Source organism: Hippopotamus amphibius, chromosome 5 (assembly GCF_030028045.1).
Source record: "Hippopotamus amphibius kiboko isolate mHipAmp2 chromosome 5, mHipAmp2.hap2, whole genome shotgun sequence".
Classification (NCBI taxonomy): domain Eukaryota; kingdom Metazoa; phylum Chordata; class Mammalia; order Artiodactyla; family Hippopotamidae; genus Hippopotamus; species Hippopotamus amphibius.
Genome location: NC_080190.1, coordinates 157,473,066 through 157,617,244, shown reverse-complemented (window position 1 = coordinate 157,617,244; position 144,179 = coordinate 157,473,066).

The window sequence follows — 144,179 nt, the reverse complement described above, 5'->3', positions numbered from 1 at the left end:
GGCTTTCTTTGTAGAGGTAGCACTCAACCTTATTTGCTGGGGCTGCCATAATAAAGTACCACAGACCAGATGGCTTAAACAGCAGACATTTATTTCTCACAGTTCTGGAGCCTGGAAGTCCAAGATCAAGGTGTTGGCAGGGTTAGTTTCTCCTGAGGCCTCTCTTCTTGGCTTGTCTTCACAGGCTCTTTCCTCTGTGTGTACACATCCCTTGTGTATCTTTTTGTGTCCAAGTTTCCTTTTTTTTTTTTTTTGTAAAAACACCACTCAGGTTGGGTTAGGGCTCACCCTAAGGGCCTCATTTTAATTTAATCACCTCTTTAAAGCCTATCTCCAGCTAGTGTCACATTCTGAGCTAAGGGGTTTAGGCTTCAACCTATAAATTTTGGGAGAACACAATTCAGCCCACAACACTATTTATATAGTAAGGTGGTTTGGGCAAATGAGGAATTAAGGGTAGAGTTAGAATCAGTCCCAATTACTCCTTTATACTTGGCTGTCTGAAATTTAAATTAAATTATCTCATTCATCAAATAGCAATCGGGTGCCTACCACATCCCAGGCACTTAAGGAACTTACAGTCTAGAAGAGATGGACTTAGAAAGAAATAATTACAAGTAGAAAAACTGGGTAAATTCTACTTTGGTTGAAACTATGTATACCCTGTGATCCAGCTATTTCACTTCTGGGCACATACCTTAGAGAAATCCTTGCATATGTGCACAGGGAAACATATTTTGAAATGTAGAAAATTATATATACATTTAAATGTACAAATGTACACAATAAAATATAAAACATGGAAGGAAAGGTTGCACAGTAACTCTGAGGCAGTGGCTAGCAGAGGAAGGGAGGAGAGAAATCGTCCTAGGGAGGGGATCAAATGAACTTTTACTATATCACTAGCAACTCTGGGCTAGAGGGATGTGTGCCTTATCTGATTAATTTCCCATTTCACGAAAACAGAAAGTGCTGCAAAGTCAGTGAAAACCTAGGACTGAGGCTGTCTAGTCAGAATTTCAGAGTTGCTAAAGCTCCATGAGATTCAAGTCTTAATCTCCGACTTTCCCTGAAAGCTGCTCTTGATCGAGCAGGTGTCTTTTTGGTGTAGGGCTCACAAACAGGTTTCATCCTGAGGGTCATTGATGGTGTGTCCTAGTAGCTGCCTGGAGCCCTGTGCTGAGAGGTTTCATGTGGACTCATTGAGAAAGTGTGCCATGATTGATTAGTGATGTCTGCCACAGGTAAGGAAAGGAATCGTGATGGTGACTGTCATGGGTGCCTGCAGTGTTAGACTGAGTGAGTCATGAATCCACAGATGTAAGAACTTAGATGGGCCTTTAGCCTCCTTCCCTCCCTTCTTCCTTTGTCTTTCCAGAGTTTGATAGTTAACATTAAATTACTATGTTTAATTTTAAAATATTGTTATAGTTGTATAACTATAGTTATAGTTATATTACTATGTTTAATTTTTAAAAAATTAAAATCTTTTCAATTTTAAAGAATATACTTACTGAGGAGCAGATAAGGATACTGAGAGACAAACAAGGTCATTTTTTGGAGGAGAAATGGACAGTCAGGGTGTCTGAGTCCTAAACCATTGCTCTTTGAAGCTGCCTCCTTGACAGTCTTTGACTGGTTATCAACCACATTCATTCATTCATTCATTCATCCATCCGTCCATCCGTCCAACCATCCATTCATTCATTCTTCAGATATTGATTTGATGACCAATTTGTGCCAGGCACTGTGCTTCTCATTGATTCCTTGAGGCAGGTGTGGACATTTAGGAGGTGATTCTTATGCTGAGAAGGAGATATGGTATGGACACAGTGACTGCTTCATAACCTTGGGACATTTGTTTCTCTCCAGACCTCTGTTTGTTCTTCTTCTAGATAATGGGGGTAAAGATAAAATTCAAATCTATCAAACTTGTTGTAAGACACTTGATGAATATTAGTGGTTAGCACCTCTCCTAGTGTTGGAGAATGAGGATATTTTCATGGAACTTTCTGGATCACATGAAATCTCTTATTCAAAAGTACTCTTGACTTGTTATAAATTTAGAAAACTGACTTTAGACCACTTTGTATGGGGGAGGGAAGTTTTCCTCAAAGAGTCAATTTCTTCTCTACCTCATGGTTTTGTGAAAACTGTTTTCTCTTTCTGGAACATACTCCCTCCCGTTGCCCTGGAAGAACTGCTTCTTCTTCTTCAGTGAGGTATTCCCTGAGACCCACCACCTCAGCCACCTCCTCCCAATGTAAACTGGGTCTCCCTGTAGAGCATTCTTATTATACCTCAGGACCTTATCTTCCTTCAAGCATTGGTCACCATTTATATTTACTTGTGTGCTAATTTGTTTAATGCCTGCTTCCCATGGCTATGAACTCTGTAGGATTAGGAGCTGTGCTGTTTTATTTATCCTTATGTTCCAAGTACGCGCTGTGCCCGCACCTTGAGGGTGTTCAGGAAGCAGAAGATGGGTGGATAAATGCACGGTGGCAAGCCTAACCCTGGAATCCGGTGGGACTTGGTAGATTTCTGACCTTCCGCTGACTTTGGTAAGTTAATTTCTTAACATCTTTAAGGCCTCATCTTTGCGTTCCTCATCTTTAAAAGTGGATGAAATTGCTTAAGACGGTAAAAAGACCACTGATTGCCAGAGGTTCACGGGGGAGGGAGGGAGAGATGCGTAGGAGGAGCCCAGGGGATTTTTAGGGAAGTGAAACTGTTCCGTAATGGTGGGTGCATGTCATCTTACATTGTCAAAACTCATAGAAGGTGTAACACAAAGAGTGAGCTCTAAATCTATGAATTTCAGTTAAGAATAGTATATTAAGATTGGCTCATCAATTGTAACAAGTGTACCACACTAATACAAGACAAGATGGGGGGAATGAGGGTGAGGATGGGGGGCAAATGGAAACTCTGGGCCTCCTCATGCTCACGTAAGCTTAAAGCTGCTTGGAAAAAAAGGTGAAATCTGTTAGCTAAAAAGAAAGCGATTCCTTTGAGGACAGCTGTGAGTTTCAAATGCTTAGCACAGAGCATGTAAATTACACTGCAGATAAGAGCTCCTTTCCTGTAAGAACAGTCTTTGTAGCTTTTAGGCAATATACAGTTACTCAGTTTTTGTGGCTAACCCCAGAGTGTCAAAATTCTCTAAAGCCACCTGTCAAACCAATTTGAGGAGCCTGTTAAGGAATCTTCGCTGGCAAACAAAAATGATTTTTAGGTATATTTCAAAATTAGCTGCAGAAAATCTGACATCTATGGAAGCTCCCCACAGAAATGGTTATTTTGTGTTTGTTGTGTAGTAGCTCCCAGAGCTTCAGGTGCCAAGGAAGCCTCTCAGAATCTGAATGACAGCCTGGCTCTGCATCTCAGTGCCATGCAGACCACATGGACCTTCAACTTGGCAGTGGAAGCCAAGCCAGCTCACAACAGGAGAAAGGCCAGTGCAGTCCTGGGACTGTTTTTGGGGGTGGTTCTGAAGCCTGGGCTCCTCTGAGATGGTCTGTAATTGCCCTGCACTTCTTATTTGGAAGTGGGCCGGGAGCATGTGTTTTCTTAGATTCTCTGTCTGTGCTACCCTGAGACAGCTCTTTCTTGTCCTGTTTTTCCACAGATCCACAGACCTCCCCCTGGGAGTATTTTTATTTTTTTTTAATTAATTTTTTTTCAAAGCTATAGGGAGTATAGATTGCCAATAGGAAAGAAAAAACAGGAACCAAACAAAGAAACAATAAAAGGACTAAATTAAGCCTAGCGATTCTGTTTGAGTTCCCTGTTTGTGGTTCATGAGCTTTGATTTCTAACCTTCCTCAATCTGGTTTTAGGTTAAAATCTTAGGCTCATATATACTACCAAATGTAAAATAGATAGTTAGTGGTAAGCTGCTGCACAGCACAGGGAGATTAGCTTTGTGCTTTGTGACAACCTAGAGGGGTGGGATGGGGAGGTTGGGAGGGAGGCTCAAGAGGGAGGGGATATGGGGATATATGTATAAATATAGCTGATTCATTTTGTTGTAGAGCAGAAACTAACACAACATGGTAAAGCAATTTTACTCCAATAAAGATGTATAAAAAATTGATGTTATAGATTGCAAAAAAAAAAAGAATAATCTTAGACTCTAAAAGCTGGAGAATCACCTTGTCCAATTCCTTCTATTTCCAGAGCAAAGGCATCAAAGCCCACAGAGTTGACACAAATTATATAAGGCCACTCAGAGCTGACATAGAAGGCACGCTACCTGCCTTTTGTATTTTGAACTACCTGTTTCACAGTTAATCTTTCTCTAAAGAGAGCCTTTTCCTCTAATACACCACTACCCCCCACCCCACCCCCAGCCCCATAGATCTTAGGGAGGAACAAGGAAAGATTATTTGCCAACAGACTATTAACCCCAGATGTATTCCTTTAGATTTATCCTTTCTATTTTCTTCTGATTTATGATAACAATTGCGTTACGTTATAGTGAGGGGGTCTATCTTTGGTTTATTTTAAGTGCAGTTTCTGCTGGGAACACTGGAGAATTGTGTGAATAAATCGAAGGTGGGAAGTGAGGAGTGGGCTTGTGATAGTATTGGCCTTTTACTTTAGACTTAGAGACCTTGAACTTCAAGGTCATACATATTGATTGTTAAGTGTAGCCAAGGAGTTGGCCTGAGGACTCCTCAACTCAGCAAGGACTGAGTTTAGGAGGCAAAAGGTAGGTGCTGGTGGGGGCCTTTTAAGATGTTTGGGAAACAAAGTTACTATAATAAGGGTTGGACCAGGGACTTCCCTGGTGGTGCAGTGGTTAAGAAACTGCCTGCCAATGCAGGGCACATGGGTTTGAGCCCTGGTCCGGGAAGATCCCACATGCCACAGAAAAACTATCCCCTGCGCCACAACTACCGAACCTGTGCTCTAGAGCCCGCAAGCCACAACTATTGAGCCCCCATGCCACAACTACAGAAAAGCCCACGTGCGCAGCAACAAAGACCCAACACAGCCAATAAATAAGTAAATAAATAGATAAATAAATAAACCTTAAAAAAAATAAGGGTTGGAATATTAAGAGTGTCCACTGGACAGACTGAAAGTTGAGGCTGGGCCACTCCTCATCTTGTTTCCTTTGGTCTCTGACACATCCTAACATGATTCTGGCTCCCTCAGAATCATGCCTTTCACTTTCACTTCTCTCAGTCACCTCCTCCTACAGCAGCGGTCCCCAGCCTTTCTGGCACCAGGGACCAGTTTCATGGAAGACAGTTTTCCCATGGATAGGGGGTGGGGCAGGGATGGTCCTGGAGATAATATGAGCAGCAGGGAGAAATGCGGAGCGGCAGATGAAGCTTCTCTCTACTGCCCGCCGCTCACCTCCTGCTGTGCAGACCGGTTCTAACAGGCTGAGGACTGGTATAGGTCCACGGTCTGGGCGTTGGGGACCCCTGTCCTAGGGGATGAGCCTTAACCTCACTCGCAATCCTTCCACTGGACTGTGGAGCCTATTCTTCTCTTAGGACAGCTGATACTTAGAACGGCTCTGCACGTCCTTGGTATCTATGTCTCCTTGGCCTCCATAGGAGCCCAGGGTACAGGGAGTATGAGGGGAGAAGGGCTTGTTGGGGGCCGTGCCAAGAAAGACAGGGGTTCCAGAGTGACAACATCCCTCAAAGGTCTCCAATCCTCTGACCTCTGAAATGCGGTACTCAGTAAATATTCAGGTGCCTTGTGTAGTCACCTTCAGAGGAGGTAAGATGTTTAGATGCGGGTGAGACAGGACAGGACTGGGACTGAGGAGGCTCCTGGGTCACCTGAAGCAGGTCTGTATATTTTGTGGGTAATGATTTTCTTATCTGTAATGAGGGGGATGATGAAATGCCCTCCTAGTTTCCTCACAGTTCAGTCATTCGGGGTTGCTGGGTTCAGATCAGATTATCAGCTGCCTCCTTTTTGCTTGTATAACTGTTCCACCCATCTGTTATGTTCCTAAGGATGGGCCCAACCCCAACAGCACCAGCTCATCCATCTACTTCATTTTTATAAAGTAGCCTAGTTGAAGGATGTTTGCTGGTTGTTTTTCTTATGAAGATGTGGCACTCTTCAGAGCCCTAACCCGCACAGCTGACAGGCTGCCCATTAGAAAGTTCAGACTTGTCTTCATCAGGACCCTTTAAAAAATCTTCCAAAGGCTCTTCACTGTTTATAATCTAACACCCACGCTTCTTTGCATGACATACATGGTCATCCCTGACAAAATGCCAGACTACTTCTCCAGCATCATCTACTCTATCTCAGCCTTGAAAATGATGCCTTATATTTGAGCTTCCTCACTTTCTCACAGGTACCTTGACATTTCTCACCATTTGCCTTTGCCTACGCTGTGCTTCTCTCTGAAGTGCCCTGTCCTTCTCTGATTGGTACTTCTTTCTCCAGGATAATACTCGTTCATCCTTCAGAACACATGCCAGACATTCACTGTTTCATATGTAAATAAGTGAATGAATGGAACAAGCATCAGATGTGGCTTGGCATTACTGTGCTGTTTCCTACAAACCATTTAGAACCTATTAATTCTGGGTGAGAAGGAGACTCGGAGTGATGGTCCCATCCTGAAATGGCCCTGTTGGCACCTAGATGCAGAGTCATGACTTCGCAAGGTGGTTACCTCTTGTCTGCTGCTTGTTTGGTGAACATCACTGAGATATTCAGCCAGATTTAGTTTCATCTTTCATTTCACAGGGATAACAAGACTTACAACAAAGGGAAGTCGTGAGGGTCAAGTTAGATCCTGGGTATGAAAACGCTATGCCACTCTTTTGTATGGTCAGCAAACTAAGAAAGTTTCTGCATTGTAATTATGTGGGTAGGTAATGAATATTATATAACTAGTTAACAAATGAATGGATAAATAAAGCAGGCCAGAACACTCTAGAAAGATCTGGGACAGAGAACCACCCCACTCACACTACCTCTACATTGACTCCCATTATTAGCCCACATTTTTTAAGTGCTCATTAGGGGCCAGGGGATGTGCTGGGCACCCAACTACATCATTAGTATCTGAAAGTACCAATTTTGTAGGTAGAATTGTTCCTACTTTACAGATTAAGGAACCAAGACAGATTATGTAACAGAGATAGATTATGTTGCCCTTCCCAGCTCTTCACCCTCCTGTAACTTTGCCATGTGACTTTGCACTTCTTCCCACTAAAGGGATAGGAGTACGCTGAAGCCTTTTGAGTTTAGATTTGTCTATGCAACTGGCTTTGGCCAGTAGAATGTGTGGAAGTGATGGTTTGCTGGTGCCAAGCGTAGGCCTTGGAAGCCTTGTGTGTTTTTGCTTGCCCTCTGGTGCTTTTCCTATGACCGTGGAAACATGCCCAGGTGCTGGGAGATACAGTTTGTGATTCAGGAGAAGAAGAGACGAGTCATGCAGAAAAGCCACCTCAGGAAAGCTTTCCTGGCCAAGCTGCAGGGGTGTGAGCAGCTGCAACAGGACACAGAAGAGCCACCTGGTCTGAGCCCAGTTTAGAGGAGCCAACGCTTGGCTGACCCACAGACATCCAGGCAAAATTAGTGCCTATTTTTGAAGGCACTGAGATTTTGTGGTCATTTCTCATGCAGCAAAAGCTAACGAATGCATTGTCCCAAGATGCACAGTTAGGACTTGACTAAGCCAGGATTTGAACCCAGATTTGTCTGAAACCAAAGCTTCATCATTATGCCATGCTTGAAGCCCTAGAAGGGAGACCTGACCTGAGCAGTTCCTATAAAAGAGTAAATAACCATCACTGCTATGTATGGGACGCCAGCTGTGTTATCTCATGGAATCTTTGTAGCAAGCCAGAGCAGTAGGTATTATTCCCATGTTATAGACAAGGCTTGGAGAGGTTATATAATTTTCCCGGTGTGCACAATGATATAAAGTGGCAAAGCCAAGATTTGCAATTTTCTCTGTCTCCAAAGGTGGTGCACCCTCTGCTCCTCACTGCATTTGGATAGGTTCCACGGTGTGTGTGTGTGTGTGTCTTTGTGTGTGTGTGTGTGAATGTATGTTGAGAGGAACTCCGGGGGGTTCCCGCCTTCCCCCTCTGCTTTGTGTCTTTTCCTTGTCTGACTGATTTGGCCACAAGACGAGGATCTAGTTACCAAGACAGAGTGTATACTCCATGGCCAAGAATACGAATGTGTTCTGAAATTTCTACCAAGGGAGAAAAGAGTGTTACTTTTGTTTTGTTTTCACTACATTCATGCTTTCATCAATGGCTATCATTGTTCACATTTTCGAAAGTCATCTCATTTTCCCTCTGTGACATTGTCTCCCTTTCCCAAACAAATTGGTAAGTGGGAAAGCTCAATGCATCTTTGAAAAAGTTTTTTCAAGAAGCAACACCAACACTGCCCTCCCAGCAGGCCACTCCTGTTGCAGCTATTGTCAAAATATGGCACTCTGCCACTGGTGAGAATAGAACTTGTCATTTACCCCAAGGGCTATTGTGGCAATTTGTCTCATAGCCGTGTCCCAAATCAGCAAGATTTATTCTCCTCTCTTTACTACACAGTCACAGCTCTTCCTGCTCTGAGTTGTTTAGACTGTGAAAACCAGCTTTCAGAGATGAGGACAATGTAGGCGCATGGCAAAGAGAAGTGAAAGAGGGTGGCAGGGTTCCATGGGAACACATCTCCAGTGGGATCTGAATAATCTAAAGGCATTTGTGGCCCAAGTGGAAACCAGCATGTGTGAAAATCACTGTCTGCAATGGGGATCAGGGGAACAAGAGGCTCTGGGGCATCGTGGGGTATACGGGAGAGCACAAAGACTTTGGAGTTAAATTGGAACAGAATTACAGCTCTCCCATTTAGTGACATGTGGACTTATGCAAGTTAATCGATTTCCTGGCATCTCAGTTTCTTCATTGACAATAAGAAGTGTTAGTTGGGAATCTTTTGGTTTCAAGGGATAGATGGCAATGTGAGCTAGCTTATGAAAAATGAAATCTATCAGCTCATAATACTGATGGATCTCACTTTCATTCTGGCTGCTTGCCTGTTTGGCTAGCTTCAGGTATGGCTGGATTCAGGGGTTCAGATTGCATCATCACAGTCCTTTTTCTCTCCATTGTTCAGCTTTGCCTACCTATGCTTGGTGTCATTCTCAGAGAAGTTTTTCCTCTGTGGTGGCAAGATGGCCCCTGGATTTTCATTCCTTAGAGCTCATGAAGTCAATGAAACAGCAAGTACCCTTCTCTGTGTGCCCAAGATCTATCTAAATATGGGAGTAATTTTGCTAGATGTCTTTTTTGTTTCCTTCCAGAGACACCTTGCAGAAGGAAGAACCATTTTCCAACTTCTCTCTGCCTTGGGAGGTGGTTCTGCAGGAACCGTATCAAGGTCCTCCTGCCCTCTGATTTCCAGCTTGGTTTGGCCAGTGTGGAGCCCTGGCAGGATAATTTTTAAATTATTTTTTAATTAATTTTTATTGGAGTATAGTTGCTTTACAATGTTGCGTTAGTTTCTACTGTACAGCAAAGTGAATCAGTTATACGTATACGTATATCCCCTCTTTTTTAGATTTCCTTCCCATTTAGGTCACCACAGAGCACTGAGTAGAGTTTCCTGTGCTACACAGTAGGTTCTCATTAGTTATCTATTTTATATGTAGTAGTTTATATATGTCAATCCCAATCTCCCAATTCATCCCACCCCCATCCTCCCTTGGTATCCATAAGTTTGTTCTCTACATCTGTGTCTCTATTTCTGCTTTGCAAATAAGTTAACCTATATTATTTTTCTAGATTCCACACGTAAGCTATATTATACGATATTTGTTTTTCTCTTTCTGACTTTCTTCACTCTGTATGATAGTCTCTAGGTCTATCCACCTCTCTGCAAATTGCACTATTTCATTCCTTTTTTTTTTTTCGCTCTTTATTGGAGTATAATAGCTTTATACTGTTGTGCCAGTTTCTGCTGTACAACAAAGCGAATCAGCTGTATTTATACATATATCCCCATATCCCCTCCCTCTTGAGCCTCCTTTCCACCCTCCCTGTCCCACCCCACTAAGTCATCAGCAATCATCAGGTTGATCTCCCTGTGTTAGGCAGTTACTTCCCACTAGCTATCTATTTCACATTTGGTAGCATATGAATGCCAGTACTACTTTTTCACTTTGTTCCAGCTTCTCCTTCTCCACCTCCCCATGTCCTCAAGTCTGTTCTCTACCTCTGTGTCTTTATTCTTCTACCACTGAGTTCACCAATACCGTTTTTTTTTTTTTAATTCCATATATATGTGTTAGCATGTGGTATTTGTTCTTCTCTTTCTGACTTACTCCACTCTGTATGACAGACTCTAGGTCCATCCACCTCACTGAAAATAACTCAGTTTCATTCCTTTTTATTGCTGAGTAATATTCCATTGTATATATGTGCCACATCTTCTTTATCCATTCATCTGTTGATGGGCATTTAGGTTGCTTCCATGTCCTGGCTATTGTAAATAGTGCTGCAATGAATATTGTGTTATTTGTGTCTTTTTGAATTATGGTTTTCTCAGGGTATATGCCCAGTAGTGGGATAGTTGGATCATATGGTAGTTCTATTTTTAGTTTTTTAAGGAACCTCCATACTGTTCTCTATAGTGGTTGTATCAATTTACATTCCCCCCTTCAGTGTAAGAGGGTTCCCTTTTCTCCACACCCGCTCCAGCATTTATTGTTTCTAGATTTTATGATGACCGTTCTGACCAGTGTGAGGTGATACTTCATTGTAGTTTTGATTTGCATTTCTCTAATAATTAGCGATGTCGAGCATCTTTTCATAGTTTTTGGCCATCTGTACGTCTTCTTTAGAGAAATGTCTAGTTCTTCCATGCATTTTTTGATGGTTTTTTTTTTTTTTTTTGGTATTGAGCTGCATGAGCTGTTTGTATATGTTCTAAAGAGAATGTTCTAATTTCATTCTTTTACATGTAGCTGTCCAGTTTTCCCAGCACCACTTATTGAAGACACTGTCTTTTCTCCATTGCATATTCTTGCCTCCTTTGTCATAGATTAGGTGACCATAGGTGTGTGGGTTTACCTCTGGGTTGGCAGGATACTGAAGGGAAGAAAGTGAGTTTAGGGTATTTATTCCCCTTGCTCTCTCCCTGAGATGTTTCCATGGGTTGGCCATGTTCCTCAATAGAAGGTTATATCTACTGCCTAGTAACTCTCTCTACATGGCCCCTCTGCCCCCATGTTTTACCCCTGTGCCCCTTTGGGACAAGGAGTGGTACCAGCCCTCACAGTTACTAGCTTTGGGGTACTGTTCCTTCTCATGTAGTTCCTCCAGAAGCTTCATTTTGAAAACAGTGCTATTAAACACTCCTCAAATTACATGGAGTGTGCTCTCTCTTTCCCGTTGAAACTCTGACTGATACAGTAAACAATCAAAGTGTGTAGACACCACTGATGTGGGTGCGGCGTCTGCATCCAGATTCTTCTTTCCTTAGCACTTTCCCCAGTTTTGTGGTTTCTCCCTCTCCTTCTCATTTATTTTCACAGCTTGCCTGTTTGTGTAAGGAGGTTAACACTTTTGGCTCCAGTGCCCACCTGGAGGCAGCAGCTGTCGTAATTGCCATCTTTTACATTTGTACCTTTGTTTTGTGCTTAAGGAAGCACCTTCACATATAACCCTGAAAGAATGCCTTGGCATAGGTGTTATAATCCGTATGTGAGATACATGGAAAGTACAGTTCAAATGGGTTCAGTGTATCACCCAGGCCACAGCTAGTAGTGGTCAAGCTGGACGCCAATCCTGGGTCTGTCTAATGTGCGGTGAATAAGGGGATGTAATGATTGGGAGGGGGTACTTGAGATAGATAAAAGAAAAAAACATCGTGATCCTCCTCTCCTACATGAGAACAAGGCCACACTTGGTGACAGAGTGTTGAATGTGGAGAATCCTGGGTAGAGTTAAATGGCTTTTCCTAAGAAAAGTGTGCAGTTTAGAAACCATGAGATAGGAAGGAGGCTGAAGGCTGTCTGTGGGGGAGATCAGGGCTGGAGCTAGGGAAGGAGAGAGATATAGAGCTACATAGAGAAAGAGATAGAGACAGGGGAATGAACAGAGACAGAGGGAGACCAAAGGACAGAAATAGAGGTAAACAGAGTTTGGAAAGAGACAGAGCCACAGAGACAGACAGAATGAGACACAGAGAGACTCAGAGCAGAGGGAAAGAGATGACATGGTGGCAGGGTATCATAGGGGAGGTTCTGAGAAAAGAGACATGCTACACAGGGCTTTCTTTGAAGTTAATTACTGTGCATTAAACTCTCTCTCCCCAACAAGATCTTTAGTAAAATACCCATTTCTCACACATGCCTCATGGGATGGGTTTTCTTTTAGGGACAAAGCAGGTTGCTGAGTTTGTTCCATGGTTGGAATGGGTGAGAAAAGATGTTGCCATGGGGCGGGGGAGGGGACAGCTACCTCTGGGCTATACTTGCAAAAGCAAACAGAAATAATTGTCATTGTCCCTGGAGTCTGAGGTTTGCTTCCAACAGCAGAGCACCCCCGCGTGACGGGAGCACGAAGAGCTAGCCATTTGTGAATGAACAGCCTGGATCAGAGCAGCCACGTGCTGTGAGAGTAAAGCCTTCCGTGGAGGCTCAAGGAGGGAGGTGCTCACAGCCCCTCTTGTGCCCACAGCAGTGATGAGGCCATCTGCACTGAAGAGGGTGCTATCTTGTGCCCCTTGGTGCCCTTGCAAAGCTCTTTCCTACAGCGCACTTGCAGCAGCCACCACTGCCTTCCCTAAATTGATGTGAATGATTCTATTCTCTGAGGTACCTGGGAAAGCAGTTGGAGAACCCAGGGTTTTTCTGAAAGCTTTGCAACCTTTTTTCCAATGGGGATATTACATTAAGTGGTAATCAAGGAAACACATGATATCAGCTATAGCAGAACTGATGAACTGGAAATGGGGGGATTCCAAGCGTACTTGTCTTGTAACCGGGGTGGGTAGGAGTCCCTCAGGAGTCTCTCAATGGAAGCTCCTGGGATTCTCCAAAGCACAGCTCTTAAAATTTACTACCTGCATTCTTAGTTTATGCCTCTCAAGGATATCATGGTATAAATAAACATAATCACAGTTTTGCTCTTTCAGCTGAAAACATTTAAAAATTTGTTGAACTAGTGTTTCTCTGCTTTTACTTCTTTGAGCACTGTCTTAGTTCAGACTGCTGTCACAGAATACCATAGACTGGATGGCTTATAAACAGCAGAAATTTATTTCTTACTGTTCTGTGGGCTGGGAAGTCCAAGATCAAGGTGCAGGTAGATGCAGTGTCCGGTGAGAGTCCTCTTCCTGGTTCATAGTCTTTTTGCTGTGCCCTCACCTGGTAGAAGGCTTGCTTGCTTTATAAAGGTGCTGATCCCATTCATGAGGGCTCCACCCTCATGACCTCATCACTCCAAGACCCCCACCTCCAAATACCATTACTTTAAGGAGTTAGGTTTCAACATATGAATTTCGGGTGGGGTAGGGGGCACGAATATTGTCCATGACAATTACAGAGCAAGTCGTCTGTTCTCCCTCTGTGTTTATTAACGTATGAAGAACAGATTTCTGAGATAGAACAGTTTGGGAAATACTGGCTTAGATGATTTAGAGCTGCACTGTCCAATATGGTAGCCACCAGCGACACGTGGCCATCGAGGACCTGAAACATGGTGAGTCTGAACTGAGGTGTGCAATAAGTATAAAATGCACACTGGATTTTGAAGATTTGGTATGAAGAATCATTTTTATATTGATTATGTGTTGCAATAGTATTTTTGATATGTTGGAGTACATAAAATATATTATTAAAATTATTTGTGCCTGTTCCTTTGCACTTTTAAAAATGTGGGTACTGGAAAATTGCAATCACATATGCGGCTTGTATTTGTGGCTTTGCATTGCATTTCTATTGGACGGCACCCACATAGAGTGTAGCTTGGACAGCCTTTACCTACCCACGGCAGAGACACATTCTCTGACCCTGCTGCCTCACACGTCTCATCCCCAGCACTCTCCCTCTTGCTTACTCCGCTTCAGCTAAAATGTGTCTCAAATATGCATGGAATGCACTTCCTAGGGCCTTTGCATTGACTATTCCTTCTGGAACATTCTTCCCTTCCTTACCCACTTTGCTGACTTTCTCCCTTCGTTCATGTGTCTGCTCAAATGATACCTTATTAGAAAAACCCCTTATTGTTGTACAACAGTAGTTTTATTATTATTCTTCAGGTATGGTGAAGCAACAGATTAGGAGACATTTGCCATGGAAAAGACAGCTTTTTACTCACAGTTCCCGAGAGGAAGGGGCGGGCCAGGCCGTGCAGGAACACCCTGGGAGGCACCAGGGTCAGTGAAAAGGCAGAGGGAGCAAGGGGAACACATGCGCAAGAGCCTTCACTGCGGTTTCCTTGGAAGGAGTGGGAGAGGCATGGTGAGCAGGTTCAGGATTGGTTAGTTTGCATGATGTCAGTGGAAGCCCACTGAAGGGGCTATTGTGACATGTCCAGTACTTGGCCCTGGGGTGACTGAGCAGGTGAATATTGGCTCTGAGTGCTAGAGCCCCAACTGGGGAGGTGAGGGCATGTGTGGGCTCTGGATTGGTTAGTTTGCATTTGAAAGACATGTTCCCAGGCCAGTCTTTTATTATGTCTAGGAATTGGCCAGCCCTGGGGAGGTGGTTTCTCCAAGGTCCGCAAGGCCCCAAGGTTATCAAAGAATCAGAAATACGGAAGATAAAAAGACATGACTAATACACCTGTCACTCCTCATCTTCTTTCTTGGCATTAATTTCTATCTCACATATTATATATTTGTTTATTTGTTTATTGTTCTCCTCCACTAGAGTGTAAACTCCTTGAGAAAGGATGTAGTGCTTGTGTGTGTACTGCTTTGTCCCCATCAAAGGAGGAATGAGCGAATAGATGACTCAGGTGAGGAACTTCTTCCTCCTGGGCTCAGGTGCTGCTTCAGAAGCCTCTTCAATGTGCACCTCAGGCAGCCATGACCAATCAGAATTGGCATTCTAGATGAGACCTGTCCGCCACGCCGCCGCAGAGAAATCCTTCTCTCTATCGCCTCTTCAGGGCATGTGTCTTCTGAAAAGGAATCTTGACCACATCTACTGTAGTAGATTTTCTCTGAAGATGACTGCCCATAGGTCCTCCTTTCTCTCTGTGCATGTGTTTCTCCTTCCACTTAGAAATGGAATCTATTTCCCTTCTTGCATCTGGGCTGGCTGGTAGATTTGCTTTAACCAATGCAATGTGGCAGAAGGGACACTGCCAGCTCTGAGACTAGCCCTTCAGAGGCCTGGGAGTTTCTTCCTTCATTTGTTCAGAATCAGCTACCATGCTGTAAGGAAGTCTAAGCTACCCTCTTGGAGAGAGAAGACATGTGGAGGGCCCCTGGAGGATGAAATACCATGCAGTAAGTGACTACCTGAAAAGGAACTGAAACACCCCAGCCAACAGCCAGTACCAAGCCCCAGACCCTTGAGAGAGGCCTCTGGGAAATTCCAAACTATCCCAACCATCAGCTGAATGCACCCACATGAGTGATGCCCCCAGAATATTGTGTGGAGCAGAAGAACCATCAGTCAAAATACAGATCATGAGATATAATAAATTGCAGTTGTTCTATCCCACTAATATTTTTATTGATGTATAGTTAATTTACAGTGTTGTGTTAGTTTTTGGTATGAGCAAAGTGATTCAGTTATACATACATATATATATATATATATATATATATATATATAAATCCTTTTTCAGATTCTTTTCCATTATAGGTTATTACAAGATACTGAATATAGTTCCCTATGCTATACAGTAAATCTTTGTTGTTTACCTATTATATATATAGTAGTATGTATCTGTTAGTGCCAAGCTCCTAATTAGTCCCTCCCCACTTTCCTTTTTGGAAAAAAAAGTTTGTTTTCTATGTTTGTGAGTCTGTTTCTGTTCTGTAAATAACTTCATTTTTTTTTTGTTTTAGATTCCGTATATGTGTCATATGTTTGTCTTTGACTTACTTCACTTAGTATGATAATCTCTAGGTCTATCCTTCTTGCTGCAAATGGCATTATTTTACTCTTTTTTATGGCTGAGTAATATTCCATCGTATGTGTGTTTATATATACACACAGATAGAGCACATCTTCTTTATCCATTCGTTTATCAGTGGACACTTGTGTTGCTTCCATGTCTTGGCTATGATTAATAGTGTTGCTATGAACATTGGGGTGCATGTATCTTTTTGAATTAGTTTTTGTCTTTTCTGTATATATACCCAGAAGTGGGATTGCTGGATTGTATGGTAATTATATTTTTAGATTTTTAAGGAAACTCCATACTGTTCTTCACACCCCACTAAGTTTTGAAGTGGATTGTCATATAGCAAAAGGTAACTGAGAAACGCATCTTGCCCCGGCTCTCCATCCTCTGTTGTTGATTTCCTTGCCCAGCCTGGCATAGGCAGCTGGCCTGCATTGCCATGATGCTACCGTGACAAAACCATTATCTTCCTCTCTATGAAAACCAGCTTGGTTGGCTGCTTGCCTCCCTCCATGTGTGGAGGTCACAGTGGAGTTTGTGTCCACAGGGCCTCGCGTCTGGCTCTCTGCACAGTTTTGGGAAAGGCACCCACAGGTGTGGACCTCAGGATGGAGCTCTGGCTTTAGGCCAGTCTGAGATCCCATTGCTGCACTTCTACTTTGCAGCCTCAAGGTGCCACAGAGTCATTTATGTCTCTGGGCCTCAGTTTCCTCTTTTGTAAATGAAACTAGTCACACTTACTTCCCTTGGGATCTTGTAAGGATTAGCAGTGATGTGTGTGCGTGTGTGCACATGTGTGCATCTGTGTGTGTGTGTGTGTGTGTGTGAAGTGTCTGGCACAGAGTTTAAAAACATCAGCCAAAACAAAACTTACCCTCAACGTTTCCCTGAATTTCCTTGCATTTCTGCAAGGCTTTGTCTCACTTTTAGAAGAGCTTGACATTTCCAGTCAACCACAAGGAGGAGAAAGGAGACCTGCATTCAGACTTCTGGGGACTTCAGACATTGACCCCATCCCTCAGAAGCTCTTTCAGAGGCTTGTTGTAGCAACAACCAAACGACCAGCAGTCCACTCACAGGATGTCCTGCTCTCTGGGCCCTGAAGCAGGGCTCCTGCACAACAGGGGCCTATCTGCTGACTGCAGTGACTATGGCTTTGAAACACACATCTCATTGCCTTGTGGAGACTCCTTCCCAAGGCTCCTCCAGGCAGACTGTTTTATAATAAGACCATGAAATCTAAATTTACTAGGTACTTTATTTGGAAGGTGGGGAGGGAAATGAAAGTTCTTTTAATTGTTCATCCTCGGCCTTTTTATTGCCTCTAAACTTTGCCTTTCCCTTCATAAAACCAGTACTACAAGCAGTGGCCATGTGGATGCTGAGAAGCTGAAAGTGAGTGCTGGCTGGAGTTCACAGTTAAGAAACATGAGCTGTCAGGTTGGCTTTCCTGTGGGGAAGCTGATTCAGCCCAGGAGCCAGGGATGGGCTGGTGTAGATAGGCCTGACTTCACGAAACAGACACAGGGATTAGAAGGTGCTCACAGAGTCTATGGGTGCAGGGATGAGATCAAATGCTATCTTTTTGGCTCTCCTGGGGGTGGGTGGGTGGAAAGATAGTCCGTGGATCTGCACTGGAGTGGGACATCAGGCAGTGTCTGGTCTAACTGGGCAGGGTGTCACTCTGCTTGGTCAGTTGCTCTGAATACAACCTTTACTAAGGGCACCTCTGAGTGGATGTTAGGACGGAATCAATTTCCTTCTACTTGGCTTTAGGGCAGCAATCTGGATATACTGTTCAGTTGCACCCATCTAGCTAGTTTCCTTGAAACTTTCCTTGGAGGGAAGAAGCAAAAGTGGTTAGAGGAATGAGAGCTTTGCCTGGGAACAATTGTAAGAGTATTTTCATTTGATAGATCTGTGATCTTCAAGTTCAAATAAGGAAAAATCATTTATTGAGGATAACAGAGACCGTTGTTCTCCTAATATCTAGTTTACCAATAAAAATTTTCTAAATTTTATCTTGGCTCTTGACTACTTCAGAATAAAGACTCCCTTGCTGCTGGGTGGGATCAGCCAGGGTGCCAGCAAGAAATACATGAGGCACTCAGACTGGGTAATTGACCAGAGTTTAACGAAGTGAGTATTTAAAGAGGGTGTGTGCAGGAATCCTGGGAACCCAGAGGAGCATATGCAGAGAGCTGTTTTCACCCGATGGCCTGAGGGCCAAGGGGAAGAAGTGGTTAACAAACCTGGAGAGAGTCACTGGGTGCAGATGGATGATTGACAGGGGCTGTGACCCTTGGGAGAGGCAGTGGCTGCTGGTGGGGAGAGGTAAAGGTGGGAGTGGTCTGTCCGTGGAAGGAGGAGTGTTTATCCCTGACATTGTTTAGAATTGTCTATGCATGGTGATAATAAGAAGTTGACTTTTAGCTGGCTTTTTTAGACACTCCCAGTCACACACTAGCTGGAGGGAGAGAGCCAGCCCCTGGAGACTTGGCTGCGAGCAAGCTGGGGAAATAGGTACCCCAGCCTCATCCTCCTCTACCTTCTTTTCTCCTGAGTGTATCTCCCATTGCCTGCGCTCAGCAGAAGCCAGAGGGCAAGGGAGCCCATTGATGGCATCCATTCAGGTAAAGCTATCAAAGCAGAAAACAGTGTGGAAATGTGGGCATGGGGGAGGAACTAACAGAAAATATCCAGCATTGACTTGAAGCTTTGAGTGGATTTGCAACTTTATGAAATGCCCTTATAGGCAGGTATGCCTGCTCCATTCTTTTCCTTTTTCCTGCTAGTTTGAATTCAGGTGTGATAGCTGGAACTGGAACAGAAATCTTAGAGCTCAAGGTAAAAACACATGTTGCTGACAGCAGAACAAGGAGGCAGAAGGCGTTCAGAAGGGCCTGATGATTGCAGAGCCTCCGCACAAGCCTTCATTCACGTGAGAAGAATTGTATTGTCTGGCCTTTGTCTTGCCATTTGCCGCCAAACCTAATCCTACCTATTTGGATGAGTTCTTTCTGTGTGAAGGAAGGTAATTGTTTATCCACCAAATAGTTATTTAAAACTTCTATATGCTAAGTCTTGATAAAAATAGTAAGAAGCCACTGCTGGCCCTTGACTTTGGTCTCTGATGTTAATATTTGCAGAATATACTGGTCTCATCTGTATTTCCCCAAAAGTAAAGATAAAGGATTTGAAACCAGTAACCTCTCTTTCTTTCTTTCTTTCTTTTTTTTTTGCCTTTAACCCTTGAATTAGAGAGCCAGAGTTTTGCCTGGGAGGGACTTTGACACATTACTCTTTGACCAACTTATTTGCCTTTTATTTATTTATTTATTTTTATTTATTTTTTTTATTATTATTTTATTTTATTTTTTTGGGGGGTACACCAGGTTCAATCAACTGTTTTTATACACATATCCCCATATTCCCTCCCTTCCTTGACGCCCCCCCCTCGATTCCCCCCCACCCTCCCTGCCCCAGTCCTCTAAGGCATCTTCCATCCTCGAGTTGGACTCCCTTTGTTATACAACAACTTCCCACTGACTATTTTACAGTTGGTAGTATATATATGTCTGTACTACTCTCCCGCTTCTTCTCAGTTTCCCCTTCACCCCCCGCCCCCTCCCATACCTCGAGTTCTCCAGTCCATTCCCTGTATCTGCTTCCCTGTTCTTGTCACTGAGTTCATCAGTACCATTTTTAGATTCCGTATATGTGAGTTAGCATACAATATTTGTCTTTCTCTTTCTGACTTACTTCACTCTGTATGACAGATTGTAGTTCTATCCACCTCATTACATATAGCTCCATCTCATCCCTTTTTATAGCTGAGTAATATTCCATTGTATATATATGCCACATCTTCTGTATCCATTCATTTGTTGATGGGCATTTAGGTTGCTTCCATGTCCTGGCTATTGCAAAGAGTGCTGCAATAAACATTATGGTACAAGTTTCTTTTGGGATTATGGTTTTCTTTGGGTATATGCCCAGGAGTGGGATTACTGGATCATATGGTAGTTCTATTTGTAGTTTTTTAAGGAACCTCCAAATTGTTTTCCATAGTGGCTGTACCAACTTACAGTCCCACCAACAGTGCAGGAGAGTTCCCTTTTCTCCACACCCTCTCCAACATTTGTTGTTTCCAGACTTTGTGATGATGGCCATTCTGATTGGTGTGAGGTGATACCTCATTGTGGCTTTGACTTGCATTTCTCTGATGATGAGTGATGTTGAGCATCTTTTCATGTGTTTGTTGGCCATCTGTATGTCTTCTTTGGAGAAATGTCTATTTAGGTCTTCTGCCCATTTGTGGATTGGGTTATTTGCTTTTTTGGTATGAAGCTGCATGAGCTGCTTGTATATTTTGGAGGTTAATCCTTTGTCCGTTGTTTCATAGGCAATTATTTTTTCCCATTCTGAGGGTTGCCTTTTAGTCTTGTTTATGGTTTCTTTTGCTGTGCAAAAGCTTTTAAGTTTCATGAGGTCCCATTCGTTTATTCTTGATTTTATTTCCATGATTCTAGGAGGTGGGTCAAAAAGGATGTTGCTTTGATGTATGTCAAAGAGTGTTCTGCCTATGTTTTCCTCTAGGAGTTTGATAGTGTTTGGCCTTATATGTAGGTCTTTAATCCATTTGGAGTTTATTTTTGTGTATGGTGTTAGGAAGTGTTCTAATTTCATTCTTTTACATGTTGCTGTCCAATTTTCCCAGCACCACTTATTGAAGAGGCTGTCTTTTTTCCATTGTATACTCGTGCCTCCTTTGTCAAAGATAAGGTGCCCATATGTGTTTGGGCTTACTTCTGAGTTCTCTATTCTGTTCCATTGATCTTCCTTTCTATTTTTGTGTCAGTACCATACTGTCTTGATCACTATGGCCTTGTAGTATAGTTTGAAGTCAGGAAGCCTGATTCCACCAACTCCATTTTTCCTTCTCAAGATTGCTTTGGCTATTCGGGGTCTTTTGCATTTCCATACAAATCGTAAGATTTCTTGCTCTAGTTCTGTGAAAAATGCCATTGGTAATTTGATCGGGATTGCATTAAATCTGTAAATTGCTTTGGGTAGTACAGTCATTTTCACGATGTTGATTCTTCCAATCCAGGAACATGGTATATCCCTCCATCTGTTTATGTCATCTTTGATTTCTTTCATCAATGTCTTAAAGTTTTCTGCATACAGATCTTTTGCCTCCTTAGGCAGGTTTATTCCTAGGTATTTGATTCTTTTGGTTGCAATGGTGAATGGGAGAGTTTCCTTAATTTCTCTTTCTGCTCTTCCGTTGTTAGTGTATAGGAATGCAAGAGATTTCTGTGCATTAATTTTGTATCCTGCTACTTTACTAAACTCATCAATGAGTGCTAGCAGTTTTCTGGTAGAGTCTTTAGGGTTTTCTATATATAGTATCATGTCATCTGCAAAGAGTGATAATTTTACTTCTTCTTTTCCAATTTGGATTCCTTTAATTTCTTTTTCTTCTCTGATTGCTGTGGCTAACACTTCCAAAACTATGTTGAATAACAGTGGTGAGAGTGGACACCCTTGTCTTGTTCCTGTTCTTAGAGGGAATTCTTCCAGTTTTTCTCCATTGAGAACAATGTTGGCTTTTGGTTTGTCATATATGGCTTTTATGATGTTGAGGTAATTTCCTTCTATGCCCATTTTCTGGAGAGCTTTTATCATAAATGGATGTTGAACTTTGTCAAAAGCTTTTTCTGCATCTATTGAAATGATCATATGGTTTTTATCCTTCAATTTGTTGATATGATGTATCACGTTGATTGATTTGCGTATATTGAAGAATCCTTGCATCCCAGGGATAAACCCCACTTGATCGTGGTGTATGATTTTTTTAATGTGCTGTTGCAGTCTGTTAGCTAGTATTTTGTTGAGGATTTTTGCATCTATATTCATCAGTGATATTGGTCTGTAGTTTTCTTTTTTTGTGACATCTTTGCCTGGTTTTGGTATCAGGGTGATGGTAGCCTCATAGAATGAGTTTGGGAGTGCTCCGCCTTCTGCAATATTTTGGAAGAGTTTGAGAAGGATAGGTGTTAACTCTTCTCGAAATGTTTGATAGAATTCGCCTGTGAATCCATCTGGTCCTGGGCTTTTGTGTGTTGGGAGATTTTTAATCACTGCCTCAATTTCTGTACTTGTGATTGGTCTGTTCATGGTTTCTATTTCTTCCTGGTTCAGTCTTGGAAGATTGTATTTTTCTAAGAATGTATCCATTTCTTCCAGGTTATCCAATTGATTGGCATATAGTTGCTTGTAGTAGTCTCTCATGAGGTTTTGTATTTCTGAGGTGTCCGTTGTGACTTCTCCTTTTTCATTTCTAATTCTGTTGATTTGCATCTTCTCCCTTTTTTTCTTGATGAGTCTGGCTAATGGTTTATCAATTTTGTTAATCTTCTCAAAGAACCAGCTTTTAGTTTTATTTATTTTTCTTATGGTTTCTTTCCTTTCTTTTTCATTTATTTCTGCTCTGATCTTTACGATTTCTTTCCTTCTGCTCACTTTGAAGTTTCTTTGTTCTTCTTTCTCTAGTTGTTTGAGGTGTAAGGTTAGGTTGTTTATTCGATCATTTTCTTGTTTCTTAAGGTAGGACTGTATTGCTATAAACTTCCCTCTTAGAACTGCTTTTGCTGCGTCCCATAGGTTTTGGGTTGTTGTGTTTTCGTTGTCATTTGTTTCTAGATACTTTTTGATTTCCTCTTTGATTTCTGTAGTGATTCCTTGGTTGTTTAAGAGTGAATTGTTTAGCCTCCATGTGTTTGTATTTTTTGCAGTTTTTGTCCTGTAATTGATATCTAGTCTCATGGCGTTGTGGTCTGAGAAGATGCTTGATATGATTTCAATTTTCTTGAATTTGCTGAGGTTTGATTTGTGACCCAAGATGTGATCTATCCTGGAAAATGTTCCGTGTGCACTTGAGAAGAAAGTGTAGTCTGTCGTTTTTGGATGGAATGTCCTATAAATATCAATTAAGTCGAGATGGTCTAATGTGTCATTTAAAGCTTGTGTGTCTTTATTGATTTTCTGTTTGGATGATCTGTCCATTGATGTAAGTGGGGTGTTCAAGTCTCCCACTATAATTGTGTTCCTGTCGATGTCCCCTTTTATAGCTGTTAGCATTTGCCTTATGTATTGAGGTGCTCCTATATTGGGGGCATAGATATTTACCATTGTGATATGTTCTTCTTGGATGGATCCCTTGATCATTATGTAGTGCCCTTCCTTGTCTCTTTTAATAGTCTTTACTTTCAAGTCTAATGTGTCTGATATGAGTATTGCTACTCCAGCTTTCTTTTGACTTCCATTTGCATGGAATATCTTTTTCCATCCCTTCACTTTCAGTCTATATGTATCCCTTGGTCTGAAGTGGGTTTCTTGTAGGCAGCATATAGAAGGGTCTTGTTTTTGTATCCATTCAGCCAGTCTGTGTCTTTTGGTTGGAGCATTTAATCCATTTACATTTAAAGTGATTATTGACATGTGTGTTCCAATTACCATTTTCTTAATTGTTTTGGGTTTGTATTTGTAGGTGTTTTCCTTTTCTTGTGTTTCTTACTTAGAGAAGTTTCTTTAGCACTTGTTGTAAGGCTGGTTTGGTGGTGCTGAATTCTCTTAACTTTTGCTTGTCTGGAAAGCTTTTGATTTCTCCCTCAAATCTGAATGAGATTCTTGCTGGGTAAAGTATTCTTGGCTGTAGGTTTCTCTCTTTCAGGACTTTCAGGATATCCTGCCATTCCCTTCTGGCCTGCAGAGTTTCTGTAGAAAGGTCAGCTGTTATCCTGATGGGTTTTCCCTTATATGTTGTTTGTTGCTTTTCTCTTGCTGCTTTTAATATTTTTTCTTTGTGTTGAATTGTCGTTAGTTTGATTAATATGTGTCTTGGTGTATTTCTCCTTGGGTTTATTCTGTATGGGACTCTCTGTGCTTCTTGGACTTGGTTCATTATTTCCTTTCCCATGTTGGGGAAGTTTTCCACTAGAACCTCTTCAAATATTTTCACAGACCCTTTCTTGTTTTCTTCTTCTTCTGGGATGCCTATAATTCGAATGTTGGTACGTTTAAGGTTATCACTGAGGTCTCTGAGGCTGTCTTCTAGTCTTTTTATTTTTTTTATCTTTTTCCTGCTCTGTGGCGTTTATTTCTTCCATTCTATCTTCCAACTCACTTATTCGTTCTTCTGCCTCAGTCATTCTGCTGGTTAGAGCATCTAGAGTATTTTTAATTTCAGTTATTTTGTTATCCATTGCTGTTTGTTTTTCTGAGTTCTTATGAACTGTTTCTTGTACTTTGTCTAATTTGTTATCGAGATTTTGTATCATTTTTACTATCATTACTCTAAATTCTTTTTCAGGCATTTTTCCTATTTCCTCCTCATTTATTTGGTCTTGTGGGTTTTTTTCCTGCTCCTTTGCCTGCATGGTGTTTCTTTGTTTCCTCATGGTTGTCCAAGCTTTTGGGGTTGCTTGTCCTGGTGATAGAGGTGTTTATAGAAGACTGTCCAAGCCTCAGACTAATGTCCAAGTATTGGATTAGACGAATATTCAGTCTAGGAAACACATACATGTATAAGACACACAATTATTGAATCCGTTAGGACATAAGGCTCTAGAAAGACCTGACAGAACCCCAGTGTGCTATCAGATATTCAGAGAGAAACCCAGCAGAAATTGACAACTGAAACAGAACAAATCAGAGACAGAAGCAAAAGCAAACAAACAACAAATAACACCCTACACATACAAACATCAATCCAGGGAGATTTTGTAAGCTAGGATCAAATATAGAAATGAGCTGGAGTACCACCAGAGAGAATGGAGATTCTCAGAATGTAATTAGACAACTGTACTAAGAACTAAGATAAAGACAAAAGCCTAATATTAATACCAAGGCAGTGCATCATCTGGAGAATAGAGCAAGGAATCTGAGCAGACCGATAGTGTTGCTTATAAGTATGTTAAGATAAAATACACTTAAAATGGCTGGAAGAAAGGGGAACAGAAGAGCGTAATGTGGTTGGAAATATGCAAAGAAAAAGAAAGGAATAGAAGTGTATAAAAGAAAGGGATGAAAGGAAAGTATGAAAGATATTTTGTCCGTACTACTGAAAACTTAGCTAGATATAGAAGTATTTTAAAAGGCAAAAAAAAAAAAAAAAGAGTAAAAAATATCCTTATAAAATTATGTTGTAAAACTTGTAGATCCCTTAGGGCTAAGATCGTATTTAATAAATCAAAAAAAAAAAAAATCCAGAACTGATCCCCGAATGGACCAGTTCAATAGGTATTGATACTACTATTTCTGTTTCATTAGCGTCTCAGCTGTAAGTGTCCTTTTCCTTGCCTTGGGTTTTTTTTTTTTTGCGTTATTCTGTGACCAGCAGAGGTTCCTTTATTGTTCGTCTGTAAGCCTCGGTGTGTGGGGAGGGAGAGGGTGCAATAGTGGCTCCTTCTCCTGGGAGGGAGTGAGCAGTGGCGCACTGTTGCTTCAGTCAGGCTTGGAGGTGCCTGTTGCAGAGGGCGCTGGTGGCTCAGGCGTACACAGAAAGTCTTAGAGTTGGGCCTCTCTCGGGGTTTTTTCTTTTTGATGCTGGTTTTTTTTTTTTTTTTTTTTCTCTCGGCAGCCTCCCTGCTGCTGGCGTTGCAAGGAGTTTTAATCTAGCCCCGCCCGAGCGCCTGAGGGTGCTTGTTATCCCTGAGCGCCTTATGTGGCCCCGCAGGGCGTCTCTCCGCTGCCTGTTGCAGAGGCGCAGAAAGAGAGAGAGAGGCTATGCGCGCGGCTCCTCCCCCCCGCCCGGGAGCCTGCAGCCTCCAGCCGCCATCATGGCCGGGCAGCTCTCAGGGATCGGCACTCCTCTCCGCGGACCTCCTCCCTCCTGTCCTCTCGGTCCGTCACCCTACCGGCAACAATGTTTCTCCCCCTGAACCAGCTCTCCGGTTCCCACGCTCCCGCTCCTGGACCCTCCGTTCAGCCGCGGATCGATGTCTCGGTCCGGGAACGCTGAGCTGCGCTGCGGACCCTGGACCCTCCGTATGTTTCTCACTCCCTCCCGTCTGCCACAGCTCCGCCGCTTCACCCTCTTTGAGCCCTCGTAGATGCCTCCCTACCGGCTATGTCAGGTTCTCCGCAGCCCTTTCCGGTGTCCGAGGCCGTCTGCTGGTGTTCAGCTGGTTCTCTGTGGGAATGACTGTGTCCTTCCGTGCATTCCCAATGCATCTGTGGAGAGGGATGCACTCCACGTCTCTCTACTTCGCCGCCATCTTTTCTTCCCTGCCTTTTATTTTTATTTTATTTAAACAAACTTTTCTTTTAAGGTTTATTTATTTATTTATTGGCTGCATTAGGTCTTTGTTGCTGTACACAGGCTTTCTCTAGTTGCTGTGAGCGGGGGCTTCTTTTTGTTGTGGTGTGTGGGCTTCTCATTGCAGTGGCTTCTCGTTGCAGAGCACGGGCTCTAATGTGCGGGCTTCAGTAGTTGTGGCATGGGGGCTCAGCAGTTGTGGCTCGTGAGCTCTAGAGCACAGGCTCAGTAGTTGTGGCACATGGGCTTAGTTGCTCCACAGCATGTGGGATCTTCTAGGACCAGGGATCGAACCCATGTGCCCTGCCTTGGCAGGCAGATTCTTAACCACTGTGCCACCAGGGAAGTCCCTTATTCGCCTTTTAAATTTTTAAAGATATTAGGATCCAAGTAAGAAGTAACTGTCATAGGAGAATTTAAATGATAACATAGTTTATAAAATAAATTTTATAAATTTATACAAAACAGAAACCCCTAAAAGGTACAGATAAATATTCAATACTGCATGGTAAATTACTTTAATCTGTTACATATGTCACATAGGGACAGATGTATGTGTAATCAAAGGATTAAATTCTTTGTGCTGAGCTTTGATGCCAGCAAGGTGACTTTCCCATTTCCAGTATAACTCTGTGTTTGGCTCACTGGTGTGGTTTGATAGAGAGAATGTGGTAGAGAGGTAGGGGAACCACAGGGAGAATGATCAAGGTATAAGCTGTGGTTAATCCCAAAGTGAAGGATTTTAGGGGAATTACTTCTTTCTCCTAATCTGAGCATCTTTAAAGTTCCATTTCATAGATAAGGAAAACAAGGCAAACACATAATGTGAGTTCAGTAATGTCGCCTAGAACCAGAGACACCAACAGCCTACCCGTGTATTTCCCACTAGACCAATCAGACTCCTGCACATGCTAGACAAAGTCAGATGTGTGTGTGCCGTATGAGTACAGCCTAAAAACAGCACAAGGAATGATCAAGAGAGAAATTATAGGTCTTTGAGGTGACTTTTCAAACTACAGCTTTCATTGCTTATCCCAATTGTACCTTTTGGTGTCACTATCAGTTAGAATACAGACCTGAAATTGGTCAATTATTTCTGTACCTCTTGTATTTAAGAAGCATAAGAAATGTACTACTTGAAAAACCACTAATCAAAAAATACAAAGCCAATTTCCTCAAGATGAGATCTGTATAATATTAGGGTCATCTTGTATTCTGTGCTTGGAATCATTGTGCTTGCTTATAAGGATGGGACAAACCAGAATAAAAACAGACCAACTAAACAGATTTGGGAGGTATTTGGAAAATATCCCTTAAGATATTTTGTATCTATAATAGATTTATATCTTGAAGGAAGAGTAGGCAATCTATCTGATTAAGCTTTATTCTCATCCGTGGTTTTGATGAACTAAGAAGAAACAGAGGGAAAACTTAATTATAGGCCTTTGGGGTTTGCTGACCCAGGCTGGAAAATACCCAAACCTCCCCCAATTCTTTAATTTAAATTGTATGTTCTCCTTCTATTACAAAGTTTAATGTAAAGCTTTCCAAAGTAAAGGAGGAGCTCAAATGAGGTTTAAATGAAATGCATGTATGTTTTAACCCTCTACTGCTGTAACCTTCAGATCCCCACTGATGAGATCTGAGGTTTGTACCACATTCAAAAGGGGAGCTAGAGATAAATCCTGTCTACCTTCCTACCGCCTAGAAAAATGGGGAATAGTAGCTGGTGTGTGATGGCTTTCTTCCCCATTTTAGAACTGGTTGATTACAGGTTGGTGTCAGCTGAATCTAAGTCATTCTTTCTTTTTTAAAAATATTTATTTTATTTTATTTATTTTTATTTTTTATTTTTTTTTATTTTTAGCTGCATTGGGTCTTTGTTGCCGCACACGGGATTTTTCATTGTGCCGCATGGGCTTCTCTCTAGTTGTGGTGCATGGGTTTTCTCTTCTCTAGCTGTGGCCTGCAGACTCCAGAGCACGTGGGCTCTGTAGTTTGCAGCATGTGGACTCTCTAGTTGAGGCACGTGAGCTCAATAGTTGTGGCACGCAGGCTTAGTTACCTGGTGGCATGTGAGATCTTAGTTCCCCGACCAGAGATTGAACACGCGTGCCCTGCATTGCAGTGTGGATTCTTTACCACTGGACCACCAGGGAAGTCCCTGCTTTCGTTTTTGAAAGCTTTAACAGAATTCCAAAGCACATAGAGAGTTTTTGAAACAGTGGGATTCTATAAGAAATTAGGATAGATTTGTTTACACATTCATTCTCTTATTTGCTCATTAATTCACGGCACCAGGATGTAGTGGTTAAAAGTGTAAACTTTGTTTATAATCATCCAAAGTTCAGACCCAAACTTTGCTAAATATGGATCCTTTAGAGTTAACATACTTCTTTAAGTTTTCGTTACCTTAGTGGTAAAATGGAGGAAATTATAATACTATCTACTTCACAGTTTGTTCAATAGAAGGAGTAAGTTACAAGCATAAAGCTCCATATATGTACAATGGAATATTAGCCATAAAAAGGGACAAAATTGATTTGTAGTGAGGTGGATGGACCTAGAGTCTGTCAAACAGAGAGAAGTAAGTTAGAAAGAGAAAAACAAATACCGTATGCTAACACACATGTATGGAATCTAAGAAAATGGTACTGATGAACCCTGTGGCAAGGCAAGAATAAAGACAGATGTAGAGAATGGACTTGAGGACATGGCAGAGGAGGGGAAGCTGGGACAAAGTTAGAGAGTAGCATTGACATATATACACTACCAAATGTAAAATAGCTAGCTAGTGGGAAGCTGCTATATAGCACAGGGAAATCAGCTTGATGCTTGGTGATGACCTACAGGGGTGGGATAGGGAAGGTGGGAGGGGGTCTCAAGTGGGAGGAGATATGGGGATATATGCATAAATACAGCTGATTCACTTTGCTGTACAATGGAAACTGGTACAACATTGTAAAGCAATTATATTCCAATAAAGATCTAAAGAAAAAAAAGTAAAGTGCTCTTAAACAATAACTTAAAAAGTTCACCTATCTACACATTCATCCATCTATCTATCCATCCATCCGTACACCCATCCATCTACCCACATATCCACCCATCCATTCATCCTCGTATTTGTCAACTCTTTCTTGAAAACCTCCTGTGAGTCTGGCCTTGATCTAGGTACCAGGGGTACAAGGTGCCCGATGCCCATGTCTTACAGTCTAGGTTTTAGATAGGTGATTACCATACATCGCAGTAAGTGCTATGACAAACGTGAAGTAGAGAGAAAGTTTTTCTAATTCACTTGGGGAGTAGAGTGGGGACCTCATTCCTCCTCCTGGAGAAACAATCTATTAGCTATGCTCAGAGGAGTATATAGAATGAGGGATAGAGACTTATTTTGGCTTAATATGTGGGAAGTCTTTCTAGCAGAGATGCTGGAACATAGAATAGGAAGTCATAGGATGCACTGATTCTTGTCATAAGAGGCATCAAGCAGAAGCTGGGAGATGAATTTGCAGAGATATTTAGGAGGGGCCTCAAGCACTTGAATAAGTGATTGTGTGAACGACTTTTACTATTTTCTAGAACTCTTAGGATCTGTGATTCTTAAGGGAGCTGGAAGTAATTATATGATCTTCTCTGAGGTTGCTAAATGAGAATAAGACATGGTCAGTCTGGGCAACTTAGCTGTCTTGGTAATTAATAATGACCAGGATGGTGATATGTTCATGCTTTGATATAATTACTTTTAATTTACTGTATTTTCAAAAATAAAAATTATTGTAGGTACTCAATATGTGCTTAGAGATTTCCTATTGATGTCATTGGTTGGGTACACTGGCATGTGGTCTCTGCTCAGGCAATAAAAAGTAATGCCTTTGCCCCCCCCCCCTTCTTCCCACTGTCTTTTCCCCCAATATGAGCTGCGATCAAATTTAGAGAAAACCATTATGGTCAAGTGTAGCAATCAGCTAACGTCAAGCTCTTGGAAACCTACTCCCATTGCTTTCTTTGCTTAATTCCTATTCTGTGTTTTTGCCTAATTGTCAGATTTTGTAGTGTGCCCACGTTTACAAGTTGCTTCAAAAATTTCACAAGTATAGTACACTTTTTAAATATATAAATTAAAAGATGGGTATTCCCTGGCAGTTTCAGTCTGTATTATTGTTTATCTTTATCCCAGATCATTTCGTTAAGGTGTCACTCACTAGGAGAACCAATAATGGCAACAATATAAAATAGAAATCGAAAATTAACCCGCCCACCACCACAGTGTCAAGGGTGTGGCAATACAACAAATAGGTATACTTCAAGGGATATTATAATTGAAATAATTAAACTTCAAATCTAGTTCTGAGCATTCTGCAGCTAAGGTTTAAAAGAGGAAAAAGATCATTTACAAGATGTTTACTGTCTTCTCCCAGGGACCTCTCCCTTCTTTAAATGCCGGTTCTTACTGTCAAAACCTTGCTAAAAAAGCCAATAAACACTTAATCTCAGCTTGTTTCCTGGATGTTAGCCACATGTACTCAACCACACTGAACGTTTTTCAAGGGTAAGGACCTGCTTTACTCTTTTGAATCACTCAGGGTAAGCAATTAGCAAATCCATGTTGAAGAATTAGGGAGAAAAGGGCCAAATCCAGCCATATCCTAGAAATTGAGAAGTAGTACTTGTTGAGAATCAAACAGTAGAAGCTGAGAATCAAAGCCTGGCCTGAAACTGTAATTTAAATAGGAGATGAGTGAGGCTGGGGAGGATGGGGAGGAGGGAAGAACAGTATTCTGGATCTGAAACCCAGGTGTGTCACCCCAAAACATGTATTTGTAACCGCTTCCTGAGCTGGGTAGTGTCTAGATAGCGTGGCTCATGTCATTCAACCAGGATGGAGAAGATTCCAGAGCTTGGTTTTAGACTATGGCATTGTTTCCTTAATTGCAATGTCCACCTTTGCTTTAGGACTGGATGCCAAAAGAGTAAAATAAATGAAGCCATCATCCATGGTCACTGTCTGTGAGGTTTATCTGACCCCTCAGTGTTTACTCCTTAATTTCTAAAGTTGAGCCATTTCATAAGGCACAGACATTTACTTTGGCTGCCTTTCTTTTCGCTGAGCTTTTCTTCTTGAAAGTGCCCATGTGGGTTCAATCAGCTTTTCTCCCTTGCATCTTTGCTTTAACAGGCTTCTGCCATTTGGGTGTGCCCGAAACATTGAAGTTTTTTTCTTTTACATTAAAAATGATGTATATAAAATATAAAATGAAATAAAGGTAGAGAGTGAATATTCTGTTTTTGAGACACAGTGACTAATTAGTGTGACACAGACCTGCAGGGGGCTTCAGGTCACTAATCTTTAGCAGGTGTGTTTGCTGCCAGATGACAATATCTTTTTAAATTAATTAATTAATTTTTGGCTGTGTTGGGTTTTCATTGCTGTGCACAGGCTTTCTCTAGTTGCGGCGAGCAGGGCCTACTCTTTGCTGCAGTACGTGGGCTTATTGTGGTGGCTTCTCTTGTTGCAGAGCACAGGCTCTAGGCATGTAGGCTTCCGTAGTTGCAGCACGCTGGCTTAGTAGTTGTGGCTCATGGACTCTAGAGCGCAGGCTCAGTAGTTGTGGCGCACCAGCTTAGTTGCTCTGTGGCATGTGGGATCTTCCTGGACAAGGGATCGAACCCCTGTCCCCTGCATTGGCAGGCAGATTCTTAACTACTGTGCCACCAGGGACGTCCCAACAACACCTTTCTCAGAAAGAGAGTCAAAAAAGCTTCAGAACATCAGGAAAATAGTCATAAGTGTTGCAGCTGAAACCTGGAGAAATCCTAGACGTTTACTGTCCAAGATAGAAACCACTAGCTACATGTAGCTATTGACAGTTAAATGATGAAAATAACATAAAATAAAAAATTCAGTTCCTTGGTCCCCCTCGCTGCTTTTCGAGCACTCAATAGTCACATATGGCCTATTGGACAGCATGGATATAGGGCATTTCTGTCACTTGGAAAGTTCTGTTGGGCAGCTTGGACCAGATTGAAATAAGTAAGGAGTGTTGGTGGGAAGAGACAGAACTAAGTTGGAATTCTAGCTCTGCTCCGGGTTAGCTAGGTGACTGCGACAAATGACTTAATCTCAATCTCTCTCAATATATTTTTCTATAAAATGAAGGAAATACTGCTTTGTACATAGGCTTTTAATGAACCATCTACATGCTCTACTTAGCAAGATGTTCCCTCTTCTGAGAGGCCTCCCCCAACCACCCTAGCAAATGTGGCCACTGCCTCTGTGATTCTTGTTCATACCATGAGGACAGCAGAACGTGCCCCCCCAACATAGGTCACTGTGTTGATTATTTTGAGTTGCGGGCACTTGGAAAACAGCAAATGCAGGGAGAGGCTTTCTCTGACCTCTTTGTACCTGCCTAAAGATAGATCTTCCCCAAAGCAAGTCAGCTGTCATAAATCTCTCCAGGAGGTTCGTCAACCAGGGCGGACTGACTCATCACAGGAGAGGCTAGAAGCTGACACCTCAACGGGCAAACTTTGTCATAAACTATGACTCCTCCTATCAATTCTTCTAAGTCCCATTCATCTTTGCTAAAAGTCGTTTACTCTCCCCTAAGTGGTCTGTCTTCCCTCTCCTGCCCTATTAAGATGGTATTTAAGCCTGAATTCTAAGTCACCTTGGGGAGTTACTCGTTTTCCCTGGGGATCTCCCAGGCGTACATGAGGAACACATACGTGTCCTTTATTTCAAAGTGTCTCCTCTAAGAACTCAGAGATTAGAGGGAAAATTATTCTTCTTCCCCTACACCATCCTATCATTTTCTTCACAGCATTTATCATTATCTGAAACGATGGAGTGCTCTCTCTCCCTCTGTCTCATTTATCTGTCCATTTCCTTTTTTATTGTCTTTTCCCAGCATCTCCCAATATGCAAATACACTGTACGGTTTTCACCAGACCTCAACCACTTCTCCGATTCTTTGACACTTGGATACCCAACAGTTTAATTCAGTTCTGACAGTAACTAGCTGGAGGCAGCACAGACCCCACAAGTTAAGGGCTCAGTCCCATGAAAATGCTCCCCTTTCAGATGCCAGCTGCAAATGGGGTGCCCAGGCTACCCACACATCTGCTCGGCCAACTACAAATTTCAGAAATCCTGTGACCCCCTTCTCAGGATTAATTCACTGGGATGACTCATAAAACTCATGGAAGTTCTTTACTTACCATTACTGGCTTCTTCTGAAGGCTACAACACGGGAACAGCCAAATGGAAGAGAGGGACAGGACATGCCAGCATCCCGATGCGTTCATCAGAACGCAAGCGCCCCTGGCCTCGTTGTTTCAGAGTTTTTATCAAAGCTTAACTATGTGGCCACAATTGGTTGTATCATTGGCCTTTCTTGATGGAACTCAATCTGCGGTCCCTGCCCTCCCCAAGGATTGAGGGATTGGGGGTGAAAGTTCTAACCCTCTAATCATGTGGTTGTTTTTTCTGGTGACCAGACCCCATCCTGAAGCTATCCAGGCCCGCCTCCATGAGTCACCTCCTTAGCATAAACTCAGGTATGGTCAAAAGGCCCTCATTATGAATAAGAAAAGATGCTCCTGTCACTATGGAAATTCCAAGAGTTCTAGGAACTCTGTGCCAGGCACCAGGGACAAAGACCAAATATATATTTTTTATTATCTCACACACACACACAGACACACACGCACACACACTCCCCAAAATGTAAGTGTCCTTAGCAGAGAGACCTGCTCTGTCCGCATAATGTATACAGTCCCTAGGAGTACCTAGCACATCGTAGGTGATAAATAACTATTTGCAAAATTAATGAATAGCCAGCTCTCAATTATTTGATTGAGGGGCATTGTAATATAGTCATTAATGATCATGATACTGATGAAAAGAATAATAATTAGAGCAATGGCAGCTACCATTTATTGAGGATTTTCTATGCGCCAGGCACTTACTAAAGACATTATCACATTTAATCCTCATGGCAATCCTATGAAACAAGTTACACTTGAAATTGAGTCATCCTTGATGTCTAAAAACTTGCATAAGGAGCAGAGCCATGATTCAAATTGACACCTAGGCCTTTAATAATATTAGCTCATTGATACATATTAGAAGAAAATATTTTTCTCTGGTCAGGGAATTAATTTTTTTCTTAAATGAAGTAGAACTTACAGCAGAGTTTAGAGAACATTCTCCACCTTGGGTTGAGTTCTCTCTAAGCTCATAATTGTTAGAGCTGTTGTTTTAACCCACAATTAGGCTCATGGAATTTAAAGCTAGACTTTTGTTTATGTGTTTTGTTTCTGCCTAAACAGGTCAGTGGATCAGGACATAATAGGAATATAAATTATTTATGAGACTCCCCTAACTGTCTCTAGCTTTGGACTCTGAAAATCTTCTAAATCTCTTCGTTCGTAAAATGAAGCTGAAGAGTCATGTAAGCTGCAAATGATGAACCCTCATGAGCAAGGGCGGTGGGCATGCCAGCGTGCCAGTGATACAAGCAGTTTCCCAGGAGATGCGAAAGAACCAGACTGGAGTGTGGGAGACATCTGGGCCCTCGTGGTGCTGATAGGCTGGGCTGAGCTCCCTTTAAACCTCTCTTGGGAGCCACTCCTTTGTCCCCACAAAGAAGACCGTATGCTGTGGCATCAGAGGTGGCTTGGAAGACGCTTGGAACAGCACAGAATGAGGAGTTGGGGCTCAGAATTAGCGGATTGGCAAAGGCTGCTGCTAATTTCCTGTTAGTTGTGGCTTCAGAGTACAGCTGGGGGCCAGAGCAGGTCTGATGACCTCTGGGAGACAGGTTTTGGCAGAGACAGCTTGTTCTTTCCTAACGCCCTTGGGCTGTGTGATCTCTGCTTGGAGAAGCACTGGGGTCTGGTGGGAAGGACTTTCACTATACATTTCCTTGGATGGGTGGGTTAGGGAACTGGAGAGGAGATAAACATCTATAGTGATGGGGAAACCTTTTCATTATGGAGTCAAGGGTATTCAAACCAATGTTGGTTGCCTTTTTTCAAACGCAAAGATAAAAATTACTTTTTTTTCCAAAGAACATTTTTATGGTTTAATTTTGTTCCTTATAAAAAATATAATAAAATGTCTTAGTTAGGGATTGCTATCTGCCAGGCACTGTTCAAAATGCTTTAAATACATTAATTAAATCTTAACAGCCCTATGCGAGAGTTATTATTAACCCCATTTCACAGATGGAAGAACAGGCACAGAGAGAATAAGTAGTAGTTCCTGTTACTTTTAATGATTAGTCACCTTTCAGCACAACATTTGCATTTATTTTCTAATTTGTTCATAAGTCACCAAGGCAGATAATAGTTTCTCTTGTTTTTCCTCTCTTTATTATGCCTTGACTCCCAAATCAATCTGATTGACTTCACAGGGGTGATACTGGCATTGTGTGGGGGACTATTTTTCAGTTCTTGGGATGGTCCATCAAAGGTGCCAGAATATACCACTTCTTTGGCATTTAGATTATTTTGAACTAAAGGCCATTGAGAACAAGCAGATGTATGAAAAGCTGTTTATCTCCCCCTAACTGCCTAAATATAGAGTATAAATTTCTTCTTTTGTAAAGAAAATTTACATTCATAACGAAAATTTCCATTTGCAAGTTATCTCCATGTTAGGAAGAGAGCTACGCCCTGAAGTCACTTCATCACCTGAGAGACTTACCTGCGCAACATGGCCAACATACACACGAAAGAAGCTCAACATCACTAATCATTGGAGAAATGCAAATCAAAGCTACAATGAGGTATCACCTCACGCTGGTCAGAATGGCCATTATCAAAAAATCTACAAACAATAAATGCTGAAGAGGGTGTGGAGAAAAGGGAGCTCTTTTGCACTGTTGGTGGGAATGTAAATTGGTACAGCCACTGTGGAGAACAGTATGGAGGTTCCTTAAAAAAGTAAAACTAGAACTTCCAGCAATCCAACTACTGGGCATATACCCAGAGAACACCATAATTCAAAAGGACACATGCGCTCCAATGTTCATTGCAGCACTATTTACAATAGGCAGGACTTGGAAGCAAGCTAAATGTCCATCAACGGAGGAATGGATAAAGAAGATGTGGTTCATATACACAATGGAATATTATTCAGCCATAAGACAACCCTTGTTTACTGTACATTTCCTCCCCTCATCTTCCCACAACTTGCCTCCTGCTCCCAGAAGTTGCAAACCCCTTTCCTTTCTTTAGCCTAAGATGGTAAAAAGTCTCAATCATCTGGCTGACTCCTGGAGCCCCATTTTTCTTTGTGAACCCTTGTGTATATGGATACATAGGTCATTAAAACCTTTTTCTCTTTCATCTGTCTTTTTTCAGTTTATCTGTGCACCCCAGCCATTGAACCTAAGAGGGTAGAAGGAAAAAAAAAGATATTTTTCTCCCGTACACCACTTCCTGTAGAACATTTATTTAGGGTTCTTGGCTCACACCCCCTGCATGCCAATAGTACATTTCTCCTGGTTATTAATGACAACTGACCCTTTCTCCTACAAATCTAAACCCCCCCGCAGTGGGGTGATTCCACCCCTGGTTGAGAACCACTAAGGCATTTTCTGTGTACTTACTTTCTAGACATGCCCTTTAGTTATTTTTAAGTACTGTAAATTGTTAGGATGCAGGGTTTTTTGTATTTTTTTTTTTTTTTTACAAATTTTTCTTGCCTTTTATTTTCATTGTGAACTTTTTATCTTGGCAAATTTCAACCATATAAAAAGTAGACAAAACAACATAGTGAATCCTTATGTGCCTGCTATTCAGATTTAACAATTACTAACTTATGGCCAATCTTGGTTCTCCTCTACCCCAATCACTTTCCCCACGACAGTATTATCTTGAAGCAAATCTCTGATGTCATATCACTCCACCCATCAATATTTCAGTAAATATCTCTAAAAGATGAGTCCCTCTTTGAAAAAAATATGACTGAAATACCATTAGCACACTGGAGAAATAGCATTGATTCCTTAAGTTCCTATATCTAAATTCAAATTCGATATCCTCAGTTTTTACATTTATAATTTTTATGTAAATATCGTACATTGTAAAGTTTGTTTGAATTAGTTTCCAGATAAGGCTCAGATACTGTACTTGACTGAAGTAAATGTTCTGTGTCTTTTTTAAACTATAGGTTCCCTATCTGTCTGTGTCTCCATCTCTCAGAATTCATTTGTTGAAAGAACTGGGTCATTTCTCCTGTGGTGTTTCCTATAGGCTGACTTTTTTTTCCCCATAAGTTTATTTATTTTATTTTTGACTACATTGGATCTTTGTTGCTGCGTGTGGGCTTTCTCTAGTTGCAGTAAGTGGGTTCTACTCTTTGCTGTGGCGCACAGGCTCTAGGTGCGCAGACTTCAGTAATTGCAGCAGGTGGGCTCAATAGCTGTGGATCGCGGGCTCTAGAGTGCAGGCTCAGTAGTTGTGGCCCACTGGCGTAGTTGCTCCGCAGCATGTAGGATCTTCCTGGACCAGGGATCGAACCTGTGTCCCCTGCGTTGGCAGGCGGATTCTTAACCGTTGGGCCACCAGGGAAGACTGTATAGGCTGACTTTTGCTGATTGCATCCACATGGTGAAGTTTAACATGTTTCTACACTTCCTTTTTTTTCCTATAAATTGGTAGTTGGATCTAGAGGCTTGGTCAGAATCAAGTTTCATTTCTTTATGTTCTTTTTTTACAGAAATATTTCATGGGGGGTGTTGTTCTTCCTTCTAAAGGTGCGCAATGCATGGTTTTTCTCTCTTTTTTTTGGACATCAGCTACCTTTGAATCTCATATCCTCAATTCATTAGGAGTTGCAACGTGATGATAATCCAGTGTTCCATAGCTGCTTCTTCATCAGTTGTTTTTAAGCATCGTAAATTGTAATTGTTAGGGTGGCTCTTCTTGCAGCGCCCTCTTTTGGCAGGCATAGGTAATACACATCATTGTGTCACATCTGAAAAATCCTTTCTCCTTGAATCTAGATCCCAGAGCCTCCGTTGTCAGCCTCAGCCTCAGGGACTGGGCTCCATGGAGAACTGAAAAAGTCTTTACAACTAGGGTCAATTTGCTACTGTTCAAAGATAAACGGAGGTATATTAAAATTTTTGAGTTTATTTGAACAATAATTAGAATTGGTCAGTGCCAAACTCAAAGTGGTTAGGAGCTCTTCCCCTATAGGAGCTATGGGAAAGACTTGTAGAAAAAAGGTGGAAGCAAAGCAAGAAGCTTATTTGATTGGTTCTGTCTTACACAATTGCATTATTTGGGAAAAGCCTAGTTGGCTGTTTGCAATTGGTTGTCCTTAGATTTTGACTTATTAACCTTGAGGAACTTACAGACTTAGATTTGGCTTGCTTTTGAGGGCTTCTATGGCATTAGAACCATCTCAGTCTAATGGCCTTCTTGTTTAATTAATTTAACACCACCATTATGCACAAAGCTCACAAATATATTTTAACTTTTTTTGAAATCAGAAGAAATAAGGGACATAATCTGACTGGGGTTATATCTGTCTTTATAACAATGCAGTCAGAAAATATAATTTTAAAAATTTTTTTATGGAGGAAGGAATCATGAGTGGAGGAACTAAACCTTGGGCTGGTGGTCGCATAATCACTAGATAGGTCATGGTATCATCAATAAAATGGAAATATTCAGTTTGGGTGGATTTTGTCAAGATAGTCCAAATCCAATGTGTTGCTTTGGAATTCAATGCAAAATGAGTTTCTTATAGTTTTTAAAAGTACCATGCTATTTAAAGAAAAAGTTATATGTACTGTGAAAAAGTAACTTTATGACCCCATTTGGAGGTCCTTAAGTCAAGTCCATCCTTACAAAGAACACATTTCAGCTAGTCATTAAAACAAGGTGCAAAAGCCAGATGGTGTCTGAGATCATCTTTCATGTCAGGGTCTTTTTACCTTTCTACCTACCCCCTTCTCCTTTGACCATTTATGCTCAGAACTACTAAATTCCCTCCCTTGTTCCAAATTTTGAGTCCATACTTACTTTCAATTTCCACTTCTGGTCTCTAATAGAATTTTCATTCTTCCTGATTATATTTAATATTTGGATTTTTGAGTCCATGTTTGATTTCTGGCTTTGCTCACTTCTCATGTCACAAATGAGTTCCTCCCACTCTAAGACTCTGGTTCTGGACATCACCTTGACCTTGGCCTTTGAATTGTGGTCCCTTTTTGTACTATAGATTCCTAAAGGAGCCCCCTGGATGCTCTAAGCCTTTATCTAAATAGACTCTGTACAGACTTTTGGTGCTCTTGAGTGCAGCCTGATGAACTGCCTTTGTTAAAGAAGAGAGAGTCTTTTTGACCAGAGTTTTATAAATTGTAGAAAAAACTATTATGGTGATACATTTGCACATTGGTTTCCTGAAAATAGATTGTTTTGGTTTTATCATCCTTCGAGAAAATGTGTGTTTACATTGACATTTATGGTTAAAGTCTTGAGACACAGCCAAACCACAAGTCTAGATCTGGAGTAATGAGCGTGGGCTGCAAAGATGGGTCACCCTAATGGGAGAGTAAATCAAACACCGACGCGGTGGCTGCTTGACTTGCACTAAATGAATGAGAAAAGTAACAAGTTGTAGGTTGTTTTTCCTAAGGTTGATATAAACCCCCTTTTCTTTCCTCTTAAATTTGATTCTTTTGGATAGCAGCCCAGCTTAAACTGTTGTTAGAGACTCTCTGAGCCAGTGATTCTTAGCTCTGCACTTCATTCTTCACCTTCAGGACACACGCTAAAACTCGAAGGATTATAGAATCATAAACGTGACCTTCAGCGTAACTGGGGATTGTTCATAAGTGGGTAAGCAGGGTTCTCATCCAGGTTTCATAGATTCTTTGGGGGAGACCATAGATTATCTTGGGAGAGTCTACAGAACTCTTAAAATTCTAAGTAAAACTAATATATGTGTGTACTTTTGTCCTGGAGAGAAAGCACATAACTTTTGTCAGATTTTCAGAGTGACTGTGATGCCCCAAATCTTTGGAACAATTAGAAAAAGATGCAGAAACAGGTAGTAGCAGTTCAGAGATTGAAGCCACAGGCTGAAGCCACATGGCCTCTCTGCTAGGCATCAGGGTCTGCAGATTCCTACTCGACGGGGGCTTTCTTACTTATTTTTGTCACCCTCTATTTTCCAGCTCAGTGGCTAGCCCTAGGACATTGTCACTGTAGGATACGTCAGCAAATTAATAGACATTTTTGCAGAAGGGAAAAAAGTATACACTGTGTATATTTAATGTAATGTCACTTCAATTAAAAAAATATTGAAATATGGAAAAATGTTGGTCTCAGAATTGAGAAAATATGATAGGATAAGCTTAATTACTCCTTGTTGAATGGATGAATGAATCCACGGTAATCAGCATGAGTTAACTACCATTTATTAAATATTTATTATGTGCCGGGCATTTCCCCAAGCCCCCTGCATGCATTGTCTCATTATCTGGGATTTCAACACTGTGCAGCAAGCATTATTATCTCAGTTTGACAAATGAGGAAATGCAGGCTTAGGAGAATAATGAAATTTTAAAAGATCTTAGTAGTAGTAAGAGGCAGAACAGAATTTGAACTTGGGGTTGTTTGAATATGTCTCATTCTTTAAAGCTTGGGAGGTAAAGCCATGTTACAACACATTTGTAAACAGATCTCCATGTTTCTCCCTGCCCCCAGTCAAAAATAGAATTTTTGATATTGGTCTTGGTGATGCCTTGGTTTCTTTCATACACTCCCCACTACCCCCCATTGGGTCAACCATGGCATTGATTCGAACTTTAAGCTGTAAAAATGGCTACTGGTCTGATAAATACTAATCGAATAGAAGTGTAGCTAAAGGTGTTTTCTAAGGAGAAGGGTGGTGGCTGCCTTGTGAAAGATCAGAGGAAACCTCTATAAGGAATATGAATTAGCTTTTATCACAAATATTTACATGTGTGAGTGTACGTGTGTAAACACATCTATTTAGTTCACAACATACAAATGGGCATATTGGCAGTAGAAGTAGATTGTCTTTCCAAATATCTTAGTTCCAGAAAAAGAAAAAGCCTGGCACACAATTGCTGATACATTTTCTTTTGATGGTTGAAATCAGAGTGATGGTCTTGTAATTTGAGGAAGAAACTGGGACAAGGACTTTTATCACTATAGGCAAAAAATATTCCAGAAATAGCAGAAGCATTTTAGGATACAATTTGAGAGTGTGGAAGAAAGCAAAGGACAGTCACCATCCGAGTATATGGCCATTCACCATTCACTGGTATTTTCTGTAAAAGAGTAGGAGGTGGTTCACAGGTTCATAACCATTTGAGGACACTCCAATTCTAGTAAATTTCGACCCAACTCTTGATAAATGTAAGCACTTTTAGTGTCAGACTCTGAGATCTTAAGTCTTGCTTTGCCCTTATGGGAATCTCTAAATCTCAGTTATGATGACCATGTACAGTAGACTTCCTTAGTGGGTCTGTGGATTCTGCTAGTGTAATTTAAATTGTTTTTTTTTTAATTTTATTTATTTATTATTTTTTGGGGGGTACACCAAGTTCAATCAACTGTTTTTATACACACATCCCCGTATTCCCTCCCTTCCTTGACTCCCCCCCTCAAGTCCCCCCCACCCTCCCCGCCCCAGTCCTCTAAGGCATCTGCCATCCTCGAGTTGGACTCCCTTTGTTATACAACAACTTCCCACTGACTATCTATTTTACAGTTGGTAGTATATATATGTCTGTGCTACTCTCTCGCTTCGTCTCAGCTTCCCCTTCACCACCTGCCCCCTCCCAAACCTCGAGTTCTCCAGTCCATTCTCTGTTGCTAGTATAATTTAGATTCTATTTTCTTGGGCTATTATATTCACTCCGTTCAGACTGACACATTTAAATCCAATGTTCAGCATAGTTTTGGACCTTATGTTACTTCTTCCTGGGGAGTTGGCAAAAGGTCTAGTGAACATTAATTTTTAAATCCTGCAAAGAAATATTTAGTTCAATTGAAACCCTTTTGGAGCTCTCTCAAGTTGAAGTCATCATTTCTTAGCAACAATAGTGGTAGCCTGTCAAAATATTTTTTAAAAAGACAGTGACTTTTCTTGGTTTACTTCAGAGGTTACCAAAAACTGCTGCTGACATCTGAAACATATAATAGTTTAGAAAACATCTTTGGCTATCCAAGGTAAAATAAAGAGGTCCTTTTTAATATTCTGGTTTTAATGTGTGTGTTGTGCTTTTGTTATAAATGTAGGAGACAGTTTTGTTTTTTCTTTGAAATTGGCTCTTGGTAGTTTATTATAAAATAATGTCTGTGCTGGGCATAGTACTTATGCATTTTGTATTTATTTAAAAATTTTGTTGTGATATCTTTGTTTATTTTTTGCTCTTTTATATTGAGAGAATATAGTTTGGAGGCAAAAATAATAGATTTCCAGGAAGAAAATTTGGGTTCTTGGATAAGCCATCTAACATCTAAATCTCCATTTTCCACCTGTAAAATGGGAATAAGAATTGTGCTATTTCCAATTTTATACAATCTTTCTCAAGATGAAGTGAAAAAATGTATGTCATAATTGATTTGTAAACAAAACAGAACTAAAGTACATGTATATATGTATCTTTTAACCTGCCAAATGGAAATAGAAATAACTTTTCATGGAATTTGTTATGAGGATTAAATAACTCACACATGTAAAATACTTAGGATTGTACTGGCACATAATAGAATTCAACGTGTTAGAGAGTATTATTATTATTCTAATAGTTAATTGTATTAAGCGTGTAGTCCAGAGGTTCACTATTGCATATTATGCAAGACAAAATAATAAACCAGACCCAAACCTGGCTAAGAGCTAGAAACAAAACCAAAAACAGAATCACATAAATTTTTAAAAAATCAATAGAGATAAATTTCTAGTGTGCTATATACCATTTATGTTCCCTCAACATTTATATGTTGACATTCTAACTCCCAAGGTGATGGTATAAGGAGATGGGGCTTTGGGGAGATGATTAAGTCATGAGGGTGGAACCCTCAAGAATGAGATTAGTGCACTTATAAAAGGGGCCCAAGAGAGATGCCTCACTCCTTCCACCACATGGACACGGTGAGAAGGTGCTATGAACAAAAGAGCTTGTCCTTACCAGACACTGAGTTTGCTGGCATCTTGATCTCTGACTTCCCAGCCTCCAGAATTGTAAGAAATAAATATCCATTTCTTTAGAAGTCATCTAATCTATGGTATTTTATTATAGCAGCCCAAACAAAGACACATGCTGTTTGGGAATCATTTCAGGACCAAAAAAAAATGTGTCTGGGCTTCAAATATCTATCAGTTGCCTTTTTTGGCAACTGCAGTTTCCTGGCTCCAACAAGTGGCTCCACTTGGACATCTTGGTGAGACCTGCAGAGCTGTCAAGTTTAATTTTCAAAAACTTTAGAAAGACATGCTAAGGTAAATTTGCTAATACATACACAGTAGTTAATATCCTACAGGACAATGCAACTGTGACTTTGGGGTTATCTTCTCTATCATAGAGAAATTTGCAAGTTCACATGGAATGTCACAGAATCTGGGCTCTAATCAAAAAGTAAACAGCTCAATTTCATTCCTTTTCATGGCTCAGTAATATTTTCCATTGTATATATGTGCCACATCTTCTTTACCCATTCATCTGTCTATGGGCATTTAGGTTGCTATTTGTAGTGAGGTGGATGGACCTAGAGTCTGTCATACAGAGTGAAGTAAATCAGAAAAAGAAAAACAAATATTGTATGCTAATGCGACGTGTATGGACTCTAAAAAAATGGTACTGATGAACCTAGTGGCAGGGCAGGAATAGAGATGCAGATGGAGAGAAACAACTTTAGGACACGGGGGTGGTGGGGGGAAGGGGAAGCTGGGATGTAGTGAGAGAGTAGCATTGGCATATACACACTACCAACTGTAAAATAGATAGCTAGTGGCAAGCTGCTACAGAGCACAGGGAGATCAGCTCGATGCTTTGTGAAGACCTAAAGGGGCGTGTTAGGGATTTGGGGAGGGAGGCTTAAGAGGGGGGGATATGGAGATGTATGTATACATATAGCTGATTCACTGTGTTGTACAGCAGACACTAGCACAATACTGTAAAGCAATTATACTCCAATAAATATTTAAAAAAAAGTAAACAGCAGGGACTTCCTAGGGGTAGTGGGTAAGAATCCGCCTGCCAATGCAGGGGACACGGGTTTGATCCCTGCCCGAGGAAGATCCCATATGCCACGGAGCAATTAAGCCCGTGTGCCACAACTATTGAGCCCATGTGCCACAACTACTGAATCCCACACATCTAGAGCCTGTGCTCTGCAATGAGAGAGGCCACCGTAATGAGAACCCAGTGCACCACAATGAAGAGTAGCCCCCACTCGCCGCAACTAGAGAAAGCCTGTGTGCAGCAACCAAGACCCAACATAGCTAATAAAATAAATTAATTAATTAAATTAAAAAAAAGTAAACAGCAAAGGCAAATTAAGTTGTCTTCTCCTTGATAATTAAACAATTCTTCTGTAACTCTGTTAAATAATTCCTTATATTGAAAGAGCATCTTCTTGTGTTATTTCCAAGTTTTGGGTAATTTTTTTTTAGTAATAGAAAGATACCAAAGGGTTTTAAAGAAAGGAGTGACATATGATTTATGTTTTAAGAGAATCTCTAGGAGAATCTTTGCTTTGGGGTAATAGATGTTAGGAGATCAATAGAGGAAGCAGGAAGACCTTTAGTCCAAATGAGAGAGTATGTTGATGTGGACTACAGGAGTAGTGGCTGAGGTTAAAAGAAGAGGGCATATTTGAAATATATTTTTAAGGTAGAGCCAACACTATTTGCTGATGGATTGGATGTATAGTGTATGAGAGAAAGTGAGGAGTTGGGTTTCATGCTAGGTTTTTGGCTGAGTCCTGGGTGTGCAGAGGTGAGGAACATAAACTCCCCACCCACAAGGAGCTTACAGTCACTGGGAGTTTTTTTTAAAAAAGCATATGCTATTTTAATCACAAATTCTAAATTGTGTACAATACGTAAAGTGTTATGAAAAATACAAAGTGCTGAGGTAGTCACCAAAGGGAAGGAGCCTTTTAACAGGTGCTGGAGGAAAGCCTTACAAGAAGGCAGAGAGATGAAAGATGAGAAGGAGCTAGTTACGTGGAGTCAAGAGAAGAACTTTCCAGAATAAGGATATAGCTACATAAGGGATCTCAGAGCTAAGGACTCAACTTTTAGGAATGGAAAGAAGACCTGCATGGCTAGAATACATTAAATGAGGACTGGATGATGTCAGAAAATTAGGCATTGTAGAGCATTGCATAAAAAGTAAAAGTATTTTGGTTTTATCCTTGGTACAATAGGAAACAGTAGTCTGGGTGAGAATGATGGTTGCTAGGACTCGGGAAGTGGAAGTAGAAATGAGATAAATTAACAGATATAGGAAATAGTTTGGAGTAGAGTCCTTCATTTGGATTATATTATTCATGGGGAGATCCCAAAGTGGGGGACTAAAATCTCCTTTGAGTCCTAGCTCTCTCACTAATTATGGGTATCACCTGTGAATAAAAGACAACTGTCTCTGGTTTTCAGGTTTCTACCCTATGAGTCTAATACTGCAAGTAACTAGGCTGTTAGTGGAAGTGCAATAAAAGGGGATTGGTTCATAGATTCCAAGAAAATGTTGAAAAACATAACTTGTGAATTTCAGAGACCTCATCAGAGCCTCAGAAACAATTACGTTCAGGTGCTTAATGATGCCAGCTTGGATTCACTGACTTTCGTTTGTTTCTCTCTGGGTACCAGCTTTATATTCTCTCAGGAAGGCTCCCGAATTGTGTACCTTAAAACTTCTGCCAGCAGGAAAAGACTGCTTTGTGGTCCCAACTTCAAAATCTTAGGAAAAAGCTCTGATAAAGTCAGGCTTGGGCTAGATCCTTATGGTGGGACAAATCAACTGTGAGTAGAAGCACAAGGTCATGTAGAAAAATGGTAGCTTCCATGGAAAGCTGGAAAAAAAGAGGGAGGATTGAAACCTACAAGCAGTTGTGAAGGGCTAACGGTGTTACAATACTCCTATTTAATCTGAGGGTATTCAGAAAATAATTCCTGAGCATCTACTGTGTAGTCATGGACTCAGTGCTTAAGATATAAGCTATCTGCTTGCAGTCTCTTCCAACAATGATGTTCTGCATTTCTGTGAGATTTTACAACAAAATAATAAAAACAGCCAGTTGCTTTGGTATTTGTGAATTTCAAATAATTATCTTAAGGTTTACCATTCTTTCTCAGTAGTGGGAATAAATGGTTCAAACTCTCTGGACAAAACAAAGCTTTACATTTCTAATTTATTATACCTTGTTTTTTTTTTTTGGGGGGGGAATCCATTTCCTACTGTATTTTGAGTTAACTCAAAACTAACACTAACACTGTATGACAATTTTCAGTCTTGAGTATTTGAGAACACACACATAAATGCCTTGGCTTTCAATTTTCCCTCTGCCTGGAAAGCAATTCTTACCAAATTTCCACAAGGTTTGCTTCCTTACCTCCTTTAAGTTTTTGCTTAAATGTACTGTGGTAATTAGAATAATGGACCTCAAAGATGCTTAAATCCTATTCATGGAATGTGGGAATATGTTAGGTTACATGGCAGAGGGTAATTAAGGTTGTGGGTAGAATTACGGTTGTACTCAGCTGATTTAAGTAGAGCAGGAGGCCTGTATTACCCAGGTGTGTTCAATGTAATCCCAAACTCTTAAAAGGGGGAAGAGGGAGGCCGAAAACGCTGAGTCAGAAGGCAATGTGAGCTTGGGGTAATCCTCAGAGAGATGCAGCGTTCCTGGTTTCAAAGATGGAGAAAGGAGGCTAGGAGTTAAGGAATGTGGGCTGCATCTAGAAGCTGGAAAAGGCAAAGAAATGGATTCCCCTCCAGAGTCTCCAGAACTGTAAGTTCACGCATTTGTATTGTATTTGTGTTGTTTAAGTTTCTAAGTTTGTGGTAGAGCGGGTTCCTGGATCAGGTATCTGGGGTTCTCCGGTTTACTCTTTATTGATGAATTAAAACAGCAGGAATTAAAAGTCGGGAAATTTGGAAAAGCAGGGTCACTCAAAAAGTCAGTTATGTAGGTCACCCAAGTCTTTTTAAAAAGGGGAACTTCATAGGTAGCGTGGCCTGGCTTTTTATCTAGTTGTGTAGCTGGCTTTGTGTTTATTGGAGATGGATGTCTTTGATGTGGATGTTTTGGCAATGAAAGGCTTAATGTCAGGAACTTACATTACAATAAAAAAACCAACTGTCAGGTGCTTTACAAGACACCTTACTATCCACCAATGCGTAAAGTTGAGGGCATTGCCTGTGTGTAAGCAAATACTCGTCTGGCAATTAGGTATAAGGCTAAATATGAAGCTGTTTGAGACCATAGGGAGTGGCAAAACAAAGGGTTCAGAGAAGGCTTCCGGTAAAGTCTGAGATCAATAATAGCAGATCAGGACGTTTGCATGAAAGAAATTTCACTTTATGTTTAAAGCTTCATACTTGCTATTACTTTCTTAAACTTTCTCTGCCTTCTCTAAGAGTTAAAAACTTTAGGAGATTATGGACCATAACTGGGTTGAAACAGTCTGAGAAAATCATGCGACAGATTCAAGGTTAACTCAACATGCTAATCTCTTAAACTTCCAATGCCCTTCAGAACTTATAAAATATTTTCAAATACATCTCAAATATCATAAAGACTCTGAACGGAATGTAGATCAGGTATTTTTTTATCTTAATTGTATAAATACTGAAGTCAAAAAGCCTAAATGATAAGAGTAGTGTAATTGTTGGTGGCATTCTTGAGTATCTGTACTGCCCTTGAACATGTATTGTCTTACTTCATCCTCTCCATAGTTTTGGGTGGGTGGGTAGGGCGGGTCTTCTTGCCCTGAATTTGCTAAGGAAGAAATAAAGCCTGAGAGAGTTCTAAGTGATTAGCTGTGAAGAAATGATACTAGGATTCAAACTCAGGTTGTCCTATGTCACCCCCAGTCCAGTGAGTTTATTTTCAGTCTGTTGATTGTAAAGAGCTCTGGGTCATTCCTGAGGCGCTATTAGAGACATAATAGAAAAGAGCTCAGGCTTTGGGGTAGAATCCAACAGTTTTTGGTTCTTCCACTTTCTGTAAATCTCCAGGTCAGTCATTTAAACTCTTTAAGCCTTAGTTTCCTGGTATTCAAAATGAGAGTAACGTAGGGTTGTTGTAAAGATTATATAAGACAATTGTGTGTAAAACACCTAGTGCAGTGCTTCATTCCCCAGTAGATGTTCAATGAAGAATTCTTACGATGATTAAATTCTGGTATGCCATTGCGTTTACAGGTAGAGAGTTCAGGGGAGAAATGTGGCCTGGATTTGGGCTCCATGGGCATACATATTAAGGTCTAATATTTCTCCTGATGGAAGTTCTAAAGAACAACCTGTTCAAGACCAGAAGCATTGAAACCTGTGGCTTTTATATTGTCTCCTGGCTCCTTTGTTTCAATTGGTAGTTTTGTTGGCCAAGGGGCTAAGACTGCCACCTGATATGATCCTTGACAGGGTAGTAGGAAAGGGAAAATCTGGTATCAACAACAAAAGGGAAAACCTTTATTATATTTTGTGTATAGGGTTGGCTGAAGGAACCTCAAAGCAGAACCCAGTCAGGCCTCTGGAATGAAAAGTCTACTTTCTCCCCCTCTGTTCTCTGCTTCTTTCTCTGTGTCTGCCGAGTTAGTCTCTCCCTCTGAAGACATATTTCTCTTCTCCATTCCATGTGCTTGTTCCTAACTCAACATCTTATTCTCCAGGCCACCCATGGAAACTTGCTCAACACTCCTGGTTGAGATTCTAAATTGCTGGGAGACAAAACTCATTGTCCTGGCCTGGGCCAAGTGTCCTCCCCTGAGTGAGCTCACTAAGCTACAGTCAGGAGGGAAGAACTCTGTAGAATAGATGTGGCTGCTGGAGGCCGCTCCTGTGAATGAGATGGGTCCTGGAGGCTGGGCAGACACCCCAAAAAAGTTGTTCACAAAATTCTTCCACACTGTCTTTTGATTCTTTGGGTTCTAATCTGACCTCTTACAATGCAATAGATTGTTATGAGATTCTCAGTTCTCAAGAGTACTGACTTTTTCCTGTTCATTTCTGGTTCTTGAGTGCATGGCATATGGCAATAGCTATCATTTATTGTGTTCTCAGGCCAGTGCTAAGCATTCAGTTTATTTATTCCTTCCTCATACAGCAGACCAAAGGGTGGGTGTAATTTTCCATTTTGTGCATGAGACACTAAGGCACAGAGTGTTATGTACCTTGACCAAAGTGTATAGCTGCTAAGTGGTAGATCTGGCATTGAAACCCGGTTCTGACTGGGCTCTCAAATGCCACGTTGCCCCTTACCCTTTGAGTGCCTCAATACATTCTTGTCAGCGGGTTGCTGTTGCCCTAAAATTTCAGCCCACATTATTGCTTTTGGAGAGAAATTTGTTTAGCTAAATATTATCCGAAAGGAAAGCATCACTGACCGCCTTTTGAAATATCTTCCGCGGTGTCAAGAGGATATTTGAAATGATGGAGTGGTGCAGTCTAGACAAGAAAAGGTTGAAGGGTAGAATCCATTCATCTATGAACCTTCACCCCTTCCCCTGTAATTTTTTAACATCCAGCATTAAACATATAGACACTCACAAGCCTGTGCATCTAGGGCAGACCTCTGAGGTGCTTGGTTCCTTTTGTTCTGTCTGGGTTGACTAGAGGGAGCAGCCCTGGGGTCTCGGCACTGGGTGGATGTAACACTCAGACCTGGTGTTGGAAAGCTTAGCAGACTTTTCCCTCTGTGAGGCAAGATTACACCATGTGAAACCCATCTGCAGATCTGTGTTTACTTAGTTTCTGGTTACAGCTGTCAGAAGAAGGCTCTGTAATGTGCTGCAGCTTCTAGTATGATAGCCTAGGCAGGGACGAGGCAGGCAGCACTGTTTTATTATGATGTGGACTAAAATCAGCTCATCTATTAATGCAACAAGCCAATAAGAGTGTAATCAGAGAACTGGGATCTTATTGAGACATCATTTTTGTCCAGAGCGAATGGATTTCTTTCTTTTTCTCTTTTTGGTGAGATTGGATGAATTGTATACTTAGCCATCCTGAGTCTCTCTTCTCTTCTGAATTTATTACTTTGCTTCTTTCTTTTCCTCCTGAGTCAAACTTAGTGTTTTCTTTGATCTTTCTGATCCTGACCGTTAATGGAAAAACTACTTTTTCCAAATCACAGCTGAGTATGAAATAGATACTGCATTCCTCCCTTAATAATGGTCTATATTTACAGGGACATATGATTTCCAAAGGCAGGCACTAGTTTCGCCATGTTCTTAGCCATCTTTGTTTAGTACAGATTTCCATTTATTGATCAGTATCTAGATGTGCGACATACGGCCTATAGAGGGAGACAGAGGCTGTGTCAATGATTCAGGACAGTGGAAAGATTCCCAAAACTGTTTTGGCCAGTAATTTTTTGGTCAAGACAGTTACTTTTCATGGTCAATATATCTGGCAGCAAGTTCCACAGAGGCCACCCACTCCTGGTCACACAACCATGCAGGCATATCTTAATTTACGATTTGATGGAAAAATTAAAATTGTTTCTCAGGACCTTTTGGCCTTTCATTCTGTGAGTAGACACAACCAAAGAAAGCTGAGTAGCAGAACAATCTTTAGACCACAACTGTTTTTCCTTCAGAAGGACCAGTCCTCCGCGGAATATAAAATTGTAGTTCATTTTGAGGATGGATTTAGTCTACCATGTTCTGTGGATGCTCACCTCGCTTGTTCATGACTTTGAATTTCACCCTCATGTCTGAGAATGGCATCTCTAAAGGACTCAGTGTCTCTTAGAGATGGGGAAACCTGAAAGGGGATATAATGTGAAACGATTCTGATAATTCATAGGCAGTTCTAGTCTTTAATTTAAAAAAATCAGCAACTCTAAGGGTTCGGGTCATAGAATTTTCAAAGAAGGAAGCTTTACCTGGAATAAGAGTGATGAGTTCTTTTGTCAGAACCAACACAGTGGTTTGACTCTTCTCCCCCCAACCTTGTTTGGATAGAGGGTAAACTGGGGACTCATTGGATGCCCTTCCTCTTCTAGGACAAATGGATGGAGTTCTTTGAGGGAAAGGATGCCCCTTCATCCAACAGAATGAGGATATGAAAAACAGTGATTTGGTTTGCTATTAGGCGTTTTGTGCCCTAACAGTGAGTAGAGTTGCCGAGAGAAGGACTGGTACTATTGCAAGAGAAGATGCTGAACGCATTTCTGTGTATTTAGGAATCACAGAGCTGTAAAAATAGAGTATTAGAAATGTGAAGGCATTGCTGAGAGATTTGTGATTAGACAATTCTAATATCTCAAGACCTCAGAAGGCACTGTGGTTGTCCTGGATAGAGGGGAGGGCACCTAAGCTTGGAGATGATACCCAGACAAGCAGGAGGTAGCTGCTTACACCAGCAGAGCCTCACTCTACTGGAATTTCATACCTGTGATGTGTTGGTAAATGTTTAACAAACTGTCTCTTTCTAAAAGGGGAGTTTTTTGTGTTTGCCAATTTTGATACTGTAAGTATTCCCAATATTTATTCTATGGCTGGTTTCAAGATACCAGTGAGACATCGCTGATGGCAGAGTTGGAAAGAAATGTGCACACCCAACTTGTGTGAGCTGGTGCGATTGGCTCCAGCACAGCACTGCAGCTCATCCTCCTGCACCATCCTCCATACTTACGTGCCCAGGGTCTGCCAGCACAAGGTACCTTGAACCTGGATATTCACTCTTATTTCCGTACAATGAGCGCCTGACTTGAATCTTGTCTTCTTTACTACTTTTGCCAACTGAACTGGAAGAATTTAGAAACCTTCAATTCTCTTCCCTGACACAAACAGTAGTATGTTAGAAACTGAGAACAATATTTCTTCATAATGAGGAATCCTTTTCTTCCTGGGCCCAATCTGGAAGATATTATTTCTGTCCAAATACCAGAGGCTATAAATTTGTCTCCCGTCATAGCAGAGACACAGACATGGCTTACTAAATATTGAAGCAGGAGAGACAGGGTTGAGTTTTAATAGTGAATTAATCAAGCAGCCGATTCTGAAATTATTCATGACAGGTGCTAGAATTTTGATAGACAGTATTGGCAGAAATCAAATCCTCATAAAAATACATTTGAGAACCACTGTATTGTTAATAAAGTGTGAACTTTGAGCAATTGCAGTCTGAGAGACTGTTCTTTCTCTAAAAGTAATATTGAATGCTTTGATATCAAAGTATAACCATTGCAGTGTAGACTAGAAAGATGAAAACAAAGGAATACTAATAGCAGGGGGTCAGATGATTCTCCTAGGAGACTGTGATCCTGGTGCATTAGTTCTTTAGCGTGCATTGGATATCGCAGAGGGAATTTGTTTAAAACGTCGGTTGCCAGGTGTGGCAGATGCGATCATTTCACGAGCACATGTTCTCCAGGCAGCTCCTGCTCCTGTTTGTTTCAGAGACTCCATACTACACACACTCACAACTCTCTGCCTGGACTTTCCCTCTGGCTGTAGGACATAGTCGACCTGCTTTCCTGGCAGGCTGGAAGCTCCAGGGAGTTAGTATACCCTCAAACAATCATGAATGGAGCTTGGAACAATCTCCCCCACCCCCCACTGACCAGTTCCTTATTTTTTAAATGCTACAGCTTTGAGGTATGTTCTGTACTAGTGCTTCTCAAAGTGTGTTCAGGGGACCTCTGGGCAACTGCCAAATTCTTTTAGGAGGTCGCTGAGATCAAAATTATTTTTGAATTAATATAAGGATATTGTTTGCCTCTTTCACTCTGATTTTCTCACAGGGGTACAGTGAGGTGTCTTATAGGTGATAATGTCGTTCCTATGACAGCTAAGAGAATGCATGCTTGCGAATTCGTGTTGAAAAAATAGTTTTAACGTCTCACGTGGTAGGTATCAGTGAATATAACTCAAACAGAAATTCCTTGAGGTCCTCAATAATTTTTAAGAGTATGGGGGGGGGGGCGGGTCTGAAAGCAAAGTGTTTGAGAACCATGGCTCTACACCATCTCCCAGACCCACAGAGAGATTTAGCCCCAAATCTAAACTTAGTCACTCGTCCAAAGCAGTGACCTGCTCATTGACACATTTACTGTTGGTTCCTTCCCATCTCTGCCTCAGTTTTCCTTACGAGTCTGGTCTCAGGGTCTGCTATGAGGGAATCCAGGCTTGGGCACCAGAGATTGTGGATGGCGCCTGGGAATCTGCATCTTAATAAGCACCTTGGATGATCGATGGCTCAAGGACCTCACCCAGCTAAGATTTTCACACGTTCCTTACAGACAGCGGGAGTAGGCTGTGGAGGATGTTGGAAGTTTGCACATGATCCACCGTAATGTACAGTACCCATATGCGTACAAACTTTCACTCTCACACATGATCACTTTAAGTGTTTCACTCTTGGTGCCTAAGAGTTAATTGTTTCATCTCCCAGCTCCCCAGGGTTTTCTTAATCTCCATGTCAATCTGTTTTTTCTTATAAATTCTTTAATTTATGAATAGTACAGTCAAGTACCTAAATAGTATATATCAGATATAGTTCTAGTTCTATACTAAGGGTTGAGTCAATTGTCTGTATTGAAATACTTATTTCTTTATACCGATTTAACAATCGTCAAATGAAGCTGCATGAGTGGCAGTCTAGTGAAGTGGGACCCGTGTTTGAGTCTCTAAATAGCTGTGTGACTAAGCCACTGGGCTATTATGGAAATTACAAAAGAGAATAACTGTAAAACATAGCCCAGTGAATTTCACAAAGTAAACATTCCATAAATGTTAGCTATTATTACTATTACTACCCAGTTTTTAAAAGTCATGATTTTAATCCTCAAGTACGAGTACTTATAGAATTATTAGGGAGTAACAGAAAAGAAATCCAGGTTTGAAACCAACATGAGAGTACACAGTTAGGTGCTAAAGGACAAGACCAGGCTTGGGGACCTGTAAAAGCTCAGAGAAGAAGGGAATCAGAGAAACTCGTGGTGATGAGAAATTCTACACTGGCTGTGTGACGTGAAACATTTGTCTTTAGAAACTAGTTGCTGTCCTCTGTTTCCAGACAAGACTATCAGCTCATACTTCATACAGCAGATTGAATGTGCAATGTATAACGTTGCCAAAGCTTGGGCCGCTTCCCGAATCAGAATTAGGTTACTACATAACAGCTCACCCAGGACACTCTGGAAGGACTCTTAAGGGCTTTTTGCCTCCCATGACACAGTGATGATTTGGGTTAGAGAATATCTTTTCTTTCAAAGGTATTTCATCACATGTACTGAAACATTTTCCTGGGAAGAGTTATAGTCACTATTGCTATTCCTAGTTAGTGGTTGGTAAAATTGAGATACCAAGTTTATCATTCCTTTGGAACTTCCAAGAGGGCATCTTTATAGAAGAACATTTCTCTCCATTCTTCACTTGCAAAACCCCTGAAATGGATTCTATTATATATATGACTCCTTTTTAAAAAATTGAAGTATAGTTGATTTACCATGTTTCAGGTGTACAGCAAAGTGATTGTTATATATGTATGTATACCTGTTCTTTTTCAGACTCTTTTCCATCATAGGTTATTACAAGATATTGAATATTGTTCCCTGTGCTATGAGTAGGCCCTTGTTGTTTCTGAATTTTATGTGTGTATCTGTTAATCCCAAATTACTAGTTTATCCCTCTTCTCTGCTTTCCCCTTTGGTAACCATAGTTTGTTTTCTATGTCTGTGAGTGTATTTCTGTTTTGTAAATAAGTTCATTGAAGATACCACTGATTTTTTTTTTAAGACATACTATTTGTGTACCACCAAGAAGGCAGAGACAATGCCGCTAATTAAACTGTGATGTAGTGCCTCCCTAGCACTTTGAATTTTGATTCATACTTGTTAAGAGCATTTTATGACTTATTTAAATGTGAATTTGTATCATATATCAATTTTTTGTATACATAAGAAGGAAACCATAAAACTGTCATTAAGGTGTTCTTAAAATGTCTTCACAGTCCACATCCATATCCTTTGAATCATTTTAAAAGTCAATTGTTTTGTTTTGCCATTAGCATCCTCTATACTAGCCAAGCTGCTCACACTTTTTCTTCAGTTTTGATGTTGACATTTTCCTATTTGATTTTTCCTCAGTTGAATTGCATGTTGCCAGCCAGAAGTTTAGCAGTTTCTGATCAAAGTCAATGTAAAGTTTTGACAAATTGATACTTGGCAATATAGTAGCCGTTCTGCGTGAAGCATAACTTGGTCACAGCAATGCTTCATTGCTTTGAAATGTCTTTAAACTATTTTGTGGAATTTGGCAACTTTTCCTGTCTTCGGTTGCAGTTTGGTCTGTGGGTAGGAAATCCTTTGGCATATGTTTCAGTAGTCAAACATAACACAGCTTTATCTACTTGTGGCTATGAGATGCCAGAAAGTATGGAATTGTGGTTGTACCAGTCAGAGTGGGCTAGATGATGCCCAAATCTCTGTGGCTTAAAACCACGAGGTTTATTTCTTGCTCATGCTACGTGTTCTTCTGGGTTGGCTAGGAGCTTTCCTTCACATCATTCTTTCTCCAGGATTCATACTGACGAAATAGCCATTGTTGGGAACGTTGCTGGTCACTGTGGCTGAAGAGAAAAAAATAGAAGTGATAAATGGTTCACTGCTCCTAAGGTTACCCATACCACTGGTGCTTACATTTCTCTGGCCACAGCATGTCATCTGGTCACATCCATCTTCAGGAATTTGGAGAAGTACAATCATACCAAATGCCTGGAAGAAGTGAGGATATTTGGTAGGCACCAATAATGGCCACTAGCCTTTACCCTTCTGAGCACAAAAAAATCTGTTTGCTCTCTTTACTACACGCAGAACATACTCATTCCATCCGAAAACAAATCACAAGTTCAATTCATTCTCTGAAACCACTTGAAAGGCAGGCTATCTGGGTGATGTAAGGTGGTTTCTTCATTAGGGAAAAGTGTGCAGTGACTCTACATCAGGTTTGAACGTAGTTTCTCTAGATCCAGAGATCTATGAATTAAAGACAACTTGTTCTGCCCTTCCCTACCACCTGACTCATACAATTAACAAAAAGGGTAGAATAGGAGCACTATAACCATGAACACTTTTGTTCATAGAGGGGAAGAATGAGAGAGATGCAGTAGTCACTATTCCTCAGCAATTTTGAAATCACACTGGGCAGACACTGCAAAAAGCTCCTGGTTTGGTGGTGGGGAATGTTCCTTGATTAATCCTGGGGATAGGGGTAATCTTCCAATTCGGCTATTCTCTGTTAACTTTAGATCCACACTCTGAGTGTTTCTTCTTTTCCATTCTTTTTGGCCACAGCTGAAGAAGGCATTGGCAGATATGGCCTCTTAGGGGCCGAATGCTTTCTCAGTCCACTCTCTGTATTTAGACGATTGGGAAACCCAAAGTTCTCTCAAACAGAACTTCTTATTTAATCTCAATCAGCTTCATGTATGTATGGAGGCTACAGTTATCTTACAAACATACTTCGTAGTTCGCTTTAGTTTTTCTCTCCACTAAATTGTGGCGATGTCTATTTTCCCTGAGATATTTTGTTGAAGCGATTTATCAGGTACTACTCTTAATCTGAAACAATTTAAATGCTGGTATGTTGGTAAATGTTTTAACAGTTGGCTCTTTGGGAGAAATAGCCCCAACTTGCTGCACGTCTTAGTTCAGATACCATAACAAATTCCCACCATAAGTTGGGTGGTATAAGTAAATAATTATTTTTCACAGTTCTGGAGACTTGAAAGTCCAAGGTCAGAGTGCTAGCATGGTTGGGTTTTTGGTGAATGATCTTTCCTGGTTTATAGATGGCTGTTGTCTTATATATTCTCACATGTGTGAGAGAGAGTTAGCTGTCTGGCCGCTTCTTATAAGGGTAGTGCCATTTGTGAGGGTTGCATGCTTGTTACCTCCTAAAGGCCCTACCTCTAAATACCATCACATTGGGATTAGGGTTTTAACATATGGATTTGAGAAGACATAAACATTCAGTCCATAGCATAGCATAGCATTTGCTGATTGCCAGGGTACAAACACTTCCACCATGGCCCATTTCAAGTTACCAACGTGACTGGTGCAATCACTGATTATATAGTATGTTCACCACAGAGACACAGTAATAACTTCAAGAGCATAGATAATAGTAAAATATTGTAAAGATAATTAGAAAGTGGCAAGTTTTGAGTACTAGCTTTGTTTTTGACATAATTATGTAATTTAAAAATGCTTGTATTTTACAACCATCTAACAGATTTCTAAAAATTTAACTACTGAGCTAGTATGAGCCAGTTTAGCACACCATTGCCTTAATCCATTCAGATGTGATAACTGAATATGATGGCCATGCACTTTTATTCTTCCTTTGAGACTGATCTCTAACTTTCCATTATTGCTTCACCTATTTATCAGTTTTGGGATCAAAAAGTAGTTGCCTCAACCAGTCCTGGAATTCCCACCTGAGAGCAGAAGAACCTCCCAGCTTATGAACAACAAATTTTAGAGAGGTTTGTTACACAGCAGCACCTAACCAATACACTCAGAGAAGAACTTGTATGTAGTTTAAACTGGCCAAAACCAAATGCAGACTTACATAGGCTAAAATAAAGAATTTATAATTCATAGAATCAAAGTAGCATTCAACAACCAGACTGTGGGAGGCACAGAGCTTTGGGAAGAGCTGGGCTTTGGAAACAATAGAAACCAAAGACTTTAAATCGAAGACTTCACTGTTGGAACTCTCTCTCACCTCTGCTTTCTGTGTGTCAGTATTTTCTCTCTCACTAATGTCCTCTGCTTCATGAGTTCTAAGTTTTTCATCTCGGAGTTACCACCACTGTTGAAAATCCCATGAAAGAGCTATGGCTGGTGTTGGTGCCCATTCATTTTTTTTTTAAACCAAAATTGTAATTTATTTGAAAACTTAGAAGAGCATGAGAACTAGGAAATAATGAATAAAAACATTTTAAACATTCTAATATCTTACAGTTTGTAGAAAAATGTTTAAAGGTGATCATTACAATTTGAGAGTAACTTTTTGTTTTTTGTTTTTAAAATTGAGGTATAATTGACATTATATTTATATCAGGCATGCAACATGATGATTCAATATTTGTAATATTGCAAAGTGATCACCACAGTAAATCTAGTCAACATCCATCACCAAACATAGTTATACAATTTTTCTTGTGATGAACATTTAAGATCTACTCCTTTAGCAGCTTTCAAATATACAATGCAGTATTGTTAACTGTAGTCATTATGTAATGCTGTACATTATGTACTCATGATTCATTTATTTTATAAGTGGAAATTTGTAACTTTTGACCACCTTTACCCATTTTACCCACCCTTCACTGCTTGCCTCTGGCTACCACCAATCTGTTCTTTGTATCTATGAATTCAGGGTTTTTTTTTTTTAATTAATTTTTAAAGGTTTTACATATATTCTCACCTTTATTTTATTTTATTTTTTCATATCTTTATTGGAGTATAATTGCTTTATACTGTTGTGCCAGTTTCTGCTGTACAACAAAGTGAATCAGCTGTATTTATAGATATATCCCCTTCCTCTTGAGCCTCCCTCTCACCCTCCCTATCCCACCCCTCTAGGTCATCACTAACCATCAAGTTGATCTCCCTGTGTTATGCAGTAGTTTCCCACTAGCCATCTATTTTACATTTGGTATGTACATATGTCGATGTTACTCTCTCACTTCCTCCCAGCTTCTCTTCCCCCCTGCTCTACTCTGTGTCCTCAAGTCCATTCTCTACATCTGCATCTTTATTCTTGCCCTGCCACCGGGTTCATCAGTACCATTTTTTTAGATTCCATATATATGCATTAGCATATGGTATTTGTTTTTCTCTTTCTTACTTCACTCTGTTTGACAGACTCTACGTCCATCCACCTCACTACAAATAACTCAATTTCGTTCCTTTTTTGGCTGAGTAGTATTCCATTGTATATATGTGCCACATCTCCTTTATTCATTTGTCTGTTGTTGGACATTTAGGTTGCTTCCATGTCCTGGCTATTGTAAATAGTGCTGCAATGAACATTGTGGTACACATGTCTTTTTGAATTATGGTTTTCTCAGGATATATGCCCAGTAGTGGGATTGCTGGGTCATACGGTAGTTTTATTTTTAGTTTCTTAAGGAATCTCTATACTGTTTTCCATAGTGGCTGTATCAGGTTACATTCCCACCAACAGTGCAGGAGGATTCCCTTTTCTCCACAGCCTCTTCAGCAGTTATTGTTTCTAGATTTTTTTGATGATGGCCATTCTGACTGGTGTGAGGTGATACCTCATTGTGGTTTTGATTTACATTTCTCTAATGATTAGTGATGTTGAGCATCTTTTCATGTGTTTGTTGGCCATCTGTATGTCTTCTTTGGATAAATGTCTGTTTAGGTCCTCTGCCCATTTTTGGACAGGGTTGTTTGTTTTTTGATATTGAGCTGCTTGTATATTTTGGAGATTAATCCTTTGTCAGTTGCTTCATTTGCAAATATTTTCTCCCATTCTGAGGGCTGTCTCTTTGTCTTATTTATGGTTTCCTTTGCTGTGCAAAAGCTTTTAAGCTTCATTAGATCCCATTTGTTTATTTTTGTTTTCATTTCCATTACTCTAGGAGGTGGGTCAAAAAAGATCTTGCTGTCAATTATGTCATAGAGTGTTCTGCCTATGTTTTCGTCTAAGAGTTATATAGAGTCTGGCCTTACATTTAGGTCTTTAATCCAGTTTGAGTTTATTTTTGTGTATGGTTTAATGGAGTGTTCTAATTTCATTCTTTAACATGTAGCTGTCCCATTTTCCCAGCACCACTTATTGAAGAGGTGCCCATTTATTGACTAATTATGATTAGGGAGTGGTGGTAGGGAGGTAGGTAATTATGAATGGCCCCCAGCAGAGTTAGGTATCTACCCTTAGACTACAGAAGCTCACACTTTGCAATATAGTGTAGTTACCCTGACAAAGCAAAGCCTGCTCATGTCTGTATGCTACCCTATGATAGAAGGAATTGTACGTAGGTACCTGAGGTACATATTACCTTACCAATAACTTATTGATTTTTATCATTTGTCCATCCAAATGAATTTGATTTTATGGGCTCTTTGATTTAAAGAGAGGAAGAAAATTCAGAATGGAAATTTAAAGAGTTCCTAGCATAGGTGTCTTTTAAGTTGAACTTGGAAAAAGTTAAAAATAACCTGTCCATTCAGACAGTTGGCTCTGTTAGGCTGCTAATCAATTTTAAGGTTATATATTTTTTTGTATTTCAGTTTTCACATGAAGTCCCACAAGTGCACATTTTATAACTAGAGTAAAATTTAAGCTAACTCACTATCTGTTGCAATTAAACCATCTAAATGTGTAGGCTAGAAGTCAAGAGAAAGCAGAGGAGGAGATAAATAAGACAAAATTCCTATCCTAGAACTGAGGGCAAATAAATTCATAAAAAATCTGTCTAAAGATTAGTGGTTAGGTATCAGTGAATTCTGACAGCAAACATCTTTCAGGGAACTGGAAAGTTCAGTCCATTGCAAGTTGAGTCTCCCTCAGCTTAAAGATTCAATAATTATGCCCAATTTCTCTCCTTTGGATAGAACCCTGTGAAAAGCAAGCCTGAGAGTAATGCAGAGGCTGGGGTTGGCTTGAAGATAGGATGTGTCTCACCCTGCGAGTGTAGAGAGTTGAAGTTGGTTTGCAAAGAGGTATGAAGGTCAACATAAAAAATTCAAAACCAGGTTACCTACCCAGTAGTTGAGGAAGGGGGTGACAAAGCAGGGCTAAAGCAGAAGTGGCTGTTATGGACTGATCATTTACATTCCCCAAAGTTCATACGTTGAAATTCTAGCCCCACTGTAATGGTATTTGGAGATGGGACCTTTGGGAGGTAATTAGGTCATGACAGTGGAGCCCTCGTGATGGGATTAGTGTTGTTGTAAGAAGAGACATGAGAGAGCTAGCTGGCTTGCTCCCTCTCTCCCTACCATGTGAGGATACAGCAGGAAGGTGGCCTTCTACAAGCCAGGAAAAGAGCCCTCACCAAGAATCAACTCTACCAACACCTTGATCTTGGATTTTCCAGCCTCCAGAAGTGTGAGAAACAAATATTTGTTGTCTGAAGCCACACAAGTGGTATGTTATGGTATGCTGTTATGGCAGCCTGAACTAACTATTGTATCAGGAAAACTGAGTGAGCAGGGACAAAGTAGACTAACAGACATCACCTACAGGAATTACACAGACAAGAGTCAGAACCATTAGTGGCTAGTCATATGGTCCAGGGCCATATTGGTTGGGAGAGTGTGGCTTATTACAGAGACTGTACAGGATGGGAAGAATCAATCATAGTTGAAGCTAAACATATACTTATTTGGAAACAAAGGAAAATTGGTTATGTTTTTAATCTGTTATTTATATATGTAGTATTAGGACTGGAGTGGTATGGAAATGGGCAGCAAATAGTGAGGGTGTGGAGGTGATAGGTGGCCTAATTTGTTGAAATGTGTGAAGGAATGAAGAAAAGATTTGTGTAGAAAATGTTCCTGGGCAAACCCAACCATATTTAGTTTACTGGTGTGATGGTTGGAACTGCCCCCAGTCATTCCTTCCTCCTCTCACTGAGCCTATCACCTGGCTTCCCATGGCTACTTGGTTAGGGCTAGTGGGAGAGAGAAAGAGTTATGATTATAGGGATAGGATTTAATATTGGAGTTAAAACTATTCTATATTGTTTCTCTTTCCCAGGAGTGTTCTGAGAATTTTTACTGATGGGATAGTTGAGAATGTTATCCCCAAAGTCCAAATACACATCATTAAAATACTGCCTAGACTTTCATTGCCTTCAGGAAGGCACAGATGTTTAATCATGCTGGTTTTTATATTTAAAATATAGATAAGATTTTACTTCTGATGACAAGTGATTCTAATTACAATTATTTCCTTATGCTATATGTGTGCATCTTATACCTTTTAAGGTGAATATTACTGGACCTCTTAAACATTCCTAACTTATGTGCTGTGTGTTAATTATTTAAAGTCAATATTTGTTGAAAGTGCTAGTATATTCACTTTGAGTTTCTTTCAAACACATTAAATGAGCTTGTTGTAGAATTAACCACAGTAGATGTGCTGTTTTTTTTAAATAACATCATATTTTGATGTAACTTGCCATTTTTCTCTTCTATATTCCCTTTGCCCAATTCTTTTAATAAGAAACAAGATTCCCGGAGAAAACATTTCTTGGCACAGATACCAGCTCTCCCCAATTGGTAGATGGCAATGCTGCTATGATTGAATCTCCCAGGGGGATGAGGTATCTGAAGTCAGGTTGTTTGCCAAAGGTTGACATTGGGGGCCTGGCTATGATACTACAGTCCCATTCAGTCTCTTATTATTCTTGCTCTGTAACCTGACATTGGTTCAGGAAGAGGAAATCCTTGGGCTTAATGAAGACAATCAGCCTAAGGTCAGAAGGGTAATGCTAAACAGACTGAAAGTAAAGGTAGTGTGGAAATAAGGAAGAAGGTAAGGCTAGAGTGGATTCAAAGATTAAACTTAAAGATGGAAACCAAATGCACCTGGAAGGCAGAATATACTTGAACCCTAAAATATACACAGCCCTGGGGAGATATAAAAATAAATCAAGCTTATTTAGTTTATTGCCTTTCCACTTCCCTGGTGGCTTGCCCAGCTCTTACCCCAGTTTGAGCAGGTGGTTTGTGGGCCTGAGTTTTAGGTGTTTATCATGGGGTGCCTGCTAGAGCAGCTGCTGGGAAAAGGGACCCTCAACGCCTTCATTATACATCAGCTCCCAAACTTCACAGTTCCTGATATTAAACTGCTTTGATTGGAGATTGTAGTGTTTCATTTAAATTTTAAATGACACAGTGCAATATACTTTTAGGTAATCTGTAATGTGCCTCTGGGCATAGCACTATTTTTTTTTTTATGTAGGTGTTTGAATTGCACAAGAGAGTGGGAATGCTTTAGATTAAAATGAGTAAGCAGCCCCTTCTCTGTTAGCTGCATTGCTCCTTGCAGACGTGGATATGGCTAATAAAACATCATATGAAAGTTACTGTTATTCAAAATGGATTCTCCTTTGCAAAAGCTGTTGAGAGTTGGCCATAAGTTTTCCCTGAAAGGTAGTTGTTATGAATAGCATTTTACAGGTGAGGAAATCAAAGGTTGTTTGAATGAGACTCATAAATTCTTATAGACTAGCATTGTGGTCAGAAGCCTGGACTGAAGGGAAAAATGCTTGGATTTGAATCTTGGCTCTTTCACTTACAATCTGTGTTGCTCTAGGCAAGTTATTTATCCTTTTCATGTTTTCACATCTGAAAATAGAAATAAGCCTAGTTTCTGCCTCATAGGCTTATTATGAGGAACGATGAGTTCATACGTTTAAAGCATTTAGAATAATGCCTGGTACATAAGTGTGATAAAGGTGTTTGTATAGATCCATAGGCACTTATCTGAAACCCTAAGGGACAGATATGTTTTGGAATTCAGAATTTTTCAGATTTTACAAAGGTGATATGAGGCAAAAGTTTATTTTACTTAACAGATACAGCAGAGTCTGGGCACAACTGGATAGTTCTGCTGTCAAGCTGATGGGCAGTCATGCTAAGTGGGAAAACATGTATAAATAGGCTTATATTAGCTTAGGCCAGGTTTAGGTACTAAGTCAGTTACAAAATTTTGGTTTTCAGAGCCTTTCTATATTTTTAAGTTATGGAAGAGGCATTGTGGATCTGAAATAGTATTGAGTGGTAGATAAATTATTAGAATCTAGACATTTCCAAGGTCCAAGCTAGAATTTTGAGCCAACATTCTTTTTTTTTTTTTTTTTAAAAGCACAGTTTTATTGGGATTTAATGAATTTTGAGCCATAATGTACCAAATTAGATAGGTTTAATTCATGCAAATATGCTCCTACATAATTATTCTCAAATAAGCAGCTTCATCAACAGAACTTGTACAAATTAAAGTCAAAGAACGATTTGAATGAATAACCAATAGTCTTTGGAACTTGATCTCTAACAACAAATACTTGGGCTATTGAGTCATTGCATTTCACTTTTAATTATCACAAGAGTGAACATTCTGTCAGTATTTAAAAAGCACTTCATGGTTGTTAATTGGTTAACACTATATCCTACTTGCTGGGCAAAATAAATGTTCTCCTTTGAAAGACAAATTGAGCTCAATTTGATCCTTTGAGCTAAAATTGCTTTTTTTTTTTTAAGAATTAATCTTTATTGGAGTATAGTTGCTTTATTGTATAGTTATTTCTTACTGTACAGCAAAGTGAATCAGCTATACATACACATCTATCCCCTCTTTTTTGGATTTTCGTCCCATTTAGGTAAGCATAAAGCACTGAGTAGAGTTCCTTGAGCTATACAGTAGGTTCTCATTAGTTATCTATTTTATGCATAGTATCAATAGTGCATATATGTCAATCCTAAGATTGCTTTAAAATACAGTTTATTCTGAGGCAAAACTGAGGCTAAGAATGGGGATATTGAACTTTTAGGCATAGGCCAGAAACAAAAATTAGGTTGCCTATTAGTTTACTAGCAATGTTAGATCTCTTGATTAACAGAGAAAATTTAACTGTCAAAAAAATAGAATAATAAAAGAAATTTATGGTGAAATGAACATAGCCAATAAACGTATTTGATACTTAACCGTATATTATTTTTTGTTATTAGTTTCCCTTTTATATAAGATTGTAATCTCCTACCCAGAAGAGATTGTATTTCTTAGATTCATCATGGTTCCAACACATTATCAAATCCGAAATGCAATAAATATCTCAGTGAAAGATTACACTTTACAGATTTCATTACCGAAAAAAATTCATGAAATTGTGAATGGGTATCCATCTCATAGTGCTGGATGCTGTACAAAGCAAATAGCCTAATGGTGCAATTCTGTAATTTCTATCCTGAGAAATAGCATCAGAACCAAAAAAATCTAATTACTATTTGGTCATGAAATCATTCTGGGAATTTTCTAAGTGAAATATGCATATTTTTCTTATTCTGGTTCTCATTGATATTTTTTTTTTAATTTAATTTAATTTAATTTTATTTTTTTGGGGGGGTACATCAGGTTCAATCATCTGTTTTTATACACATATCCCCGTATTCCCTCCCTTCCTTGGCTTCTCCCCCTCGAGTCCCCACCACCCTCCCTGCCCCAGTCCTCTAAGGCATCTTCCATCCTCGAGTTGGACTCCCTTTGTTATACAACAACTTCCCACTGACTATTTTACAGTTGGTAGTATATATATGTCTGTGCTAAGTGGGAAAACATGTATAAATAGGCTTATATTAGCTTAGGCCAGGTTTAGGTACTAAGTCAGTTACAAAATTTTGGTTTTCAGAGCCTTTCTATATTTTTAAGTTATGGAAGAGGCATTGTGGATCTGAAATAGTATTGAGTGGTAGATAAATTATTAGAATCTAGACATTTCCAAGGTCCAAGCTAGAATTTTGAGCCAACATTCTTTCTCTTATGGTTTTGCAAAATGAAAACAGAACTTCAGTGGTTTGGTCAAGGTCACACAACTGCTCATCAGTGGTTTGGTCAAGGTCATACAACTGCTCATGTCAAATATGGGACTGTATTTTTGGTTTCCTGATTTTGAGCCTAATGTTCTGCATGAAACACAAATGTTTTCAGAAGCATACTCCCCCAAACACTAATTCCATGGAATATAATCCTTAATCCAGTCAAAAAGTGATTTTAGGATTCTTGTTTTGGAAATCTGTTTTTTTCAGAGCCTTCATTGTTCTGATGAGCATTAGGAATCTACAAAAGGGGGAAATGCTACACACATTTCTTTAACTTATTTTCCCATACAATCCATATTTTGAGAACATTTCATGGAGCAAATTTTGGGGCATTTTATTTTATGTTATTCTAAACAAGTCCTTTAGGGATTCTTGCACTGAGTGGATACAGGCAAGGTCCATCATTATAAGGAATGATACCAATTTCTTTTCAGAGCATCATTCAAGAAGAGCTGCATGTATACTGAACTCTTTGCTTCTGGATGTGGTTAGCTTGATTGAGAAGGCACTGCAATACTCATGGTTAAGGGATCCAGGAATCCCAATGTAGCAACTTCCAAGAATGTGAAGTCCTGAATATTTATGGAAGACATTGTTAGAAATCATGGATTTTTTTGCAAAGAATGTGGTTCATAGATTAAAAAGAAGTGAACCCATAAAAACTGACTTCACCCTGTCTCCCAATCTCATGACTCCAATAGAGGAGCACAATTTGCTTATCCTTTGGCTATTGAAGAATGGCACTTTCATCATTTTCACCACAAGGCAGTGAGGGGGTTGATGCTTAAAACATCTGTGGGTAAATCTTTGGGCTTGGATAGAAATGAAATTTCTGGTATGTATGCCCATGAGTCTTCTAAAGAAAACAAGGTTTCTTTTAATGCTGATATTCCAGAAATGTTGCACAGATCCTTGTAAATGAGTTGTTCTTCCTGAAATAATACCATTTCTTTTGGATGTGCAGTGAGGGGGTTACATTATGTACTTGAAGCATTTTGTTCTTCTAAGGTACCACTGGGAAATTTTTTGATTAGAAATTGGCTGTTATATTAAGAATTTAATGTGATGTATTCCTGTGAAATCTTTTGTCCTCTAAATATTTGCTGTTTGTTTTTCTTACAATCAACTGGCTTTTCTTCCAGGTTTATGCCACTCTTTATTTTAAAAATGTTGACTACTTTGGGAGGAAGGCTTGTACATGTGGACTTCACGTATGCTACCAGCAGCCTAGTAAGTTTCATTAGAAGGACCCTTGAAAGGAGTGGTGCTTACTTGGTTATACATGAATCATTCACGATCTTTCAAAGTGCCTGATGCCCAGGCTCATCTGAGCAATTGTATCAGAATCTCTAGGGTTGGAATACCAGCATCAGTACTGATGCTGAAAACTCAGCCTCTGCACCAGTGCCGAATTGAATCTCAGAGTTTTTGGTGAAGTAGAAAAGATTTATTGTTTTGCCAGGAAAGGGGCAAACAGTGGGCTTGCACCTCAAAAACTGTGTGTCCTAACCTGGGGAGATTTGGCAAGGAGTTTTATAGCAATGGTTCAAGGGCAGAGTTGCTGATAAGGATCAGGGTGTGTGCAAAGCCTGCAGTCTTTTAATCTGGCTTCATGTGGTCTCCTGATGAGTTTCTGTGGTTTCTTTGACCTGGCCTCTGGTGGTCTCCTGATGAACTTCTCGAGGTTATCAAACTGACCTTCTCTGGAATGAAGGATGCTAACATCTTCCATTGGTTGGGGGTTTTAGTTCTGTAGAAGTGCTCAAAGATATTGTTATGTGTATCCCTTGAGGCAGAACTAGGACCCTGCCCCAAGGCTGCACTATTGTTTCTTGACTGCTCCTCACTTATCTCTGTATCCCTTCCCTTCCCTGAGTAGCAACTGTTCGAATCTGCCCTTTGGAACTCAGGGACGGTCATGGAGGCTGGAGTCTATTCCCTACAAACAAATGGAGGACACAGAAAGGCTTCCAGGCCCAAGAGCCCCAAAGGTCCTTCTAGGTTTCAGTATTTTTTTTTTTTTTTTTTAAGTCTCCAGATGATTATATATAGCCAAAATTGAGAAACATTATCTTACTCAAAGTGGTTGGTTTATCCCACCTGATTCAGGTAACCTTCATTAATCATACCTCATGGGTTATAGTCTAGTAGCCTGTGAGCTAAATCCAGCCCAAAGATCTGTTCTGTTTGGTCAGCATAGAACAATGTGAAATATGCCTGAATTAGAAAGCCTGTAGACAAGGTCTATGCTCTCCACTGTCGCCAGTCTCAACAATCTCTGTTGTGTTATACCCAGCCACTTCTCATGCTTATGACACCTCTCTGGCAACCATGGGTATTTGAATTTGTGACCCCTGAAATTCCTAGAGGGGCCCTCTAGTTCAAAACTATATTAAAACTTGAAGATTATCTGAGAATGACTAAACATACACTAAAATGCTGAAAATATTTACTGTTTATGGAAGCCTAGAGTCCCACTTATCTCTTTCATAGGAGAGATCTCTTTAGGGGCAGAGAGGTGTTCCCTGGGGGGCTAGACAAACTGAAACCCCAGATGGTGTCTATCACATGTGATCAGTGGCAGCAGAACCAGAGTGAAACTGACTCCTCCCTTGTGAGGAGTGAGTGAAGCTAACATCTGGAGAATAGTAGGATGAGAAATAGGGTTAGCAGCTGAGAGGCTTGAAACTAAGATCAAGTCCAGATTGAGGAAGGGTTCAGGGGAGGTGTTCTGAATCAGGGCAGTGAGCAGGGGGGAATCTTTTGGCTTCCTTCATTAGGAGGGCCCAGTGCGTGTGGCAGGGTTGGTATGGTTTGAGCTGGCCTGTTGCTGGGTTTGCCCTTTGTCTATTTCAGGTTCAGGTACTGAACATCAATACACACCACACAAGGGCCAGTGACTGCAAGTAATTCAAAGGTTTATCACTTAGGTATAGGCAAAGCAAGAGGCCTCCTTGGGAGAGGGGGTCTTCCAGCAAGGTGGCTCTCTGATGTCTGGGCAGAGTCTGTTCGTGGAGACAAATATAGGGCAGGAGCCTTCTGGCTGGAATTTTGAAAAACGCCTGGGGCAGAATTTCCATTGGCTTCTCCTCATGTGGGGGTAGATAAAAGGGGGAGGTAGGTTGCCTTGCATGTGACTTATGAGGATAGCAGAAGTGATTCTGCATGATGAACAGAGAAAAAAGAATTAGAGATCTTTCATTCGATTAACTCAAAAATTTTTATTAAGCAGCTACTATGTACAGACTCTGTGATCCAAACAATTATAATCTCTGGACAGAGAGAGCCAATAAACACACAAATATACATCATATCAAGTGGATGTGATATCATTTTGAGTAGCCCAAGAAGGCCCCTCTGATAAGGGAATTTTTTTTTCCCCTCTTTTTCCCTTCCAAGCATGGAAAGGGAAGCAGCTGGAAGGTTTTTGTTGTTGTTGTTGTTTGCTTGTTTTTTTAAGCTACTTTATTTTTTAAAAAATATTTATTTAGGCTGTACTGGCTCTTGGTTGTGGCAAGTAGGATCTTTAATTGTGGTCTGTGGGTTTCTTAGTTGTGGCATGTGAACTCTTAGTTGTGGCATGCATATGGGATCTATTTCACTGACCAGGGATAGAACCCAGTCCCCCTGCATTGGGAGCTCGGAGTCTTACCCATTGGACCACCAGGGAAGTCCCACTAGAAGGTTTTCAGCAGTGGATAAGAACAATCTGATTGACCACATATAAAGGAGTGATAATTTGTGGTTTACACACACTTATTGCAAAAGGAATTGAGGAGAGGAGTAAGGAATGTGGGTCAGAACCACAAGAACAAGGGTGTGAGAGGAAGGAAGATAAACTTATTCTGAAAAACCCTAGCAAGGAAACAGATAGGAAAATTTGCAAGAGTTAATTTGCCAAATATGGAATTTGTTGCTGAAAAGTAAAAAAACAAAAACAAAAACCCCTTGAGCCTTTCACATAAAAACATTTATTGGGGAAAAAGAAAGATGGACAAATCTGCAGTGCTTCCAGAATGGACACAGCCATTTTGCTAGAATGATTGCCCTTGGCAGTTGTAATCAATTGGGTAAATCTGGTTTGGACCAGTCTGAAGTGCATATGCTCTAAAATCTCGGATCTACCTTCAAAAGGCTGCACACATATCCTATTGTAGTCCTTGAATGAAAGGTAGCTATGGTGCTGCTGCTCTATTTCCTGGGAACTGTGAGAGGACTTAGCATTTGGTGAGTGGCTCAGCTGGGAGCACTGATCTTAGATCTGGTCTGGGTCCTCTTCCTTTGCATCCCTGTGGTTCTGTGTCTGTGAATCCCTGTGTCTAATGTCCCCCACTTGTCCTTGATGAGATTCATGCAGGCTGGGCACTTTTTTTTGGATACATTAATTGTAGAGTTTTCTTTTTCTTCATCTATGATTAAAGTTCAATCCTTCCCAGTTTTCTGCGTCAGCTAAGTGCAGCCCCATGTTTCTGCTCGTCTACTTATATATACGAAGATAAGTCTAAAATTATTCGCACTCCGGTTATATTAAAACTTCTATAAATTCTACAGCCAGTATGCAGATAATTTTTGACTCCCCATCATACTTGCTGTTGCACTCACCCATCAAAGCAAGCGCCCTCAGAGCCACAGGGGTCTTGATGAACTGCCCTCTCTCTGTGAATGCCTTCTACAGTTTCTGCTACTTCCATAGGAGACTTTTTAAAAAATCACTTTTCATAATGGAGATATCTTAAGCAGAGAATAGCCTCAAATATTCTTATTCTTGGTTCAAAATGCTTTCATCTTTAATTTAAAAAAAAAGATAACTCTTCCAATGTTGCTTCTGCCCAGCTTCCAAGTTGGCAGCAGAGTTCCCTCTTTGGGGTTTTGCAAATTTACTATTTGATGCATAAACCATGGGAGGTATGTTTATCTGTGAGGTTTGATGCACTCTTAGCTGGGGTTCACTGGAACTATCCCATAATATCATAGTTGTGATTTCATTCCTTCCCCTTATCCTACCAACTCAGCCTGCGATCACTCTAGAGAACTCTCTTTGAAGGAAATTCATGCTCTGGTGTGATTCTTTTTTGAACTTGTAATATGTCATTTATCTAACACATTGTCTTACATAGAATACACCTTCTCTAAACGTGTCTCAGGTCTCAAATGCCTTCTGTGCTGCTCTCCTCCTCCTGTAGCTGCCTCTGCTTATTATTATGAATCAAACCCCTAATTGGTTTTCTCCCTCCAGTCTTCTGTGCGTCTGATCGCACCACCAGGATGTAAGTTCTTAGAAGACAGAGACTCTTATTTCTATTGTCCCATTGCCTCACTTGTCCAATTACCAAAGAAAGGACACAGGAGCCCAGAGTACAGTGAGGCGAGACTTGAATAACAGTCTTGCAAGAATGGGTGTCTGCATACAGGCACACGTGTGATGATCACAGAAATTCTTTTTATCCCTAGTTCACAAATCCTTCCCCTGGTTCCTAATTGGCTGAGTACTACAGGGTTCACACGTTTTCCCTAACAGCCTACCAATGAGGTTACAATGTGTACTCTACTACTATTTGATTGGAGGGCTTAGGCCTCCTCTATGACGTCGTGACAGCTACCATGCCTCCCTTTGTTCTGCTACCTTTGGCGGGAAACTTTGCTGGTTACTTTCTGGTATGAGCCTTTGGTCCTGTCCAGAAACTTTTACTATATTCCTTGGAAATGAATCACCAGACATCTGTGCCACATAGGGGGTTCTGAATGAATGTTATTAAAAGAAGAAATGGTGCTCACTCTGTCGAGTTACTCTAAATTAGAATTTCCCAAAGTGGAGTTCTGTGGACAGGTCTCTCTCAAATATTGTCTGCTTAAAACAAAGAAGTTCCATGGTCAAATAATTAGGGGAATCATGATAAACTTCATATCTACTGTAGGTAATCACAGTGCACATTAGATAACCAAGAGCCACAGAAAAGACCCTCAACAGCCTAACTTTGTTAACTCTCTTTCCCAGACATATTTGACTATGGATTTTACTTTAACATGCAGCACACGTTGATATCTTATGGAACTAGTGTTCTGCTGGGAAATATTGTCCTGAATTTTCTATTTCCAAAAGAATTGTAGAATGAGTATTGTCACTGATAGTGTCAATTCGGGCTTCTCACCCTCCGGGTTCTAACTAATAAAATATGCACATATATATGCACTCGTAGCAAGCAGTAGCCAAAGTATTCTTTTTATTAATGGCCAGGCAGTTCTCAAAACTCTACAAACTCATGACTTGCAGTAAATCATGAAGGACATGGCTTAGACTGGATGATAATATGGTACCTCCTATTCTTTCTTGCTACTGAATTGAGGAAAGTCAGCCCCATGGAGTGTCACAGGTATAGATACAGGCGTAGACAAGGAATAAAAGCTGCCTCCTTTCAACGCTCTCCAACAATTTGTACTTTTAACCACTTGGGCTGAGTAGCTAAATTTATGGTTAACCTTCCTCTCAGGGGACAGGCCTGCACTGAATCAGTGTAGCCGTAGCCTCATCTTCACTGGGGCTATTTGCATCCCCCCCCCCCCCCCCCACCATGTGCCCCTGGTCTTCCATGGCCATTGGGAATTTTAGCTTTGGCCCCCAGAAGTTTCTAAAATGCATTGTAAAGAATATTAAATAAGCTTCAAGTGCATCGTCTCTTATAGAAAAAGTAAATCCCCTATTTCCCACTTGAAATTATGCCTTGACGTAATTTTAAGATAGAATAGTGTCTTTTTGTACAAGTGCAAAAACACAGCACAAAAATACCCTGAAATAATTCAGTTTTAACAGTGTAAAAATGTCCCAGCGAGCAAGATGAATGGTGCTCTAATTATTATATTAGATAGAAATAAGGATGAAATCTCCTTAAAACTAACATCCAGAAAAATTAAGACCAAAATTCTGTTCTCCCCAATTACATATTCTGCTCAATCTACATTCAGAGGAGTGAGGATTCTCCAAACTGGTTGGACTTCAGTATATTTACTGAGCTACAGTTACTGGTGATCAGGCTCCGTTTCCTTCAATAGTCCCTGATATCTTGTTTTCATTCTTTAAATGATAGGAGATATGTCAGATTACTGTACTGTGCAGCCATCTGGGAGATGGACAGTCTGTCTATCTGAAGACACTCTGTCTTCAGCAGGAATCTGGAGGGTTCAGGTTGACTTGATCAGGAGGATCTGCTCAATACCTTTTTCAACTCCTCTGGTTAGGACTGGAGTCTAGATCCCTCAGTGGTGGATGGGATGCCTGTCTCATGAGAATTAGGGACACTGGTAGAAACGTTCATTTCTTCCTTGCTTCGTTCAATAAATATACATTGGGTTTCTATCACGAGTTAACTATGTGATAGAGTAGAAATTTGATACCTACCCTTGTGGTGTTTACAGTTTAACGTAGATATGCAAAGTAGACAAATGATGATTGCTGCTCTGCGTGATACATCTTCAAAGAGACATTGAGAAATTGGAGTGCAAAAGAGGAGCAAGCATAGAGATAATGACTTTGGAAACCATATCTGACATATAACAGTGGGAAGAACCAGGGGTATTTGGTCTACTGGTTAAGCAAGTATGTGTCCTTCACTGTTAGAAGGGTCACTATGTGAAGGTAATGTAAGCTCATTCTGAGTGGTCCTAGGGTACAAAACTAGAAGTAGTGGAGAGAAGTAATGGGGAGGTCATTTCTATAGGGAGAAGCTAAGCTGCTTATAGCATGAACTGTTCCACTGGGTGTGGAACTTCCTATCTTCAGAAGTGCTCAGGCAGTATCTGCACAAATTTTTTTGTCAATGCTGACGAGGTTGAGCTAGATGATGTGAGGGTTCTTCAAACTCTTTTTTTCTTTTTTTTAGAAGTTTTATTGAGATACAGTTGACATACAATAAACTGCATATATTTAAAGTGTACAATTTGATTTTTTTTTCTTATTAGTAATGCATATATGGCAATCCCAATCTCCCAATTCATTCCCCCCAACCTTCCCCACTTGGTGTCCATATGTTTGTTCTTTACATCTGTGTCTCTATTTCTACCTTGCAAATCGGTTGATTTGTACCATTTTTCTGTATTCCACAAAAAAGTGTTAGTATATGATATTTGTTTTTCTTTTGCTGACTCACTTCACTCTGTATTTCAAACTTTAAAAATTTTTTCCTATAGATGTTAAGAGCCTTAACAGTGCATAATACATCTTAACATTTCTTATGATCTGTTCAGACGCTATAGGAAGCAGACACTAAAAACTGGAAACACCTATGAAGGATAATAGGGAGAATTAGCAGAAGTAGTTGGAGAGAGGCTCAGATCGTGAGGCAGGTCTGACCCCTGTGAAGGGGGAGAGGAAAGGAAGGGAGACTGAGTAGGAAGAGTCTCAGACTATGCAGCAGGTCTGAGAAAGTATCAACCAGTATGTCAGTGAGCAATGATCCCCTGCTGGAGGAGCCCCACGTTGGGCAGGAATGGCCTGGCTGTAGTGCCCTTGCTGTGCTCAGTCCTTGACTGGGCAGCCCAGAGGGAGGATGCCCTTGGTGTGAATGACAGTGGATCAGACACTGTCTACTCACTCTAGTCCTCATGTCAGGCTCTGTACTGAAAGGAGATCTGAGCAGCCCACTCCCCTGACTGCCACATGATCTCATACCCAGAGCAGTGTGTTACAAGGGCTGATACTTAGCAAGGGCATGGTGTGGATGAGGTCATTACAATATTTGCATTTTAATAACCTTCAATATCTTAGCTACAGAGCTACTCAATAGTGAGTTATCCAGAATAGTCCCACTATTCTGAGCTGAATTTATAGGGCTGGGTCAGTTATACACATGGTGGACCCAAGGAAGTCTGGTGCTCTGTACTCTACGTGGGGTCTTGGATGGGGTGGGGAGGACTAGGAGGAGCTTCTCACAGCTTAACTGTTTGACCTACCTTGAATTTCACATATATCCAGAGCCAGGACCAAGAAGAAATAAGCTGTATGAAAACATGCCAACGCTATTTGGGGCTGTATATCCCTGAATATTTTGCCTTCACTCCCAGTTGTGTTATTCTCTGCCATTCCACTTCTGGATATACCTGCTTGCTCCTTTTTTTTTTCTTTTCTTTTTTTATTTTATTTTATTTTATTTTGTCTCTTATTTCTCTGGACCTTGTTGACTGGTTCATTTAGTTTTGCCTCTGGGGGATCTTCTCTCTCTCTCTCTCTCTCTCTCTCGTGTCATCCGCTCTTTGCAGCTCCAATTGACCATTTTCCTGATCAAGTCTAAAACCTTTTCAGTGTAGACCCACTTGACTGGGGCCCAGCCATTTTTTGATGAGTGTGGGAAAACATTCAGAAGTCTTTCTGAAACCTTGAAAATGTTACTAAAAGTAATTAAATTATGTGGGCTGAGCAACTGGATGCAGGATGTCCTGCTTGAGCAGCGGAGGAACTAAAGGTGCTGGGCGTGGAGACCATGGGGGCATAGGCTACCATGGAAACAGAAAATTGACCCTCTCTGGGGGCACAGCCCCTTTCTCACTTGCACACCTCATATCACCCTGTTTGGCCCCAGAGGATGGCTGGTTAGTCAGAGACGGGTAAGATTCCTCAGGGGAGGAACAACCTAAGACAGGCACAATCGCAGAGGGACCAACAGGGGTGGGGCACAGACCCTTAATCCTTCTGAGAGAAGTCTCCAGCTCCCAGGGCTGCTTTGCTCTCCACGCCCAGCTCAAATCCGCACCCTGCTCAGATCCACACCTGCTCAAATCGGACCCAGGAGGCAAACAAAGATCATTGCCCCAGTCATGTGAAGCCTATGATTGTTTATGGGATTAACATGGGAGTGTTAGACCCTTAGGCTATGCCAAGAACTCAATGTGGGATCAGTCAGCGAGGCTCTTGATCCTAGAGGTCTTGAGTCCCCTGGTCCCATCTTTCTCTTAAATCTGTGTCTGTGTTTTCTTTAAGCTTGTGGCACCCATCACTCGCCTCGAGTCGCCGAGCTGGTCTCGGCAGATGAGAAAACCTACTCCCCAGTTTGAAATGATTTAACTGATGTTCAGCAATTATTGAATTGGTGTTTTCATGAGTTACAAATCAGCTTCTAACAGCATCATGATTTGGTGGACTTTGTTACTTACCTTGCATCTCTTCCCCTGTCTCTTCCATAATAAAATGCTAGTTTGCCTTCAGCCCTCATGCCTTAGGGGAAGCTAACCCTTGCACAACTTTGGAGGTGAGTATGAGTAATCTCATGATAATCTCATCTCTCTTTTCTAATGATTGGTTCATAAATCCAGGCTTAACCCAATCCTCACATGACATGCCTTAGGAAAAAGTTATTCATTTAAAATGGACATGTGATCTCATTCAAGTCAGTGAAACTTGAGGCTAGCTGAGATGTTTAAGACATTTATTTGCTCTTGAAGGAGGAACCACAGGAAGAAGAGGCCTTTCTTTATTTGGACATTGTCAGGATATGAGGCCTGGAACTACTGAGAATATTTTATCATCAGCAAGACCATAAAGCCTACACGTGGAAATTGGTGGAAACTCCTTGTTAAGTTCACAAAACATAATCTCAGATCTGAAGGATTGGAATGATATTAGACAATATGCATTCTATTGAACTGGGTATAGCACATTACCTGGCATTTAGTAGGTACTCAATAAATGCTCCTTGGATGAATTTGAAAAAGCAGGTGTCATAGATGGCAGGTAGTCCCTGGGATGCCCTCAGAGTCTGGGCTTTGTATTACTGTTTCACCCAGGCTACTGAGGGCAGAGGAGGTCTGGGATTCACATAAACCTTGTTCTTTCTCCCCTTCTCAGTACAAGAGACTTATGTGAGTTTTGAAGGTGGGGGCTTTGGAATCAGGTTGTCTTTGTTTGAATCTTGGCATCCCATGATGTTTAGCAAACTACTTAACTTGATGAGCCCCAGTTTCCTCATCTTAAAATGAGGCAATAATGTTTATCTCTAGGAGAGGTGAGGACTTTGTTTAGTGCCTGGTGATTACCAGTCCTCAGTAAGTGACAATTACCATCATTATTACAATAGACTATTCTTATTAGTAGTAGTAGTAGTGTTAATACTTCTTCATGGAGTGCCTGCCTGATTAAAAAAAAAAATCAGATCCTGAAGGGCAGGTCCCATTTTGCCAATGAAAGTCTGTGTTAACTCTTTTCCCACTCTTTAATATTTCTATAGCACTCAGAAGTTCACAGTTCCTTTTAGTCAAAGAGAGTACAGTCTAATTCTTTGAGTTGCAAACTTGATGCTGGTTGCCAGGGTAACCCACTGTCCTGATGTTTTCCTTAATTTCTGGTCTTCCTTGTCTAGAATTAAATACTGTGTGTGTTTACCCTCATGTTTATCTTCTTCAGTGCTTTATCCTCAGCACCTAAAACAGTAACTGGCACTTAGTAGAGACTCAATCATTTGAAAATGAATGAATGAATGAATTCCATCTGTTTAATCAACTCTTTTCAATTTAATATCCAGCTGGACCTAGATCAGTGGGTCTACAATAATCTTAAAACTGAACAAAATATTGTCTTTACACTTGTTAAAGGGAAAACTAAGAAAATCCATGCATTATAATTAATGCAAAGGAAGGAAGAGGCCCTTATAGTATCAGAGCCCCAGAGGCATTCATGAAATAATAAATACTTTAACTAAATCTTTTTTTCTTTTTTTTCCCTGTTGTGGATATAGTTATCTCTTAATGGTATGTGGATAAATTACTGAGGACAATTTAAAAATTGTACTTGTTTGCCTTCAATGTGCTTCTAATGACTGCTCTTGATCTCTTCCACCCTTGGGGATTGGGACAATCGGAGGACTAATGTTGAGTTTTTATTTGCTCAGACAACAGAAACACATTTTATTAATAGTAGGTGGCCAGTACTTGACATGTACCAGCCACTGTACTTAGCTCAATTATGTCCTTTAATTAATTAAGCACGCTTAATTGTTTAGCTCAATTAAACCAATCTGTGAGGCAGGAGCTGTTATTCTCTTTTTTAATGAGAAAAGGAAATTTTAGAGAAGTCAGTCTGTTGCTTGAGATCAGAGATATTAAGAGTTAGAGCCAAAATATGAATCCAAGTATAAGTGGAAACATCTATGGGACATTTATTTCCTCTTTCCTACTTCTTGAATTTGCCAGAGTTTAATTTTGAATCTTTGAGTTGGATAAATTTGGTGGAGGGAGTGTTAATTCTTATTCTGACTACTGTCTCTGTGTTCAGAACACATTAATAAAAAGATACAGGAGTCAGATCAAGCTAGAAATAGTTATCTTCATAATTGGTATAGCTGAATTGTAGTGTGTTCCCTAAATTCACCAAGGCAACAGGGTCTTCTAATATTGCTACTTCCTCAATTCTAGACATTGGGTAAATCCAGCAAATGGAGCTTGGCTTTGCCGAGAAGACAAGCAGATTTATTACTTTACATTAATCCAGAAGCTCCAATAGAGTAGTCACAGAAAGAAAAGCCCCCATAAGGTGAGTCCTAACCCATGAGTTATTACCTTCTGGAGTGAAGGACCAGAACCAAAGCGCACTAGTTCCATGAACAGGTAGATTCCAAAATAGAGGGAAAAGGCTGCTGAGCTAAATGTTGAGATTTATCTTCCAGACTCATCAATCCTTTCCCCTTGGAGAAGAGAGAGTGAGTTATATAGACGGACAAGGGCATTTCCCATTCTTCCCCTCTTTTTTAAAAATTTTATTTATTTATTTTTGGCTGCGTCAGGTCTTCGTTGAAGCACGCGGGATCTTTTGTTACTGCTGGCATGCTTCTCTAGTTGTGGTGTGCAGGTTTTCTCTTCTCTAGTTGAGGTGCATGGGCTTAGTTGCACTGCGGCATGTGGGATCTTATTTCCCCGACTAGGGATTGAACCCGCATCCTCTGCATTGCAAGGCAGATTCTTTACCACTGAACCACCAGGGAAGTCCCCTCCCATGACTTTCTGAGGGGATGGAAACTCCTATTTTAGGAGACCCAGACAGAATTCCACAATTTACATAGGTGATTGGAAGGTAACTGTACCTTAGTCTGTGTTAGCCTCTGAGATGTTGGGCAAGAATTTCTGGAAAGACATGGTAAGTATCTTTTTTTTTTGAAAAGAATAATCTGATTTTTGGTCAAAAGAATTGACCAGATTACCTAAGAAAATGACTCATACAACTCAAAGAATTATATGACGGAGAAATTCTAGAGATATGAGTAGTTCAATTCTAAAGGTATGAGTAGTTAATTCCGGAAAACCCCATTCCCATGTGCAAATCTTCACTCTTTTGAGGGACTGAAGTTTGTATATATCTGATGATTATCCTGTATATGATCAATGAGTTCTGACTTAGCCATAAGTGGCCTGTCTGGATTCCTCTGTTATTTGTGAATTTCCTTCTTGATGTACCAAACCTTGTTTGACTTATTTTTTGTAAGAAAGGGACTGATGATACAACAAAGTGTCTCTGTGTTGATATTGTAGTTCTGAGCTACTTTATAATCTTAAATAAAATCCTGTCAATTTTATGCTATGCCTCATGGTAACATCTTTTTTCTTTCAAGTCTCTTTGGGCAAGTGGGGCCCCTTTTGTGTTTCCTAATGGAATGTGTTACCTGTCATTTTCTTACTCTTTGTCAGACTTGTTTGCTCCATCTTAACTCAAGGTTACCACTTCTTAGTCTTGGCCTTGGAGAACCAAGGGCAAGTATTGGTGATCCAAAGCAAAAGTTAAAAACTATGATGTCTATATGCATCTATCTAAAGTTCCTATGTAGTTTCGGGGATTCCTTGGCTATCCAGTGGTTAGGTCTCCACGCCTTCATTGCTAAGGGATGGGTTCGATCCTTGGTGGAGAAACTAAGATCCCACAAGTCGTGTGGTGTGGCAAGTTAAAGTTCATGTGTGTAGTTTCATTTTTTGAGCAGAGGCTAATAATCATGTACATGGACACATGTGGTTATGATTTTCCACATTGAATATGGTTGATCTGTCTCCCATTCTTTTGGGTTAGACTTGTACAGTCATGCGCAGAGGTAACAACCATCTCCTCTGCCTGGAATGTCTTTCCCACCTTCCCATCTCTGAGTGTCTGAGACACTGCATTTCTCTTTTGAAGTCTATCTCAAATTACTCTACTGTAGGGAAAATACTTGAATTGGCTTTTGTTAACTAGTGGACTTGGCTTAGATCATAGCTCAACCACCCACATGTTGTGTAAGTTTAATTTAGGGAAATTAGTTCTTTTAGACTAATTTCCTTATGTATAAACTTAGAACAATAATACCTACCTTACAGAACATTTATGAGAATCAAATTAGATCATGTATAAACAATGCTTGGCACTAAATCTGCTTCCGTGTAAGCACTCAAATGTAAACCGTTATTAATAAAAATTATTATCAGGTTCTCAGGCTAATCTATAATTCTTTATTGACAATAGTCACTAGGAATCAATGAGTACTTATCTTCATCTTCAAATGGGAAGTGATGACTACTACTCAACCTAGGTAAAATGCCATAGATGATGACTGCGAATGACTATGAGATACTTCAAAGGTCCAGCTGTCTGCCCCGCCTCTGTTTACCATCATGTATAAGGTTTGACTGCAATCTGAGACTGCAGGCGTTACCTAGGTGTAACTTGGATACATAAAATAGGTTTGGTTTTTCACCATTCATTCGACAAGTATTTATTGGCAATCTACTACTTGCTCACAACATGTGAGGTGAGAGCTGCTGCCTTTTGTTCTAACATCAGAGTAGCTGAAACTCAGATTCAAATCTGTTTTAGCTGTACATTTAGAAATAAATCCAATGATTAAAAGCATCTTTTTTTCAACCTTTCGATTTCTTTGTTAATCAATGCTAGCACTATGCTGTAGGAGGCGAAACATCTTTATAAAGTGTTACATGTATAGACTATTTTCAAGAATACTTTCTACCACATTTGTTCTCCAAAAACCTGTTTGACCTTGCCATTTCCCAGGGGTTATTGTAAGTTTTTTTTTTTTTGTTTTTTTTTAACAGTGCAAACTCCTTTGCTCCCTATTATCTATTTTCTTTTTGTTTTTGAAACTTTACCATTCTTTTATTTTATTTTTTTGGAGTACAGTTGCTTTACAATATTGTGTTAATTTCTACTGTACTGCAAAGTGAATCAGCTATACGTATACATACATCCCCTCATTTCTGAATTTCTTTCCCATTTAGGTCACCACTGCTACATGCAGTAGTAGCCAAATGAGTCAAACATCTCTCTGCAGAAAACATCATATGGTCCTTCTTCTTAGCCCTGGGGGAAACTTCTGAAAATCCAATGAAAATGGTATATTACTTAAGAGAGCCTGGGAATTTTCTGCTTCTTTAGGCTGCCCATCTGATTTCACCAGGCCTCTTGCTTCACGTCTTAATGGACTAGTCATACATTGCCACAGTTGCTGGTGGCAATGACTCTGGGATGAATATAAGTCTTGGGAAACATTATGGTGAGTTATTGAAGGGAAGCTGAGGGATTATTCAGCCTATGAAATAGACCACATCCCACTGCATGGGGGAAATCTGGGTAGAGTTTCGCCTTTTCTCACAGAATCAGACTCTGATCTAACTTCCTTTGCAATTAAGGTTTTTTTTTTTTTTTTTAGCCCTTTATTGGAATATAATTGCTTTACACTCTTCTACAAGGTTATCTAAAATATGTTCATACAGAAAGACAGTGGCTGTCAGTAGTGGGATTGTCTTGGTGACAGTGTACAGAACCAATTGCTAAAACAGTTTATTTTTTTTAATTTATTTAAAATTTATTTTTACAATTTTTAAAAAAATTTTTAGTTTTTTATCAATCCCAAACTCCCTAACTATCCCTCTTCCTCTGCACCCTTCCCTGATGGTAACCATAAGTTTGTTCTGAGTCTGTTTCTAAAACAGTTTTTTGTTTTTTTGTTTTTAAAATAGCTTCATCAAGTTTTGTCAGCTGAGTATATATGTAGGGCTATATGTTCAGTGCTATTTTCCTTATTTTCTACAACTGGAAATAACACATTTTGAGGTAGCGTGAGAGTATATTCGAAGATTTCACTCCTACTTTGATATAGTCATTAAAGGAAGCTTTTAAGGGAGTAATGCATTCCCTCCCCCTGCCCCAAATAGTCTCAGAATTAAAATAAATAAATGTATTCCAGTGGAAGAAAACATCAAGTTTATTTCAGGAATCATAAATCATAGTCTATGTGATAAACACGTGGAACTGATTCTTGTCATTTAACACAGCTGAAAAAACAATTTAATGTCAACTTATGGACAAATTAAGCTGCTATAACATCGCTATTGTTTTAAGAAGCCATGTTGGATGTAAAATATTTCACAGCTAAATGTACGCATTGCACTTTGTCAGTGTAGTTTGCTAATTACTGAGTGATAGAAGGTAAATCATTTTATAACCAGAATGTGGTCATTAAGAGAGTGATGAGATAACAGGATTATGGATTCTTATAATAGATGGTAATTTGGCAGTCTCCTGGCTAAAATTGAAGCCCAGAGGAAAACTGAAGCCCAAAGAGGGCAATACACTCAAATTGTTTAGCCACACATTCTTTTGCTTTTATCTCCTCTTTCCTTTATCTTTGTATCATCCTTTTCCTTTATCTCTTCTAATTCCAGGCTGAAATTCTAGGCAGTATGAATAGTCCAGAATCTATGCTTATGTGGAATGCTGGGGTGCCTTTCTATTTATCCTACTCAGACAGCTATTGAAAAAGATAGTTTGAATGTACATGTAATAGAATTTTCTTTATGAATCATAATAGCTAATAAAGTTAGCAGTTGTTTATTATGAAGACAGCAATTCAGATATCTGTAATACCTTTTTAAAAATGTTCCTTCCTTAATGGCTATCCTTATTCATGAAAGAGTAAGAACTTGCCATTAAGGTTATATTTTTTTCTGAGCATGGACAAGCTAAAATGTGACACAAAACAGATGCAAACCAGTCTGGCTTCAGAGTCTGTGATCTTACCCTACATGTTGTTCTGCTTCTTCAGTGGATGGTAAAAAGACTCATCTGTCTTCAGAGAACTTACTGTTTAATGAGGTAGATAAGTACATGATTTCAAAACAGTGAGTGCTGTGTTAGAATTAAAGGGCTTCAGGGACACATAGGGGTGGGGCCTTACCCAGACTTGTGTGATCAGAGACAACTCCCTGGAAGGATATTTTAGTAGAACTCTGAAATCTGGGTTGCCTTCCAAAGTTTCCTCTAACAGAATCAAATCACAGGCCTACAGAATTTTAGAAAACACTTACTTATACACCTTCAATGACTAGATCGGGAAACTGAGGCTTAGACAAATTATTTGTGTATAGACTAACAGAATTTTAGTAAGAACTCAGGGATCCAGATACCCAAGTGCTTTTTTTCATTATATCATATATTTAGACTGCAGTTTAAAAAATAAGTGAATGGTACTCAGGTCTTGATTGAAGATAAAGTAGTCTCCCTGGTCTCATTCTACTCATTCTATAGACCTCATTACTTCCCTCTGAAGTCACATGACCTTCAAGCTAGATATAAAATGCCATGTGTAGGTTAAATGATCTTAAAAAACAAAAAGAAAGAGAAGCTTACTGCTTATGGACAGTGCTGAGTATATATTGGTGTATTTTCAGGTGAAAGTCACATAAGTGGGCCCATTCTCTAGCATAGACTATTGTTTTGTTGGAATTCTAGCTTTACTATTTACTAGCTAGTAAACTTGGGAATATTACCCTTCCTAGGCCTCAGTTCTCATGTATAAACTGGGAATAATAATCACTTCAGCATATCAATGTTTGAATTCAAGTTATATTGAATTTCCAGTCTTCACTTGGTAATTACTCAAAGATCTCTCTTATGGACCATCTGTTAACTGGGTTGTATAACTAATGTTCCTACCAAGACCTTGAATTGAAAACAAGAATATTTATTTGCATTCCTCACTGGGCTTTTGCTTGAGGTCTGTGAATCTTTTAAGCTTCTAAGTGGGTTTAGAGAATTCTTAAATGCCTGATATTGTACATTTTTGTAGAAAGGGTTTGTTATGATTTTCCTTGGTGTCTTGAGGAGTGTCCGTGATCCCCACATTTTAAGAACTGCTGGTGTGTATTCTACCAAATGAACCGGAAGCTGCTTGTTTCCTAAGACTGAAGCCTCTTCCCCCCCCACCCCCCCCCACCCCTGCCACCCCGCCAATTCTGTGCTTCTCATTATTTCTGCACTTTGCTGAGTACACATTAGTGGTGACAGACATTTAATATTCCTCTTCTGGATTTTTCTCTTGAGAAAACAACCTTCAGTTTATAAATAGGCGAAAAAGCTATCATTGCCAATGAATGAAGCAACCAACCTGCAGCCAGAAAGGTGGTTAGCAGACAATCAACCTAACTAAAATAAGCCAGCAGAAATTATGGAGTCTGTTGTAATGTCTCTTCTGACTTGTTTGAGTACAGGGAGTCTGAACAGGAGCTCATCTTTCCAAACAGACTTTAAAATTGAGAACAGGAAAGTGGTTGAGGCCTTGTGTTCATTTGTGACTGTAAGAGAAGCAAGAATCAGGTGAAGCCTGCTCTCCAGTTGTGGGAAGGGGTTGGGCTGCTCACTGCTGTGTCTCATCAATAGCTTCCCTGGTAGTAAGTGGTGTCAGAGGAAGAGAGGCTCACACAGAAGGTAGATCATCTGTGTTGTCCCATGTCCATCTTTACAAATAGAAAGATGGACCTGTGAAAGCCTGAGAACTGAGAGTATTTGCTAACAAGTGTTAAAAACAACACAGAACAAAGAAAGAAATCCCACCAGATGAGTTAGTTTCATAGTTATAGGTAGGGCTAGGGCAACCAGAAGCACTCTATCTTACCTGTGGTCAGACAGGACCTGCACATGCTAGATGAATGTCCACCTAGGAATTCTTGCCTATCTGCCTGCCTAAGCTCGGAAATTTCTTGTCCAAGCATCCTTCATCCAGCTCTTCTACCTCCTCCTTCATCCTGTGACCTAAGACCTCTTCTTAATGTCTGTTGACTTGGAGCTGACATGGTCCTCCTCACTAGAAAAGAATGGGGAAGGCTAATTTCTGCTCTTGCATCTAAAATGCTTCCAAATGGAAATCCATTTGTGGATAGTGTCTTTTTGTCTGTTTCTAAGCAACCTCACATCCTCTGGCCATTGAAGTAGTTGAAAAGGTTTGATTGGGCACTGAAAAATTGTGTCCAAGATCAAAACATTACTTGCAGTTAAAAAATAAGTTGTACTTTGGGGGTTAGATTGCCCAAAACAGTGTCCAGTGGTTTTTTAAATTAGTGCAAAGCTAAAAATTCTTGTAGATTGACGTTTAATGGTTGGTTTAAGCATTCTTAAATAGGAATCTAAGATAATTTTCCAACCATATAGTATGTTTTTTAGACTTTGATATTTTACCTCTTAAGACAATTGCAGTTAAACTTAGGGAAGTGGTTGCAATGCTTATTGGCAAAATCATCTGTCTCCTAATATTGTTTGGTTGCCTGAATACACTGTAAAAAGCACATTCTTTTTTTTGTTTGTTTGTTTTTGTTTTACTGGCACTTCTTCTTTCATAGCACAATGAGTGGTATATGGACCATCTCCTGCAATTTCTTAATGATCCCAGAATTAAAATCTAATCCATTCAATGGAATTACAGATAAATAGTGGCTGTGGGCATTTGGAAAAAGTCAGATGGAATAATTCTATGGCAGCAGTAGTTTGCAAGGAGGGGGAATGGTACTGATTCAGAGAGATTTGGGTCACAGACTATTTTATTCAAGGCCCATAAGAACCTCTTCAGTAAAGTGATCAATATTAAATACTAAGTCACAACTGGATGGTAAGCAATTCTCCCTCGATCTCTAATAACTGTTAGTTTTAATATTCATCTTCCTTGCTTTTTTTGGGGGGGGGGGGGAAGGCAGGTACACTTAATAACCCAGGGTTTCAGAACGTCATGTGGGTGTTTGAAATGGCCCCTGAGTAAAACAATGGGGAACTGTAGAGGCTAAAGAAACTGAGGAGTGTCTTGTTCCAAGGGAGTGAATGGTATTCATTTCCAGGCAGCTCTGTTATAGAGGAATGTGGGCCAGTGTTGCCAGAACATTTGATTTTTCAAGAGAAGCCTAACATCTGAATTTTATGTGACATATCCTGATTTTTAATTGATAGCAATTAATTATTTTAAAAACTGGTAGCTATTAATTATTTTTTTTCCTAAACATTTGCGCAGATCAAGAACACAGCTTTAACCCTGCATTAGAATTTACAAAGTACTCTTAAGTCCATGTTTGGTCCTAACAAAGAAACTATAACATAGGAAGGTATTTTCTTAACTTTAAAAATAAGGAAACTGAGGAACAGAGTGTTTAAATGATGGGGCCAACACGAGACATCTATTTTGAAAAGAAAGCAGGCCCAGAACCCAGGTGTTCACACATCTAGGCTTAAGTGAAACTCTCCTATGTCATAGATCCTTGATTATTCATATCCTAAGACTTTCTATTGATGCAGAAAAGTCGTCATTCATATCCTAAGACATTCTATTGGAACCGCCTTCTTGCTCATCTGATTCCTCTGCTTTTGTATTGTATATAATGTGTGTCGTCTCTCAAACAAAATCACAAAGAAGAATCTCAGCATTTCAGGTTCGGTCTCTTCCATTTAACTGACTTTGAGGAGTAAACAAGAATTTTCACAATGGTATCAATTATCCCCTAACTAGTTTTCTTCTTTTGTATAATCATTTCAGCATATTCTGAGCAATGAGCCTCTTTGCTTGAAGTCATTATGAACAAAATTATGAATATAAGCCCCCAAATTATTTTACTTTTGTCAAAGATGTCTCAGAACAGCCATGATAAACCTATTAGGGCAAATACTTGTTTTACACTGAGTTGTAACTGTTATCCTCAATTTTGTGTTGTAGTTTTTGACGGTCTATACTTTCCAGCTGTCTCATAGTTAATCACTTCAGCAAGAATAGATAGCTTTCTCTCAGTAGTTAGCTAAGAAAATTATGTCACTAAAACCAAACTTGTTTTTTTGAAAGTAGAGGAGACACTTTGGTTCTATAAATCCAATTAGCAAACAGTGATTTTATTTATCTTAGCAATAAAGAAATCCCCCAAACAAACAACAAGGTGACTTGAGGGTATTTTGATAGTCACACTACTCCCTGGTGTTCTGAAAAGTTTCTGGAATTCTTTGGTAAGCCTCTGCCTCAGCGTTGCAGGAGAGAATTGAGCATTCAGTTTGAAACATTGTGGCCTGCTTCCCCAAAGGGCCTTTGTCAGCTTTACCTGCAGCTGATGCCCTTCTAGACACCAGCAGGGGTGTCCTCAGGAGTACCTGTGTCTGTACCCCATCTGTTACTTGAGTTTGTTTTTTGAAACCAGGCCAATTTTCAGGAGCTGGGAAGTGGAGCCACAGTGACCTTGTTAAGGTCAAAGCACAGGCAGAGGCACCTGGGTTCCAAGCGTGAATCTGCACTTATTGACTGTGGACTGTTTACTTAACATCTCTTAGTCTGTTTCCTCAAAGGCTTCCTGATACATTCAAATGAAATACACTAGTTAGTTATGCCTTCTGCCATTGGACGTTAGCCTTCTCAAGGGCCCCTTTCACATTTATACGTATACAATTAGACTATATACACACCTGATACAGAGACAGTTTCTAGAGTTGTTTAATCTTCAGTGAACAACACACATGTATTAGATGATTTGTGTCAGAGATCACTTACTGAAAAAAGAATAGGGTAAATCCTGCAGAAGAGTAGGAACGATTTTGAAGCCCCTATCCCTTACTATGTATCTTTTGATAATGGATAATTTTCTTAAAGACAAAACTTTAACAGTCCTTCTTCCTATAGACTTTTTAATCTTTAGTTTAGCTCAGTGATGTTCAAACTGAAAAGCATTATTATATAGAATTGTGTTCCCAATACCATGGTGATTCTGATGCTTCACTAAACTGCATGTGGTTGTATTCAGTTCCTTGATCCTTTTCACTAATTTAAGCATAAGGAAAATGAGAATGTTGACACTGGGATTAGGTTACATAACTAGTTCATGCAATAGTCAGGCAGCTTTCTGAATCAAATTTAATATATTTTTGCCTGTGGTGTTTATCTGGACTTTTTATTTTTTCCTTTTTTACTTTTCCTATTAGGATTAGTAGAAAATTCTTCTAGATTATCTTCTTAAGGTTATATAGATTCCGGAACTGATCTTTGCCCTTTGCTCTCGTTTCAAAACTTCTGAACATCTAAAAAAGAGTGCATATATATATATATATATATATATACACACACACACACACAACAGATTCATTTTGCTGTACCTATGAAACTAACACAACATTATGAATCACCTATACTCTAATAAAAACTTTAAAAAATATTTTTGGGTGATGAAGGTTATTTTCAATTTATAGGTTAAAATTATTTTTTAAGTGTAAACAAAAATAATGTAAGCCACTAGAATAAAATTCTTTAAAAATAAACTGTTAAAAGTGAAAAAGCCAAAAAACCAAAATAGTACATTTGAACAACAGCATTTTTTTTTTTTTTTTAACAGAGGATTACATTGGCGACCCCACACAAACCAACAATGATTAACTTATTCACTTAAGGTAGTAATCTCAAGATTCAGAGGGCCCAGAAAAGATGGAAAAGTTTTCTTGGAATCATGGAAGGAAAGAGTGTATAGCATGCTCAACATTATACAGCAAGTAGGAACAGGGACCAGAATCCATGTCTCTTGATTCCTGGACCAGTGCTTTCTGCACACCATTCTGCTTCTTCTTACTTTATGATCTGTCATCCTTGAGGTTTCTAGCCTGATCCTTACCACAGGATAATTTCACAACTTAAAACCCCACTGAAAGCATGATGCTTGGCCTTTTGTACCATTTCTTTCTACTGGGAAAGTCTGTGGATACAGGAGTCAAATTAGGCTGCATTATAATCCCATCATTGGCCTCCGAGTTTAACTTTTCCACTTGACTCATTTGGCATTTTTCACAATGACTATTTTTATAAGAGATGATTCCCTATTTTGCCTTATTTTCCATGTTGCAAATGTGCCAATTCTTGCTCAGGTCCATACATAGGAGACAACCTAGGAAAACTACATAATGTCCATGCTGCTTTCTAGATTTGTTGAGTGTTTTTGCAAGACATAGAGATCTTACTCAAAAATATACTCTTGTGCATCTGCTTCTGAGGGCAACAGCATGTTGTGAATGACTTTTAGGCCATTTCTTTATTTTCAACTTCTGAAACTGCATTCTGTGATTAATTTTCAGTCTAGAGCCACTTGCCTTTACCTACTTTTTTCTTTTCTTCTAGCATCTTACTTTTCACCAGCTTTCTGTCAAGGAAATAGAGGACTTGTTTTCCCAGTTGGTTGACCTACATATCATTTTCCTTACATGGCTTAAGAAATTTTAATTTCTCAAACAGCATTTTTTATGTTTATGACTCCTTTTTAGATGGAATGACATAGTTAAATAGAGTTAAATAACATTCAGTTAGATTTTTGAAGGTGAAACCAGGGGGCTATAAATGTGGCCAAAGTCTTGGTAGCTCTTCACCAAATCTATTTTTCCTCCTGGGAATACAACTAGATTACATTTTTCAACATTCCTTGCAGTTAATGTGGCCCTCTGACTAAGTTCTAACCAGTAGAGTGCGGGTAGAAGGGATGTGTATCACTTCCCAGCATAGGTATTAAAAACTCTTACACTCTATATTCATTCAACAAATATTTATTGAGTGCCTGCTATGGTCCAGGCACTAGGAAATGAGGATAGTGATGGTATTGACAGAAGGAGGCCAACAGACAGGGTTAAAGAATATAGTTTCTTTAATGGGAAAGAACGTGAAAACTTACATGCAACACACCCCGATGCACCAAGAAGTCGACAAATTCATATTATATCTGTTTTTTGAGACATAATTGACATAGAGCATGCATAAGTTTAAGGTGACTGTCCAGTACTATATTCTAAAGGTGAAGAGGGAAGGCAATACAGAATGTTTTACTTCACGGAGTTCCCTCCTGTTCATATTCTCTCTCTCCCCTCTCTCTCCCTTGTCTCTCCCCTCTCTCTCCCCATGGTGGTGGTGGCGGGGTGGTTGCCATCTAAGACTGAGACTCTTACTGTAACAGTCTTTAGGATCCTGGATCATGATATAGCCCTGAAAATGAAACATGGCTGTTGTTAATCTAATGGTTTAAACCAACTCACCTGCCAGTCAGCCAGATGATTAGCCAATTGACCCATCAATCAATGAGTAAAATACACTAAATATCTGACTTAAATACTGAACTGATGTTTTCCCACCCAAGAAACCAGTGAACACGTTCATGCTGGAACACGATATGTATGTTTTATCAGAGCTCCTGAGATCTTCTAGAACCAATTTAAATTTTCCTTCCCACTAACCAATAGTTTATTCAAAACTTCAAATTATCCTGATTTCAAAATTGTTTTAATTTTTCTTACTTCATTCACTACCCCAACCCTCCATTCCTGGGTAGAATTAAAAAAAAAAAAAGAAAAACACACAACACGAGTGTGGGATATTGAAAAGAGCAAAATCTAGAAGACTTGGGTTTAAATATCTTCCTGCTACTCATTACGTGTGTGATCTTTGTAACTTAGCCTGTTTTTTTTTTTTTTTTTTAATAGAGATTGGTTTTACTTCTTTTCCAATATGCATGCTTTTTCTATTAGTTATTTATTTTTGGCTGCACTCGGTCTTTGTTGCTGTGCGCAGGCTTTCTCTAGTTGCGGCGAGCGGGGGCTACTCTTTGTTGTGGTGCATGGGCTTCTCAGTGCAGCAGCTTCTCTTGTTGCGGAGCACGGGCTCTAGGCACGTGGGCTTCAGTAGCTGTAGCTTGTGGGCTCTAGAACGCAGGCTCAATAGTTGTGGCACACGGGCTTATTTGCTCTGCGGCATGTGGGATCTTCCTGGAGCAGGGATCGAACCTGTGTCCCCTGCATTGGCAGGCAGATTCTTAACCACTGCGCCACCAGGGAAGCCCCTAGCCTGTTTTCTGTTCCTTTTCTTCATTTGTATCATAACAATAATCTTAGGTTATGAGATAGTACATGTGAAAGAATTTGAGTATTTGGTGAATAGCAAACATAACAAATGTTTATTGAATCCTATTTGGGGGTGACATAAGGACACCCCAAAGAATTCTGGAAGTGTATTTATTTCATGTCCTCCACTTAGCTGGTAAACAGAAACACCTACCACACTTTGAGCTCTGTGAGCTTTCGATAAGTATTTAAGTAACATATGCTTTGCAAAAATGCAGAACTCAAGTAGTGTTCGTCAAGAGAAAGAAAATTATGAGGGAATAGGAATGAGGTGTTAGTGATTGGTCTAAATAAAGGTAGAGGAGAGAAGGGTACATTACTGAGGAAAAAGTATAAAGGTGTAAATGTATTCTTAAAACATCTAATCTTGAATGAAGTTTCTTGTTTGTGTGCTAGAATCCTGGTAATATTCAGAAATGTACCAGAAGTGTGAACATGCCTTGGGGATGTTTTAACTCTATGTTAAAGAATTTGTTAAGATAGTTCTAGTCTAGGCTGAGGAGATAGCTTAATTTATTAAGCAGAGAATGAAACTGCTTGGATCTGATGAATATTAATAAATGGCAACATACTGACATTTTCTAAAATGTATATTTCTAAACTGTACACTTTAAAAGCAAGATAAATATTTACATATACTGTAAGGACTACCACTGTCCTTATAAGTAGTTCTAGTTTTACATAATACACAGCTCTCTTCAATGTGCTGGGGATTTCATATATATTTCCTGTAAGTCTTTCAAAATTGTCCCAAAGTAGACATCATTATCCCTTTCTTGTAAAAGATGAAACTCAGGCTCAGAGAGGTTAGGTGACTTGTTCAGGGCCACACAGATAGTAAGTGGCCAAGTGGTGATTCCAATCCATCTCTGGCTCCCTAGCCCATGTTCTTCTTATGCATTTTTTGCCCTAATCAGGATACCACCTCAACTTGGGAGAAGCTTACCCCATTCAAAGCTCAAATAGGAAGAAGTCAATAGTGTTTTGAGAACTAGCCTTATAAACACAAGCCTAAACATAAGGGCCACACACAGAGACACCGAGAGTCATTAGCGTTATTTTGCAGTGGTCCCTAAATTATCTAGAGGGATACCTGGATAGCACCTCTTCTCAGTGAGACCCGTTCACTATTTCCATCTTAAAGATATAGGCGGACCATCTGTTCCAGTCCACTGCACTCTGATTATGTGCTTGTCTGGAATCAGTTGGTATACCTACCTACCAAAAACCATCTCTGCTTTTTGTGCAGGAGATACAAACATAAACATTTTTGAAAGGCTTAACTTTTTTTTCTCCCCATGTGAGTTCTTATTACCAAGATCTACCTTCTCTGAAATTCTTGCACTCCCCCAATTCTTGAGTCCATTAGGGGCCATTGTACTACTGCAACCTGCACAACCGCCTGTGGTACTGACTTTGGGTAGTGTCTGTAGATGAAGGCTGTTGGGAGAAATACACCCAGAAGGGATATAGGCAGTGCAGTTATTTAACACATCAGGAGGAGTATGAATGGTGAGGTGGAATTAAACTTGTGAGATTATTTGAAGAACATTTCAATGGGCAGAAGCCTGCTGAGATGCTAAGCTGTGTTGCCGCATTTTGAGCAGGAAGAACTGAATTGTATTTGGCACTTTGCCCCACATTTCTCCCCAGATATGTCCTGAGAGCTCAGAGGCCTGGGGTAGTGAAGGGATATCCTGCTATTTTCTCACTTGGAGCCAGAGAAGTAGTTACCAGAAGCAGCATTTCCAGGAATGGCTAAATCAAACCAGGTGGATCTGGTGAAATTGAGTTACTGGTCAAGGGAACAAAAAGAGAAAGTCCAAGCCATTACCTAGGACACAAAGTGTGGACCACAAATGACAGGCAGAATGAGAACCCAGGTAAGAGCAGGACTCAGAGCATTGCTGCAGTTGAAGTGGTTATAGAGACCCTTTATCTCAGCTTTAAAACAGAGTTTAGGGAGATTCCGAAAATCTCTAAAGGGCATCCTATAAATGGGCATCATTTAGATAAGAGTTTGGAATAGGAGGGACCATGATATTTTTTATATCTGAGTTCACAAGAAAAGCTGTTATTTCAATAGAGAAGTCTCTTCCAGTTAAGTTAAAGCCCAAAGATGAAAAGCAAAACAAAAATCTGTATATTATTCTGATACTGGCTCTTGCCTTGCTTCCTCCCATCTCTCTGCCAATACAAATATGTCTCTCGTGGTAAGTTCTTGGAAAGTAGGGGACTTTCATTGGATTATTTGCCATATAAATAAACTGGTAAGAAGTGAAAATTCTGTTCCTGTGACCTTCAGGAAGATGATATGCTTTGGGTGTTTTCTTTTGCATTGTAGATAAAGGGGTTTGAGGCTTGTTATGGGAAGGGTGAATGTATGTTTGGGTGTGTGCGTCTGTTTCTCACAACAACCCTATCTTTCTTTGCAACCCTTGTCTACTGTGTTCATCCTGTTCTTTCTCTGCCATAATACTTTCACTGTCTGATACATTACTTTCTTGTTACTTATTTTCTCTCCTCCCTCCTCCCCTCTCTACTGGAATGTGAGCTCCATGAGAGAAGAGATTTTGTCTATTTTTTTGATTGTTGGCTGAAAGCTCAGTGCCTAGAATAGTGCCAGACACATAGTAGATGCTCAATAAAAGTTTGCTTAACAGATATGTGGTCAGATGGGTGAAATCCAAAAGGAAGTGGTGGGGCCTATGGAGGAGAGGAAAGATATTACTACCCTAAAGCATTCAAATTTATGTTTTAAAGAGCATGTAAGACAAATGATAAAATAAGTGAAAAGCCAGCTGCCTAGATTCAGCAAGGAGCCATCTGTTTTTCTTCCTTGAGCTAAGACTTGGATAATCTTGACACATTGTCATGTGTCACCCAGGTTTATCAACCATATAGGACTTGAATCCAGGATGGACTTCTCCCCATCCATGGAAATGACCCTAATATTATGTATGTATCCTCCATCCCTCTGCTCTGTCGTCATGATAAACAACATCTTGGTAACATCTGATCCCAGTTCATCATAGGCCCCATGCCTTTGGTCTGCTCTCAGATAGCTCATAACTATTCCAACATGGCGGCTCCATTCGTCTCATCATGCACAGAATAGAGGAAGCCATTGTAGGGAGAAAAATCAGAGACTTATTAAAACCCAGAGTCTGAAATTTCATCTTTCTCTACTCCCTAGTTAAAAAAACAAAACAAAACTGCGTGTCGCTAATTGAAAGCCTGCTTTTTCAGGAAAGAGGTCTCCTCTAATCGCTTCCAGGACTTGGTTGGATGTAACTACCGTTCTGGGATTCCAGTGAGTGCATAAGTTCCCTGAGCCTGGGGGCCTACTGAAGTTGGAGCCCTAGAGGAGGAAAGCTATTCATTTGGAGCTGTCAGCACATCTTTCTCTATGAATTACTCTCTCCAACCTATCAGAATTTTTTCCTTTGGTATAGTAGAAGACTTTCTATAAGAATGGGGCCCATTCAGAGCAGGTCACGACAAACATAGATTTCTTTGTTAATACACATTTGAGCCAAAGTATACTTCTCGGTAAACAGGACTGGGAAGAAATGGAATTGGGGTGAATCAGACTGCATTTGTTTTGTGGGCTTTTTGAATAGAGTCATATTAACTTAGGCAAACATAATTACTTTTTCTACTTTGGCAATGCACATGGGTGGCATACTTGACGTGGTAACCAGAAAGTATGAGTTTATTATGGAAATGAGGTAACGATGTGTGTTGAGTGGGGGAGTAGAAAAGGATAGCTTGATGTTAAGCCTGCCGCCCCCCACATTGAAGGGCCTCCCCAGAGCCCCTGAAAGAACAGGAACAGTACACTAGGTGCAGAGATCCAGCCAGCTTTGTCTTTTGACCTTGGCTGCCACTTCAGGCGTGGATTTTATGCAGAATCAGGCTGACTCCATCACTTATCCATCCCTGGCCCTGAAGGCCATGTCTACACAACAGCAAAAACAACTGAGTGATTCAGGCTGCAGCTACACCAGGGATTTCCCAATCTGTTGTTGTTTCCGTGGTTTCCAGGCGTGTTACAAAATTTCACCCACTTGGTTATTTACAAATTAAGCTAAATATATTTTCTTAAGAAACTGAAAAAAAAGATGCTGTTTGAAGCTGAAACTTCAAAAGGAATAAGGATCACCCATCTATATAATGTCCAAGTAAATAATGGGGATCTGAAGAATTCATCAGCTGGTTATTTGACCTTCAGTAGACCAAACAACCCTTTTGATGAGTTTCTTATTTTTGAACAATGCCCATTTTTCATGTGTCCTTAAGAAACACTGTATTGTATTAAAGTGAAGCTGGATTATTATTATGAAGAAGGGGTGTGTGTGAAGCTTTTAATCAAGGAACCACAAGCCTTTCTTTTTCCTTCCTTCCATCTCTCCCTTTTTTCCTCCCTCCCTTTCTTTGTTCCTTCATTTCTTCCATTGCTGAGAGTAAAGGGTAAAGTTGTGTTTAAGTCATAGGAATATAGGAGTACTTTGTCAACCAGGGAGATACGTAAATATTTAGGTTTATAAAAGAACCTTTGCTTATATCACTAAGACACATAAGTAGTAGGCCTTTGAATGTTGTGATAGTAAAGAGGTAGGATGAAACCTCACTTATTTAATCATAATTCATTGTCCTTGGATTATGACCCAAGGCACATTGTCTTGGATGTACCTGCAATCTATACTACTTATTTTCTAATACAGCTTTGCTTAATCATGTATGAATAAACTGCATCACTGTGGCAAATGTTCTCTTTAGTGCCGATACTACGAACTTGGCAAATTACGTATCATTTGTGAGCTTTAAAGTTTTAAAAGCTATATCTGTAATATTTCCAACTTTACCTGGAAGTTGTAATGGTCATATCAAATACCTTGAGAAATTAGAGTTAAATAGGAGCTATTTAGCTCAGTAGTGAAGTAGAATTCTGGAATTATGTAATTCATACGTTTAACTCCAGTTGCTCTCATATTAGCTGAGCAATCATGAGTGATATTTCTTCATCTCTTTGTGTGTCAGCTTCTTTATCTGTGTATTCAGGATAATAGCATTGCATTATTGATAACGCTGTGAGAAAGAAATTTATGGAAAACACTTTGTATAGTATATGGCACAAAAGTAAGTCCTCAAAAACTCTATTGTATTTTCAGAGTATAAAAGGGACTTACAATACTTAAATTGGATAAACATTTCTTTTTTGTATTATATAATAGTGTATCTGAAAAGCAAAAAAATCATTGTTGCTATTCATCTAAGCTCAAAAGCAGGTTTCCTCTCTTTTCTGTACACTCATGACATGATCTCACCCATTTCAAGACTTCATATGTTAACATAGATCTCAAAACCAGTCTCCAACTGGACCTTTCTTCAGAGCTGTACACTTCATATATTCAGTTGTATATTTGTCAGTTCTTCTTGGGTGAATAGCAAGCACCTCAAGCTTAACTCCTCTGAGCCTTTGATTTCCTTTGAAATCTTTTACTCCCCAATCTTCAACTCAGTCATAGACTCATCAACTCAAGACAGAAACTAGAAGTCATTCTTGACTCTTCTCTGTTTTACTCCCACTCTTTATTTTATCATCAAGGCCTTTGATTCTACCTACATAATCTTTCTTGAATCTATCCAATTTCCTTTATCTCTACTACACTCACCCTAGTTCAGGCTACCTTCTTCTTTACCCAGACTCCTGCTAGCCTTTTAAGAAACTTGCCTACTTCCATTCTTGCATGTCTTTAATCTGCTTTTCATACGGTGCCAGACTGTTCCTTTACATAGTAAATTTGACCACACAACCTCCAAGTTTCAAATCACTTGACACCAAGATCATAGAATAAAATCCAGAACCCTTATCTTGGCCTATGAGGCTCTGCATGGACTAGCTCTAGCTCAGTAGATTCTAGCCATGTGTATCTTTTACTAGTTTTCCAATAAGTTGAGGCCAAGTTTCTTTTTGTCTTTGAACTTTTTCAGAAGCTTTGTCTTCTACCTAGAGTGTTCTTCCTCCACAATGTCATATGCCTATGTCCTCATTTTTTAGGTCAGAACTTAAATTATAGCAACTTTCCCAGACTATTCCATCTGAATAGGTACACTGTTTCAGAACTGTGTTAAGTACATAGCACTTATGCAGTTTGAATTATGCAACTTTTTCTTGATTTATTTGGTGTCATTGGTCTTCTTACTAAACTGTAAACTATGAGGAAAGAGTTTTGTCTGTTCTTAGATGACACAATATCTGGGATACTGTAGGGCTTGTCTTAGAAACTCAAAGTATGTGGAAAAAATTACACTTAAAATTATTCATTGGTTGTCATCTAAAAAGATATTAAAATTTAGGAGACTTGGTTCTAAGTTTTAGGTTTTCCGTGAATAACTTTTATGACCTAGTGGCGATTAAACTTTTCTAGATTCCCATTATTTTTTCCTATAAAATTAAGAAATAGAATAATGTCTAGGGTCATCTTATATCATTATTATATGACTTTTTTTATCTGTCCTCTTCTTTAAGGAAATGAACAAAAAGCTGATAATAGGTGTACTAGGTTGAATTTCAAAATTTTATTCTAGGAAAAATTATTTGTATTGGGGCGAGTTGGTGAAAAGTGGTATCTACTATTCTCATGAATCTCAAAGAAGATAATTGTATGGTCTGATGGTCCAGCAGATTTTATGATTATAACTATTTTTCCTGTGTTTACACACACACACACACACACACACACACACACAACCTTCTGTCTCCTTAAATATAATTTTATCTTTAATAATTTTCAGGTTATTTAGTTTTACTTTTCACCCAGATGTTTTGGACTTAACCCTGTTGCTGATGCATTGCGCTATGTCTGTGTCATCCTTTTGGAACCTTCCTTATAGGCATATCTTCTTGGTTCTCTATTTATTGTTGCATTTCAAAGCTTCTCCAGTTCCCGTTATCTTATTCTTCCCTAAGTCCCAACTCAGTGGAAAATTAGGAGAGGGCACTATATTTTGTGAATCTTTCAGTCATCTCTGCAAACTGAGACTATTTAAATGATTCTAATTAATCACATACATTTCTGGCCCTTCTGCTAATTTCAAAAGTTTATCTATCTAGAGATGCTACTACTCATTCTTTAGATAGGACAATTCACGGCTAAGGCAGTGGCTCTAATATGAGATGACTGTGTATCTCCATGATGTTCTTGCTTTGGTGTTGCAAGTGTGCCTCAGGCTCAACAAGAATTGGAACAGCTCTGAGAACAGCATCCGTCACCTACTCAACTCAGGGTAGCGCAGCTCATCCTTCTCCTTCACAAAGCTTTGGTGGAGAAAAGCCTCCATTAATATCAGAACATAACTAAAAATTCTGGAACTGACAAAGTACAAGAGAGATAACAGTATATATAAACTCTCCCTTACCATACTATGTTATAGACTAACCACTATTATATGCTTTTGTAGTATGTATTATTCGTCAATTTAAATTCACATACAAGTGTCATCAGGTATACAGTTTCTGTTAAGATTTTTAGGATTTAAAATATTTTTTCTTTGTTAGGCATTTTGGTACTCTCCATTTTTTAATGAGCCAGATATATTTTAAAATGCCTTTTCAATGCAATTTCTATTAAAAGTTTAGAAAGCAGTCTGTGTTCATAGAGGTTTGTATAATTAAACCAACAGACATTTACTGGCCACCAACCCTTTGCCAGGTGTGGGGCTAGAAGGACTAATATGGAATTTAAGGTTTAGTGGGAGAAACAGTGCATATGAAGGAACACTCATTTTGGTCTGTGTGATGGTTTGTAAGAGGATCAAAGATTTTAGTTCAGTGTCCAGCACTCAGATACAGTATTCATTTCAGATGAAGAATTCATCAGAGAGGGATAGGGAAGCTTAGCGTGCAGAAGAGAAGAATGTTGTCAGGGAACTCTAATGAGATTAATGAAAAAAGCTGACATGTCAGGTTCGGTTCCAAGTGCTTTATATGATATAGCAAACTATTTTATTTTTTGCAGTAATCCCATGATATGGATACTTGTTTTATCCATAATATACAGATCAGAAAACTAAGAAGTAAATTATTTGCCCAGGGTCACATGGCTTATGAAGTTGGATTTTTAACTCAGGCAGCCTGGCTCCCAGGCTAACCCGAGAATTAGCCTTGCTTTTGCCTGCCCCCCCATTCCCTCTGCCCCACCCCCCTTCTTTCTCTCCTATTCTCTCTCCCCTCTTTCCATTGTGGAATGGAGGAAGAAATAAAGAAGGTGAAGACAAAGCACAATTTCACAGATCACAAGGAGACAGGAAGGCTGGAAACAGGAAGGCTAATCAAGGCCTTCCCTTGATTAACTCTGATGGGCCAAGCAGCAATTGCTGACAATTTGGTGGAAGCTGAGAAAAACTCTAAGGAGAGTTGGGGTGAGACTGTTATGCTATGCACAAGATCTTATACCATGCATGTCTGTGGTGAGAGACAAGAGAGTTGGGGCTCTCCATTGGCAGGAAACTCTCCCGCTCCTAATGTGAGATTATTTGGAAAGAAGGTGTATGAAAGGCAACTTTAAAAAGTAGCAATTTCTCCTGAGGCTGTATTATTAGTAATAATGCTTTTTGAAATATAACCATTAGGTAGGCATAAATAAGACTTAAGCTCGGTTTTAATAAATGTCAAATAATAGCTAGTATTTATTAAAAAGATAGTGTATGCAGGCATTGTTATAAATATTTTGCCTGTTTTAACTCATTTAGTTGTTATAACAATTAAGAAAATCAAGAATACTGTTTTACAGATGAGGAAACTGAGTCATGAGAGGCCAAGTCCAAGGTCACACAGTCACGTGGCTGGTATGGAGTACAGATTTGAAGCCAAGCTGTGTGGCCACAGAGCCCATGCTCTTAATCCAACCCTTTCTACAACAAGTGTATCTGTTTGCGTGGCATATAGTTGGCACTCAGTAAACATTAGTTTAATTATTGAATTACATGGGTTCTAGCTGGTACTATCTTCCATAGCAGATTCAGTGGTTTTTTGTTTTGTTTTTTTAAATTAGGATAACCATTAAATTAAAATGAAAACTTCAGGCCAGAGTTGTAAAGTGGAGCAGAAGTAAAAACCACAGAAGCTTTCACACTAATAGCTTCAGTTTTTCCACAGCCTACCAGTCACTTCAAGCTGTTTTCCAATGCTTTCACACGTCTGGGAAGGTGTGGGGAGACGTACTGCTTGGAATATTTTCTACTACTCTGTCTGATTAGTGCGGCTCGCTGTTCATCTTTCAAAAGTTCTGTTTAATAGCCTCTTAAATGAAATTTGCATTCTTCTTCTTTAGTCACCAATGACTTAATTCTCCCTCCTCTAAGCTGACAAGCTGGTAGCTGTCGAAAAAATAACTTAAATTGCCTTATCAGCAAGAAAGACTTTACTTGAGACTACTGCAATAGGGGAGCAAGATTGAATTCAACTCCACCGAAACAAAGGTGGGAGGATTTTTAAGCACTGGAATGAGCTAGTTAAAAAGTACTGGAGGAGGTTAGTAGGGACATTGGTCAATCTCATTAGGCCATCTGTGTTTGCTAATTTTTGCTTCCTGAAGTTAGGCTCCTACCCTCTCACGGAAACTGGAAAATAGGGACACTATCCTTCTCGATGATTATATTTCAAAGGGGATGGCTCCCAATCCTTGAGAAAGATATTTCTGGGCTGTACAACTGTCAAGAGACTGGGAAAAGATTTACATCTCAAAGAAGCCATGAAAGAATTTACAACGAAAAGATTCCTAAAGTAAATGCTCTAAGGAAAGAGAGGTCAGGGGCCTACAGTCCAAAGTTTATTCAAGTTGAGGTGAACTTTAAGGCTTGGTGGTAGCACAAACTTTTTTCCATAGCAGTTTTCATTGTATTATAACCAAATCTTATAAAGTGTGAGCCTCTTAAACATAAGAAGATTTGGCCTGCCTACATCAGGTTCAGTGGCTGGCTCATGGAAATACCCAGTAATTGGGTATTGAATGAACAAGTGAGGACCCCAAACGTCCGTAATACAAGGCCCCAGGTACCTGACTTTCAAGTTCTATTTTTGTCCGCAGATGCCTTTTGGTATAGACTTTCAACTGACATGAACTGAAAGGAAAAGTTTTCTCTTCTGTACTTTTTCTCCAAAATAGATCAAGTTGAAGGAAGCTTGCTGAGAGAAAATGTTGGGAGTTAACCTTATTGCTGATGACAGTCCTGTCAAAACTGTCTTCTTCAATAAGTGTCTTTTTTGTTCTTGCTCTGCTTTTTCGGTAGAGCTGTCTTGTTAGGCCCCTCTACCATCTCTGGTACCATCTGGCTGCCCTATCCTCATCTGTCACACATATATGTGTGGTGCAGTCTTTGGCGTGGAGAGTGGTGTATGGAGACCACACCAGATAAAGAGCTGGAAGATTGGAGTCACACGCTTGGATTTGCCCTAACTCACCTGTTGAAGGCAAATGTCCTGCACTGGTCAGGTGCATTGGCTCACAGACAGAAAATACACACTAGATTATTTCACAGTAAAACTGCAATTTCCAGAATCTCTTGGAAAGTTAGAAGCCTCATGCCTGCTGAGAAACTGTTAGTTGGTTCTGAGAGGTGCCTGTGGCACTAAGACCAGGCACTGCATGCCTGTTCATCACTGTCCTCCCCCCATTCCCAATTCACACCAAGCCTGCTCCACTCAGTTTATCACTCACCTGGTACAAGATCAAGCCAATCACTCTGTCTCCCCAGGACTCAATTTCTTCATCTATTGAGAGGGAATAATAATATTCTATAGGAAATTAAGGACAATAGATGGGATTTCATTAATGCTCCATGTTATTCAGACATTCCACACATCGTTCTTTTTTTTAAATTGATGTTATATGTTAATAACATCTCTCCTATGTTTGGCACTGCTTTTTCTTGTGCAACTGTGTACTGTTTCTCAAATTGGCCTTTTAACACTGAGATACGCTCAGATGCCCTTGTACTTCTTTGCCTCCAGTTGGTTCACTGTCAAAATACTTCAGGCTGTGATAAGGAGAGAAGATGTAAGACAAGACTGAAGGAAAGGAAAAGAGAGGAGAATAGAGAAGACAATAGAATCATATAGCATATGTTTTATAGTCACGAATAAAGGCTATTCTGTTAAAATACCACAAACTATAGTTTCTGGAATTCCATTTTGGTGATTTTCTTTTTAAACAAGTACAGCCTGCATACTTTCTATTTAATTAAACTGCATTTCTAATCCTAATCCTTGAGAAACCAGAATAGCATCCACTTGGAGGGAAAAATGGTGTCTCAATCTTTGTCTCCATAGGCAGAGTTCAGAGATGAATGGCAAAAGTTATATAACTCTTTCATTCAGGAGGTCCCTGCCATGGAACATTTTTTATAATTACCTCCATTTCTCACATGTTATCCTGCTCAGACATGTGAGAAACAGGTTGCTTCCTCACTGCAGTGAGATGGAGAGAAAGCTGCAAAGAGTAATCTGGCCTCAGATAGTGACTGGAGGGGAACTTTTTTCTTTTTTTAGAACTTTTATTGAGATACAGTTAACATACAATAAACTGCATATATTTAGAGTGTACAATTTGGTATCCCAATCTCCCAATTCATTCCCCCCCAACGGGGGACTTGCTTTGAGAAGCAGATAAAAGAATGAAGAAATCTTCACCTCTAGAACAGTGCAAGCAAGAGAAAGTAGAGGAGAGTTCCCATCTCTTGGGAGGCATAGAAGACTTCACAACTTTGCTAACCAGGTATAAGTATGTTGCAGATTTTTGGAATTCTGGGGAATGGCAGTCCTATCTAGCTTATAGAAAACAGGGCCTAAGAAATTATCAACTTCCTCAGATCTATTTGGGAGGTAAAGAAAAAAACTGAGAAGGTATTGTAACTTGTTGACTATAAATATCTTTGGAGTGCTGCAGATCTGGGTTTGAAGCTCATATCTAGTAGTTGTTAGTTATGTGATCTTGGGCAAGTTACTTAACACCTCATTCCATCCTTAAATGGGGACATGATGTTTCCTTTGAAGGTTGATCTAAGTTTGAAATAATATGCTTGACATTTTTACAAATGTTAACAATCTAGTCCTTGCTATAGAGAAACTGCTCCAATTATACAATAGTTTAAGATGTAGATTTTCTGACTGAGTGGGGTTGGTTGTGGGAATGTGGGAAGTATGGGAGTTAGGGAAGAAAGAGTGAAGTAAGTCATTTTTAGTAATGTCAGAGGGACTGCAAGTTGGCGATGCTATGTCAACAAAGCCATGGTTGGTATTAAGGATATTTTTTTTTTGTCAGTGAGTTGGGGACAGCTCTAAACATGCCTTAGGGCATGTCCTCCTGTACATAGTTGGTGATAAATAAAGCATAGGCTTACTCCCATCTATGTGTCTTTGGACCAAAGCGTCTTTGGCTTCCTAGGACCTATGACCCTGGAGACACTAGATAGTTTACTGGTTTGTCAGTTCTCCTAAGGGAATGGTTTCATCAATAATTCAGTATTTTGTTTCCTCTCCTCATATTTTATGGATATGTTAGACATTTGTTGTTACATTTGGGCATGCAAATCCAATTCCCCTTCCTACTTTGTGGGGATTTGCCATTTTGAAATGTGTTGGTAGAATGCAGTGTCACCTACTACTAAAAATGCCTGAGAGGGGACAGTCTCTCTCAGCCTTCTTTGGCAGAGAAAGGGCATGCTACCTTGGCTTGTCCATTATGATTCACTCACCTGGGATTTGAACCTGGAGAGACTGACACAGATGCATTGAATAGTTAGGACTTACTTGTGGTAAGGAGCAGAAACTTCTAGCATTTTCTAATGGAGCTAGTGCTGAAGCTTTTGTTATTCCTGCCCATTTTTAAGCATTGCTTCCTGTGAGCATCCATGCTTTTAATTCTGTAAGAATATCTATATCCTCCAATAAATCCTATATTTTGCCAGCCAAATGTAGCAAAGGTGGTATTTTCTTGAAACCGTGAATCCTAACTGTTAAAAGGTTTCCTCCACAGCTCAGGTAACCAATCAAATATGCTTTATGTGTGGGCAGTTGTAACATGACATGGGTTTATCTTGCTGTAGTCTTATATCTCTAAGTAAAACTCTGTAGAGCAAGTCACCTCAACAGGTTTGTTCTGCAAATGTTACATTTTCGATAATCATGCCTCATCTTTTCGGAAGCTGCTATCAGCAAAGCCTTGTCTTTTATTTTATGGCTTATAAGAAAGAAAGGCAGCCAGTATTGATAATTAATCCCTCTTTTTCTATGGCAATTTACCATTTCAAAGCACTTTTATAATCTTCATTTCCTTAAACCTTAGAAACACCTTAGTAGTTAGACCGGCATGATGTTATTGACTCCACATTCCAGTTAAGAAAATGGCAGCCTGGAAGCGTTCAACCATGTTGGTCAAGATCACAGGCACATTAAGCAACATAGTTAGAATTTTCACCTAAGGGGTCTGGTTCCAAAACCAAGACTATTTCTGTGATACTATAGCCACCTCCCTTTGTTTATATTATGTCTTTGCCAGCACTCTCTTCAGTGTTACCACCATCATCACCTTAACCTTCCCAATTTTTTGCTCATTTTCCTTTGCTTTTTTATTAGTGACTTTGGGGGAAATCAAAATAATTTCCTCTTAGAAAAATATTAAATGCTGCAACATAAAAAGATTATAATGACAATAAGTAATTGAATAGTAAAATTTAAAAAAACAATAAAATGTGTAACAGTTGTCTTACTTTACAGACCAGAGTCCAAGGAATCCTATTGCCTTGTAAGGCTGAACGTATCTCCAAACATCCAATTATTTGAATGTTCAAAATAGCTATTTGGGTATAAATGTCACACAAACTAGATGTTAGAGAAAACTTTTTGATTTGCCAACATTGACCAGTTATTTCACTCAAAAATGGTCACAAAGTATATATTAATATACTATTAAAGGATCTTCCTAGTTGAGTACATATTATATATCAGTTATCCAACCTTCCATCCTTCCATCAAGCATGTGCTGTGCTTCCATTGTGAATTAAGCATTATGTCAACTATTGAAAGTACATCATCATCACCATTGTATAATATCTAAGATTACTCAACACTATGTTTGCAATCATTTTAGTCCATTATTTCACTTAATTTTCACAACAGTCCTATGATTTCAGTAGTGTTTCCATTTTAAGATGAGGGAACTCAGGCTCAGAAGTTAAAACAACATTCTTCAGGTTGCATAACTGTTTGTATTGTTGATACATTCTAATTTTTATCACCTTAGTGTTTGCCTTCCAGACACTGGTAGTTTTGTATAGGAAGACCGTATAGAATGTGCTTCAATTTTTCTGGAACAGATTTCCCTGTTTGCTTCACCTAGTCTAGCTAGGTTGACGTATCTTTTCTTCCAATTCTGGGAAAAACTTTAAAAAGAGAAATAGTTACTATGGAGCTCTATTATATGTGGTTAATTAATATTGAGAACTTATTAACAACATGAATTTTCTTTTTGGTCTCTGAAACTGGAAACATTTTCCTTTCCCCTTTTCCTTTTCTTAACATGCATACAAATCTTGGATCCTATGAGTGCATTTCTGTGAGCTTGGTGTACATGAAGATGTGAAGAGCCTTTCCACATCAGCTTCATCTACAAGTCAGCTTTTTCAGCAAATCATTAGAGTATATCTAAGCTATTAAGAGTCAGACCCTGCTGCCTTCCTACCCTGGCTCACATATGTAGGATATTATTCAGAGTTGTCCTTTCTCTCACTCTTCTAAAATATTTTCTTGCCTCTCCAGAAGCTGACTCCTTCATCTCTGTGGGACTTTCTGCACCTTGTCATTTAGAACTCGCAATGATTTCCTAGAGGAAAGACTGTTTTTCCATTTTCTGGTAATCATTCTGTCCTCTGCAGATGCATTGTTTTCTTTCTAATTCTAAGACAAAATCTCTTCCCCCCATATTGAAAAGGATGCCACTGGTAGCATCAAACCTCAACACACATCAATGATAGGGATGCATGTGTTCCTGGGTGCAATTTTCTTGGGTTACATCTGATTGTGGAACCCCCATATTTAAAGCCTTTCAGCTGAGGTCCCCAATGCCCATTAGTATAAATAGAACCTCTTGCACTGTCCCTCACAGCCCTTCGCAGTTTCCATCCTCTGCTCGTCTCTGAGCTGAAATGAGGAGGCAGAGCATCATCTTCTCCCATCTCTGTTGGGAACATGCGAGTCTGGACCCAGAAAATTTTTGCTGCTCTGTGCCTGTCTATGAGTATGCCAGGAAGAGTTGCAAATAAATTTGGGGTTACAAATAAATTTTAGTGATAGATGACTTTGCAAATACAGAATGCATTGATACTGAGGATCAACTATGCATGTCTCATCTGCCACCCTTAGACTGAGTTCAATATTCCTGCTCATTGCTTTTGAATTTCCTCTTTCATAGCCCAGTATTAAAATTGCCTATTTATCTCCCTACCCTGAGAATATATAATCTATAATAGGAACTTTTCCGTATTGGCCATTGTTGTATTTCCAAGTCCTATTCCAGTGCTTGACACGTGCTAGAAGCTCAAAAAGTATTTGTTGACTAAATGAATTAATGAGAAAAACTACAAAGCATCGTACACTGCCATGCTTATACAACCATCTTCACAATGAAGATTGAGTTGATTGCTGGCTAGGGTCTTCCCACCAAAGAGAACGGGCAAATGCTTTAGGATGCCTTGTTCGGCTTTCCTATGGTTCTTGTGAAAGACAATGATAATGCAGAAACTTTGACGTTCTGGGTGTTTCCTGTTGTTTCCATATACTAGGAAAATCTCTAACACATGTCAGAGGAGTCCTTATTTCAAAGACTTTAAGCATTGCCTTGAGTTAGAAGAGATTTCTTCTTTTGCCCAACACCCCCATAAAATAATAGCTGTACCACAAACTTAAAAGGGAGGCTGACAAGTTCAATTTCCAGGTCTTGTCTTTGAATATAGAGAAATTTTCCAATAGCACCAATGATGTGTTAATGGCTGAAGAAGTTTGACAAGGTCAAAATCAAAACAATCCTGTGGCTAATTTTAACCAAGCCATTCTTCTCTCAAAGGGCTGATGATTGTCTTAGAGTAAGAACGAATATATTGCAAAAAGAGGAATAAACCTTATAAAATGGGGAAAATTTAATTTTTATGAAATAAAATCTATTAAAAAAAACAACTTCTGTCACACCTGATAGAAAATGAACCAGCCCATGATTAATACGATTATGAGTAACATTGAGCAAGCCTAACAGTTATTCCTCTTGGGCCTCTTTTCCTATGGGTGGTGTCAAAGCTTCCATGGGAAATATGCCCTGGCCGCATATCAAGTCGTTATCAGAGCCATGGACTGAACCCTCAGCCTCTGGCCTTCAGGTTAGTGCCTTCTATAGCAGGCTGCCCTTCTAACCTCAGCTATGTTTATCTTGAATATAAAGCTTGGCAACAAATTCTAGCCCAAACGTAATTATGCAACGGTCATTCCAAAATTTTTACAAAAGTATGTTTTTCTCATTCCAATATTGAATTTCTTTCTGGGTTCCCACTTTCATAATTATCCATCAGACGGATGTCTCAAAAATTAAATAACTTTTGTTAATTTGAGTAACTTAGTTACAAAATTCAAAATAGAACATTAATTCTAACAACCGATTTAATCTTTCTAAGCAAGAGCTGTTATATAGGTTTAAGGCTGTTTGGGAAGGAAGTACTGACCATTTGCCAGCAATAACTATCAAGGACAGACAGTAAAATTGCCTCTGGTGACAAGTCTTTTCAAGGTGCACCTAAATTGGAAATAATTTGCATTGATCTTACTCTGCTTTCCTATGATGGTCTATAGCTGTGAGAATGTTAATATGAAATGTTCTTACTCTAAATTGATCATTAATACATTATTAGTAAGTTGGCTTTTCAGTTTTGTCTACAGAGAAGCAAAGCCAAGTCTCAATGTTCAGAATGTTAGTCAGTTTGAAACCTGATAACTTGGCAAGTATGTTCTTTAACACTTGTGTTAATTTCATTGGCTTTAAATTTTGTCCTGCAAGTTCTTTAAAATCTTTATTTATTCTTAAGTATAATCGTTATGAAAGCCATTTATTTTTTAAATAAAATACTTGTGGCTAATCCCAGATAGCTACATCCCCTTAAACCTTTGCTCTTTCTTATTTTATCTTTTTTTTTAACCTGAGTTTCAGTATATCGTCCTAATTTTTCTTTCACCTTCCTGTTCTTCTCATCTTCGCTTTCTTTTCTACCCTCCTTTTTCCCCCCTACCTGTCATCTATGATACAAGGAATTAAAAAAAAGTAATAAATCAGAGGTTCTTTTTAGACATTTCTTTTACTAATTTGGATTCTCAAGTCAATTCTCAGAATGAATCTAAACATTTAAATGACTTTATACACCCAGAGGGTATATTGTTAATAGCCATCAATTAAATTTTTTTTGTGATGGAATGCTTATATTAAATATAATTAACAGAGGGAAGGTGAAATTTTCCGTGAAGAAAAATATAATCTTAGTATGTAGTCAAAAACTAAAAATTAAAAAAAGAGGAAAGAAAATCAGAATGTCAGTCTAATGAAGTTTTGATATTTTTAACTTTTAGTCTCTTTTTGTTCGATTTCATGCTTTACATGCAGGAATTGCTGGAAAGAGTTTGAAACCTGTTTGAGTACTCATTTTTTTTGTGGTCCATCACTTCTGAACACTATTGATAATATTTGGAATTTTGTAGAAGAAACATTTTATGATACTTTGCCGTAGTTCATCATTGGAATCAATTCTCAAAGCATTTACAAGAATTTAGAGGGTTTTGTGTTTTTTTTTGGCATGGCCATATGTGTAAATTTGGTTATGCTGACCTCTGTCAAACTCAAATCTAATAAAATATGAAATATATGACTTGGCTACTAAAGAGAGATTTTGAAAGTTGTGATGTTATTTGAAGAGTTATTTAAGTCTAGAAGAAAGAATGCATGTGCTGAGTTTAATGTTCAAATTGCCACGTGTCACTTAGCTAATAATCAGTATTTGTATATTCATCACAATAAAATACAACACAGAAGAATCCTTAATTCCTTAAGGACAAAAATAAGTGCAAATTCAAAGGTGAAGATTCTCAGGAATCTCACTAAAATTATGACCCAGAAGATGAGATCACAAACTTTAAAGAAGTGCTCAAGACTTTGAGTATAATATTTTAGTTTGCTTGACCTTGAATCTGGAGCTCCGAACCTGCATGGTTGTATGTGTAACAGTTCCTGTAACTGTTCACCTGACTCAGTTGGAAACACAGTCATTGTGATGTGCTGGAAAACTGTAGTATGTGGAGACTAAAAGTACTGATCCTGAGATGTGCAGGTCTGAATCTCTGGTGGTTATAACGAACAAGTTATTTGGTTGCATCCAATGTTACTACTCGTTCCCCTGGAAGGTATACATAGCATCTCTTAATAATGGCACATGTGATTATTGTAAATCCCTGTCTGTTCTCATTCTGGAATACAAAGAAAGAATATAGCAGCAGTCCACACTCCTCCAGTTCTCATGGGGTAGCTGAACATGGAGAGGAAATGGAGTCATTTTGCCTCATGGAATAAGGAGGAATTCTAATTCCTTTATTTATTCAACATTTTTTGAATACACACATTGATATAGACATGAGCTACCTATGGGTTTATGTTTCTGTCAGTGCCTTTCCCATTTGGAACTCAGGCTTGACTTAAAAATTCTCTAGTAAATGATGGGAACACATGTTAAACCCATTGTTCCTACTGACTTTCAGTCAAATTTGCTATATGGTAACATAATTATTTTCTTATTCCAACAACTCACTTTCCATCCAGCAACCAGAGTGATTTTAAAAAATCTGGTTACAAAATGCTCCTGGTTAAAAAGTCACTAAATGTTTCCAATTACACTTAAAGTTTTTAAAAACTCCTTACCCTCTTCTACAAAGCCTTACATGATCTCTCTAACATCATTTGATACTAATCCCTTCCTGGACCGCTCAGTTCCAAGCAGTTCCTCAAATAGCCCTCTTCCTGATGCAGGAACTCTGTACACGCTGTTTTTCTGCCTAAATGTTGCCCCATATCTTCATCTCCGTCTAGGTGTTTGCATGAAGGTCATCTTTTCAATTTTTACGGTCTTAGCTTGTGTCATTCTCTCATAGTGTTCCCTATATTCTTTGTAGTGCTTATTGTAATGCTAAATCATGTATCTGCCTATTTACTTTTATTGTCTGCATCCAAGACTAGATTTAAAAAAAACATTCCCATCCCTCATGGGTTTTACACATAGAACGTATTCAGTAAGCAATGAGAATAACTAAATGAGCAAACAGCTTCATTCAGCACATGAGTAAGTTAAAAGCATAGGCTTCTACAGAGTAGGAAGAAGGTAGACATTCTTCCCAAGGACTTTCTCACCCAACCATGATACATTTGAGTGGCAAATAATGAGTGAATGGATGTACTATTTAGTAGGATAGATCCACTTCTTGAAGTGATGGCTGTAACTGTTCAGATAGTCACAGGGAAACTTTTTAAAGGCTACCAATAGAGCAAGAATTTCTTTTCCTACCGCAACCTGAAGGGGGCAGTACATAGACCTGGAATTTCTCTCTCTCTCTCTCTCCCCTCAAATACATATATGGAGAGAGAGAGAACACTAATCTTGAAAAATGAAAGCAGAACCTGAGAAACTGATTCTTGAGAAAAGAATCAGGAAATTGAAGACCAGCCCATTTCAGATAAGAAGAATGTGGAGTTGTACAGATCTGACACATGGGTCCAATTACAAACCCTGCTCCTCTCCTATAGTAGTGAGGAAATGACTTCCCTGTTCTATAGTCCATTGGCTTAAGTATTTCATTCATCTACCTAAGTATTCAATACATCCTTCAGTGTGCTTTATTGAGCATCTACTACTTGCCAGACTCTGTGCTAAGTAATGAGACTATAGTAATGAACAAAAGTACTCTTATAAATCCAAGAATTTAGTTAGGTCATTAAACATATCAGTAAAGAATTGATGTAAAGAAAGAGGAATTTGCTGATTTAGGGAATATTGGAATGTAAGAGTACGTCTTAGTTGAGGAGTTGATATTATAGTAACACAAAACTAAATGCCTACTATCATATACTTTATCTCATTTAATCCCTGTAACAGCCTACAAAGATGGTGCGGGTTGTAGTGGCAAATTGAGACTTTGTATTGGGTTCTAAAGCTTGTTTACTAGGACCATTTATTTTTACTTGTAAAAATAATTTTTTTTTTATTTAACTCTTCCTGAGGAACATCTGTATACTGTTTGAAATAATTAGACCTCAGTCAGTAAGCTCATGATTAATGGCTTAACTATGGTTTATCTGATATGTCAACCTGTTGACAATACTTATGTCTTTAAATGACAAAGCATAGTTTTCTACAATGAATATTTTAACAATAGTTTCCTATAGATATTTTCGTTAGTTTCAAGGTTACAAGTCCTTGGAACTATGAAATTTCTCTGTGCTAGGACAGTAACTCTCTGGTAACAAGGTATAGAAACAACTATAGGTTTTATTTACCTGGTGTGTAAATATTTGCTCACCCTCTCCATCTACTGGCAAGTTTGTTGTGTCACCTCTAGCACCTGAGCAAACTGTCTTGTAATTCTCTTGGTGGATTATGCTTCGAGTTTCAATTAGGAACTAATCTAGAGCTGAGTTAAAGGGTGAGACATAAAACCGACCTTATTCCACGTTAATAGATGAGGAAATTCAGACCCAGTGAAATTCACTCTGTCTCATAGCAAAGTAAAGCTTATTTGAAGTGCAGGCTCTTTCCACTATGATGCACTGCTTCATGCCTTTTTTTCTTTTTTGATATACTGCTTAGGATATTCCATTTTTCAATTTCTAGAGTGATTTTCTGACTTAATATGTTTCCGTTTAGAGGGTTTTTAAGCAATCCACTTCTAGATTCTTCTTCATTTATGGTCTCTGTCTCTTTCTCTCTCAAACAATTTTTTGAACATAAAGTTTGACTGGCCAAGACTCCTCTGTCAATGTACAGTTGTATGTAGTCTTTTTTGGTAAGTTTCTGGTTTTATGCAATGACATTTTCCATCATAGGCATATTCCTGTTAAGGTTGGTAAATCCTACAATTTCTTACTCTATGGTTAGACTTTAAAACATATGTCATCATAGTGGTTCAGGATCTTGTCTAGATTCCCGAGTCAAAAGGTGTGTCTAAGTGGACAGTTGCTTTGTTGACTACTAGGCAAATCTGAAGTTTGTGCATCTAGTTCAGGGTTCCATTTCTAGGTGCCCCCTAAAGTATGCAAATTAATCTTTAAAAACAATAGTTTTGTATCTTTTGGAAGGTTCCTGAGGACCATACCTCTTAAATTTGTTCTTGCTTTTATAGTTTGGACAGTTATTATTGTGTAAAAGATACTGTTAGAAATCTTTACTTTTCAAGGATTTTCCTTTTTGATAATGTTTGTGAATCTTAGAAAGTGACTTCTGTGAGTTACTCCTAAATAGCCTTTAGATTTCATAACATGGTTTATAGAATTCAGGTTTGTTTCTAAAATATGTGCAAATGTGCTTAAGTGTCCTATCTGTGTTGTTCCATGTTTACAGGGAAGATGTTTAGATGATCTTTGCTGTAGCACATCAAGCCACAGTCCGGGAAGTTCTGAGAAAAAATTTAGCCTTGGTGTGAATTAGATGAATTGGAAAAAAACAAAAAACAAAAAACAAAAACAACAGGGCTTCGGCGGATACAGTCTTGTTCCAGGGCATCAGGCTTCACAAGCAGAGGGCTGGCTGCATTTCAGCTTTTGAATAGTGCACAGACTGCACAGCTCTCCGTGGCTGTCCTGCAAGGGCATTTGGATCTAAATCTTGCTCACCTGCTGAGTGTAATTTACATGCTTCCTAAGCTATGTATGTAGGTTCTAAGTTCAATAGGCCAATGGGTACGTCAGTGGATGGATTGGCGGAGGTCCCACTTCTTTCTAATGCTTCACAGTAAGCACATAGAAGTAAGGCTGGGAAAGACTACTGCCTAGGATGTTTGATTTTGAGGTATGAGTATTTGGTTCCTCAGAAACTGAGACATGGTCCATAAGAGTCTTTCATTTCACATGAAATAATCAGACACGAAATTTGTACTAAGAAGTGAAGACACACCTAGCAAATTCTGAATTGTTAATGACCTTCCCCAAGGCAGAGAGCATGCCTTCCTCATCTTCCTATCCCTGCACACTAGCCAGGGGTCTACTGCAAGGTAGATACTTGATGAATATTTGCTAAATAAATAGACAGCTGTTCAGCATTCCTAATAATGTAACCCAGATGGGACAATTCTCCTATCGTAATAGTTATATCCCCCAAACCTGATTTAACTCCACAAATCTTTAAAAAAAAGTTTTACTTGAGGATTTTGTAGGACATCAGGGAAGCAGAATCAGATTCCACAATCAATAGCTCTCAGTTTGATACACAATCAAATGTAAAATAGATGGCTAGTGGGAAGCTGCTGCATAGCTCAGGGAGATCAGCTGGGTACTTTGTGATGACCTAGAGGGGTAGGATAGGAAGGGTGGGAGGGAGGCTCAAGAGGGAGAGGAATTGAGGATGTATGTATGCAGACAGCTGATTCACTTTGTTGTGCAGCAGAAACTAACACAACATTGTAAAGCAGTTATACTCCAATAAAGATACATAAAAAAATCAAAGAATCATTTCAATCTATTAGTCAAGTCACATTTTTCCAGTAATGCAAGTTTTTTTTGTTAAACCTATTTTATCTCTATTTTTCTCCTTTTATCCTTGCATACAGTTAAATCTAGATCATGTTTTCTGTCCTCAAATAAAACAAAAAACCATAAACAATACCTCTCAATCTGATCCTCTTCCATGACCGTTACCAATCTTTGCTCTTACTCTCAGCTCTCATCCTGCTTCTGCTTGCTGCTTCTGCTTCTAAAATCTCCTATCTTGTATAGGTGGGTCAGCCTTGAATTAAACTTGCAAATCTCACACAGTAAAACACAAACCTAATCATTAACCAAACTGTAACTCCTTGCTTTCCTTGAAGTATGCTCTTTGGTAATAAGGACAGAGGTAGAAATTTCATCCTTTCACCTCAAATGTACAATTTATGTGTCCATCCATGTCTCTGCAAATGACCCAATTTCATGCCTTTTTATGGCTGAGTAATATTCCATTTTATGTATAAGTACCACATCTTCTTTATCCATTCATCTGTTGATGGACATTTAGATTGCTTCCATGACCATGGCTATTGTAAATAGTGCTGCAATGAACATTGGGGTACATGTGTCTTTTTGAATTAAGTCTCTTCCAAAGGAGACATTCTGCTAAAACAACACAGCTTAAGTCTATTGTCATTCCAATTATTCGTATTTTTTTTCTTCGACCTCTTGGAGGTAGATTAAGGGGTCTGGCAGGGGAGATAATTTAATTCTTAATTATTTATCTGAATCAGAGCAGTTTTAGGTGTCAATGCAACTCTTTCATCCCCATAGAAAATTAAGGTTCATGTTCTGATGCTGTTACAAAATAATGGCGTTGACCTCAGTCACTCTAAAACTCTGTGTTCCTTTTCTATAAAATGGAACTCTTTAGAGTGAAACCTAAATCCGCGGTTTTCAATCTCAGCTACACATTGGACTCAGCAGGGAGTTCCACAAAATTTGATGCCAGATTTAATTTGTGCAGGGTAATTCCCAGGCACCTAGATTTTTAAAAGTAGTTCTACTAACCGCTAATATGTAGTCAAGGTTGAGAATTACTAACCTAAAGTCTGTGGTGGTAATTAAATTAATATGTATGGAAATACTCAAACTGAAAAGGGTTAGATGAATATAAGAATTGCCTTCTAGTCTTTTTATTAAAGTAAAACAATGCCTGTAAGACATTTGGGGTCTTTATTTCATGCCTGCAGGTAGGGTGACAAAAATTGTCCTGGTTTGCCTAGGACTTACCTGGTTTCAGTACTGAAAATCCTCTGTCTTGGGAACCCCTCCATCCTGGTCACACCTAGATGGCTAGTTTCCCTAACTGCAGGCCTTATTAGCTGTGAGGTTTATCAAGTTCAAGGAACCATTAAAACAATCTCTTTTCTATTTCTTACAGTACTGGGATAGTCAATTGAGCTATAAGTCAAAAGACTAGACCTCCAATGCATACTTATTCTGCCTCTGAAAAACCCTTCCTATTTTGTTTTCCCTTGTTCTCCATGCCTTTACTCAGCATAGCTTCTCAATCTAAAATGTCCTTATTCTCCATCTTCATCTAACTATTGCTCAAGTATTTGAGACTTTGGTGATTCTCTAACCTTAAAAAAAAAAATCAAGCATTAACATTTGTGTTGAAAATTCCCTTGGTGATTTTTTTCCTTAGAAAACATAAAGTTTATACAAATGTTTAGAATTCAACTAGTGACCATGTTTATGCTCAAAATATGTCATGAATCAAAGACAACTCTGTTTAGGTCAAAGTATCCCAGCCAGAGTAATGGTTCGATTTAGAAAACTTGCCTTGATGGTCAAATAAAGCAGTTGATCCAGTAATCATTAGGACTCCACTTTACTGCCTGGCCTAAAGGAAGAATCAAGTCAATGAAAGCCTTGTTCCTAAGGAGTAGAGTGTGTGTGTGTTGTATGTGTAGGTATATGTGTGGGGTGTGTGCTTCTCTGGATGTATGTGTGCATGTGGATGTATGTTGGGGTGTGGGGGGAATGGGCAGTATGTGGTGTGTGATATGCGTGTGTGTTGACAGTGTCGGCAGGTGGGGATGGCTTTTCCTTCTCTTCCACCTTTCAGATCTCACACAAGGGTATCCCATCATCTGAATCTAACTAACTGCTCCTGGCAAGGGGATCAGGGGTATGTATTTTCCAGGTTCTCAGCCCCCGTGGTACAATAGAGAGCAAAGAAAGATGGAGATGTACTGATTATGAGCCAACAGCGTCTGGCAAGTTACCACACTGACTGCAACTTTTTAACTAGAAATGACAACAGCCTCCATTTACGGTGACTAGGAAAAGGGCTTTGTGTAGAGTTTGATTTAGTGCTAATAATTTGGGGCCATGTAATAGCACTCCTTTTACTGTCCGGGGAACAGATTGAGGAAGATCACCACTCACTTCAGTACCTGGCATGTAACACGTACTCGGTATTTGGTGGTTGTCATTACAATTAGAGCAGCATGAAGGGCAATTAGCTCTTGGCAACATATTGAGGCAACAAGGCTGTGTCACTGAGGAAAGTTAGGCATTGGCCACAGAAATCACTGTCTTGACCACATGCAAAAGATGAAGTACAAGAGGGACAGCTGATTGGAAACACCACATGTGGAGTTTTGGTCTTTTCACATCACACCCTACACCTTATTGCCCACCCCGCTGTCAGACATATTTATGAATTTTCTGCTTAGAGATTTGTTTTTTTTCCTCTCTCTCTCTCGTCGCTTTTTTTCTCTCTCTGAGTAATGTTTCCAATTCTTTCAACAGATGCTTACTGAGCACTTCCTATAGGAAAAGCACTGCGCTGGGAACCAGGGAAATAGAAATATATAAATATAAAAGATAATTACTAACTTTGTGGGTTTATAATGTAATAGGGGGAGAATCGTGTGTGTATGTTGGGGGGGGGGCGCTTATATAGTGGTTATTAGGCCTTAAGTACTGGGAATAGAATTGCAATAGTATTTTTCCTCTCTTTGGGATTTTGTTGACCTAGCAGGGAGGGCTAAGACAGATATGAAAGATATAGGAAGATTTGGATATTGAGGGGTTTATAAACAGAAGAGATGCATTCTTAGAGCCCATGTGGAATTCCAAGCAAACTATTATTTGTTCCATATACTCTTTGCCCATTAAAAAAATACACACTAGGGTCTCTCGAGAAACTAAAGGGATAAACGTTAATGATAAAAAAGCCTACAGTTTCCTGAGAGCCCGGCAGCTTTGAACCTTACAGACATACTCTAACAATCGTTTGACATGCTATTTCATCAATATCATCTTGTTAATTTGTCCCAGAAACCCCCAATATGAAAACTCATTCTTTCACAGGTGGTGAAAGTAACCAGGCAGTTTAGTTACTCTCTTGGTCACATTGCTAGTTGCAAACAGGGAAAACAATGTGGACCCTGTCTTCTGGCTCTTGTTTTCTACCACACCATACCTGCTTTAGTCAAAGCCACAATGAAGTATCACCTCACACCGGTCAGAATGGCCACCATCAAAAAATTTAGAAACAATAAATGTTGGAGAGGGTGTGGAGAAAAGGGAACTCTCCTGCACTATTGGTGGGAATGTAAGTTGGTACAACCACTATGGAAAACAGTTTGGAGGTTCCTTAAAAAACTAAAAATAGAACTACCATATGATCCAGCAATCCCACTACTGGGCATATACCCAGAGAACACCATAATCCCAAAAGAAACATGTACCATAATGTTCATTGCAGCACTATTTACAATAGCCAGGACATGGAAGCAACCTAAATGCCCATCAACAAATGAATGGATAAAGAAGATGTGGCACATATATATACAATGGAATATTACTCAGCTATAAAAAGAAATGAGATGGAGCTATATGTAATGAGGTGGATAGACCTAGAGTCTGTCATACAGAGTGAAGTAAGCCAGAAAGAGAAAAACAAATATTTTATGCTAACTCATATATATGGAATCTAAAAAAAAAAAATGGTACTGATGAACGGAGTGACAGGAAAAGAATAAGAATGCAGATGCAGAGAATGGACTGGAGGACATGGGGTTGGGGCGGGGGACGAAGGGGAAGCTGGGACGAAGTGAGAGAGTAGCATAGGCATATATATACTACCAAATGTAAAATAGATAGCTAGTGGGAAGTTGCTGTATAACAAAGGGAGATCAACTCGTTGATGGGTGATGCCTTAGAGGGCTGGGACAGGGAGAACGGGAAGGAGGGGATATGGGGATAATGTATAAATACAGCTGATTCACTTTGGTGTACCTCAAAAACTGGCACAAGAGTGTAAAGCAATTATATTCCAATAAAGAGCTTAAAAAAGAAAAAAAGAAAAAAGAAAATGCTTAAGGTGGATTTACTGTCATGTTAGCACTAGAAAGATATTTTTCTTGGATTATTGCAGATCATCGCCCCTCTTCTTCATCCCATTTTTAGATTTTTAGATTTTAGATTATTTCACCATCAAATAGCACCTACTTCAGGGTACAGAACAAGGAAAGGCAGGCAAAATAAATACACATCAATATGTTTTGCTACAGCTAGAGAAAAGTCGGGGGAGAATGGATTAGAGTTACTTGACAATCAATTCTTTCCCCTACTCCTTTCCTCCCTCTCCTCTGCTAATTCTTCTCTTTTAAAATATTTAATTAATCTGTTTGTTTTTGGCTGCTTTGGCCCTTCATTGTGACAGGTGGGCTCAAGAGCACATAGGCTCTGCAGTTTGATGCACGCAGGCTCTCTAGTTAAGGTGCACAGGCTCAGTAGTTGCTACATGCATGTGGTATCTTAGTTCCCTGACCAGGGATCAAACCCACGTCTCCTGCATTGGAACGTGGATTCTTAACCACTGGATCACCAGGGAAGTCCCTCCTCTGCTAATTCTTACTGAGTGCCTGCTCCATACTAACTGTAAGGGTTTACATTTTATCTATAAAATGAGGATGCTAGTTCCTATCTTATAGAATTGTTGTGAAACAGAATAACATTTCTTTTGTACTATACCTTTACTATTGCAGTTACTGTTCATGGGACAACTCAAGGGATAAGTGACACAGGTACTTATTCCTGTCCTTAAACAGTTTCTAGTGCAGCATAGAATTTTCTATTGATCTTGGTTTATTGCATTTCCCACCGTCTTAAATATTTTTAAATTGACAGGCAAAACCTGGTTGATTTGGGCATTTGAGCTGGTAACTTTGGTAAGAAAATACCTAAGTCTGGGATATAGTGGGAAATGATTCCTTTTCTCCCAGGTTTGTGTCCTTCTCTTCTTCATTGAAAACAGAAGCAGACAAATAACCTTCAGCAAAATAAGGAGAAATATGGGTCTGTATGTATGGGATTACCCTCATTCCAAGAGGGTAATCAATAAAGAATGAAAATGCTGAGGAATTTTAAGTTTTTCATTTTATTTTCTTTCAGGTGTTTTTTTTTTTTTTTTCTGGTATGCATCAACTGTGTTGGATGTAAAGGAGTTTTATATCTCTAGCTTCAAAGGCATCTACTCTTCAGGCTTCCTCAATGAGGGAAACAGTCTTTTAGAAATATGTTGAAAAGCTAAGGCTGCCAAGGCTATAAGCACCCTGCTGACACAATATGATTTTGTGCCCTTTTTTTTTTTTTTTTATTGCATCTCTTGGCAGGGGATAAGTGCCTGCTAATTAATCCAATCTCAATCCTGACATAGTCACGCTCATGGGAATATCTATTCCCTTCTTAGGGGGAATGGAGAGACTCAGAAACACACATGCATTAACCCAGTAAGTCCTCAGGCAGCTCTGTTGCCAGAATGTGTTGCCAAGAGATTGTAAGTCATCAGGCCTTTCTGACTCATTATGAAATGTATTCTCCTGATATGTAAAAGCCAGTATGGGAGGGATTTAATAGAGTACTAATGAGAGAGGTAAGTGACTAGAATACCTGCCCAGATGTGAGAAGTCATCTTTGCGGAAGGGCTCAAGGGGCCATTAGGAAAGAGAGAACCTGAGTAGGGTACCTCGTGGCCAAGAAGAGAGACTGACAGATACCAAGAAATCATGCTTTCTATTGGCTGCCTAGGTCCAGAAGGCGAAGAACTTGTGCAGCTGACAGGATTCTGTGCCAGTGGGGGGAGGAAGAAATGAGGCTTGAGGGAGGTGGTCATTCTCTTTTCTTAGTCAGTAGTTTCTATAGGTGGCCAGAATAAAAACAAGCAACAGCTTTGTATATTGTAGATAACGTGATATCTATCCCTCTGCTAAGGAGGTATACAGAGGTATTCAGTAAAACTCCTTCTGGTAACAAATTTTCTTAAACTAACAAATTTTTGCCTGTGCTGGGATTTTAGTCATCACTTATTCATGAATTTATTCATTCAAAAAGGGTTAGGAAGTTATCTTCTTTTCCATTTCCTAGTAACAGATGGAGGAACATACTGCTTCTTTTCTCCTTATGATAGATGCTCTTGATTCCTTGCTTGGTGGACAGTTTAGGGCTTGAGACAGGAAACATTAGAAATGGGTAAGAGTGCAGACTCTGTATTCAGAAATATCTAGTTTTCAAATTCCAGCTCCATCACTTCATAGCTGGGAGATCAGTTTCTGAACCTGTACAATGGGGAACACAACAGTACTTATCAATATGACGGTTGTGAGGCTTAGACAGGATATCACATAAAAAGTGATAGTGACCGGTCCACAGTTTAAATCTCAAAAATATTAGCTATTATTTTATAATCATTATCTTCTTCATTATTATTGTTATCTGTGAGTACTGTTTCTAACCATCCCCTAAATAAATATGCTTCTAATGCTCATATAATTTTTGGAGTAAACTTTCTGTTAAGTGAGAGAGAATATGTAATAAAGGTAATGAAATAGGGAAAATAGATAGCAAAGAAGATGGGTGAGAAGGAGGATGGAGAGAGGAAAGGGAGAAGACAGGGATGCTGTTTTAAATAATCTTATACCTTAAGTTGAGAAGCAGAGTTAACACCTCACCAGCAAGGAAATCTTTGTGTTTTTATCATAGTGGAAAATATTGTTTTAAGATTGTAGTTTTCAGATAGCCATACTTTGTCAAGTTCAATATAATGCCTCATCATTTTCTGATACTTCTGCACAAAAAAAATGTTTATGATACTTATCAGGGTTTTCCATAAATACTTTGAAAATGATTTTCATAGTCTCATTCTCAGAATTACAGAATATGGAAATTTACAACTGCAAATGATCATAATGTTATTAATCTTACAATTTACAGATGGAGAAATGAAGGATAAAGAAGGTAAAATAATGTGCTAACTTCATACAGTGAATTAGGATCAGAATCCAGGTCTCCCAGCTGCTTAGGCAAGGGATTCCCCTCCCTTTCCCATCTTTTAACACAATAAATAAGTCATCTAAAAAGCTATACATGATTAATAATGAACAGAAGTTTGTATTTTTGGTTCTTTTCTTATTCCCCTGAATATAAATGATCACTCTAGGTCAGTTCTTTTAAAAAAAGTTTTTGAAAATTTGTGGTAAAATATACATAATGTAATGTTTATCATTTTGACCATTTGTAAGTGTGTAAATCAGTGGCATTAAATACATTCACAATGTTATATACACATCACCACTATTATACCTCAAAGTTTTTGATCATTCCAAACAGAAACTCTGTATCTATTAAGCAGTAACTTCCCTTTCCCCTCTCCCTCTAGTCCCTGGTAATCTCTACTCTGCATTCTGTCTCTGAATTTTCTTATTCTAGGTACCACACATAAGTGGAATCATACAATATCTGTCCTTCTGGCTTTTTGCACTAAACGTAATGTTTTCAAGCTCTCTCCATGTTGTAGCATGCATCAGAATTCCATTCCTTTTTATGACTGAATTTTCTATACATAGAAACATAAAAAACTATATATATATAAATAAAACACAAACACGTGTATATCACATTTTGTTTATTCTTCTGATGTTGGGCATGTGGGTTGTTTTCACTCTGGCTGTTGTGAATCATTTTGCTGTTTACATTGCGTACAAATATTTGATTCCCTGCTTTTAATTCTTTTGGATACATACCAAAAAGTAGAATTGCTAGGTCACATAGTACTATATTTAACTTTTTGAGAAACTGTCAAACTGTTTTCCAGGATGGCTACACTATTTCACATTCCCACTAGTAATGCATCAGGGTTCCAAATTCTTTTTTTTTTTTAAATTTTAATATAACAGCTTTATTGAGCTATATTTTTTGATATAATTATTTTTTTTAAATAGGCTTTATTATTTAGAGAAGTTTTAGGTTCCAAACAAAATTGAGAGGAAGATCCAGAGATTTCCCATATAAACCCTGCCTCCACATGTGCATAGCCTCCCCCTTTATCAACATCCCCCACCAGAGTGGTACATTTATCACCATTGATGAACCTGCACTGATACATCATAATCATCCAAAGACCATAGTTTACACTGGGGTTCATTCTGAACTTCTCTCTTAGAATCAATATGTATAATAGCATTTTCTTAGGTCTCAATGTGCGTATTACAGGGGTCTGATGTTCCCCTGTATATTTGAATAGTGATGGATTTCTGATCTGGGTAGGCAAGGTGGTGAGTGCAATGGAAGCTACAGTTCTTTTTTCACCCAGAGATGGTCTAATTGATTTTTTTAAGCTCTTTATTGGAATATAATTGCTTTACACTCTTGTACCACTTTTTGAGGTACAACAAACTGAATCAGCTGTATTTATACATATATCCCCATATCCCCTCCCTCCTGCGATTCCCTCTCACCCTTCCTGTCCTGGCCCTCTAAGGCATCACCCATCATGGAGTTGATCTCCCTTTGTTATACGGCAACTTCCCACTAGCTATCTATTTTACATTCGGTAGTATATATATGCCTATGCTACTCTCTCACTTCGTCCCAGCTTTCCCTTTGCCGACCCCAACCCCGCCCCATGTCTTCAAGTCCATTCTCTACATCTGCATCTTAATCTTGCCCTGTCACTGGATTCATCAGTACCATTTTTTTAGATTCCATATATACGAATTAGCATACTGTATTTGTTTTTCTCTTTCTGGCTTACTTCACTCTGTATGACAGTCTCTAGGTCTATCCACCTCATTACACATAGCTCCATTTCATTCCTTTTTATGGCTGAGTAATATTCTATTGTATATGCGTGCCACATCTTCTTTATCCATTCATCTGTTGATGGGCATTTAGGTTGCTTCCATGTCCTGGCTATTGTAAATAGTGCTGCAGTGAACGTTATGGTACGTGTTTCTTTTTGGATTATGGTGTTCTCTGGATATATGCCCAGTGGTGGGATTGCTGGGTCATATGGTAGTTCTATTTTTAGTTTTTTAAGGAACCTCCAAACTGTTTTCCATAGTGGTTGTACCACCTTACATTCTCACCAACAGTGCAGGAGAGTTCCTTTTTCTCCACACCCTCTCCAACATTTATTGTTTCTAGATGTTTTGATGGTGGCCATTCTGACCGGTGTGAGGTGATACCTCACTGTGGCTTTGACTTACATTTCTCTAATGATTAGTGATATTGAGCATCTTTTCATGTGTTTGTTACCCATCTGTATGTCTTCTTTGGAGAAATGTCTATTTAGGTCTTCTGCCCATTTGTGGATTGGGTTATTTGCTTTTTTGGTATTAAGCTGCATGAGCTGCTTATACATTTTGGAGATTAATCCTTTGTCCATTGCTTCATTGGCAAGTATTTTCTCCCATTCTGAGGGTTGTCTTCTTGTCTTGTTTATGGTTTCTTTCGCTGTGCAAAAGCTTTTAAGTGTCATTAGGTCCCATTTGTTTATTCTTGATTTTATTTCCATGATTCTAGGAGGTGGGTCAAAAAGGATCTTGCTTTGATGTATGTCATAGAGTGTTCTGTCCATGTTTTTCTCTAGGAGTTTCATAGTGTCTGGCCTTACATTTAGGTCTCTAATCCATTTTGAATTTATTTTTGTGTATGGTGTTAGGAAGTGTTCTAATTTCATTCTTTTACATGTAGCTGTCCAATTTTCCCAGCATCACTTATTGAAGAGTCTGTCTTTTTTCCATTGTATATTCTTGCCTCCTTTGTCAAAGATAGGGTGCCCATATGTGTGTGGGTTTACCTCTGGTTCTCTATTCTGTTCCATTGATATACCTTTCTATTTTTGTGCCAGTACCATACTGTCTTGATCACTGTGGCCTTGTAGTATACTTTGAAATCAGGAAGCCTAATTCCACCACCTCCATCTTTCCCTCTCAAGATTGCTTTGGCTATTTGGGGTCTTTTGTGTTTCCATACAAATCGTAAGATTTCTTGTTCTACATTTGTGAAAAATGCCATTGGTAATTTGATAGGGATTGCGTTGAATCTGTAAATTGCTTTGGGTAGGATAGTTATTTTCACAATATTGATTCTTCCAAACCAAGAACATGGTATGTCCCTCCATCTGTTTGTATCGTCTTTGATTTCTTTCATCAGTGTCTCATAGTTTTCTGCATACAGATCTTTTGTCTCCTTAGGCAAGTTTATTCCTAGGTATTTTCTTCTTCTTTTTTTTTGCAGTGGTAAATGAGAGAGTTTCCTTAATTTCTCTTCCTGCTCTTTCATTGTTAGTGTATAGGAATGCAAGAGATTTCTGTGCATTAATTTTTTATCCTGCTACTTTACTAAATTCATCAATTAGTGCTAGCAGTTTTCTGGTAGAATCTTTAGCGTTTTCTATGTATGATATGTCATCTGCAAAGAGTGACAATTTTACTTCTTTCGCAATTTGGATTCCTTTTATTTCTTTTTCGTCTCTGATTGCTGTGGCTAAAACTTCCAAAACTATGTTGAATAATAATGGTGAGAGTGGACACCCTTGTCTTATTCCTGTTCTTAGAGGGAATTCTTTCAGTTTTTCCCCATTTAGAACAATGTTGGCTTTTGGTTTCTCATATATGGCTTTCATTATGTTGAGGTAATTTCCTTCTATGCCCAGTTTCTGGAGAGTTTTTATCATAAATGGATGTTGAATTTTGTCAAAATCTTTTTCTGTGTCTGTTGAGATGATCATATGGTTTTATCCTTCAATTTGTTAATATGATGTATCACATTGATGGATTTGCATATATTGAAGAATCCTTGCATTCCATGGATAAACCCCACTTGATCATGGTGTATGATCTTTTTAATGTGCTGTTTGCTTCTGTTAGCTAGTATTTTGTTGAGGATTTTTGCATCCATATTCATCAGTGATATTGGCCTGTAATTTTTTTTTTTTGTGACATCTTTGCCTGGTTTTGGTATCAGGGTGATAGTGGCCTCATAGAATGAGTTTGGAAATGTTCCTCTTTCTGCTATATTTTGGAAGTGTTTGAGACGGATAGGTGTTAGCTCTTCTCTAAATGTTTGATAGAATTTGCCTGTGAAGCCATCTGGCCCTGGGCTTTTGTGTGTTGGTAGATTTTTAATCACAGTCTCAATTTCCATACTTGTGATTGGTCTGTTCATGGTTTCTATTTCTTCCTGGTTCAGTCTTGGACGATTGTACTTTTCTAAGAATTTATTCATTTCTTCCAGGTTATCCAATTTATTGGCATATAGTTGCTTGTGGTAGTCCTTCATGATCTTTTGTATTTCTGCTGTGTCCGTTGTTACTTCTCCTTTTTCATTTCTAATTCTGTTGATTTGCATCTTCTCCTTTATTTTTCCTGATGAGTCTGGCTAATGGTTTATCAATTTTGTTTATCTTCTCAAAGAACCAGCTTTTAGTTTTATTGATCTTTACTATTGTTTCCTTCATTTCCTTTTCATTTATTTCTGATCTGATCTTTATGATTTCCTTCCTTCTGCTGACTTTGGAGTTTTTCTGTTCTTTTTTCTCTGATTGTTTTAGGTGTAAGTTTAGGTTGTTTATTCAATATTTTTCTTGTTTCTTGAGGTAGGACTGTATTGCTATAAACTTCCCTCTTAGAACTGCTTTTGCTGCGTCCCATAGGTTTTGGGTTGTTGTGTTTTCATTGCCATTTGTTTCTAGATATTTCTTGATTTCCTCTTTGATTTCTTTAGTGATTTCTTGGTTGTTTAATAGCATATTGTTTAGTCTCCATGTGTTTGTGTTTTTTGCAGTTTTTTTCCTTTAATTGATATCTAGTCTCATGGCGTTGTGGTCAGAGAAAGTGCTTGATGTGATTTCAATTTTCTTGAATTTACCGAGGCTTGATTTGTGACCCAAGATGTGATCTATCCTGGTGAATGTTACGTGTACACTTGAGAACAAAGTATATTCTGTAGCTTTTGGATGGAATATCCTATAAATATCAATTAAGTCGAGATGTGTCATTTAAAGCTTGTATTTCCTTATTTTCTGTTTGAATGATCTGTCCATTGATGTAAATGGGATGTTAAAGTCTCCTACTATTATTGTGTTACTGTTGATGTCCCCTTTTATGGCTGTTAGCATTTGCCTTCTGTATTGAGGTGCTCCTATGTTGGGTGCATAGATATTTACAATTGTTATGTGTTCTTCTTGGATAGATCCCTTGATCATTAGGTAGTGTCCTTCCTTGTCTCTTGTAATAGTCTTTACTTTAAAGTCTAATTTGTCTGATATGAGTATTGCTACTCCAGCTTTCTTTTGACTTCCATTTGCATGGAATATCTTTTTCCAGCCCCTTAGTTTCAGTCTATACATGTACCTTGGTCTGAAGTGGGTTTCTTGTTGATGGCATATGTAAGGGTCTTGTTTTTGTGTCCATTCAAACCAGTCTGTGTCTTTTGGCTGGAGCATTTAATCCATTTACATTTAAGGTGATTATTCACACGTATGTTCCTGTTACCTTTTTCTTAATTGTTTTTGGTTTGTTTTTGTAGGTCTTTTCCTTTTCTTGTGTTTCCTGCTTAGAAAAGTTCCTTTAGCAATTGTTGTAAGGCTGGTTTGGTGGTGCTGAATTCTCTTAACTTTTGCTTGTCTGTAAAGCTTTTGATTTCTCCATCGAATCTGAATGAGATTCTTTTTTTTTTTTAATTTTATTTATTTATTTATTATTTTTTGGGGGGTACACCAAGTTCAATCAACTGTTTTTATACACATATCCCCATAGTCCCTCCCTCCCTTGACTCCCTCCCCTCAAGTCCCCCCCACCCTCCCCGCCCCAGTCCTCTAAGGCATCTTCCATCCTCGAGTTGGACTCCCTTTGTTATACAACAACTTCCCACTGACTATCTGTTTTACAGTTGGTAGTATATATATGTCTGTGCTACTCTCTCGCTTCGTCTCAGCTTCCCCTTCACTGAATGAGGTTCTTGCTGGGTAGAGTATTCTTGGCTGTAGGTGTTTCTCTTTCAGGACTTCCAGTATATCCTGTCATTTCCTTCTGGCCTGCATAGTTTCTGCAGAAAGATCAGCTGTTATCTTTATGGGTTTTCCCTTATATGTTATTTGTTGCTTTTCTCTTGCTGCTTTTAATATTTTTTCTTTGTGTTTAACTTTCATTAGTTTGATTAATATGTGTCTTGGTGTATTTCTCCTTGGGTTTATTCTGTATGGGACTCTCTGTGCTTTTTGGACTTGATTAATTATTTCCTTTCCCATGTTGGGGAAGTTTTCCACTATAACCTCTTCAAATATTTTCTCAGACCCTTTCTTTTTTTCTTCTTCTTCTGGGATGCCTATGATTCGAATATTGGTGTGCTTAATGTTGTCCTCAAGGTTTCTGAGATTCTCTTCCATTCTTTTTATTTTTTCTCTTTCCTGCTCTGTGGCAGTTATTTCCCCTGTTCTATCTTCCAACTCACTTATTTGTTCTTCTGTCGCAGTTATTTTGCTGTTTATACCATCTAGAGTATTTTTAATTTCAGTTATTTTGTTATCTATTACTGTTTGTTTGCTCTTCTGAGTCCTTATTAACTGTTTTTTGTATTTTCTCTATTTTGTTAATCGAGGTTTTTGGATCATCTTTACTATCATTACTCTGAATTTTTTTCAGGCAATTTTCCTATTTCCTCTTCATTTATTTGGTCTTGTGTATTTTTACCTTGTTCCTTCATATGTGACATATTTTTTTGTCATCTTATTTTCCCCCCACTTTGGATGGGTGGGATTGTGTTCCTGTCCCACTGGGTGTTTGGCCTGAGGTTTCAAGCACTGCAGTTTGTAGGCTATTAAGTATAGCTGGGTCTTGCTGTTGAGTTGAGAACCTCTGGGAGACCTCACTTTGATGAATATTCCCTGAGAACTGGGTTTCCCTGTTAGTCCAATGTTTTGGACTCAGAGCTCCCACCTCAGGAGCTCAGGCCTGACCCTAGGCTTGTGAATCAAGATCCCACAAGCCGTGTGGAGCAGGAAAATGAAAAAAAATAAAAAAAAAAGTAGGAGAACAGCAGAACAATAGCAAGATGAAAAATACGATGAGTAGGAAACTAACAGATGTGTTAGAGAAAATTCTTTAAAAAAATAGATGGAACAACAACTGGAAGCTAAAACAACTGCAATAGCCAAAGTGAGGAGGTGAGAAGAAAAAACAAGAAAAAAAGCCAAAAAATGCCTTGGCTGTGGGGGCAGGGCTTAGACAAGTGTGGGGGGGTGGGGTTAGGCAATGGGCAGGGCCTACGCTTAGAAAAGGCCCTGGGGGTGGTGGGGAATGGGGCTTGGGCCCAATGAGGCAGAGGGGCCCAGGAATGCCTCTGGTCCTGGGGACAAAGGACCAGATCGAGGTACCCAGTGGGCTCCCTGGGCCCGAGTTGGTGGGAGAAATGCTAGGCACCTCCCCTAGTCCTCCAATCTCGGAGGGTCCCTCCCCCTTGGGTTCTCTTCTTCCTCACCCCCTCCTTCCTATTCCCCTAGGACCCTCACAGCTGGAGGGGGCACTGGAAGGCAGGAGACTAGACTCAGATGCCCAACAGACTTCCTAGGGCCAACTGGGCTAGGATAATGCCTGCGGCACTTCCCCAGACCTCCCAATCTGGTAGCGTCTCTGTCCGCCTCTCTTCCTCTCCCTTGCCCCCCACTATTCTAGGTCCCAAGCAGCTGGAGGGGGCCCTGGAGTGTGAAAGACCAGGTCTGTGAGCCTAGCAGGCTTCCCAGGGCTAGTGGGCAGGGGAAATACCTTCCTTGCCTCTTTTGATCCTCCAATCCCAGAAGGCCCCCTCCCTGCCAGCCTCTCCTCTTCTCCCCTGATTTCCTTCTACAACCCTAGGACCAGTGAGACCTAGAGGGGCCCCTGGAGGACAGAAGACCAGGCCTGGGGGTACCCAGGCCTCCCAGTGCCAAGAGGGTAGGGAGATTTCCTGCAGCATCTCCCCAATTCTCTGGTCCTGCAAGGTCCCCCCACCACTGTCTGCCTCTCTTCCTCTTCTCCTCTCCTCCCTCCCTCCCATGTCTGTACAACCCACTCAGCCAGAGAGGGCCCCAGAGACTGAGGGACAAGACTCAGGAGCCCAGTGGGCCCACCGGGCCCAAGTGGGCAAGGAAAAGGTCCTCCACACCTCCCCTGGTCCTCTGATCCTGGAACATCCCATCACCAGTCTGCCTCTCTTCCTCTTCCCCTGCCATATTCCTATGCCCCTGGGACCAACGTGTCTGGGAGGGGACCATGGAGAGTTGGAGACCAGTCTCAGGAGCCCAGCAGTCCTCCTGGGCCAGTGGGCAGCAGAAATGCCTTCTGCTTCTCCCCCGATCCTCTGATCCCAGAGGGACCCTCCCCACTTCTGCCTCTTTTCTTCTCCCCCCACCACTTCCCTCCTGTGCTTCTAGGACCAACGGCCTGGAGGAGCCTTGGAAGGTGGAGGACCCACCCAGAAGAAATATCTAGCGGTGCCTCCCCTATTCTTCTGACCTGGAGAAATCCCTTCCCACCCCCACTGTCTGCCTCTCTCCCTCCCCCTGTTCCCCTCCCCGCCAAGTCCCCAGGATCCACGTGCCAGAGGGGGCCCTGGAGAGTGAAGGACCAGGCCTGGGAGCCCACTTGGCCTTCCTGGCCAAGAGGGCAGATGAAATGCCCTCTCGCCTCCCTGCTCCTAATCTCAAAGCCCCCACCCCCACCAGTCCGCCTCTCCACCTCCTCGCCCCTCCTCCCTCCCTCCCACACCCGCAGCACCCAGGCAGCCTGGAGGGGGCCTTGGAGGGTGGAAGACCCTGCTAGAGAAACCCAGTTGCAGCTTTGCAATCTCCCCAGCCCCCAAGGGTCCCTCCAGGCAGGAACCTTCTCCCTCACCCAGCCACCCCCCAGGGGCACCAGTCCCGTCCGTCTTCCCCTTCCCTACCCCCCTGACTTCCCCCAGTATCTCCGGGTTCCGCCAGTCTCCTTGGGCCTCAGGTCCCCTGCTGGCCTCCAGCAACCGATCCATTTGTGGGGAGACGTGATCTCTGTGTCTTCCCATGCTGCCATCTTGACTCTGCCCCCCAGGTCTAACTGATTTTGAACATTTTGTGAAAGACAAAAGAAGACCAAACGGTAATCCTCTTTAATCACTTTAACTAGTAATATGAATTAAGAAGACTATTTCTCTGAATCCTAAAGGACAATATTCAGATTACATTCTAATTTACTTTGAATTCAAAAAAACAACTATATATGTTTCTCAAATTGGAGCAACATGCATATGATAGTTGACATCCAGAATCCCTTCTGTCTTTCTAAACTGAATCTTAGATTCAAAGTTCTTTTGATACTTTCCTGAAGAGTTCCAATTTCTTTAAATCCTTGCCAACACTTGCTATTTGCTTTAAAAAAAAATTATAGCCATCTATGTGGGTATGAATAGATCAGTTCTTAGCCAAGGGGTGAATTTACCCTCCAGGGGACATTTAACATTTTTGATTGTTGTATTTCAGAGGGAGGAGTTTGCCGATGGCATTTAGTGGGTAAAGGCCAGAGATGCTGCTAAACATCCTACAGTGCACAGCACTTCTCCCCACAACAAAGAATATGTCAAGACTGCTAAGGTTGAGATACCTTTCTCTAGATACATGTACAGTAGTCAGAGCTAGGCTTCTGATACTCAGTTCTTTTATGCTCTTTGCCATTGAAAGAACATTATGATAGGAAACAGATTCCTTGACACTAGACGGCACAAAGAGATGAGCTTTTCTGAAATGATGAAATGCAGGACATTGCTAGGGACAAGATACTGCTTTGAAATTGGGACAGAGCACTTACAGAATCATCTGAACTATTCCTAGAAATTGCTCAACTATGATGATACCACTGCCACTTTTGCTTCTGCTTCAAAGCATTTCTTTGCACTGAATTTATACCAAGTCAGAAGTTACCTGGGAATTGCTATCATATTCCCCAAAGCTTCTTGAAACATGAAACTATATAAAAAAAAAATAATCTGTTAATGAATTGTTTTGGAACCACTCATTAGAGGCAGATTAAACATCTGTGCTAATATAACTTTTTTGTGTAAATGTTTTATAGATTTAATTTGATGTATTTTTAATTGAAGTATGGTTGGTTTACAATGTTGTGTTTATTAGGGAAAATTTGATTATAAATTTTAAAAAAGTTCTGTCTTCATACAGGGAATATTACTGAGGACACTTACCATGTGCTAAGTGCTGTGTTACCTTGGGGAGAATATGATGATGCTTAAATAGTTTTGCAGAGAATACATGCATGTTTCTCTCTCTCCTTTTTTTTTTTTTTCTTCAGATCTTTATTGGAGTATAATTGCTTTACAATGTGGTGCTAGTTTCCACTGTACAACAAAGTGAATCAGCTGTATTTATACATATATTCCCATATCCCCTCCCTCCTGAGCCTCCCTCCAACCCTCCCTATCCCACCCCTCTAGGTCATCACCAAGCACCCAGTTAATCTCCCTGTGTTATACAGCAGCTTCCCACTAGCCATCTATTTTACATTTGGTAGTGTATATATGTCCATGCTACTTTCTCACTTCATCCCAGCTTCCCGCCGCCCTGCTGTGTCCTCAAGTCTATTCTTTATGTCTGCGTCTTTATTCTTGGCCTGCCACTAGGTTCATCAGTACCATTTTTTTTAGATTCCATATATATGTGCGCGTTTCTCTTAAAAGTACCTGGTATAAGCCTATGATGTAGTACCATGCAAAAAAATCATACTTTAAAAAATTTTTTATTGGAGTATAGTTGATTTACAATGTTGTGTTAGTTTCAGGTGCACAGCAAAGTGAATCAGTTATACGTATACAAGTATCTACTCTTTTTTAGATTTTTTTCCCATTTAGGTCACTACAGTATTAAGTAGAGTTCCCTGTACTACACAGTAGGTTCTTATTAGTTATCTATCTTATATATAGCAGTGTGTATATGTCAATCCCAATCTCCCAATTTATCCTTGCCCCCCTTACCCCCTGGTAACCATAAGTTTGTTTTCTACATCTGTGACTCTACTTCTGCTTTGTAAATAAGTTCATTTGTAGCCTTTTTAAGATTCCACACATAAGCAATATCATATGATATTTGTCTTACTGTGTCTACCTTACTTCACTCAGTATGACAATCTCTAGGTCCATCCATGTTGCTACAAATGGCATTATTGTGTTCTTTTTAATGGCTGAGTAATATTCTATTGTATATATGTACCACATCTTCTTTATCCATTCCTCTGTTGATGGACATATAGATTGCTTCCATGTCCTGGCTATTGTATATAGTGCTGCAATGAACATTGGGGTGCATGTATCTGTTCAAATTATGGTATTCTCTGGGTATACGCAAAAGTAATACTTTTAACATTTAATCACAAGTAGAAATATTCACCATATAATATTAATTGACACAATTGTTTACAAAAGTATTGTAAGTTGTATAAGCCCAGTTCTACTTTAAGATTTATGTCATAATAATGTATGTGTATGAAGGAAAGACAAAGAAAATATCTCTAAATGTTAACTGGGAAATTACAAGTTTTGTTTTAGATATTTTCTCCATTAAAAAATATTTTCCACATGCATCAGGTTTATAATCCATGATAATTATTAAAAAAAATAAGCGTAGCCTGTCTTAGATGATTGTCCATTCACCACGCCACCCAAGTAAACCAGTATCTACTCTGAAACCTTTCTCATTGGAGGATGGGCAGCGGAGATGGGGGGAAGATTCAGGAATGAACCCCACTGGTCTGTTTTGTTTGGACGGCTCATGGAAGTCTGCTAGGGAAAAATGATCAACTCTGAGATTGAAGTAAGAGCTGTGTTTCACAGCTTTCAAGTGCATAGGAGTCACTGGCAGTCTCGTTAACATGCACATCCCGATTCAGAAGTTTTGGGCTACAAACAGAGAGTCAGATTTCTAACACGCTTCCTGGGGTTGATGACGCTATCACACTATAGACCACACTTTGAGTAGAAAGGAGTTGAAAGACTATTCTTGATCTGCCACTTAATAATGTTTTGAATTATGGTTAGTAATTACGAGATGTAGAGCACATTTGTGTTCACGTTAAAGTCTCTACAGAACTTTACATCGAATCCTTACATATGCAGGCTCAGTATTTATCTTCAATTTTAGAGAGCCTGAAAGGTTAAGTAGCCAGTATTACACAGCTAGTGAGTGGCCAAGCCAGATCTTGGGGTTCAAGCTTAGTGCTCATACTGTCACAACATGCTACTTCTCTGTGCTTGATAACCTTCATCAATGAAATGGGGATATAGCTCCTGCAGTGCTGTTAGGATGCACAGAATGATATGTCCAACAACTAAAAATCTATATGTGGGTAAGTTATAGAATCATAGTTATGAATATCTACAATTTTCTATATAATTTGGAAATTATAACTTGGTAAAAATTGAGTTTTTGCCCTTATTTAATGAAGAATTAAATTCATGTCCAGATTGTTTGGGAGGGAGACAAGTCTTCTCAAAGGAAACTAGCTGCTGAGCCAGAGAATGCAAACTCAGTCACCTGCCTTCCAGTCCTTCTCGGGATTCAGTGGATTCCTTTCTTCCATTGCAGCACTGACCCAGGCACAGCTGGGATCACCTCTGTTCACATCTGGTGTGTGGTCTGGGTTGGTTGAATGCTGACCCTGCATCTTTGAAGCTTCAGCTCACACTATATTCTTCATTTCACAAATTAATTTGCTTGGTGTGGGGAAACTCGACCCAGCTCTCTTCTATGCAATATGCTGTTATATCTGGGCTTGGGAAATGATGTATCTGCCTGGACATTGCTTAGAGATCAAGATGGTACAGAGGGCTATGGCACCTTTGGCAAGGGGCAAGGACTGTAATTATTTCTTTTTTTTAAGTGTACAATTAGATATATTTTTCTTATTAGTAATGTATATATGGCAATCCCAATTTCCCAGTTCATCCCACCCCAACCCCCCGTTTTCTCCCCTTGGTGTCCACATGTTTGTTCTCTACATCTGTGTCTCTGTAATTCTTTTATTTCTGATGGAACAGTTTCCATCTGGTTTAGTCATAAGCAATGCCAATTAGGCTAATTCATCTTTGTTTCTAATGGAAATTCCCGCACTGTGTGTGTGTGTGTGTGTGTGTTTGGAGCCAGCGTGGATGGGACAGGAGGGAAACAAACTGCCAGAAAAAGATGTAGATGCATCATTTCAGCCCTCACTGAAGAGAGAGAAACAGTGGCAGGGAAACTTTACTGAAGTATACTAAACTTCTCAACAGAAACATTTTACTTCCTAGATTTTCTATAGATTTGCACTGAAAATTGATTTGTTAATATCTGGAATTCTATGCATTTGACAAGATAAAAATAATACTATTTTCTTAAGGCCTGTGGTGCTGCAACTACTTCATAATGACTCTGCCAGGCAGCTCTAAGTAGAGGAGAGCTGGAAAACCACTCAGAAATGGAATGAAGGCCAAATTCCATTAGTCCAATTGGAAGACACCTATGAATGCCAGGTCAGGGCCTCTAAACCTAACCATGGAGCTTCCTTACTGCCTTAGACACCAGCTAAAATCAAGAGGATTACAGATAGCGGATTAGCTTTTCTATAGTGTATTGTTTTCCTATTACTATTTGTTTGTGATTATCTGGTCCTCATTAGGAGTCGGTGAGATCTAGGTCAGATCAAGTATAGGGCCTTGAACTCCCCTGGAGTAAAGGACCTGTATTAGTTATCTAGTGCTGCATAAACAAATGTAGCAAATTAAAAAAATTCATACTGTGTCTAGTTTCTGTGAATCAAGGATCCAAATACAGCTTCACTGGGTCACCTGCATTAGGACTTCTCACAGGGTGCAATCAAGATGCTGACTGGGGCTGCAGTTATTTATCTGAAGTCTCCATCGAGGAAAAACCCATTTCCAAACTCACCATGTATTGGCCGGATTCAGCTCCTCACTGGCTATTGGTCAGGGGTGTCCCTCAGTTTGCTGTGTGGGTCTCCCAGTAGGCAGTTTACAACATGACAGTTTGCTTCATGAGAGCCAGCATGTGAGAGTGTGAGAGAGATGGAAGTGAGCCATCTGTAACCTAATCTCAGAAGTGATAGCCCATCACCTTGGTTTTATTTTTCTTATTAGAAACAAACCACTGGGTATAGCTCGCACTCAGGTTTACACAAGGGCATGAGTATCAGGAGGTGGGGATACTCGCCCTGAGCAGCCCTTTCAAACAGTGCCTCCCACAGGGTCCCTAAAATCTTCAGCATTGCCTGCATTGAATCAGTTTAAAGAAAGCTGGACAGTCTTATATTGAATAATCTAAATTTGGAGGATGGTCCAAGGCATTTATCTTTGAGTCAGTTTGGGCCTCAGGGACAGAATAGCGTCAGGGTATCTTAGATGCCTGAGTGCAGTTGGGCAAGTATTTATTGTGTGCCTACCATTGTGGAAGCTTGTGCTAGGCATTGTGGGGAATAGAGAAGGGAGAAATTAAATGAACTAAACATATACCTCGCACCATACTAGCTGTTTTCCTATGTGTCATGTAATCCTAGAAAATGGTGCCTACTCCTCTTTTTAAAGAGAAAAATGGGGCTTGACAGCATTAAAAAAGTGCTTATTACCACGAAGTTATTTAGCAGTGGGGCTGGTATTTAAGTGCAGAACTGTCTCACTGCAAAACTCTTCTTCTCCCCATTAAGTACCATTATATGACCTTAAAAAGTATCTCAGTTGAATGTGACAAATAATCCCAATACACATGGAAGTGTTGTCCCCACCCGCGCCATCACCCCAGAATTGGTTTCATTGAGTGGATTTAAGCATGATGCATCAGGCTACACTGAAGGTAAGAAAGACCTTCCATCGTGTGTCTCTTAAGGATATGAATTATTTCTTGCGGTGTCCTCTGTAACAAGATTTTCATGTCTGATCTTAGAATGTGAGTAGCTATCCTTCCAGTAGGTTTAGTTCTCATTTCATGGACAAGTTTCTCATTTTGGAAAATGGTGGGCCATACCTTTGACAGTCAGAAAGCGTAAAGCCAAAAGCGTGAGGGCCATAATGATATTAATTTTATTAACTATATTAATTTTAACTATATTTAGTTAATTTAATATTAACTGTCTTAATTTGAAGTTTATACTTTCATTTATTGTATACAGCTTTTTAAGCAGTCTTGAAACATTTATGACATAAAATGGAATATAATTGATAAAAGTTAACTGTACTCGAATTGTGACCATAAAAAATTAAAGTGCTACGTTGTGCCATAACTATATGTGTAGTAGGATTTCCGGAGGGAGAGAGTGAGAACAATGTGGATTGGAGCCCTGCTTTGGTTGCCCAGAGTACAAAATTGACCCTTCTCCTAGGGCCAATAGCTCCTAGAAAAATATGACCTCAGAATGACAAATAACAGAATAAATGGCATGTAAATCGTAGTGAGTCCTCTTATTTGTCGTGGGTTCCACACTTGCCACTTCAACTAATGCTTTCTGAAATCCTCTCCAGGAGGTATGGCTACCATGGTTCTCCTACTGGGGCTCCCTGAATTCGTGGCTTGCCTGAGGTTACACATTCAGGGGTGAAATGGAGGGACTCTGATCCCAAATCCAATTTACATGGTTGGGTCATTTTTTCTACCTCATGGAAGAGAAGATTCTATAAAAATACAAGGCAAAACCTTCTTTGATCAGTAGGTGGAGCTTCACGACTTGCAGAAGACCATTTTCTTCTCTTCACCCATTTACCAGTGAATCTTCATTCTTTTTTGAACTGCTCCTCCTCTACCTCCCTCTTTCTTTTCCTTCTGTTTTTTCACCCTTCTTTCTTCACGTTGACTTTATTATCATGCTGCCTATTCTCTACAACTGTAAAGGTTTTGCCAGACATCATAGCCTTGTGATCTGTCTGCTGGGTTGCCTGCCTGTTTAAAAAAAGTTTCCTAGGACTTTCATTCCCCTGCCCTGGCCCTTCTCTCCTGACTTTTCAAGTCTGGGCCTTTTATATGTGTTGAAGACTGGTCCTTTTAGCATGAGAATCACAATAGCCTTATTTTTTTCCTTCTCTAAGACCCATGCATCACTGCATAATAGGCATCAGATTGAGAGACTGATTAAGCGAATGTCCCTGATAAAACCATCAACCTTTTGCCTAAGAGCATCTTTCACTACCTGATATATTTATTTGTTGACTGTCTCTCACCAATATTATGCAAGCTTCATAAAAACACAGATCTTGCCTTGACTTGTTTATCACTCTTGCATTAGCTCCTAGAGTAGATTTTGGCATATGATAGATTCTCAGTAATATTTGTTAAATGAATTAGCTGAACAATTGTCCAAGGTTCATTCAAGATTCAATAAGGAAGTAAAAACCACCTTGAGTACTCTAAGTAGGAAGGAATTTATTACAGGTAATCAGATACTTGTAAAATAATTGAAAGAATTGAAAAAAAACAGGTTCTGGGCTTCCGGAACCACACAGACCTGATCTTAGAGCCTTGATACTCAAAAGTGTGGTCTGAGGACCAGAAGCATTGAATCACCTGCGAGCTTGTTTATTCTCAGGCCCCACCCCAGCCCAGACTAACTCAGCCCGGAATCTGATTTTAATAAAATCTCACAGTAACGTGTATGCATCAAAGTATGAAAACCACTGTTCCACAGGAGCACTTCTGAGACTGCAGCCTGAGCTTTGCTACCTCTGATGCCCAGTCACCACAATTCTTCACACCAGAACCTAGAGAGTAGAGGCTAAATGTTCGATCCAGGAGTAGGAAGTCAGCACCAGCAGCCTCTGCTACCACCACTGCTTTTTAAAAAAAAAAAAAAAAAAATTGTGGCAGAAAACACATAACATAAATTTACCATTTTGACCATTTTTAAATGTTCAGTACAGTCATGTTAACTATATATACATTGTTATGCAATGGATGTCTAGGACTTTTTCATCTTGCAAAACTGAAATTCTATATTCATTAAACAATTCCCTTTGCCCCAGCCCATGGCAACCACCATTCTACTTTTTTGTTTCTAAGAGTTTGACTGCTTTAGATACCTCATGTTAGTGGAATCATGCAGTATTTGTCTTCTTGTGACTGGCTTATTTCACTTATCATAATGTTCTCAAGTTTCATTCATGTTGTAGCGTATGACAGGATTCTTTTAAAGGCTAAATATTCTGCTCTATGTATGTACTACACTTTCTTTATCCATTCATTCATTGGTGGACTTTTCTTGTAGGTTGCTTCCACCTCTTGACTACTGCTAATAACGGTGCAATGAACATCATTGTACAAATATCTCTTGGAGATCCTATTTTCAGTTTTTTGGGATATATGCCTAGAAATAGGATTGCTGGATCATATGGTAGTTCTATTTTTAATTTTTCAAAGAACTTCCATACTGTTTTCCATAGCAGCTAAACCATGTTACATTTCTACCAACAGTGGACAAGGGTTCCAATTTCTCCACAATTTTTCTAACACTTGTTATTTTCTGTTCTTTTGATAATGAACATTCTAACAGGTGTTAAGTTATATCTCACTGTGGTTTCAATGTGCGTTTCCCTGATGATTAGTGATTTTGAGCATCTTTTCATATGCTTGTTGGCCATTTATGTATCTTCTTTGGAGAAATGTCTATTCAAGTCCTTTGCCAATTAAAAAAATCAGATTACTGTTTCTGTTGAGCTGTAGAAGTTCTTTAATATTCTGGATATTAACCCCTTATGTATACAGTTTGGAATTATTTTGTCCCATTCCATAAGTTGCCTTTTCACTCTGTTGGTTGTTTCCTTTGCTGTGCAGTTTCTTAATTTTACGTAGTTCCATTTGTCTGTTTTATGTTGTCTGTACTTTTGGTGTCATATCCAAGAGATCATTGTCAATGACTCACAGTTGTAAAGCTTTCTTCTTATGTTACAGTTCTGGGTCTTACATTTAGGTCTTTAATCCATTTTGAGTTAATTTTTGTGTATGGTATAAGTGTCCAGCTTCATTTTTTTTGCATGTGGATATTATGTTTTCTCATTGCCATTTGTTGATGAGACTATCCTTACTCCATTGTGTATTTTTGGTATCCATATTGAAGATTATTTGACCACATATGTGAGAATTGATTTCCGGGCACTCTATTTTGTTCAGTTCAGATACTGGTCTACAGTTCAGATACTATGCAGTATCATAGTATTTTGACTAATGTAGTTTTGCTATATATTTTGAAATCAGGAAGTATGAAGTATCTAGTTTTGTTTTTCTTTCTCAAGATCATTTTGAATATTTGACGTCCTTTGAAATTCCACATTAGTTTTAGGATTTGTTTTCAATTTCATCAAAAACTGCCATTGTGATTTTGACAGGGATTGCACAGAATGCATAGGTTGCTTTGGATAGTATGAACATTTTAACAATACGAAATCTTCTAATCCATGAACACAAAATCTCTCCATTTATTTGTGTCTTCTTGAATTTCTTTCATCAACGTTTTGTAGTTGTCAGTGTACAAGTCTTTCACCTTGGTGATGTTTACTCCTAAGTATTTTACTCTTTTTGATGCTCTGCCACTGCTTTTTGACCTGTACAGAGTTGAAGAATATATCCCACAATAACGTGCAGGGAATACTTGTGTTTTTATGACCCTCCTAGGTAGGAGCAATAGTCAACAGCCGCAGGAAGTTTTTGCTACCTCATTTCCACTGTCCAAATCTCGTAGAATCTATTTCTAATACAGAAACTTAGCTTCAGGGAAGTCTGGGAAATATAGTTTTTGGCTTTCCATCTTCTCTAATAGAATGAACCAATCTAACCTGTGAAAATAAGCTACAAGGATATATTATACAGAATGGGGAATATAGCCAATATTTTATAATAACTTTAAATGGAGTATAAGCTATAAAATTTTTGAATCACTGTGTTGTACACCTGAAGCTAATATAATAATATAAATGAACTATACCTCAATAAAGTATAAAAAGAAAAAAATAGCTAGCCTAGAGTACTAGCTTTATCGGTGGTCTCACTAATTCCCTTTGATCCCTTACACTGGTTTTATATACCCATCACCCCACTTCTGTGTATTTGCTGCTAAAGTAGAACCTTCAGCTATCTTTAGAGGATTACCCTTGAGCTTTTGGACTTAACAACTTCTGCAGTTCCGCCTGGAAATTTACCTACTGCCTGTTTGTGCACCCACCATCAGTGGCTTGTACAAATGACTGACTAGTGCAGAGCTGAAGCAGCCTGACTGAAGCTGGGTCTCACCCTGAAATCCCATTCTTTCTTGTCGTCTTCTCCCTTCCCTATTCTGCTTTCCTTATTCCTTTACCAATCTCCCTGGAAGCTCTTCCTTCATAAATACCCTGTAGGCTCTGCTACCAAGAATCTGCTCTAAGACAGTGTGGACAGCTAGCTTGGGGTAGCTAAGATAGGTTTACATTCAGATTTGTAACTGCTTCCCCACCTACTGCTTTACTAAAACTGGTAATATACAATCCATATAACCCCTTCCTTCAGGCATAAATTCAGTATTTCAATTAGAAGCATACACAAACATATTTTGTACATTCACGCTAGCTGGTTATAAGTTTGCATTTTGTGGATAGCTAAAGAAAAAAAGTTCCTTCAAATTTATTTCATTACTTCAGAGTCTCCTTCCTTTAAAAGAACATTTTTTCTTTTGCCTACTGGATTTTTTTTTTCTTCTTAACTGTTAAATCAATTTGAAACAATAACCATAATGTCATTATTATAACTGATGGTTCTTTATGCCTTTCTGGATCATATTTGTCAGTAGAAGACTTGAAGATTCCAATTTATTCAATGATTTACATTTCTTGCACAGAAGACATAAAATAATCTGAAACAGTTTTAATGAACTGTGACAAAACTAAAATTTTTAATTTGTTTGTTCACAGTTATTTCAATCCTGTAGCTCCTCTGTCCCATTCACAGAGCAAGGTATCATGGAGAAGTCAACAAATTAGAAGGTATTGTCTCTACCTTCAAGAAACACATAGTCTATTTAAACTCATGAATTATCAGGTCAGTCCAGAGGCTATTGTGATGTTCAAGTTTTTAGCTTAATTATATTGTGTATAAGAAATTAGAATAATATATGGGCATGGGTCAATTTCCGTTCAGTTTACTCAATTTTTTTCTTTTGGACTCAGTCTTCTACTTCTAATAGAATTCTTCCTTTTTTTTTTCTCATCTCCAAACTTTCAAAAGAATAGTTAATAATCACTGCCTCTACTTACTTATCTCTCATTTACTTTTTTTTCCATTCCAATCTCCCTTTCCCCTCCCTAACTATACTGAATATGCTCTAGTATAGGTCAGCAATCCAGTGACTATTTCCCCATCTTCATCTCTCTGTATGTTTTCTGTAACTTTTGAAATTCTTGATGGTCTTCTCCCTTAGCTTCTATAATATCACTAGTTTCCTACATTAATTTTTCTTCACATTTCCCTGTCTACCCTTGAGGTAATCCAACTTAGTCTTAGTTTTTTTTGTTTTTGTTTTTTTGTTTTTTAGATTACATCCCATGCGCTTCTTCCTGGTTTTGTCCATTTTTATGTTTTAAAATGTGATCAAATCTTGGTAATATAACTTTTCATACTGTAGAAATCCAGAGAGATCTGGCATTGAGGAAATCAAATGTAATCTTAAAAATGTCAATGACCTGGCATCTCTGACAGACTTGGTAGCAAACACTGGTGGCGAATTTTCATGTCCTACTGGCAGAACCACTGCTGTTTGTAAATAATTATACATTACAGACTAAATAGACTTTGAAATAACTGTGAGTTGTCAGCAAAACAAAAAATTACATAGTAGACAAAATGTTGTGTGGCTCACCTTGAATCAGAAATAGTGTGAAATCTGATGGTAAAAGATGGAAATTCCTTTTGAATGAGAATGATGGAATGTCCTGAAATGCTGATTTGAGGAAACTAATGCTAGCACTTCACACATTGCTTTCATTTACATGGCTTAACTTAATCTTTAGAGCCATCCCATCATTAAGACCCTGTTATTGACATTCTTTTGGTTGCAAATGACAGAAAACTTAAAATGGGCTAGCTTTTTAATTAAGAAAATATATTAGCTTATGTCACTTCACAAAGTCTGGGATAGTCTGGATGTGGCAATAAGAATCAGGAAGACTTCCCTCTTTTTTTTCTTCTGCTCTGCTTTTATCTCTGGTAGTATCATTCTCAGGTAGCCTTTTATCACATAGTGGCAAAGATGCCTGAAAATAGCTCTGGGTCTTCTACAGTCTATTGGTCAGTAACCCAGAAAAAGCCAACACTTTACTGATAGCTTCTGGGCATGATTTTTCTATGTCTGTGTCATAGCCTGTGTCTTGTGTCACCTTTGGAATTGGGGGATGCAATCAACTTTATCTGAATCTATTAGGGTGATGATAGGGAAGGAATGGACCCAAAATACTACACACACACACACACACACACACTCTCTCTCTCTCTCTCTCTTAGTGTGTGGGTATATGTATTACTGTCAACTTTTATTATCCTTATTTTATCAAATAAGAAGCTCAGAGACTTTGTTACCTGCCTGAAGTGATATGGCTACTAAGAGGACTTTATGAAAAACAGATGTTATTTCAGTATCAATGAATTATAAATATTTAAAGCTGAAAGTAACCTAAAACTATAATGTATAATCTTTCCCATGGTTCTCAAACTATTTGTTGCGCCCTAGAGGTTGTGTGGGTGTTCCAACAGGGTTGGGAAATCCCTCCTCATATTCAAGCGAAGAAACTTGTTTATCTGTTTTCCATTTTGGCATGCAAAAGATTTCATAAGAGAAATCATTTCTTATGTTAGAAAAGTTTCTGCACAATTGCTTTTATTTGCTCTTCCATTATGCAGAAGTTAGTTTTCCATTGTTATAATCAGCCCCAAAGTGCTCAATAATCATGGTAACTCATCTCTGCCAGTGTAAACCATATCTCAAACTGAACTTGATTCAGGGATCCTTGAAGTAAATGAGCTGAATATGTTCAAGTTCACTCACTTGTCAGTTGATTCAAGTATCTAAAGATGTCCTCAGCCTTTTCCCATCAACCTGAAGAATACGACCCACCTTACGGAAGTCATTCTAACATAGGAGGTGGTTAATATGGGCAAGGATAGATATAGGGAGGAACTCTTTCATGATGTAAAACCTCAAGTTATTACAAAATTCTGAAGATATAGATATCTTCAGGGAGAAGATAGATCTCTGGAGAATAATTTAACGGTAAGTCCTTAACTTTTTGGCATCAGAGGTTGTAAACTCAAAATTTTCCGGGGTTGTCATATAATTCGTTCTCCAGGTTGGGCATAATGCTGACCTGGATTTCATACATTCTATCTTCAGGGGCAGTTTCCACTCAGCTTCAGCTGACTGTTGCTACATGGAAATCATCATTTAGGGGATTTTTTTGAGCTTCAAACTGAATTTTTATGTGGATTTTTAAATGTTAGGAACTCTGATTTTTTTCTTTTTATAACACGTGCCCTTTAAAAACATGTCCGTAGTCTAAATAGGCCCATGGATTACCCATTTGTGCCCTCTGTTTTACCTAATTCGTGCATGATGGTTATACTATTATTGACTTTGTTG